Below are 118,806 nucleotides of genomic sequence, written 5' to 3' on the forward strand. Positions count from 1 at the left end.
GCATATGGTTTTGGACAAAGCTTTTATCCTGTGTGATTGTGATCTTTTTCCACTCAAATAGTACTTGGCCTTCAAAGAGGTGGCCCGGGTGTTGTGTTCTTAGATGAGGTTTTTTATTGGAATTTTCAGTTTGGTGTTTTGTGGCTCATACTTTTTGTCAATAACAGTGTGACGCTAATATGCGTGCAAATTTTTTTTGTGTGTATGTGTATTAGATGAATTATTTTTGTATATGTGTTTTAGATGAATATCTCTTTACAAGCAGAGAAGGCAAATAGTATCCTTAAACAAATATGTGTAATTTGACAAAATCAAAAACAAGAAAAGAAAACAAATTTATAAAGCTTTAATCATCAATGATTTGACTCTTGATCATGTAGTAAGGCATGCTTTGTCTCTTGATAATGTATTATACTTTTCCCCATGCACAGCCCTCAAAAAACTAACCCAATTGGCAGTTTTAGATTAGACTCATGAATTTCCGCAGGGTTGACTTCCAATTACAACTTTGACTTGTTGGGTTGTAAATTTAGGAGGAAGGTGAGGAGGGGTGAGAAAAATAGATTTTGATGGGTACTGTACTGAAATTCTCATTGTCCCATATAAGATATGTTGTTGGCTGGACTTGGACATAATTGGTATTTCACTGCCTACCCTAACAACACATTGGGATTTTCCTGTGTGGTCCTGTTAGCAAAAGACATGAAAAAATATGTCACCGTTTGCATAAATTTCATGTCTTATAGGCTTTGTATGGAGACATGCATCCCTCTGATAGAGATGGCATTTGGTGCTCTCAAAACCCAACCTATGTATATCAAAAGAAACCACTCAAAATATATAATAAGTTGGTTGAATTGGCAACGCATTCACAATCTATGATGAGGAGGCTAAGTACAGAGAATATAGTGTGCCCCACTTCTGTAATCCCTAATCTGATTTCAATGTATCTCAATCCATATATGGATAAAAAAGAAGGGAAGATTACTTTTTTGACAGAAAAAAGAAAAAGAAGGGAAGGTTACTTGTTCGAAAAGTATACTTAATATGGAAGAATTTTAATTAATCGTGCCACGTGGTGCTTCGGGTACCATTGATCTGTTGGATGTGTACGTATGTGATGATTATGCTATGTATATATGATACAAGTGCACAATGACAGCTGAAGGGAAGTACGTTCACAATGATAACGATATGGACCATATGAAACACATTAACAAAATTATGGACCAGAATAAATATGGCCTACCAATTGAACTGTCAGAAGTTAGGCAAATATCAAGTGCTCCTGTTTAATTTCATATTAGTCTTCAATTTATATGGTAGTCGCCTACGCACATGCATGAGTGATGATCATATCTTAATGTATATGATTTATGCTATGTATGATAGGTCATAGTTACTCACGCACGCACTCACACACGCACGTGGGCAAGCTTTAGCGCATATTTTTCTGTCCTCATACGGATTAGATTGTGAAATATGTTGTGATGAGTATGATGCGTCATGAGCATGAGCAAAACAAGAGTCCAAGAGCAATGGATATGAAGGTTTTAACATTTAGAATCTGATTCAATGGAGGTAGCCTTCAAACCAAAAGAAAATATACCATGGAAAGAAACATGTATGGTCCATCTTCTTCTCGTTGCCGCATCCAACTCGATATATCATTGGCTACAAAATTGACATTCTCCATTTGTTTCCCCAACATTATTTTTCCACACCCTCCTCCAAGAAATTTCCCATCTTTGATAAAGTTTGCTCTCTCTCTCTCTCTCTCTCTCTCTCTCTCTCTCTCTCTCTCTCTCTCTCTCTCATGCAAATCTTTTCAATATCGTCTCTAGTACAACTACTGTTGCTAGTACTGATACTGGTACCATTATCAGCTGTAAATAAGCATAATGAATTTCATTTTGAAAAAGATAGATCATGGGTTATAATTGCAAATGATATTCGATATCCCTTACAAGAGATAGAAATATAGCCAAAAATGTGGATCTTATGGAGACACATGGTCTTGGGTATATTTAGAGGGTACACTAGTTAAGTCTCATGCATGTACCCATTGAACCGTGCATGCGCATATGTTAATTTGTGTCCTGGCTCGTGACTTTTCCCCACTCCATTTTTTTTTTTTTTTTATTTTACAAAAACAATATTTTAAATTATTCTAATTTGTTGAAGTTGACTCACCATAAATGCGGAAGGAAGAAGGAACCAATGGGCTGCAAGAAAGAAGCAGCAAGAGAGGAATCGTGTGGAATGCAGGCCAGTGTTTTGGCTCTAGCTTGGTTTTGACACGATTTCTTATTTTTTGGGGGTTTGTTTAGGGTTATAAATAGAATTTTGGGAAATAGCTCTAAATACCACCTTTTTTATAATTTTTTCTGAAAATACCACTGTTCTCTAATTTTTTTACAACTATCACTTATAAATATATATTTGTTGTCAACTTATTGCATATATATCACTTTTTTCTGAAATTTAGTTCTCTCTCTCTCTCTCTCTCTCTCTCTTAGCTAACTACGCATCTTCTCACGAAAAAGAAGATTAAGAACAACCTACAGAACCCACAACTTTGCCCTCAAAACCCAGTTCTTCCTCTTCCTCTCTGTTTTCTTCTCTACCCAAATCCAAACCCCAATTGCGTCTCTCTTTGAATCCCTTCTGTAACCTAAACAAACCCAAACAAAACCATCTTTTCTGAATATGACAGCATGTGTTGGCATTAGGTGGCCATTGTTTGAGCATTTTGGTCCAATTTTAGGGGGTTTTGAAGTCTGGGTTTACATGCCCTCTTCAAGAACAGCTTCTCCAGAAAATGAATTGTTGGGAATATGTAAGTTTTGATGTTAAATTGAACTAACTACGCATCTTCTCAAGAAGAAGAAGATCAAGAACAACCTACAAAACCCACAGCTTTGCCCTCAAAACCCAGTTCTTCCTCTTCCTCTTTGTTTTCTTTTCTACCCAAATCCAAACCCCAATTTCGTCTCTCTTCGAATCCCTTTTGCAACCTAAACAAACCCAAACAAAACCATCTTTTCTGAATATGACAGCATGTGTTGGCATTAGGTGGCCATTGTTTGAGCATTTTGGTCCAATTTTGGGGGGTTTTGAAGTCTGGGTTTACATGCCCTCTTCAAGAACAGCTTCTTCAGAAAATGAATTGTTGGGAATATGTAAGTTTTGATGTTAAATTGAATTTGATTACATAAATTGGAATTCTGATTGATTTCGTATGTATTTCGTGTAGAAAGTGAAGTATTGGGATTGATTTTGTTTGTCTGAAACAACAAATGTGTTTGTTCTTTGTCGATTGATTCTTGCATTTGGTATTGGGAACTTATAATTATATCATAGTGAGGGAGCATCGTTGATTTGCTATTGCAATCGTGTTGTGATTTTATTGCGGTTATATTGTAGTCGTATTGCTTTTGTATTGCTATGGTATTGCTGTTATATTGTTTTTTTTTGGTGTGTTATTGATATGTTACTGTAATTTAATAGGAATATATGTTGATATCATTTTTCTTTATCTGCTTGTGATTTGAGTAGGAGTTGAGATTATTCTTGGCTGAAGTATTATTTACGATCTCTCTCTCTCTCTCTCTCTCTCTGCTCTTCGTATTTTTCTCAACATTTATGTGTTAATTTAATCCTTGGTATTGTTTTGGAACCATAATCATTGTCAATCTCATTGTTTCTTTAAAAGATTGCTGTGAAATTGTTACTTCATTTTCTTCTTTCCTTTGTTTTAAGATATTTTTGTTTGGAGAAAAAGAACTCTGTTTTTGTAATCTAAAAGACTAGGTACTCATGGTGAGTGTTTTCTGATCAACAAGATCCAGACTTTATGTATGTCAGTTTACTACTTTTGCACTTAAACTTTGGCTGTCTAAAATTTGAAAAGTCTTGTATGCCAGCAGTGTATCTATGTCACACATCTTGGGTAAAAGGTATTCTTCAATTGTGATAGTTTGCTCTGTTGTACGTATTCAAACTGCCTCAAAATGTTTTCATTGGTGTCTTGAGTTCAATACCAACAAAAGTTTTTAAATGACAAGAAATTATGAAAAGCTTATACATAACAGACATATAGTTGAACATAGCTAGAGTGTATATTTAGAAGATGTCATTGTGCTTCAAATTAGCAAATTTGTGGGGTGAAAACACAATGGTTGACATGTCATTCTGCATTTGATGAAAATAATTGATGACTTTGTATGGAAGTATACTCATTAAATATCTTAGATTCTATCAATGAATGAAATATTTGCCTTCGAGAGCTTCATGTTTTTCGGTTTGTTTATCTTATATTCTATAAATGAATGAAATATTTTGGTAGATTGGAGAGACTAGTCAGCTAGTGAATTTTGGATCATGACTTTTGAAGGGGGACTAGGCTTGAGCAGCTGCAAGAGTAAAAGGGATGATGCTTCATGTAAATTCAACAATTAAATAGGAGATTTTTGTTTTCAATTTGTTAATTCTTGAGATACTTGGTCATTTTTTAAGATTATGTGAAATAAAAAACTTGTATTGAATATTATTGTATAGGAGACCATGTAATTATTTTGATACCATTAAATGAAATTTTAATTCAATTTACTTGAAAACTTTGGGATCTTGAGCAAGATACGGCAGTCACGTATACGACAGTTTTGAAACATAAAAGACGATAATGTAAGAATGGTTAATTTTGACGATATCCATAGTTGCTTCCACTCCATTATAATGTCATGTAGATTATAAAGTGGCAATAGACATGCAATACAAAACAATATGAAAGCAATAAACAAGCAATAAAGCGGCAATAGACAACCAATGCAAAAGCAATAAAATGGCAATAAACAAGTACCGTATGGATGTCTTTGTACTCTCTTTCCCATATTATATATTGTTCTAATTGTTGAACTATTACAATATTCAGTTGCTACATATAATAAATAGTACATAAAAAATAATGACCATGTATGAAAATTTCATATCATTATAATAATGACCTCAAAAATAATATCAAGTACATTACACAAATATTAGAAACATACGGCTCCACAAGAAGAATACATGATATCTTATGTCCTTACTAATTCTTGGGGCCTAATAACAAGTATAATCAATGATGTGTACAGTTTGCTGCAAGTTTGCTTAGCATTTTCATAATAGAAGCTTTGCTTTTCTCTTCAGAAGGCATCTCAAAGAACTCCTTGTCTACACATTACATTATGCACAAAATGGTCTCCAATGCCAGTGTATGACTTGCACATCAGTGTCTGCACAAACCAGCTAAAACACATTGTGTAATTGTTAACCTCAAATTTGTTCTTCACAGGGAAACGAGTTGGGTGTGGCTTTTTCCTTGTGCAATTTGAAAAGAAAAAGAGAGAGAAACATAAATTGTCAAGACAAAACTGCAGCAAATTATAATTTGGTCAAGTACTCACCATCGGGAAACAATATGCTTTCAATGAATAAATAACATATTAATTTTCAACCAACACTACTGCACAACTCATCTTAGAAACATGATTGAGATTTGACAAACATACAGGTAGAAGATCCAATCCATTACAACACTCACATGCAAAAAACGAACCTAAATTATAAGCCAACTCAAGCTACAAAAACCCAACTTGTTGAGCACCAGTCAACAAGTTTTATAGGCAAATTGAAATCAAGTAGAAATTACTTCAGCAGTAACACCTTCATTTTTTCAACCAAAGATGCCAGCTTCCTTTCAATATCAACAAGAACATTCAATTAGTCCCAAGATGTGGGACATAGATACCTAGTCTTTTAGATTACAAAAACATAGTTCTTTTTCTCCAAACAAAAATATCTTAAAACAAAGGAAAGAAGAAAATGAAGTGACAATTTCACAGCAATCTTTTAAAGAAACAATGAGATTGACACTGATTATGGTTCCAAAACAATGCCAGACATTAAATTAGCACATAAATGTTGAGAAAAATACAAAGAGCACATAGAGAGAGAGAGAGAGAGAGAGAGAGAGAGAGAGAGAGAGAGAGAGATCGTAAATAATACTTCAGCCAAGAATAATCTCAACTCCTACTCAAATCACAAGCAGATAAAGAAAAATGATATCAACATATATTCCTATTAAATTATAGTAACATATCAATAAAACACCAAAAAATATTAATATAACAACAATACCATAGCAATACAAACGCAATACGACTACAATACAACTGCAATAAAATCACAATACGATTGTTGTTCTTGAAGAGGGCATGTAAACCTAGCCTTCAAAACCCCCCAAAATTGGACCAAAATGCTCAAACAATGGCCACCTAATGCCAACACATGCTGTCATATTCAAAAAAGATGGTTTTGTTTGGGTTTGTTTAGGTTGCAAAAGGGATTCGAAGAGAGACAAAATTGGGGTTTGGATTTGTGTAGAAAAGAAAACAAAGAGGAAGAGGAAGAACTGGGTTTTGAGGGCAAAGCTGTGGGTTTTGTAGGTTGTTCTTGATCTTCTTCTTCGTGAGAAGATGCGTAGTTAGTTCAATTTAACATCAAAACTTACATATTCCCAACAATTCATTTTCTGGAGAAGCTGTTCTTGAAGAGGGCATGTAAACCCAGACTTCAAAACCCCCCAAAATTGGACCAAAATGCTCAAACAATGGCCACCTAATGCCAACACATGCTGTCATATTCAGAAAAGATGGTTTTGTTTGGGTTTGTTTAGGTTGCAGAAGGGATTCAAAGAGAGACGAAATTGGGGTTTGGATTTGGGTAGAGAAGAAAACAGAGAGGAAGAGGAAGAACTGGGTTTTAGGGCAAAGTTGTGGGTTTTGTAAGTTGTTCTTGATCTTCTTCTTCGTAAGAAGATGCGTAGTTAGCTAGATGGGGGGAGAGAGAGAGAGAACTAAATTTCAGAGAAACGTGATATGTGTGCAATAAGTGGACAATAAATATATATTTATAGGTGATAGTTGCAAAAAAATTGGGGAGAGGTGGTATTTTCAGAAAAAATTATAAAAAGGGTGGCATTTAGAGCTATTTCCCTATAATTTTTGGGGCTATGTTAAACTTGCCGAGCCAAAGAGAGGTCGGGGAGTTTAGAAGATAGAGTCACACGAGAATTCAAGAGAGAATTATTGGGAAGTTTATAAGAGCACCAAAGGGTTTGAGCGAGGGTTAAGACTTAGAGTTTGAGAGAATAGTGCGCTAAGGGGTTTTGAGTTGTAAACCAAACAACCACTGACGGACTCATAATTTTTTAGCAGAGGTGCAATATTGACCGCCAGTGCAAACAACTATTTGTTTTTACTTTTTTAGTTAAATTTTTTAAGGGAATCACCAAACAGGATGTAGGCACGTTGTCGAACTTCTATAAATATTTGTGTGTTGTCGAACTTCTATAAATATTTGTGTTATTGTGTGTTTGTTTACTTTCTTCATAGTGTGTGTGATTCTTTCTCTGAGAGGTTTATATTTGTGCCCTCGTATAGTCCATCAACAATAAATTCTTGAACCATCATCTCTGGCATTGGGCAAAGCTAATGAATTAGCTAGCTAGCCATATATAGCCTAAGAAAGTAGGCTTCCATTCCATCAATTGGACATAAAGGCGTGTGAGCTACAAAGTCGGGTCCCCTGGCCATTTCATACTTGACAAGGACGTTGTTAAATGTTAGATAAAGAGAACAGAAGACAAAAAGGGTGTGTGGTTTCTAGAATTGCATAGAGGTGGTTCGTGTGCACCCAAAGTTTCATGGCTTAAATTTGGTTGGATGACTCATATAAGGCTTATCGTCTTATCTACTTTACTTTTGGGGGTCTTTCTTTCTTTTCTCTTACTTTGTTGTCTAGCATCTTCCTCGTATTCTATGTAATTATATAATCCATATATTATAGGCTATGTTAGAATGGGATACCTATGGCTATGGCCTCGGCGTTCTTATGTTATTAGAAGGATTAATTACAGTTTAGTATTATGCGGTATATAATAATTTTTATTTTTTTATTTTTTATAATTAGATATTTTGGTCTATTAAATTTATTACAATGTGATTTTGTTATTAGGATTTTCATTAGATTTCTCTGTTAGTTGTCTATGTGGTACTGTAAGTCCCATATTTTTTATTTTTTAAAATTTTAAATTGATTAAAATATTAAAAATAAAATTCTCTCTCTCTCTCTCTCTCTCTCTCTCTCTCTCTCTCTCTCTCTCTCTCTCTCTCTCTCTCTCTCTCTCTCTCTCTCTCTCTCTCTCTCTCTCTCTCTCTCCCAAAACCCATACCACAGCCACCCTCCATAGGTCATCAAACCTCGACCAAATAATAAAAGTGGACCATTTTGAGTTTGTGATGGTTAATTTGTGTTTTGACCAAAATTTCAGAATTCATTGGTGTAATTAAGTCTTGAAATATATAGTCCACTAGAAATGATCCGAGAAACATATCACACATGGGAAGAATCCACCAGCCTTGAGTCTTGTGCGTACACATCCCGTCTACATTCACACGACACTCGTACAAAAGGGTCCCATATTTAAGTCATTTGACTATGTGCAAGTATTTGTTGCATTGGCTATGATATCATTCTATGAAGAAGACTTTCTCAAGAACATCATGAAATAATTCTGAAACAAAGCCACTCATATGATTCCTAGATCGATATAATATATGTGAATTGAATTGAATAATGTTGCAGTTGAAATAGTTTTCCTTTCCTTTCCTTTCCTTTCCTTTCCTTTCCCCACTATCTCCTAATCAAATGGCTAGCCAATACCCACGTTCCCCGTAATATTGCCATCATGCACAAATCTCTCATAAAGGGAAAAATAGTGTGCTTAATTATTCTTGAACAGAAATAATTGAAGAAAAGGGTTATTTAAAGTAAATGAACCCTAGGTTTCTATTGATGCCATGTCGCCTAAAAAGGGCAGGTTTGGATAATCCATGTATCATTAGCTAGAAGAATATTTACTCGAACCGATTTTGGACATAATCATGTATCATAAATAAATCCAGTAACTTTTTTAGCTTTCGTCCATGTTCATGGACCAAAGCTTTCCACTTTTCAATCCCAACCCAACATTTGTTTTTAGGATAAACAAGTCTCACTCAGATTTCCTTTTCTCAAGCACGCGTGCGTGTACATGACTCTGCCTCCCACTCCAATGGTTTCCCATGCTATGCTATGAGGTGACTTTGTGTTTTGCATCTTCGATTCTCATCATCAATTATTTAGATTTGATGTACTTGGATAAGGTGGAAGCAACAACGTAAGATCAACCAATTTTCCTCCTATTATAATTTAGATTACATATTAATTAAAAATATATATCTAAGTAATCCTTTCATGGATATGAATATTTCACTTCTCATTTATATACTGGCTATTCTGATAAATCTAGCTTTATGCAATCGTCTCAACTTTTCTTTAACTTTTAATTACGTTTCAATGGATATACGTAACGGAGTTTGTTGGTGTGTTAAGTAGCCTTCTTTAATCGGCAACCGATGCTTAATGAGTTTTCTGTCAAGACCTGACATTTCATGATAATACCAAGCAAAACAATCTTTAAACTCATGAAAGACTGCAATCATTTCTGATTATATATTGAACTTTTCGCTTCTTGTTTCTATTGTTCTTATGTGGCGATTTCTTTGTCCATAAAGGACAAGATATGTTTAACGGCGCGTTATTATGGATGGTTACAAAGATATGATAGTACATTTTTGACTTGATTTGTACGGTGATATTAAGTTATACAAAAATGGTAAATCAAATAAAATAAATAAAACAAGTGGAAACATAATGAAAATGATTTGTTTTTGGACCTTTTGTTAAAGTCTTCATGGATGTCTAATGGTAGTTGTGGGGTATCCATTGCTAATGTGAAAGATAAGAGTGATTAAGAATTCTATGTTTTATTGGCAGGAAAAAGAGTGTAACGTTATATGCACTTTTCCATATTGTTGTTGAGGGTAGCTTCTATATTAATAAAGCGAAGCCTTTTAATATAGAATACAACTAATGCCATTCATTCATTTATCAAACTAGTTCTTTGGGTTAGTTTGGATGTTTAATTGTATCACATATAATACTCTTTTTTATTATTATTATATATAAATACAAGCGATAATTTAAACTGTAAGAGGATTGAAGTTTCTCACACACATGCACACATTACCAACCGATAATTTATCATATATCACGTTTATCCTTTGAAATAAGGGAACAACTATTTTGTGAGACAACCCTCGGTTGAACTTGTAGGTAAGTTTTTAGGACCATGCACGTCTACTACTCACTCTTGTTACTCGTGATTTCACTTTTGTTATCCTATCTCACCTTTGCAGTTGCATGATCGAATGAGGATCTTTCACTTCATAGTTCTACTATGGATGGATCATGGATGACGCATGTGACCTATTGAGCAAGACATTATGTGTGTGAGTCTGACGTCGGCATCTCCTAACCCTAAGCACATAAAATCTCCTGACTCATGTAGGTTGTAATTAGATTAGATTAAAGAGACAAAGAATCTTAACTTATCAAACGCTATAATTTAGAAATGTGATAGATTATGGCCTACACTGCACGCGTGCATTGGTAAACATATGTACGTCCACACATTCTTGGATATCTTAATTCTAAGATTGTGGGGTTTCCATTTTGTTGTCTGCTTAGTTTCACCTACTGTTCTATCTATTATGTGACCATTAAACATTTGACTTTTGTAATACCAATCCAACACATTAGGGCTGCAAGTTGGTTCGAGAAAAAGTTCGAATTTGTACAGACTTGCATTAGATTCAACTCGTTTACACTCGATTAACAAACAAGCCAAGTTGGACTTGGTTTGCTCGACTCTTATCTTATAAATAATTATTTTCAAAGTGATTCTATCCAACAACAAATGAGAGAGCATTGTGCTTTTTTTCCTCTTTTCCTTTTTAAAGGATATCTTAACTATTATTATTCACTATTTATCATTAAAGCTTTGTTGAGGTTGAAGATTCTCCAACAGCCTATTCAACAGCTTTGGAATGCAAAAATCTGTGAGTCATAACATCAAAATCCTCTCCAACAACCTTGTCAAACTTAGTCATCAAACATGCCTCTCTCTTTAAGGTTGGTAAGTTGATCTTAGCTCTTCAAAACATTTAATTTTACTTTGAAAAAATAAAACCTACCTTGAAAATGTTAAAAACATGCATTTTTTTTTTCCTTTTCAAACAATAAATACATAAGACATTTTCATATTTTCATATTTTTTATTCTTTTTCATAACATTACATTAATTAATTGAATTGAAGAGTCTGCTGGGGCACAATATATTAAAGTAGCAAACAACGCTTTTCAAATTGCCACGTAAGTCAACAAACTTCAACTTAAAATTTTAATTTGCTATTACTGTTGGAGATGTTCTTACATAAACGAGACAACTCATTACTATAAATTGGCTCGTGAAAAAACCGAATCAAGCCAAAAATTGATCAATTTTTAAATCACTCAAACTTGAGGACTGTAATATTTGGCTTGACTCAGCTAGTTTACATACACACATAGGTGTCTATAATATTTAATACCTCATTTTTTTGAATTAAGGAGGCGGGCCAGTAGATTCAAAATTTTGAAACCAGGGCTCTAGGCCTCGACTGAAAAGAGCAATTTGAGGCCCCTCTGCAACTTGGGCCTGGGTGGGGTCTTATTTTTTCTTCTAAATGATAAAAGTCACCGTCCAATCCAAGTCAAGAAATGGGTTTGGTTTTGCGAATCAATACAAACGAAGGTTGTTCGGCGCATGGGCTTTTAGTCCCCTTTTGAGAAATGCGGCTTATCCTGAAATTAATCGCGAAATTGCAAGGAAACATCACGGGAATGCCTGCACGAGCACGACAATTGAAAAAGGCATTGGGGACCCACTCAGTCGCTCACACGACGCAACAGTCTTCTATATAAGCGTTTTCTCCGCCAATTTGGTTGCTGCTATTTTATTCTTATTGCCGGCTTTAGATAGTCTTCTTTGGTATATTTTTGAATAAATTACATGTGTACAAGGTGAAAAATGTTTATAACACTTCAATCGATGGACCCTACATCTTAATGTATGTTAATTTCAGCACAACAGGTTTGATTTTAAACAAGTAGTTTGATTTTAATATGAAAATGATGTTTAACTGCTATTCTACTAGTCTTGCTCTTGGTTAGAAAAATTATGATGAGTAAATATAAGTGGCTGAACTTGAGAGCAGCTTTCCTATACCTGAGTTATTGTGATCGACCTCCTCTCATTCAATATTGTATTTTGTCAGAAAAAATGTCAAAAAGAAAAATCCTTTGATTTTTAATTGTTCCTGTAAGATGCTTCCGACTTTCGGGAAAGTGTGTGTGATTATTTGTCCCATCCTCGCCCACGTGATCCTCCATTATGGCCTGTACAGACAGATCTCACTTAGGCTGCCTACTCATTTTAAAATGGGAGGATCACACCATAAAATAACAAATAAATAAAAATGTAATGGGCCCTATCCGCCGTTTACACTTGTCAATACCTTATTGGCCTTCCAATTCTAATAAAACCAAGCCCACATGCCGAAAACGCGCTTCAAGTCCATCACCAACCAATCAACAGCATTTAAAAATTCAAACCAATCACCCCTCTTCGACGCGGTACAGTCTCACGCGGCAAACGATATTTTTGTTTTTTTACTCCCTTTCTCTCTCTCTCAACCACTCCCAACTGAAAAACAATCGTTCTTGAAACGTTTTTTCTTTGGCAAAATCTCATTTTTGATTCCTGTGTTTTATCATTTTTATTATTAAAGTTCATGTGATTTTATTACTTTTATTCTAAAATTTCGTTTATTTTGCCTTTGTAGTTTTAATTTGAAGCAATTCAAGGAGAATACTTAATTTTTATCAAATTTTCTGAACTTATGTTATCTGTGGAGGGGCAATTCAGTCCATAAATTAAAAAAAAAAATTCATTCCTTTTAAAATTAAACAACACAAATTTAAATTTATATAAAATAATTTTAAAATAAATATAAAAACTCTCCATCCCTACCCTTCTCCTCTCAACCCTACACCTACCAACAGTCACCGCCCAACCTCAGCCAGCCAACACCTCCCTGTAACCCAACCACCACCCGAGCCACCCAAGCCCACCCCATCCCCAAAAAGCCAAATCGCTTAAGAACCAAACCATACTTAACAACTTGACTTCACACCATACCATCGCCGTCGGCAACAAAACGAAGAGAAAACAAACCCAGACTTCAAAGCAAACCAAATTAACCGCTCCCCCAACTTGGATCCAGCCACTTATCAACAAACCAGATTAACCCCTCCCCCACCGCCCACCTGACCTCTCCCCATGACGAAACCACCTGACATGTAACCCAATTTCCAAAGATCTGTTTTGTTTAATTATATATATTTTATTTTGTTTGTAAGCTACTGAAACACCCAAGCAAGATCTCACCCTAGCATATGATTTTGATGAAAGGGATGTCATAAGACCCAAGAACCTTTGGCTCTTCCAACTTCAGTAGCCTATGCTTTTGGTTAGAGAAATATGACTGGGCCCAAATATTCATTAAACTTTGTTTGAGCTTTGACTAATTAGAGAAGGGGAGAGAGAGAAGAATGATTGACAAAAAATTTGGTTGTTCGGGCGATTTGGTTCGTTTGGGATGGGGCAGGCTTGGGTGGCTGGGGTGGTGGTTGGGTTACATGGAGGCAGTGGGTGGGTGGGGACTGTTGGTTTGTGTAGGTTTGAGAGGAGAAGGGAAGGGAGAGGTTTCATTTTTATTTTAAAACTATTTTTATATAAATATAAATTTTATATTGTTTAGTTTTAAAAGGAATGAATTTTGTAATAATTTGTGGCCTGAATTGCCCCTACTAAGTAACAGAAGTTAAGAAAATTGGTCAAAATTTGAGTATTGTCCTTGAATTGATTCCAATTCAAACCAGAAGGACAAAATTGACGTTTTGCCTTTTTCTTTTGCTTGAAACGTTTTGCAAAGAATCTGGTCCGAGAGATGATAAAGGCGAGGGTTACACGTTGAAAAACAGAGTCAACAGTCACTCTCTCTGTGTCCTTTAGCTTTAGCCATAACCAAAAAAAAAAACCAAAAGCAAGAAGAGTAAGAAGACAGGGCCAGAGAAAGATTTGGAGGGGAAGACCAAGTCTGATTTTCAAGGGTCAATTCTGGTCTTATATTTCATTTGAATTTGAAAAAGAAAAAAATCAAATCAAATCAGAGACTGAAGACTAAAAAATACGATTCGAGGTACTGTTGGTACAAATTTTTGTTCCTCTGGTTCGGCCTGCCTTTTGATTCTTTGGTGGTGTGCTTGAGTAAAGGCTAGGGTTTCTGTGTATAAAATTGTGTATAGAAGAATAGCCGGATAGGTCGCGTTTGGTGAAGCTGCGAAGCTGAGATGGAGAGCTATTTGAATGAGAACTTTGATTTGAAGGCGAAGAACTCGTCGGAGGAGGCCCTCCAGAGATGGAGAAAGCTCTGTTGGATTGTGAAGAATAAGAAACGGAGGTTCCGCTTCACTGCTAATCTCCCCAAGCGTTTCGAGGCTGAAGCTATTCGACGCACCAATCAGGTTTAAATCGCTTTCTATTTTGTTTTTTCCTTCCTTCTTTTTCTTTTTTCCAGCTAATTAGTGCTTATGATTGATTGGTTGTCCTTGATCCAAAAGGTACTTACCATACTTGTAAACGACTGCCAGAAGTCTAGAATAGATCAAATCATTAATCTGAATTTGAAATTGATTAAGTTCCATTCATGCGTATTTGTAGATTTACATTTGAGTTATTTGCATGCTGAACAAAATCAAATCCACACATATATGGAAAGTTGAGGCTCATCTTGAGCAACATATTTTAGATGTAAGGAAGAGCATCTCTGCTTATTTGAAAAGATTTCGTTATGGGGGTGATATGTTATTCGAAATTTGAGATCATGTATTCCAGGTGGACGGTGAATAATCCTTGCTGTTAACAGATCCAGTTGTCCTGCAAATGTTATTATTTTCAATGACAGCTTGAACAAATAGCCATTTGGTGTTGTCAGATTTCACTGAATGTTGAACCATGTGGAAATGGAAAATCCTGAGAAAGTAACTTGCCACTGAATTTGGTATAGTGATATGGAGTGTGCTACGATGAGGTTCCATAAGAGGACTCAAACGTTTATTGCTTTCATGACATGAGAATTTGTTTTGGCTGGATGTCTGGGAACGTACTATAGTCTTGAACAATATCATTTCCAGAACCATGCATGGTGAAAATTTTCAGTAATTCAGCTGCTTTAAATGATCTTATGCTGCATGTAAATGAATATAAGTTCAATTCCTCGGTGAACAGTAGTTACTGTATCATGAACTATGAAATTAAGGTCTACTATAAAACAAGGGAAATTAAGGTCTGCCATACTTTCTGTAGAAGTATATATCTTACTGTCTTATAAAGGAAAATTATGTTTCTTACTGTGGACTTGGTTTTCTTTTTTTCTTTTTTGTTTTTTGCATCCGTTCTTCTTCGGTTGAATTAATAGGAAAAGTTTAGAGTTGCAGTTTTGGTTTCACAAGCTGCACTTCAGTTTATCCAAGGCAAGAATCTTAACCTGCTCAGTTCAAAAGTTGGCTATACGATGGTTATGTTTTTTCAAACAAGAGTTCTCTTTATGTTATCCATTTATTTAGTTTTCAACCCTCAAATGTATGCAGGCTTAAGTTTTCTCAGTGACTATACTGTGCCTGAGGAAGTCAAAGCTGCAGGGTTTCAAATTTGTGCTGATGAGTTGGGCTCGATTGTTGAAGGCCGTGATGTGAAGAAGCTGAGAATTCATGGTGGTGTTGAGACTATTACAGGCAAGCTTGGAACATCAAGTGTCAATGGAATTTCCACTTCTGAGCAATTGTTGAGTCAAAGAAAAGAAATTTATGGAATTAATAAATTCACTGAAAGACCATCACGCGGATTTTTTGTTTATGTGTGGGAAGCCCTTCAAGACACTACCCTCATGATACTTGCATTTTGTGCCTTTGTCTCTCTGCTTGTTGGGATAATGACAGAAGGATGGCCAAAGGGTGCCCATGATGGACTCGGAATTGTTGCGAGCATTTTGCTTGTTGTATTTGTCACTGCAACTAGCGATTATAAACAGTCCCTGCAGTTCAAGGACTTGGAAAAGGAGAAGAAAAAAATTACTGTTCAGGTTACTAGAGACGGATTCAGACAGAAGTTGTCAATATATGATCTACTTCCTGGTGACATTGTTCATCTCTCTATTGGGGATCTGGTCCCAGCTGATGGACTCTTTGTTTCTGGGTTTTCTGTGCTGATAAATGAATCTAGTTTAACTGGAGAGAGTGAACCGGTCAATGTCAATGCTGTGAATCCTTTTCTCCTATCAGGAACTAAAGTTCAAGATGGATCATGCAAGATGCTTGTGACTACTGTTGGAATGAGAACCCAGTGGGGTAAACTGATGGCTACCCTCAGTGAAGGAGGAGATGATGAAACTCCCTTGCAGGTCAAACTAAATGGTGTGGCAACCATCATTGGGAAAATAGGCCTGTTTTTTGCTGTTGTGACATTTGCTGTATTGGTTCAAGGATTGTTCAGCCGCAAGCTTCAAGAAGGATCTCACTTGATATGGTCTGGAGATGAAGCATTGGAAATCTTGGAATTTTTTGCTATAGCTGTTACAATTGTTGTTGTTGCTGTTCCTGAAGGCTTGCCTTTGGCTGTGACATTGAGTCTTGCTTTTGCCATGAAGAAGATGATGAACGATAGGGCACTTGTCCGGCATTTGGCTGCTTGTGAGACAATGGGATCAGCCACAACCATCTGCAGTGACAAGACTGGGACACTAACTACTAACCACATGACTGTTGTGAAAGCTTGCATTTGTGGAAAAATCAAAGATGTGGGAACCTCTAAAGGAGCTTCTAACTTGTCCTCTGAAATTCCTGGTTCATCTTTGAGAGTTCTGCTCCAATCTATTTTTAACAACACAGGAGGAGAAGTTGTTAAAAACAAAGATGGAAAGATTGAGTTATTGGGAACACCCACTGAAACTGCTATTTTGGAATTTGGGATGTTGCTCGGAGGCGATTTCGAGGCAGAACGACAAGCATCGAAGGTTGTGAAAGTTGAGCCCTTCAATTCTCTGAAGAAGCGAATGGGTGTTGTTCTAGAGCTTCCTGAAGGTGGCTTCCGTGTGCACTGTAAAGGTGCATCTGAGATAGTTTTAGCTGCATGTGACAAATTCTTGAGTCCAGATGGCGAGGTTGTTCCCCTTGACAGAGCATCCATCGATCTTTTGAATGGCATCATTGAACGATTTGCTAGTGAAGCCCTTAGAACTCTCTGCCTCGCGTACATGGAGATTGGAAACGAGTTCTCTGCTGAAAGTCCTATTCCTAGCTCTGGGTATACATGTATAGGCATTGTGGGTATCAAAGATCCAGTTCGTCCTGGTGTCAAGGAGTCTGTTGAGATTTGTAGGTCTGCTGGCATTACTGTCAGGATGGTAACTGGAGACAACATAAACACTGCAAAAGCAATTGCAAGAGAATGTGGAATTTTGACTGATGGGGGTTTGGCAATTGAAGGCCCTGAATTCCGTGAGAAGAGCGAGGAGGAATTACAAAAAATTATTCCAAAACTTCAGGTGCATTTTCTTAGCTTTTTAAAAGACACTTACGTAGAAACATGTATACCACATTTTCAAAAAATCCCGCTAGATGTGTCTCACAAACATTTAATTAATTAATTAATTATACTATTTTATTTAACAAGATCCCTAAGGTGTTAATTCTATTCAAATTCCCGATTCCTACTTTACTATTCTTGCACAGCTAATTAGGGTGAATAATAAGATGTTACAAATCCATGTCTTTAGCAGGAAGTAGAGTAATAATGATGACAATAACTATATCAATATGAAAGAAAATACATTACTTCTTAACTTATGGGTGAAAGCACGCCTTTAGAAAGTCATATGACAATAATTGAAGTAGAAATTTGCTTTACTATTCTAGTTTTGTAATTCCCTTTGACGAGAAGTGACTTTTCTGTTGACCACAATTTGATATTATCATGTGTTCAGGTAATGGCTCGATCTTCACCAATGGATAAGCATACCCTTGTAAAACAATTGCGAACCACTTTTGAAGAAGTTGTTGCTGTGACTGGTGATGGTACAAATGATGCTCCAGCGCTTCATGAAGCTGATATAGGACTTGCAATGGGCATTGCTGGAACTGAGGTATTTACCAAGATGCTGCCCCTTTTTCTGTCTAGTAAAAGACTCTCTCTCATATCATTAAGTCACCCATTTTTAAGGACCACTTTCCTTTTTCTACATGTAATATGCTGAAAGACAGCCAAATTGTTTAATTGGTACTTTTGTTTATAGGAAGGTTCAATCCGTATAGTTTTCTTGTGCCAGTAAGCCTATTTTGTTATGTTACGAACATTCAATTCAGGTAGAATTTGATTTGAAATTGTAGTTGTACAAATCAGAGCTCCATAATCTTATTACTGACTTTGGATATCAGAAGAATGCACTAGGGTTGCAAAATGGTTGTCCTAAGGTTAAATAATATTGGATTAGATATGGATAATGCAAGAAAGAAGCGAATCCTTTGCCGAAGGAAGTCTCTGTTTCTTTCTTTCTTTTGGGGTAGAGCCCCATATCCTTTAGTTTTTATGTCAACTTGAACCTTTTTGACATTAAGGTAATTAACCATTTGCATTATCTCAGGTGGCAAAAGAAAGTGCTGATGTGATAATTTTGGATGATAACTTCTCTACAATTGTGACTGTGGCCAAATGGGGGCGTTCAGTTTACTTAAACATACAGAAGTTTGTTCAGTTCCAGTTAACTGTCAATGTTGTCGCCCTTGTTGTCAACTTTTCTTCAGCCTGTTTAACCGGTAAGCAGACTGCGATATGTTTTCTTTCTTATTTATGTTTCTTTTTCTTTTTCATGACAATCCTTTAATGTTTAACTTTTGTCTTGGGTGTTGATAATGCTCCTAGGAAATACTCCCCTTACTGCTGTTCAGCTTCTCTGGGTCAACATGATCATGGACACTCTAGGAGCCCTTGCATTAGCCACAGAGCCTCCTAATGATGATTTAATGAAGAGAACACCGGTTGGTAGGAAAGGGAACTTCATCACTAATGTGATGTGGAGGAATATCCTAGGGCAGTCTCTGTATCAGTTTGTGATAATATGGTTTCTACAGACTAGAGGAAAAGAAGCCTTTCAGCTGGTTGGCCCAGATTCTGATTTGATTTTAAACACCCTTATTTTCAACTCATTTGTGTTTTGCCAGGTAATCATGAATCATCAGGCGTTTGACTTAATCATTTGTGTTTATTAATGAATCGGAGTATTGGAAATGCTAGGATTCAAATTCTGAAAATGATACTCATAAAATTCGGAGTATTGGCATGCATGCAGTACTTTATTATCACTGCTGTCATTAGGAGAGTAATTTCCATATACAATGTTGACTAATTAGCTCTGTTACTGTAATATCAAGTAATAATTGCAGCATGCCGGTGGATATGATGGCGAATATCTTGCAAATTTGGAGAGGGAATAAATGCAGCCCCCTTCTTATGCTGATAAGGATTTGCTTAGAGTATTTACTTCCTACTCTCTGTCTTCTTTCAGGTTTTCAATGAGATCAGCTCTAGGGAAATGGAGAAGATAAACGTCTTCAAAGGGATATTGCAGAACTATGTGTTTGTGACTGTGCTCTCATGCACTGTTATCTTTCAAATCATAATCATTGAGTTCCTGGGCACATTTGCAAGCACATCTCCTCTAAGTTTGCAGCAATGGTTCGTGAGCGTTTTACTTGGGTTCCTTGGCATGCCGATTTCAGCAGCTCTGAAATTCATCCCTGTGTAATGAAACAGATCAATCAAAACTTGAAAAGGTACTTGTCGACAGCTGGAGGTTTTGTTTGGGGGATCATTTCAAAGATCATTATCATTCTTTTGATACTGTAAAGTCGGAAAGTCTAGCAAATTTGAAGGCTAAAAAGATGTAATATCCTCAACTTCCGGAAAGATGTCGGTTTTTGTAAACATGATGTGTGATAGCTGTTCTAACTTCTAACTGGTGAAACGTTTAAGGGATTTAGTTTGCGCTGACAGAAGTTTGATCCTGCAGTTCATTCTTGGCATTGCTCCTGTTATTGCCTAATACCGCCTTGCCTTGTAGTGCTATATTATAGTATATAGACACCACTGTTTTCTTAGTAGGCCATCGTGATTATATATTATGGGCAGGTGCTATTTTCTCTGCCTCGAGGCCTCTTCAAACTAGGGCACACGTGGTACCAAAGGATTGGAGTCGATATGAGCGATTGTAAAAATTTTCTCAAGTTCTAATTAGCACGATATCAGAACCACCAAGTGGGAAAAGTAAAATCTCAAATAAAATGTGAGTCTAAATTATTTTTACGTGTAAATTGAGATTATATAGACCCTTGGTAATTCAGCTACGGTCAAAGATCAAAGATGCTATTTTTCTAGTTGACCAAGTTTTGACAGCACGACTATCAACTCTTTTGGCCACTCAAAAAATAAAAAAGCATTAACGACTATGATATGCCATGCAACCTGTTTATTTTTTATTTTTCCGTTGTACGTGAAAGGGTAAAAGAAAAGTGTAAAACTGTAAAATTTATGAACAGCAGCCCATAACCTAAAACAGGTAAATTTTGTTTTTGTTTTTGTTTTCTCCGAGGTTAAGACTGGTAACTTTAGCTTCTAATATGATCCACATAAAAAAACCATTTGATCCCACAATGTCTTGGGTTTCCATGGGAAGAAATTCTCATGCAAGGGAATAACACTTTTTACTATTTCGGTCAATAACACAATGACACATAGAAAAAATATCTCATATATTATTATATTATTAGCCGAAATTTTCCATTACAAAAAAAAAAAAATTTCGTTTCGATGACACCTCTGCAATGCATAGCTAAGCCAACCCCAATGTTTCAAAGAAGAAAAAGAGCAGGGCCCGCCTCAAAAGGCAATCCCCAAATATTCAAACAAATCTATTCACTTTCACCTTTACAAAACTGTTTTGATGGCCAACATGCAACATAGAAGCATCAAATCACACAAACTAAAAAGCATTCCAAACATCCAATCAGAAACCCAAATCAACCCCCTCCTCTGATAACCAAAACAGATATCTGAACCCGAGAATTATAAGTACCAAAAAAAAAAGAAAAAAAAAGAAAAGGAAAACCTCAGGAGGTAACAGCAACCAGCTCTGATATGAGTCCAAAAGCTTTGCCTTTATGGCCCCTTTTCTTTTTTATTTTCTGTAAATTTTCTTAAGGAAGCTTTTTCTGATCATCTCCAAATCATGACTAAGAACTATACACACTCTTTAAACCAATATGAAAACTACTAATTGTCGTATATGGTATTTACCAAAGTAGCAGAATCACTTCCCTGATGTAACTCAAGAATTTCCTACAACATCTACTGGCCTCCAAATTCTTTAGGTTAATTCGTCTATGGCACCTGCATTATCGTGTAATATGAATACACAGCTTCCTGTAAATAAGACAAACAGGTCCAAGACGACCAAGAACATCGATCAGAATCCAATCTTCGATTTATTTGTTGCAACAAACAACTAATGAGGAAATGACTTGTATAGTTTTATTTATTAGATTATTAATCGATTCTGGAAGGATTTTTACATTCAGTTAGGTGAATTAGTCAAAAGTGAACATAGGGAGAGTGATACTAATGTTGAGATGTATCATAATGCTGTTATTGAAAGGAAAAAAAGACTCACAATTTCCAGGAAGTACAATTCAGGAATGGATGTTATCTTGGCTTCCAATGCTTCTTGTGCTAAGTTCTGATCCACTGCCATCAAGGTGGCGGCAGCTGCTATGGCAGATGGTCGATGATGCATTAAATGAATCTCTACATTAATTAACAAACGTAATAATTAATACATAATCACCATCTAAATCAACCCAAAAACAAAAAATTAATCGCATGCGTGATCAGACATAAATGTTCATGGAAATAGTAACAGAAATACCTGTCATTATGGAAAGGAGCCGTTGTTCAATCCCGGATTTTAGACCTGGTGGAGATTCTTGGCACAACTTTGAGATGAAGTTATCAAGAAACGCAAAGGGTGTGATTAAATTCATCTCCCATTTCAAGACTACCAATACCAGAAGCTCCATTTTCTTAATACTTCCGCCTTGGAATTGGATTGTGTATTGTGAAAGTGGTGGGCGGTTCATCTCCTCCATCTTTGCAGCCAATAATAGACATGCCACTGAAATCACTCTAACGAAAGCAGCCCTTTTTTTTTCCTGCAAACCATAAATAAAATCATTATCAACAACAACCCATTTGAATGGCATTGTCAATTAAACTTGCATTGGTTGTTCATATCCCAAAAAAAAAAAAAAAAATGAAATTCTTACTGGGATGGCTTGCAGGGAAATGAACCGATCAAAGTATGTGATGGCCAAATATGCTGTTCTGGGATGAAACCCAAGAGCTCTTGTTCTCTGAAATTCAAGAAACACCATTAACATAAATATATTTCAATTCAATTCCAATTTCCAATTTGAAGCTTCATACATGCAGTTCAATCAAATACAAGAAATGGGTTTGTTTGAGACTAACTGTTTGAACCCATGTGATAGCTTGCAAGCGAGCTTCTTGAACCCAGTCGTCAATGACCAAATCTTCAGCCCTCCTGAACCCAAATGCGATCTCATTGTCAATTAAGCTATGCAAGTGGGCTTCTTCCAACTCAATTTCGTTTTGATTAACTACTACGTTTACTTCTGCCATCTCTTCATCATCTTCATTCAAAAAGTTCGGATCTTCGTGGCAATAAAGGTCTGGTGATGAAGGATCTCCGTTCATTTTTGTTTTCTCTGTTATTACATCCACACAGAAAATCTAGTAGGTAGGAACAGAGTAAACAGAGCCAGAAAATATTAAACCACTGAACCCAAAGAATTGGAGAGAGAAAACGGTTGACCACCAAGACTGAATAACACTCTCAATATATTTATACAGTGAAGTGAAAACAGAGAGGGAGAGAGGTTGAAATGGAGACGAAATGGGGCTCATTGTTTAGCAAAAATGCGACACCGTTTTAACGGTTACAGGCTCAACAGAATTGGGTAGTTGGGTATTTTTATCAATCAATTTGCATTTTCTATGCAAGTTCTGTTTTCGGTTGTGGAAAGAGGAAGACTAAAAAGCTTGAATCAGAAGTAGGAAATCTGCAGACCCAAAATAAAAAAGGGAGTTTCAGTGCACGTGTGACGGGTTTGGGCCAATAGCAAGACTTCACGATAATCATAAAATTGGTTGTTATTTGATGAGAGCAGTTCACAGTGACGGAGCTGATTAGACTGACTGACTTAAGCCATAAAATTATGGTTAATGAACACTCATCATGTGCCAAAAAAACCTCTAAACCTCACCAACTTTTTTTTTTGTTCTTTGAGGAAGACTTGTTGTTAAACTTAAACACAGATGTTTTTGAAGCTTTAAAGCCGTTCAAAATGCTTTGATTATCTACTTGACCTCCAAGTTAACCTAGCTGATTATTACTGTTAATTATTATTTTTATGTGGGTCTCCTCCGGGCAACTGGGTTTGATTAATGAAGTTAGATCCAAGTTTTAGGCTGACCCTGCTTGAATTCCAGCTAGCGTTCCCACATTTTTGAAGTTATATGTATATGGACCTTTCTAAGTTATATATATATATATGGAAGTATAAGATTTTTACGAGTTGTTCGTTCAGACATCATGTACGGTTCAGTCTCAGCGGCTAACTCCCAAGTCTCTGCCCATTGTGATGCGATATATTTCATTGCATTGCATTTATACAATGTACCAAAAAAGGGTACATACATGCTCTGATGCTCTGAAGCTTCATCACTCACTGATATGGCTTGGACTCAAATATGTGGGCCGAATCACTTCCCTTGTTGAGGCCAGATTCAAAATTCAGCATCCGGCACATATCTATGTCCAATTCAGTTAATTGTAAGAAAGAATTTTGCTAACGTCAATTGTTGTCATCTTTGATGAGACACGAATTTTACATGGAGTTACGGTTGGAATGGGAGACTAATTGTGTGTAGCAGCTCAAGGATCAACGGTCGTGATTATTCAAAGGTAGTGTGTTGTGTTGTAGGAAGCAAGTCCTAGCATTTAAGTTACAACCACAACCTTTAACCAAATGACTGGAACGCTGCGTTTCAATCACGCCTAAAACTAACACAAGGAAAATTTGATTCGAATTCAATCACGCCTACAATAAATCTAAAGCCCCGGACGCAGGAACTTTCTTTGAAACCCCGCGTGGCGCAAATGCTACACTTGTCTACGCGCCTCCTGGCGCCCTCCCACTCTCCCAACTCGCTCGTCCTACCGACACCGCCAACTCCAAACCCTGACATCTTATCACAAAGTGGATCAAATAAACGGCTCAGAACTAGCCACGTATTGACCCACACGATTGGTTGGAGCAGCGGTCCACATGTTGCCCGAATATTCGATGCCATATGAATTGAATAATTCCCTATTTGTTACCCCATTTAAGCAGAGAGAAGAGACAATAAACAAACTGCGGTTCGAGTTTTCGACCATTTAAGCTCCTCCTCGTCCCAGGTCCTCCTAACCCAATTTGTCTTCCCCAGAAAGAGAAATACCTCTCGCTCTATTTTTACCCTAAAATCAGATTCAAAATAAATATTACAAAACAACCCTAATCTTTTAATGGCTAAATTGTCCTCGGGATTTTCTGAATATCTGTTTTTTCTCGTCTCCAACCGATTCGATTTCACCCATCTTTTTATATTTTCTTTTTGGCAACGCTCTCCTTCTCAGATTCTCAGTCAGCCCTGTCATTTTTTCTGACGAAGAAACCATAGTCAGGAGGAGCCCTCGTACAACTCGCAGATGGGGAAGCGTAAGCCTTTCTAATTTCACCTTCTGGATTGTGTTGTGGTTGGATGTTAATTAGGGTTCCAATTCAATTTCAGGTTTTGCTTACATCAATTTGATTGTTTGAGATCTCAAATTTGCGTTCTATTCTTTCCTTTTTGTTTTTGTTGATTCTAATGGTTTTTGGAGCTCATGATACATGGACGTTGCCAAAAAATTTAAAATTGTTGAATTTCTGGTGCTGAGGTATGTATGGATTGGCATTGGCAGGTAATTCTCAGCGTAAGAATGCGGCGATGTTAGACAGCGATGATGATAATAGCAGTGAGAGTTCAACGTCGACCGTTCGCTCTGATCGTATGTCAGTGGCCGGGAATGAAGAAATGCAAGTGGATAAGGATAGTTTACTGGACCAAGCTGTAGATGCTTTGTTTGAGAAGAGGTACTCTCTTTACAATTTTGTTGCTTTTAATCATCATGTTCTGTAATGATAATAATAAGAGAGAAGGGTGAAGAAGCTGGTTTGATTGTTGCCCATTTTGCTCATATATTTACTTTGTGTGAAGAAGCTGATTTGATTGTTGCCCGTTTTGCTTATATGTTTACTTTGTGTATGTGAAGGGGTTCCACAAGAGAAAAAGCTCTGTCATCAATTATTGAAGCGTTTAATAGCAACTTACAGCATCAGTTTGTGGAAAAGAAGTAAGCACGTGTATTCAATTAGTCTCTTAAGGCCCAGGGATGCCTAGTTCTTAACTTATTGTGTTTCTCTGACTCAATGTTGAGTTTTTTTTTTTTTAATACTATGATTCTTATACACTTATTTGGTGTTCCTCAGATTTGCAACTTTATTGCATCAGTGTCTGAATTGCATAAAAAAGGGTTCGTCCAAAGAGATATGTTTGGCGTCTCATGTGATTGGTTAGTCCAATACCCCTTTTTTTGGCTCATTCACGTACTTTTCCCCCCAGCATCAAAATCAGTTTTTAATCTTTTCATTTATGTTTGCAGGACTATTGGCTTTGACTGTTGGATGTGGGGACAATGCTAATGAATTACTGGAGGATTCATTACCTGTGATTTCGCAGGCTTTCAAATCAGGATCTGAAGCAACAAAGACATCCGCGGTATCTAAGATATTATGCTTTTTTAGTATTTAACTTCAATGGCTTTCTGGTAGTTGGACTTATCCTGATGCTGGACCTGCGTTCCTTGTTCTGAACAAACAATTTGGATTATGTTTGCAGTTACTGGAGTGTTTAGCTATTATCACTTTTGTTGGTGGTAGTGACCCAGAACAAACAGAAAAATCAATGCAAGTTATGTGGCAAGTGGTTCATCCGAAACTGAGTTCCAATGTAAGTATTCATGTTCCAGCTACTTTTCCAGAAAGTGTGTGAGCATGCTGTTGTTTGGGCTTACTTATCTCTTTTTCAGGTAGTTGCAGTCAAACCCTCCGCCCCTGTAATAACCACCATGGTGTCTGCATGGTCCTTTCTTCTTACGACTATGGATGGGTGGAATCTTAATCCCAAAGATTGGCAAGAGTGAGTAAAACCTTAATTGGTGTCGCATTTATTTACCCTCTTTCAGCTTGGAAACTCATAATGGTTCGTAGATTGAATCATCCAAATAATTTTGCCCTTTATTTTCTGGCCAATAATGTAGGTCCATATCATACTTATCTAGTCTGCTAGACAAGGATGACCGGTCTATACGGATAGCTTCTGGTGAAGCTTTGGCTTTAATTTTTGAGCTAGGAATTTTAGAGAAGTTCTCTGCGGGAGCTAAAATTTCAACTGATAGCTCAACTGAAGAAGGAAATAAACCTCGGGAATATGTACATATACAAGGACTAAAGGCAAAAATTATTAATCAAGCCAGAAACCTTTCAGCTGAGGCAGGTGGTAAAAGTTCTGCTAAAAAAGATCTTAGCAACCAGCGGAATACGTTTCGGGATATCTTGGAATATTTTGAGGTATATCTAGATTCTTTGTATTAAAATAAATACTAATTGCATTGATCCTGTATAGTGATCGCATTCTTCAATTTTAGGATGGTTATTCTCCTGAAATTTCAATAAAGATTGGTAGTGAATCGCTACAGACATCTACATGGGCACAGATGATACAGGTCCTTCTCATCCTCCGCTTCTCCTCCCGATTTTTGTATTCACATTTTTATTTTGTGGATTGTTCAACTCATCAATTTTTTCCATTTTGAAAATATTACAGTTGAACTTTTTGAAGCACTTTCTTGGAGGAGGTTTTATCAAGCACATGCAGGTTGCTTTTCTCGACCTTCAATAATTTCCTTGTCATTTTCTGTGCAGCATTCATATCTATTTTTTATCGTTGCATTATGTAATTCCTCTTTAGGTAAGCAAAGGCTAATTGATTCATAAATTTTCTGAAACAGGAAAACGAACTCCTTCAGGATGTTTTTGGATTCACTCCAAAGAAAAAGTATCTTTTAGATTCTGAACATCGTCTATCCAGTAGTGAAAAGGTTTGGTTCTGACTACTACACCAAATGTAGTCTCCTATTCATTCGATATTCTTGAGCTTTGCCGAGTTAGTAATTTATCAGTTGTTTTGTTTAATTCTATCCGTTTGTTTGTTTTTACTATAATAAATCATATTCTTTGTTACAGAGGCTGTTTAGATCACCAAACTCAGTTGTCAACAAAGCAAGGACCCAGCAACTTAACAAACAGCGAATGTTATCAGAGGTATATATGCTTGTGAACAGTCTTCTTCTTCAGTCACTGCAAGAACTCCAACATGCTTGCTGTTCATTGATCTTCATCTTCATTCTACTTTCCTGCTCACTTTTTCTTTCTCGTCGTGTGTTTTCAGGGTAAAAATATTGGCCGCTTTGCAGCTAATATGGGGGATGATGCGTAGAAATGGACGTGGTTATATTGTTTTGCACCGATTTTTCGTCTCCATGCTGGTTTTTTGTCATCAGATTCCAAACAATTATGTCTCGTAGTCATTTAGTTGTTGGCGGTGGCTCCAAATACACATCGAATGGGTTACACTATAGTTTGTAACATTAAATTTTTTATGCGACAATGGCATTAATGAAGAAAATTAATTTATACATTGTATTTTTATGCTCTGATTTCTTGTTTTTAGAATTTGCGTGATTATTTCTGAAGTTTACCTAAGGTAGTTTCAATTATGTATGGAAAGCGGAAATAGAGAAAAGTATCTTATCAAATTACGAAAGCAGTCTCACAAATTAGTTTGTTCTGTTTTTGGCCTTGCAAGATTGATATTCTATTCTATATGTAGCCTCGTGATCTAATGTCATTGGGTGGAGAATTCTGATATCGGTTTTTGTCTTTCTCGTTACATCGCTAAGCACTCTTCCTTTGATTAGATTAACACGTGGATGTATACGACCGGGAACCATCGAAATATACCATGGTTTTTCAGTTGTAAGCAGTGACGAACCTATTAAGGCTTAATGTGGTGCAGATGTATTTTTTTCGTCGAAAAAGTCATTTTAGGTGTTATATATTGCATTTCTACTCCATCTGGGAGGTGCCATTTAGGTGTTCGACGAAAAACCTAAAATAAGTTAGTTTGCTACTGCACTATATTGTGATGCGCAGCACGCTTGGTTTTTTTAATGTTTAAATCTTGACAAAATTTGCACTTCTGTTAAAAAATACTTTAAGTCCGCCGGTGGTTGTAAGCTAGTGTCATTGATTGAACCACTTGGCAGAGTTACTTGAATAGAAAGAGTGGAAGGTATCACTGTGCAGCTGAGTAGGAGAATTATCGAGATTTAAAGCATTGGCTGCACAGCCCTGATAAGTTTTGTGATTGGAATGCTTTGTGAATCTGAAATGTTCTGATTCATTCCCGAGTCGTCATCCAGAAACGGAAAAATAATCTACCGTCAGCAAGAAAAAGTTGTGGTTCAAAGAAATATACCACGCACTTCTTGTCGTGGCGTGCTGGAGTAGCTCAGTTGGTTAGAGCGTGTGGCTGTTAACCACAAGGTCGAAGGTTCGAACCCTTCTTCTAGCGCAGTGTTTACCTTTTCTGTTCTTTTCTATTTCATATTTTCATTTCCAATTTTCCGCCATCCAAAATTCGTGGTACGCAGTGTTTACCTTTTCTTTTCTTTTTTATTTTCATATTTTCATTTCCAATTTTCCGCCATCCTAAATTCGTGGAACTAATTTTCTGATGCCCGAATTCATTTACTTTGGTTTGTCCAAAAAAATTCATTTGCTTTGGCCTGATTATTTTAATCTTGGGCCACTTTCCCTCCGTAATAGTTACTTTTTACCCGCCCAAAATATTTTTGTTGGGACTCTTCCAGTTGAGCAGGAATTGGGAGCTATGCTTACAACTTGTTCAACATAAGAATGAAAGAAAGAAAGGGAATATTGCTTCATTACCAGGATGTATAAAAATAGACTGCCTTTGCACCATTAATGGTTTTGATACAAGAGAAGGCACAGGTTATTTCAAAACCACCGATAATCCTTCATTTTGATGCATATAACTCATTAATTAATCGATGTAACCAAAATTTACAGTAATTTGAAACTCTCGAAAGATCTCATGCTTAAAACCATTCCCAAAACTACAAGTAGGGCAGATAATCACTGTAATCCTGTATACCTAAGAGCCACCTAAACCAGAAAAGTGCTTATTCATGGCCCTGTCCTTTCTGAAATTTCTTCCCCCTCCGCCTCCTCTCCGTCCCCTTCCCCTTCCTCCCCTTTGATTCTCGGTATTCTCTTGGCCTTCAACTTCAGAAGCATCATTTTGCTTATTATCTTGCTCCTCACTGGAATCCCTTTGTCTTCCTCCTTTCCTTCCTCTGCCCCTGGCATTCCCAATAAACCCTCTCCCTCTCCCTTCCATCTGAGGAATATCAAACTGCTTGTTTTGCTCCTCAGAGTACTCCGTCAGCTTCTTGACCGCACCAAGAGGAAGATTGCCGCCGCGACCAAGGCCATGAATCATGTCCTGCTGTGCTTCTGTAATTAATGATGCTTCACCAGCATTTGCAACTGCAATTGAACCTGCAACTTTGTAACTGTAATTCTTACCATCCTTGACATAATACTGGGGCTTCTGCCTGGAGCCCCATTTTGAACTAGGAGCACTTTGAGATGAACTTTCATTTTGCTTTTCAAAAGGCCTACCCATATTTGAGCTACTTTTTTCACTAAATATCTCACTTTCCCCGACTCCTGAATCTGCAACACTCAGACCTAGATCATCAAAAGAGTCATCATATTCATCTTCATACTCATCTTCATACTTCGAAATAAGAGCAGCAGTTTTTGCTGTGTACTCTGCATTTCTGTTATCAAGGATATCAGAATCAGGCAAGTCCTCTTTAGACTTCCTAACAAACCTTCCCTGTGTAGAGGAAGATGAAACTGAAGAGCTGCTGTTTGGTTTATCCCTAGCAACGGCCACTGTATTAGTGGCGGGTGGTGCTGCAAATTCAACTAGCTTTCCTTTCCCTTTATCATTCCTACTAACAGTGGCATTCTTGGATACTGGCATTGTTTCTAGTGAAGTGTCCAAGGACTGCAGATCTTTATGAAGTGTTCCTTCAAGAATCCTCTGAATCACCTCCTCAGGATTCTGGTTGTAGGCTTCTAGACAGGCAGCTAAAAACCCTTTGCCATAATCAGGAAAGAGGTCCTTTATTTGACTGATTCTGGACTCTACAATTGCAACATCTTCATCTATTTGCACCTTGTTGTTTGTTAAAGGGACAGTCGTACTGGGGTGCTCCTTAACAATGACTTTGTGAGAACTCATCAGTATCCCGGATACATACCCTAGCTGTTCATCATCCATGACTATCCATCCTGCATGAACGAAGTTGACTTCATATAACTTACTTCTTCAAGATCAAGCTAATTATACTTAACTGTCCAATAAAAAACAATCACGCATAGTAAATATTTTCCGATTGATAACCGAATATAAAAATTTTATAAGACACCAATTATTGTGAAATTTCATTTTACCTCCTTTCTTCCCCAACACCCTAATGTCCTAATTGAGAAAATGACCGTCTCAAAATCTAGAAATCAACTCCCATATCGATATAATAGTGGAGAGAGATTAAGAAAACAATTTATTCAGCATACTTTGCTAGTTTATAACTTCTCTTACTACGTAAGAATTCTATGACAAATCATGCAAGGATTATTGTATTTATCAATAACATTGATCAATTATTTGCTACTTCCAAAACAAATGCATCTCATGACATATATACAATGTCTATCTTGATACATATAAGACCTAGTAACTGGAAAATTGTAATCAACAAGAACAAGTAAAACAAACAGTAATAGCATGTAATCCCTTACTGTTATTTTGTAAGTTCTCCATTTTGCTCAAAATGTTGAAGTTCTTCTCAACATTTTGAAGAAAGGTTTGCCTATTCTGGTTTTCCTGAGCACATACTGAAATTCCGTTAATCTCTCTTAAAGTTTGAACCAATATATCTGCCCTAATGAAAGGATCCTCTATTTTGGCTGGGAACATCTCTGCAGCAGATGGAATGGGAAGGTTATCTTTGAAGACCTCCTCACTTAGATAGCATAAGTCCAAGAGTTTCCAACCAAACTTGACGATTCTCATTGACAACATTTTCAAACTTATAGCAATATTAGACACCATTTTATCTTCTGAAGCTGTTGAACTTGAAATTATTCGAAACCCACGCTGCAAAGATGGAAGTAATGAATCATGCAACCTTGCTAGAGTGCTTAGTAATGCGTCGTTCCCGTAACTGCATAGACAGAGAGATATACTATTTCCTTATTATTGAAACTTTTGACAGCATTCATGCTAAAACACACGATTTACCAACCTATCAGGTTCCACTATAAAAATCCTAGACAAAGAACCAAAACAGGCTGGTAAAAACTGAAATGGTAAAAACTGAAAACCCTTATGCACTCACATGTTCTTACTGTGGAATACAGCTACTACCATTCATGCTTAGACCACAAATTTAGAAAAACCCAATGCTAAACAAGGTACCTCGTTTCAACAGGGCACAAAAAGAACACAGCTGATGGTTCGTAGGCAGTTAGTAAAGCGTCCATGGATACAATTGCGTCGTTTATGAAGTCCATAACCTACCAAAGAAGGAGAATTTTTTTAACACAAGTACCATAAGCATGTAAACATCCTTATCTCTTGAAAAAGCTGAAACCGAAATGGCAAGGATCCACTGAAAGTATCATAGATCCAACCCAAAAAAGGAAAAGTAATGATTTCCTTGAATTCCTTATTAAATGAGTTCCTTTGCTGTACTTGTAGCTAAAACTCGTTCAACAGAACTTCCAGGTACAATACCACGTGTTACTGTAAAAAATTAATTGATATATTGACAAAAGAAACTTTTCTACAGCATGCAGCAGAACATATCCAAATTAATACCCACTATTTAATATTTGAAAGAAATTAATTTAAATTTAAAGTAAGTACTGGATGGGAGAAGGTGTAGGAAGGAGTTGGTTGTCCCAATATGTTCAATAAAAAAAGTAATAGAAAGAAACTCACCTCCAATAGATCAGTAAGAAGGCTGGGTCCCTGGTCTCCAGGGTTTCCAGAGGAAAAAAGGGCCTGTACATGATATTGGAAAAACCTCCGTCATGTATCAGAAATGCACACAAGCTACTTAATTGAAAAAGTACATGTAAATACTACCAGTAAAAACTAGACTAAATAAGGAATAAAGAAATACAAACATGTTTAGAGTTAATGGTTATTTGTTAGGCTGGAAATTTTGATCAACATTATACAACAGCTGAGTTCTCTTCATTATAAGTTTCCTCAAGTCTAAAAAGTAGAGGTCATGAAAACCTATGACTATAGCCATTAGGCTGCAAATGTTTGTTTCTCATTATTCAGAACAGAGCTTCAATCAAGAGGTCCGCGCCCCGCGGTTCCCCCCCCCCGCGCGGCGGCGGAAGTAATTGACATCTTGGAACTTTAACTAAAAACAGATGATTTGGCGGTGTAAGATACTATGTTGTTATTGAATTAATTGATTAGTGGGCACTGGGCATACCTCCAAAGCTGTACTGCTACGTTGATACATTGTTTGAACAATGCTAAGGAAATGTGAAGCCACTGCAGTCAAATTTTCATGTATTCTAGTATGTGCTTTCACTGCATTTCCAACCTGAAAGACATAATATTAAAAAATGAGAGAGAGAGAGAGAGAGAGAGAGAGAGAGAGAGGGCGCTATTCATAAAAAATGCCTACCAACACACTGGTCAAATCTTCATTTTCATGACCATATATAGCACAGATGTCTAGCAACTTAGGCAGGTCAAGCAACTTCTTCTCCTGCAAAAGAACTACATGTGGAATTAGTGAAAAACTGTCATTAGGATATGATACAAATGAAGAAAGAAAAAAAAGCAATAAAAAAACCCCATCCTAATCATATTTTCTCCAATAAGATATGTTCAACTTCAATGCAAATATAGGACATAGATGCAGACTTCTATGATACACCTAAAAGCACCCACAAGCTCTAATTTGGACACAAAAGTTATCCCATACATTGGGTACTGCACAAAGGAAGCTGACCCAAAGTAATACATAATAATATTCACATTATTTTAACGGCTACAGCAATCCTATTCCAAAAAGTGGGTTTTTTTGCCCACCAGACTGTATGAACACAAATTTACAGAGAAGAGAGAACACACCTTCATGGTCTTTTGGACTGAGACTATCAGCAGCACGTGCACCGGGATCCCTATTAGAGGATCTGTAATATAATGACAGAGGTAGTGAATATAAAAAAACGATAACGAACTAACAAAGTATGAAGCTACAGCTGCAAGCTCAAACTTACATGCGATACAATGCCATAAAAACACGCCGGCTTAATTCGAACTCCCCAACAATGACCCCTGCCACCATTTCTTTGGCTCCACGATGAGGGAAGTCATACCATCTGCTCCTGAACTGTAGGAAGCTATCCAGAAATTCATGCAAGGAAGTATCACTAGCCACTGAGAAAAATGGGTATCAGGAACAACAACAGTGAAATATTAATGGTACTATCACAAGAACAAGCATAATTATAACAACAAAAAACTGGAAAACTAGATGGGATGATAACAGAAATGGTAACAAATTTTCTATTAAATTGACAATTTTGTGTGACAAACAAGCTTATCAATGTTAAAAAGGTTGCAGCTTAACTAAGTTGTACGCACCTTGTCTCCAGAACTCCTTCGGGTTCAACTTGAGCAAGCGAGAGAGCTCTCTGTTAAGAAGATCCACAACTCTCTGAGACTGCAGGGCATCCAATCCACCTTCGTCGGCGCCGAGCCCAGCCGCCACCGCCTCATCCTGGGGCAAGTAATTTACGAAATTACCACCGTGAGCTCTGCTGGACACCCACTCTCCTTTCTCTCCCATCCGAACCCTACTTGCCGACGGCGCCGCAGCAGCAACGGTGGCAGTTTCGGCATTGGATTGAGTGGCAAGCGATTGCCTGAGAGAGCTGGAGAGCGTGGGCTCTTTAGGGCCTGGATTTTGGTCTTGATTCTTGGGGACGAAGACCCTTTGGGTTTTGGCGAAACCCTTGTTCCCGGGTTGCCTTGTCTGAGCGTGCCGGTTCGACATGTCTTTGTAGAAGAAGCCGATCGAATTCTCGAATAAAGATAGGTGAGAGTAAATGTGCGGGTCAATCGGAAATCAAAATAGTTAGGAGAGGTTGGCGCTTAGTTGCGCCCAGCCTGAATTACTTGAGGAACACTCACATCCGTACTATTTTATAATTTCTCCAGGCGGAGCAGCAAAGTCTACCCTTGCCAAATTCATTTTTTCTTCCCCTTTTTCTAACCATTTATTTTTTCTATGTTTCTTTGGGCTATGAAAGAAAATTAAGCATTTTTGCATCAGGTTCAGGCTTATGTGTTGTGTTACTTGTGGGCTCATTGAGCCACAATATTCCATCTTGGCCCTATTCATGTTGCCTTGGTCACTTCTTCGTATCTCTCTCCTCCTTTGCTACTTGACATGTAGAGAGAGGAAAAAAATGAGAATGCAATGGGATAGGAAATTGTTATCCTTCAAGAGAGAGAGAGCTACAAAGGAGGGGAAGGTAGGGGGAAAGAGGTTGGGGTCTAAAAGTGAGAAAATGCTTTCGATCTACATGCTAAGCTAAGCTGAAACAAAGATTGATCCCTATAAAGTATGCTGGATTCTGTACCGTGTATGAAAATATTGAAAAACAATACATCACCAACTAGTATAATAAGCATAACAAATAAGTGTTGTGTTCTGAAAATAATACTCCATAGGCCACGGCAAGCACATGTATGGCCAGACTTCCAGCCATACAATAAACTAAGATCATATCAAACCCACTCAAAGTTGGTTTCTTTAGGTAATATTAAAGCAATGAGGGAATCCGGTGGAGTGGGTGCAATAGAGAGCATGGAGCAAGTGTCATTCGAATGTGGAAGTATGAAGAGAAGCCTCGCCCATAAGGATTTCACGGCAGGGATCTTTATCACGCCCGAGCACTCCCTCTGCTTCAGGTACGAAATGAAATCCTGAAACTGGACAACAGTAATGCAAGACTTAATACGTGTGGTAAAGTCCATGTCCAAATATTTGAACTACACTTTTTGTTGATAAAGTCTATGTACAAATATGAAGATCAATGACCTTTATGAATTGAAACATGATTTGTCTAAAGAGTACAATCACATTATCAAAGGGACAAAATCTTAATAGACAGAGGAGGCTACATAACTACAGGACCAAAATAACAAGGAGTAACTTACGCCTTTATGGTCGCCTGCAGAAGCTGGGATTAATCGACATACCTCCCTCTGCATCAGATGCAAAAGAAGGACAATGAAATTAAATAAGGTTTGGAAAGGAAAAGGAGAAAAATAAGTTTATATTAATATGTAGAAATTCGGCCCTCCCGTCAATTAAGTCAGTACTCGGTAAGGTAGACCGGGGATCAATTTTTCTCAGTTTGTAACACAAATTTTTTCAGTAAATTACTGAATGAGTAGTAGGCCATATAAGTCAAATAAATATCATATTGACCAATCATTTACATCTTATCAGCATCCTTGGCATTATATGTAGCTATGATGACAACCAGTTTACCAGGGATTCACCATATGCCAATTTATGATCCATTGAGGTTAACCAGTGAACACTGTATAATTCTCACATTCTTTGTGTGATGGAAAAACTATTCTGTAGCTCATCTTATAAAAGGCAAAGCTGTTCAATATGATATTTATTTGATTCTGAAGGCCTTATAAACCAGAAATTAGAAAAATATAGGTACCCAAAGACACAGGCATTAAATACATTCCTCGACATGAGAGAGAGAGAGAGAGAGAGAGAGAGAGAGAGAGAGAGATATATTCACTGACTTACTTTATGTGGTGGGGTGCTAGTAAATGTTGATTTCACATGCCGAAAATCTGTACGCTTGGTCATGTCTAATTTAGCAGGCCATCTGAACAAATTAGTCATAAATTGTTAATAGATATTTATCTGATATATGCAAACCCTAATGAGATTCCAGAAAGGGAACTAAAGAAAAGATAAGTCCTTACTCTACAGGTTCTGAAATGGCATTGGAATATTTGCAAATATCAGAATCCACCCTAGATGCATAAACCGTACAGTACTGAACACCACTTTTACACAACACTCCTTGCCACCGATATTGCAAGCATCGTCCAGGAATTTCTACTCCAGATGATTCTGGAACAGGCAGAGGTGGAGGAGGTGAATGTGGAGGAGGAGGAACGAAAGGTGGCTGCGATTGAGGCAAAGGTGGTGGAGATGGGGGCAATGGAGGTGGCATTTCAGGCAGAGGAGGTGGTAGAGATGATAATGGTGGTGGCACTGTCGGAACTGAAAACATTTGGTCAAATTGCTGTGCTGGAGTTCCTTGTACTTGTGCAAGTGGAGTCACTGAAGCAGGAATGAAGGGAGATACAATAGCATTACCATGAAAACTGTTGGGCATTACACCTGGTGAGATTGGGTTCAAAGGAGGATTATGATTTACACCCCGTGGATCCCAGGAACTATTTGGAGGGAGGTAAATAGGTCGTATAAATGGAGATGATTGGATTTGGGGTGGAGGTGGGACAGAGGGTCCCTGTGTTGGCACAGGAATGCATGGAATGCTCCCTGGTGCAGAATGCAGCTCCGTTCCAGGTTTGGCATACATCCAGTTTTGTTCAGTGGCATGAGAAGCAACATGACTACCTAGAGTAAAATCATCCAATATACAGTTCCCTTAGTATCAAAAGGAAAGAAAAGGAGAGGGGATGGGGGGAAGTTTAAAAAAAAAATTTATATATAAGTTCATCACCTCCTTGTGAAGGATCCACCACAGCTATGTTATTGTCATAACCATCAACCTTTTGGGTGCCAGCTTCAAGCATCTCTGTACTGCCAGTAACAGCTCGGTTTGACTGAAACGTATACCCACTCTGTACTGAATTCCCCTGATTCTCAGACTTTACTCTAGGGGATACAAGCTCCATGGGATGGCTGTCATGATTTACTGAGAATGGTGCAGCAACATGACCACTAGACATGTTTCCAGGGTTGTTGCTTCTGTGGGTAGGGGTAGGCACAGATCTTGCACCATCAATTTGAGATATTACGACATTAGTTGGCCCTGCACTATATGGTGGCCTGTAATTACTCCTTTCCTTGCGATGTTGTCTGAGATGTGCCATTACAGCAGCAGCTTCTTCAGGGGTATCAAATTCCATCAGTAATGCACCTTCATTGCTAAGATCAGTGATCATGTAAGGACCCTTGTAAAGCACTTTCCTTGATTCATGCAGAATCTCATCCTTGGCCCATTGGCTTAAAACATTTCCAACATAAACATGACAACTAGAACCAACTGCAACACCATTCATTGCACCTCTAGTTCCCAGTCCTATATCCATAAACTTTATGTGCCAAGGAAAGTGTCCGCGCATATATTCCCGAGCCTTTACAGCATCCAGAATGTTTCTGTACTCAACCAAGGCAAATCCTTTGATTGGGAAGAAAATAAATTGTTCTATCACACCAAACCTCTCTAACTGAAACCTTACATGAGCTTCAGATGCATCAGATCCTGAGAAACCCAGCCAGAGCTGTTTAGAAGCAGAGAAAATATCCATGGCTCCAGTATCCCCATCAGAGCACCAAACAATTTGTGTTGTTGTGGAAGTATATGGTGACACCAAATGAGGTTGAGTTGGTGTGGAAGTATATGGTGACACCAGATGAGGTTTAGGAGATTCAAAAGAACTATTTACGCCTCCACTTGAAGATCTCTGGAGAGGTGATCCAAAATCCATTGCATCTTGATTCTTCTCAAGATGAACATGTTTTCTCCCATCAAATGAATTACTCCTGAAGTCTAATGGAGATCTTGTGACAGGTGAAAGCACCTGGTGGTTCATTAGGTCCCTGGGCACGGAAGACCTGCCGTGTGACATATCTCCATGCTCCCTCATCTCACAGTTTGTGGACCTTGTCCCCCCACTGTCTTGATTGGAACCCACAATATTAGTTTCAAGAGGGATTATAGAGCTGCGAGGTTTCAGATGTTGGCCTGAAACTCTGTCAGAATAAACATCATCATACGATCCACCATTAGGCCTTAAATTACTATCTTTTCCAAATATTTCACTACAGGTTTCATGTTGGTTAGAGAACCTAGGCACCAGATATGCTCGTTCAATAAATCTGGATGGATCAGAATCATCATCATCACTATCCACCTGATTGTCTTCTACATCCATTTGTTCTACAAATGATTTAAAGACATCCTCCAAAGAAGATTTAATATCAGATAACGCCTTGAAAGACTGCAACTTGCACAACTTCTTATACTTTGAGAATATCCAACTTCGCAATGACGGATCTTTGCTAAGAACCTGCATTTTAAAGAAAAAAGGAAAACAATAACAAAAACGACCCAGTGCAAGAGATTATCAGCAAAACCAGAAAAGGAATAACAATAATCAAACCACTAATCAAAAGGGGAAAAAAATAATTTGGATACCTTATCTTCAAACCAAATACCTAAGCACATCTTATTTCTAAAAACCAGTCAGATGTACGAGAATAACCTTTATACGAATGTGAAAAATCCCCATTTAGTGGTGTCTACCCAAATTACCACATCCCCTCTACATATGTCTTGGTTTAGAACTTTATTGCAATAAAGTACCTAATGTTCTAAAACTCAGTCAACTCAACAACCCCTTTCCTAACGAAATTTGTTGCATTGAACTTGAGCTGAGTTGCAATTCCAGGACACATGGAAAGAAGGATGCATTTGATCCGTCATGCATATCCATACACTAATTACCATACCCTAAAATTACATATTATGTGTTTTTGTTATACAAACAATGCTAGATAAAAAGATTTCCCCAATTCTGTTAAAAATAAACAAGAGTCAGTGCCCAGTATTTTCTTCAATCTCTTGAAAATACTAATATACAATCTCCCAAATTAATAGCTTATATGGCAGACTATCAAATTATATCAGTACTAAAACTCAGAATCTAATAGCATGACATCCATTCAATACGCAGGGCAGCTCTGAAAAATTACCAGTCCTAACAAGCAGCTGTTTTTAACTGTAGATGCAACTCCACAGACTTGGGCACCAAATGATGCTAGCTGCTCAGAGCTAACCTCATCCCTTCTGGTGCTAGATTCACTATAACCTGTACTTGATTTTGGTTCATCACCAGTTTTATCAGAAGGATAGCCACCATCATTATCAAGCCTGCTTGTCATTTGACTTAGGAAATACTGCCCTTTCTGAACTCCGTCTGATGCACTGGATTTGAAGAGTTCGAACCAGGCTGAAAGTAATTCTTTAGGATAACAAAAGAAAATCCAGAGTAAACTGAGAGCGCATAACTTGGATAATTTAATCGGTGAAGATTCATTTTCATCTGATATCTTATGCTTTAGCTCAGAAAAAATCTCAGAAGAATCTTGTATTCTCACAGTTTCTTTCCCAACAATCATAAAGACATCCTTTCCCTCAAAGGTGGATATGAAAAAGGTGAGCACATTCTGGAAAACTGTAGAGCAAATACCCCGAATGACAGATGATGTTGGTGCCACTGAAGAAGCAGTGCAACAAATATCAGATAGACCAAGAATACAGGATTTAGCTGTCTGAAATGCAACACTCTCAGCATCCTCTCCTCTATTTATTACCGCCATGCTCCAGTTATACATATTGATAACAACTTTTGCTGCGGCTTCAAGAGCAGTTGGGCATTTTGAAGCATATCGAGGAATGAGATCAGCCACAATACGTTGTACACTCGTACAACCTGTGAAGTTAGCCTGAGGATTACCACATTGGAGAGAAAAATTTATAATCTACAGTATGAAGGCTGCTTATTCTCTCTTTCATTCATTAAAGCACTTGTGCAGGGCCCAACGCATCTAACTAGCAGCTTTTTTTGGTCTGAAAATCTAACTAGCAGCTTGAAGCAAAGTAGTTGAACATAGGCAAATTAATGATGAAAGATAAGACTAATGGGCTAAACAGCACCTACTTTGTTCGCAGAACATTCCCATGCTACCTATTTGATCTCATGCAATGCAAATTTATGTAGAACCCACAAGAAACACCCTAATTATGTAAGTTCCTTTGATGCTTCACTAAGATTTATATAACGCTAACAATCATCATCTACTACTGGTTCTTTAAAGTTTCAGTAATTGAAGAAACCAAAGGCACAACATGAAATAAAACAGCATTATAACCTCTTTCTTTTCTTCAGGCTTATCAGCAACCAAAAATTAACTCAGCTAACCCCGCCGTAAGCACTACAGTTCAACATTTGCACGAAAATAAACAAATAAATCTGAACAAAGAGGAGCAAAAGAGTAAAAGTCACACTGACCTCTGGAAGCAGTGATGAGAGAGAGATAAGCTTGCTCAAGCTCAGGCGTGAGAGCAGAGTCATTCTTGGAAAGGCAAAACTTAATCCGCTTATAGCACTCGTAAACGCTTCGAATCTCGTCTCTGTGTCTACGTTTATTAAGAATTTCTTCATTAGATTGTGGAGCTCCGACGCTCGGGGCAGGGGCTAGGGTTTGCGGTGGCGGTGGCGGTGGCTGAGATAACGGCGGTGATGACGGTGGCTCTGGTTGAGCTTCGTACAGCTTTCGCTTCTTCGGAGGTTGCTCTCCGGAGGCCATGGCGAGAGAGAGAGGACGGTGGCTCACTGAGATTTTGGTGAATAGTGAGCGTGGCCGGCGGTGTGCGAACTTCGAGTCTTCGACTCGATTTGGTCGCTAGACTCCCAACTAGTCCGTTCTATTGACAAGAAGGGTCCCACCATCAGTGAAACTGTACCTACGTGGCTCTGTAGATTTATTTTAGCCGTCGGATATACGCAAGGATGGGTGGGTCAACGTTTCAACGGTTTTATTTCCGTGAAGAAGAAAAAGAAAGGGTAAATTACTCAAATGGTCCTCTAACTTGTATGAGATTTACATTTTGGTCCCTAAATTAAATTATTAGTTCAAATGGTACATAAACTCTATGTTAATCGCTCATTTGATCCAACCGTTAGGTTCTGTCAATGTTGTTGTGAAATTTAAGGGTAAAACTGTCCAAACTATGTAGAATAGCCAATTCTTGAAGCGACAAAGGCGTCATTCGAGGAATCCACCTTCTTCTTCAATGAAGGCTGCGATGTCTGAAAGCTCAACAAATTCAACTCAATCCAATCGATATTGCTTTTGTGGGATGAAGATTAAACGGCCCACTTCATGGACAGATCTGAACCCGGGAAGAAGGTTTGAGGCATGCGACCAAAATCGGGTAAGATAGAGTAAGGGTTTTGTTTTGTTTAAGTGAAGAATTGAATGGTGTGCTGGGCTCTGATTGATTGTACAATTGAAATTGGGGTTTGCTTTGATCCTTTCATGGGGTTTGTTTGTAATTTTTGTGATGAGTAGAAAGATTTAGCTATGAATGTTAGGTCTGTAATGGCCTTTTAGGTTTGTAATGGGATTATAGGTATGAATGTAATGTGGTGTTTGTTAGCTATGAATGTAATGTGGTGTTTGTTAGCTATGAAATAGTTTGTGGAGTATTTTAGGTAAAACAATTCCATAACCAAAACCACACCAATTCTAGAAATGAATACCAATTCCATAACAAAAACCACATCAATTCTAGAAATGAATACCAATTCCATAACCAAAAACCAATCCCATAGCGAAAAACCAATTTCATAACCAAATTGCACAGCATAAACCAATTCCATTACCAATATGTAGAGTTAATTCTAATCCACAAGCTGTGATTCCATAAAATTACATCTCAAATTACAGAACCTAAACCAAAAGGCAGAGTGTAAATCCACAAAATAACATCCCAAAAGCTGTGATCCTATTGTTTGTACTGTAAGCCAAAATGCAGGGCCTTTACATAACCACAATGCATATCCTGAACAAAATCCATATCCCAAATTACACAAAATATATATGATTCCCCCTGCCTTGTGAATGATTATGGTTGTGATAGAACTTCTGTAGGCCTTTTGAATGTTCCTCTTCTAATAGCAGCCCTTTTGAATGTTCCTCCTCTAATAGCAGTCGTTTTGAATGTGCCCCCTCTTGCCAAACCTCTTGCCAAACCTCTGACCATAGTTCTTGGCAAACCTCTTCCCACACCTCTTGCCAACTAAAGAAAGAGGACCAATATAAGTTCTGAACTATATTGCAAAAAAATAAGTGAGCATATTTGAAAAATAAACCTCAAACAACATACACTTTGTTGTGAAGAAGTAGCAACTTCAGTTGCAACAGCTGGAGCCTCGTTAGATCTTCCTGTTCCTCTATCTAACCTTTTTCCCATATCTCTTAGCATATTTCTTGGCCAACCTCTTATACCTCTTGCCACCTAAACAAAGAGGACCAATATAAGTTCGCAACTAAATTGCAGATTTGTGAGACAACATATTTGAAGAAAAATACCCCAAAAAACGTACACTTTGTTGTGAAGAAGTAGCAACTTCTTTTGCAACAGCTGGAGCCTTATTGGCTATTCCTCTTCCTCGGCCTCTGCCCCTCACTCTAACTGCCCCTCCCTCAGTGTGGACCTCTTTTTGGGCAAAAGATGCATTTGCCTGCAAGAGCACAAATAATTATTACTTCCAAAACATGTAACAACTCAAAATTTGCATAATAAATAATTACCTGTTGCTTTTCTGAGCTATGTCTGTCACAAGTTGCCCTATTATGGCCACTTTGACCACATCTCCTACATGTGATCTTAATAAAAAGTCTTCTAAGCTTGTCTCTTGGTTGAACATAATTTGGAGGCATTGGATGTGGTGGGGGGGGTGGTGGTACCACAATTTCAGCAGGTTCTTTGGACCTAGTTTTTTTGGGCCTTCCTGGCTGTACCCTAACAGTTGGGGGATGTATTGGAGGATGCCCAGATTTAGCCCATTGATCCATTGAAGGGATGGGATAAATCATTGGTCCATATGACTTCATATAAGTTGCAGGCTTGTAACATTCATCCACATAATCAATGGGGCTTTCATCCCTTTGAAAAATTGCAGAAATTGCATGGCCACATGGTATCCCACATAAATCCCACCTCCGACAAGAACATGTCCTTGCCCTAAGATCCACAACAAATTCTCCACCATACATGTGGGTCACTTGATATGTTTGCAAGCCAGCCAGTCGAGGAATGCATGTGGAGGCATCTAACTTGTTTTTCTCAATTATCTTGAAGATTCTTGGCCCAACTGGATGTTTCCATTTCGGACATGCAGCCCTTCTATTTGCCATCCTAAGCATCACAAGAACTTTTATCCTCTCAAAGCAAGTCAAAATGGACTGATCTCTTGCATCTACTATTGCTGAATTGAAACTTTCACAAAGATTGTTCAACAACCTCTCTCCTGTACTCCTTCAACTTTGGCAATTTCTTTTTCTTTCTTATGCCTTTTTCCTCACCATTACCCTGATCCTGATCCTCTTCATCACTTCCTGTGTCTAAATCCGATGTGTTAGCACCATCTGATGAAACCTCTCCTGGAGCATCATAAGTAAGCCCCACTGTCTCATGTCCATGGGGCGGAATAGTAGGCTCAACATTCTCACCTGCATTGGCCTGAACAGTAGGCCTAATGTTCTCACCTGCATTGGGCTCACCACTTAGGCCCCCAACTACCACATTCTCAGCTACAAGCACCTCATCTTCTTGTTCACTGAATTCATAATCACTATCCACAAATTGTGCATCATTTTCCTCATTTTCCCCTTCATTTCCAACCTCTCTATTCTCAGTTGCTGCAGCCTTATTTTCCTCTCCATTCTTAGTTGCTGCAACCTCATTTTCCTCTTCATTTCCAACTTCTACATATGCATCTGCATCCCCTGGTTCATTGAATGCGTGCAATGTGACACCCTTCCCATGATTTTCTACATCTGCATCATAGTTATATTCTGCACTATCCAAACTAGGCCATGCAGCAGATGCTTGAGTCCCAAGCCCATTACCATTTGAATTTTCCAAATCTGTATAGTACAACACAAGAACCCTATTACATGGCATGCATCCAACCATTTCAACTACTTTACTATCAGAGGTAATAAGCTCCAATATGTTACCATCCTTTTCTCCAGCCTTTCTATACCTAATCTCCATAGTTTGCTCAATTTTCGAAACATCTATTGTATACCCCAACTCTTTCCCTATCTTCCTTAAATCCAGCAATGATAGAAAGTCATCAACAACATTATCTAAATAACAGACCTTACCACCTTTATAAACCCCATTTTCAAACATACCCCCATGGTGTAGTTCAAGAGTGACTCTGTCATAGATATCTGCAAACAGTACATATCAAATTTCAGAGTTAGCTGCACACACATCTCCTTTATCTAATGCTACAGGTTTAGGGTTTTAATTTTTTTTAACCGTTTCAGTCAATGCTAATAGTGAATTAAGTGTGAAGTAGACAACAAAGGGACCACACCAAACATAAAAACCTATACTTTGTAGTCAATCCCAGCATAAAGAAAATAAAATGCCACAGTATCTTTTCAACATAAAGAAACTGACCTTGGACCACACACTTGCAAACACAAAACATCGATTTGCAAAACAAGATGAATATAAAATACAGACAGATATTCCCTTACCGTATTTGGGATTCTCTCCACCCCAACGGAACTCAAACTCCATCAGTGATGAGCATCCACAATGATCGAAATCCAGAAATTCCCGCAAAACCCCCAAATAGGAACCCTAACAACTCCAAAATCTCTGTTGTTGCCTTCGCACCTCGTTTTTGGATGCTCACGAACTGAATACGACGTTTTGGCTAATCGGAGAAGACATTGAGGTTGAAAAAGACGCATATACCCTTTCAGATTTAAAAAGACGCATATACCCATCCTAGACCCCATCACTGGCGTTGACTTGTTAAAAACTCACAGAAAATGTAACGGTTGGATCAAATGGGCGATTAACATAGAGTTTATGTACCATTTGGACTAATAATTTAATTTATGGATCAAAATGTAAATCTCATACAAGTTAGAGGACCATTTGAGTAATTTACCCAAAAAGAAAAAAGAGGTGGGAAGAAATTTATTCCTGCTCAAATATTCAGGGCCGTTTGGTAACGTTTTTTGAGAAGGTTTTTAAAAATATTTTCAGAGAATAATAACAAAAAAATGAATTTACATTTTCAGGAATTGAAAATGCGTAAGGTAGATTAATTAGAAAATATTTTTAGAAAATAAAAATAATGAAAACGTGTTTGGTAGTACAATTTGAAAATAATAATATGTGAGTTATTTTTCAAGTGTATTTTTGCTAATTTACATTCTAAAAATATATTTTTTAAAATGTATAATTTAAAAAATTAAAAATTATATTATTTTTAAAAAATTAAAAATGTATTAATTTCTTTTTATATATTTTTTCCATTTCTTTTTCTTTTATCTCCTCCTTTTTTCTTTCTTCCTATTCTCTTTCTCATCTCTCTCTACCCTGCGCTGTCTCACTTTCAAACCCGCGATTCGTCGTCGTCCAGTCATGGCGACTGGCACCATCAACCCCAAACTCCTCCTCTCTTCCTCCTTTACCTAACCCACCCATTAATCAAGACTCGAGATAGTGCCAGATTTTGACTCGAAAATTGCCCAACCGCTGTCACCATCATCGGTGCCAATTCCGGTCACCTCATGCCGTGCCACCACTTGGAAAAGGTAGCCCTCTCCTCCCTCTATCTTCCCATATCTTAATCGACGTAGTTGACGGCCATAGCCGTCGGCCTAAGCTCAGGAAGCTCCAGCCAAAACCTTCTCTCTCTCTCTCTCTCTCTCTCTCTCTCTCTCTCCTGTTTTGAGCGTTTCCCGTGAGAATGAAAACATCTTTTTTATGTTTTTTAGAAGTACACGTGGACTTGTTTTCATTTTATGAAAACATTCTATGTTTTCTGTTTTTGGGCCACCGAATGTGTTCTTGCCTCATTTTTGTTCTCTGAAAATGAAAATAGCCTTAAACTTAACCGAACAGGGCCTTATATTTGGAAAATACTTTGTGTCCTCCCTTAAAAGTATGAATTCCGACTTCTTGCTAATCATAATTTGACATATGTGCATAAATCTTTCTTTTTTGTATTTTGATGAATTTATGTATTATGTGTGAACACAGCTATAGCTCTTGTTGTTAGATTGATGAGATCAATGGGCATGTTTACTTATCATGAATGGGGGGAAGCCATGAATCGAGGCAATTAGATAGGGGAATCAATGTATTATAATCAGATCAACTACTCGCCCTAGTTGATTTCATTTTCAATTTTGAGGGTATTCGATTACGGATTTTAAGGTGGAACCCACATAATTTATTTTTTTTCCTTTTTTGAGTACATATGTGGTGAACTCGTTGGTTAGAAATTGGAATAATTCTGATACTCATGTGTTACACATGAGAAGCAGGAATTGGAATCATTTCAATATATTAAGGGCTCGTTTGGGGATTGATTCTGAAGATGCCAATAATCACGTATCCAAATAATCACTTTAAGTGATTTTCTAGAGAAGCACGTGGAAGGTGCTTCACTCCAAACGAGCCCTTAGTCATTAGATTGCATTTAATGGTAAATCGTAATATCAACGAATCCCTTTTCTTTTCTTTTCTTTTCTTTTTTTCTTTTTTTTTACGAATATCAGTATGGACAAATCCTGGTATTTATCCTTTAACAATTTTTTTCCCTACACTTAACAACCTTTTTTTTTTTTTTTTTTTCATTAAAAACATAGAATTTTATTGGATCAATAAAAATAATTACAACAAAGTCATGTCTGGCATTGTTTTACTTTTATATATGTATTAGATAATGCGAGGAAGACCCTTTTTTGTACCACATTTTACAGAACAGATGATGTAGGTATGAGATTAGTCTTAATGTTATCAAACATGGAACCGCATGAATTCAGTTCAAACCTGTTTAATAAAATATGAATATGTTCTGCCACATATGAGAGCAGACAAGTTTTTCATTGGCATTTTTCACGGTACGCATATACGTACAAGTTACAATGACAAAACAATTGCCTCTCTTCATCATGTTCTTGCAAATCCATCAGACATATAGGTTCACTATTTCTACTTAGAGGAATTAATTTTAAGCACAGTGTAATGACTGTAATTTTTCTGCTAAAGCACAGTGAAATTGCCCCCAACAGTTTGTTGTTTTGCTTTGGAGAAGCTTTGTGTTCGTTGCTGGGCATGCGTTGGAGGCCGTCGATTTTTGGTTGGGAGGTGAGCTGCAAATCCAGCCGCAGCTTTGGCATCGGGAGATTTCCTTTTTTCCAAAGGCTTTCCAGAAGAGAAGGCCTCTTCCTTCTGTTCAAAGGCTTCCCATTTCGAATATATCAATGGCAGAAGCAACAAAGAGGTAGCACTTTAGAGTCCTTTCACATCTCCATTCGCTCTAATTGTTTCTGCTTACCATTTTTGTGTTATGAATTTGGTGTTTTTGTTTTTCAAGGTATGCGGTTGTTACTGGGGCAAACAAAGGCATAGGATTGGAAACTGTGAGGCAATTGGCCTCAAATGGATTCACTGTAGTTTTAACTGCCAGAGATGAGAAAAGGGGTCTTGAAGCTGCTGAGAAACTCAAAGAGTCTGGCCTCTCAGGTCAAGTGGTTTTTCATCAACTTGATGTGGCTAACCCTGCTACTGTTGCTTCTTTGGCAGACTTCATCAAAACCCAGTTTGGGAAACTCGATATCTTGGTATGTATATGATCATAGCTGCAGGTTTCTTGAAAAAGTTTATGTCTCTTGAATTGAACTCTTAATCCGAACGCGATTTAATTGAAGGAGATGAAATATGGAATCATATAGCAAATGAAATTGGAGAATAAAAATAGCAAACCAAGTGATAACTAGCTTAATAAATGTCATCAAGAAGTTAATCTTTGAAATAATTAGAAGTCTTAGGGTTTTTGAAGAACAAAATAAGTTTCACATAAACTACCAGTTGTGGAAGATTTTACTTTCAAATCTAACTCTATGTCTGCCACTCTGTTTTTATTTCTTGGAATCCTTTCATATATGATATGATCCCTTTCTGTACAATTTACAAGTACCCTAGAAAGATCCGTGGCTGGAATTAAGGGGTTTGGCAAAGTAGCATAATTATTGTGCTTTTTTAAAGGCATTGGTCTTTATGGTTGGTATGGTTGTAAAAACAAAGAGATTGTCAGAGTAGCAAATTGGCAACTCCTATGTTGTTATGTTTGAGCGGTGCTTTTTTCTTTTTGAGTTTCAAATTGGCAACTGTTAGTCATGAACAAGTCAAGTCAAATGTCAGTAACAGAAAACTTGAATCTGTTTAAGCCAATCATTTCTTGCATCTATACGTTCTGTGATCTTATCTTACCAAAGTGCATTCAATTTGTGTAAAGGAAAAATGCTGCGAGAAGTGGAGCCAGATTTGATGGATGCTTTAATTCAGGCTACAAAAGACAGTGACGAAAGTAAGCTGCAAGCTTTATCTGGTCCAGAGACATTGAGCATTGATGATAATGAGGAGCAAGAAGAAGCGGAAGAAACTGATTATGAGGAGGAAGAAGAGGTATGATACTGATATTAAGTTTGAAACTGTGCAACAAAGTTTGCTGAAGCTTCCTGAGTAGTTTACAGACATATTTAATCTTATTATTTGAGCATCGATTGCAGGGTTCTCATATTGATGTAGCTACCAGATGGTTTGACAGTCTGATCAATAAGGACGTTCAAGGTGAAACTGAAGTGAAATTTTGCACCGATGAGATTACGGTGGTTTGGAAGTTAAATAAAGAAATTTGGTGATCTGGATTTATTTTATTGCAGTTCTGTTAAGTTTTTCAAGGTTTTTTTGAAAATAATAATAATAAGTTCTTCACAATATATGGTCTTTTTCTTGGGTGTTTTGGGTGTTAATTAACCATGCAATGCCCTGTTATGTAGGTTTCTGTCAGTCAATACAAGTAGGGAGATGGATCACCATGAGGAGGAATCCCGTGCTGGGGGTGAACCTCATGGGAAGCAAGATGATGAGGTATGTGACTGCATCGGTCACTTTTAGAAATCCTTAGTTATTTGTTCATTGTTCTTTTTGTTGCCGAATCTTGGAGCATGTATGAGATGGAACTTTGTGAGCAACTAATAAGTCACAAACTTAATTTGAAATAAGAGGAGTTTCTTAGACTTGGCCTATAAGTGGTGGTTTGAGATCCTATTGTACGTGATAAGTATATTATATTGTTTCTCAGTTGAGATCCTAATTGAACCCACTCCAAGGACCTCCTCTCCTTTGAGTTGTAGTTTCATTTAAGTTGCCAAAAATTCCTGCAGTAACTTTGATACCTCGCCAGCTACATGTTCCAATGGATCTTTTTTTTGCTTCACAGTTTCTTAGGTTCCATTTAATTTGACCGCCAGGTAAGTTTAATGCCATGCTTGCTATTTTTAAGTTTGGTTAAGTGACTTTCCACTAAAAACCCCTTCGTGAGGGCACTAGCATGCGCTTGAACCACCAGCTTATATTCTTTGAAGCCCAGCCAGTTCATATTCACTTAAGTCAGTCGTTTAAGTCTCATACCGGTTGTTCGAGCGTCCTAAGGGATCATTGTTTCTGTTTCTTGCTCTTTATTTGACTTTTTTTTCCTTTTGTGTTGCCTCAAAATTCCTTCACAAAATTCGACTTGGCTATACTACTACGTGTTTTCTGCTCTCTTTCCTTCTGTTTTTTTACCCCTCAGGCTTCCATGAAATTTTGATTGTTTCAGGAGATCTTGGGTACGAAATCCAAATATGAGAAGCGGTCATTTGGCCAAATTGTTTAACGATTCTTCGCTTTAAAGGTATAATTCATGATTGCCTCTCTATTCCTTATATTCTCACTATTTTTTTGGTACTGATTTCTTTATTTTTGTAAACAGCTTCTTTTGTTTCTGTTTTTGTCCCTCCTCCTTCGTTGAGAGGGTTTGGTTCGCAGAGACAAAGCCCTGGCTTCAGTTTGTTTCCAACCAGCTGGTTGGGGGGCAGCCATGGGAGAACAGTGTTCGTTGCTGGAGATGTGTTGGAGGCCGTCGATTTTTGTTTGGGAGGTGAGCTGCAAATCTAGCCGCAGCTGTGGGATCGGGAGATTTCATTTTTTCTGCATCCTTTGACTCAGGCTTCTATCTTTCATGCTTACGAATATTTGCATCGTTGCTCTTCAGGTATGCATCTCATGAACTTTTTGACAGATCTTTTGATCTTTTGGTCTTTATTGCATCGTTCCTCTCTGTTTCAATCTCTTTCTCTTACTGATCTGTAAGTAAAATTTGCTTCATCTTTCCTTTCGATTTTTGTTGCTCTTCTTTTTCATTTTTGTTGTTACTAATATCTTGGATCTTATTTCATTAAACTATAAGACCTGTTTTAATTTGCTGCCCTAAAAGTCCAAATCTCTAATAGATATTATAGATTTTCTGTTTGCATGTGGTTATAAATTTTCTGTCTGGCCGATTTTTTTTCTTCTTCTGTTTGTACTTATCTTGCGTTCCCTTTTTGGAGTCTCTCTTTGACCTTGAAAATACATAAGGTTCTTGATTACTGTCAATTACTGAGAATCCTGTTATGTTATTTTCACATACAGCTAAGACATACTAGCTTCCTATAGCAATAACAGCCCTTGATTATAAAAGGGTGGAACCACATTCTCTTGATATAGTATTGTGATTGTATAGCAAGCTGTAAAATTTGTTGTATTACCTGCATTGTCCTGCTGTTCATAGGTAAATGCATAGCTTTAATTACCTCCTCTGTTTTTTTTTTTCTCTGTTTTCTTCTGTTTCTCAGCCTTTTCTAGATCTGAGTGTTATCAATCTTTACTTCTTTTTTCCCTTTATTTTTCAGGAAGGTTTATGCTTCTTTGGCAAGAAGAGAAATGCTGCAAGGAACCCAAAAATACCAGGACTCTTCATGCCTAATAGGAAACCCAATAGATGACTGTTAGGAATGTAACCCAAATTGGCCAAACAACAGGCAGAGCTTAGCAGATTGTGCAATTGGGTTTGGCCAATATGCTCTTGGAGGCAAAGGTGGTGAGTATTATATTGTCAGAGACTCTTCTAATGATGATGCTGTGAATCCAAGGCCAGGCACTCTGAGTTATGCTGTGATACAGACTGAGCCTCTCTGGATTGTGTTCCCTGGCAACATGCTCATCAAGCTCTCCCAAGAGCTCATCTTCAACAGCTACAAGACCCTTGATGGCCGTGGAGCCAATGTCCACATTGTGGGTGGTGGCTGCATCACATTGCAGTTCATAAGCAATGTCATCATCCACAATGTGCATATCCACAACTGTTATCCGTCAGGTACATGAGTTTTCCACTTCATTTCATGAATTTTTATTTACCATATACGCATGGTTTGCTCATAGTTAAGTTTATTCAAATTTACTCGATACATATGATTTACGAGTGATTGCAAATATTTAGTTTTATCTAATACATGTGACTTATGAATAAGAGACTGTGTGTATCTAGATTTACTTTAGATTTACCTTAAAACCCTTTGCCAGGTTGTTTTTGCTTTTACTCAAAAATAATTTCGGTGTATGCTCTTGGAATTAGCTCAAGTAAAGGAGAAGGTGTTTGATAAAAATTGGTTAGGATTAGAATAAGTTAAGATTTCGATCCATTCCATGCAGGTGGCACTAATATGCGTTGAAGCCCAACCCACTACGGCTACCGCACAAAATCAGACGGATTTTGACTGGTAAAGATATTCTCAAGGAAACTGACTTTTTGGACTTTATTTACTCTGTTTAAAATTGGCTTTCTGAAAGGGAAGATTTGAATGACTGATGAAACAGAGAATATGATTATATGTCAAATATTATATTGTTGTTTTTCAAGTAGCATTCGTCTTCTGGCTGCTCCTATCCATATATATAATGACAAATAGCATATTTGGATAATCAAATTTGTTCTTTTTCTTTCTTTTCAAAGTTACTAGGTTTAATTGTAACCGAAAAAAAAGTTACTAGGTTTAATTTGTGCTTGCACACAATGTATAATTTATTCTCCATTTAGCTTAACAAACTTATTAATGGCACTCTCTGCATATTTTCAGGATTGATACTCAATCAAATACAGGGAAATTTCAATCCCTCTTTCGTGTATGAGCCCTCATAAAGATGACATTTATATGCTTTTGTTGAAGAACTTTACGAAATATTCATTACATTTTTGTGTTGTTTTACCGCACATTGTATTTTAGTATCTTCTTGAGGATGTTGCTTTGGAGCCCAAATGGTTGAATAAAATCCCTGTAGGTCAGGAGTTCATGCTTTTTTTTAACTTTTACGGGGAACTTTTGACTTGATGTGGATAAATATCATTCTAGCCATGACATTGATTGAGGAGCCAATATATTTAGCATTGGAGTTTAAAATTAACTTTAGAATTCGTCATTAATTCTCAGGTCCAGTGAGATCTATTTCTTTTTCTTTCGAGGTTTTATTTTATTTTTTTAATAACTCAGGTGGGTTTTTCTGGTAATGCATCTTCAGCCCCTGAATCAAGAAATTGTAAATTCTCCAGTAATGTGATGATTCATGCAGTTGACAAATTCGGGAGCTTCTTAAGGCAATTTCCTCTTTTTCCAAATGCTTTTCTCGTTGGTGGTTGGTGCAGAAGACTTCTTTATTATTCAACTTGCAGATCAGGTAAATTTTGAAGCACTCTGTGCTGCAAGTACTTTTGTGAAGTATTTGTTCTCACATTGCATTGAATGAGGTCGATATTTCCTTTACCGGTCAGCTTCAAAAACTGAAGGTGGAACCAGCACATAAAACTTCTCCAGGGTAATATTCTAACCAATTTTTAGGTTTAAGATTTAAGGCATCATGTGAACCGGGTATTTTGGTGGCTTCAGATTATCAACTTATTTATTGTGGTGCTAATTATTTAAACTCAAGTTATTTGTGCCTAATGAACCACAACTGCAATAATTTTAGTTGTAATATATATATATATATATATATATGTTTGTGTGTCTATTTATTTTTTGGTATATAAGCAGACCGCTGTCTCGCGTCATGCTGAGGCTGATAGATAATTTTGATGAATTAGAACTTTATGATACACAAGGACAGAGTTGTAGGAACTGTCTTCGCTCACAATTAAGATGTCATTGTCCTCTGAATGAATTTGAAAACAAACCAGTCTTCGCTTCATATCCTCATATTTTCATGTTTCCATTTGTTGGTATGAGAAAAGGAAATGTAAAAGAGGTTGTGATTTCTGTTGGGGTCCATTCCAAAATTATATAGGTTCTGCTGCATGCTAAATTTGCAGCTCAACTCTTTCATCCATGTTACTGAGTCTTTGGAGCTCATTGTTTAGACTCTTGTTTATGGATAGTTTGATGATTTGCAGCATCAATGTTTTAGACAATTAAGGCACAGTGATTATCATCCATAGTTTTGACTTTGGTTTTTTCTTTTTATTCCCTAGAAATTAATTTTACTGAGAAATTTGGATTTCTATTTCAGAAGGTTTGTTCTGGAAAATACAAAATCCAAATATTATGAAGTGTGCACCGGAGAAGATCCTCTTTTTTACTTTTCCAAAATATAAATAGTCTATTATATTAGTCTGATGTTTCATACCCCCAACTTATCTTTTATAGTTAATGTTCCATTTGTGTTTGCAGGCTTGAGTCATTGGGTATTATTGTTGGAATTATTTTCTTGGTCTTGGGAATCTTATTCCAGTTTTTCAACTTCACTGCAAATTCAAATGTAAGTTTGCTCTCTTTCATTGAATACAGGAACATAACTTTATTTCAATTTACAATTTCTGCAATTTATTGGTTCTCAGAGGTGAAACATGAGAATTCCTGTTTGTTTATTATCTGTTTGCCTACTTTTTAAATGTAGTTATTTACATAGTTAAGGGCGTTAGTGAAAAAACTGTTCCCACCAATTAAGGGGTAGGTTATGAGTACATTTTGTTCAAACCCGATAGAGTTTACAAATGAAAGAGATGGAAAAAATTTGATGGCCTAATACTAATGTGGTGGCCTAATACTAATTTGATGGCCTTATCAGATTGTTTAGATGTAATGAACAAAACTATAACCTATAGCCTGTTATTTCTGCCTTTATTCTGTTTTGGTATTTATGCATCTCTTGGATCTGTTGAATCTGGTGTGGCATCTGTAGAACTGTTTTCGTATTTTTGGCATCTCTTGAATCTGTTTTTGATGTTAGAGGTTTCATTTATTGTCTGAGTGGCAGATTCTTGCTTTATGCCCCATCCATTGCTTCAGGCTCATATTAGAGGTTTCATTTCTTCTGTTGGCCTAATTTGGTACTTACTTATAGTGCTTCTGTATTCAGAAATATTTACCGTATTCTATGTAGTTTTAGAGTATTTTAGTTCCATGGTCAATAATTTTCTACAATAAGTTCTGAAATATATTAGCTGTAATGATTGTGCAGACACTCAAATAAACAAGAATTGAACATTCTGTTTTACATTGGATCATGGCCCATTGCTGTTTTTCATTGTGAAACAAGCATATTCATATCATAATTATATCCTTTAAATCTGTTTTTTAGTTTAGAGTAATACATAGATACGTATTCATTTATAATCTGTTTTTTTATGTTAGTCACACGTAGGATTGAATTTCAATTATATTGCTCCAATTATATCCATTGAATCTGTTCCTGAATTCCAGTGAACACATAGGCTTCACATTGGTGATTATAGAAGTTCGTTCACAAAGTCATACTATTAACACACCTCTCTCACCACTCCAAGTCCGAGTCCACACCCATGTCTACTAATGCACCACCAATGATTAGAATTACAATGAAAATTTCCTTTCATTCTTTTTTCAGCTGTTGAAAGGTTTGCTCATGAGGACAAGGGTGATTTTGCAACTTCACTAAAGCATTTTAGGTAAGAACCATATCCTCGAATTGCTCTTTTGGACCGAAATTAAACCTTTTGTGTGATGGTTTATCATATGATTGAGTTCTATGTTTGAACTTATAAATTGGTTCATGGTGGATTTGAATTGCCACTCAGTGTTGCTTGAGTGAAGTTGATAATTGTGTGCATTGTAAGATTCACAATTCTTATTAGATGTTTTAAATGTAATGAACAAAAACTATAACATGTAGCCTGTTATTTCTGTCTTTATTATACTTCTATGACCTATAGCTGTTTATAGATTATTACTGCTTTTATAGCTTCTCCATTAGATTATCTTGATTCTATAACAAACTTGCTCATTAGGTCGTTAGGTTATCTTATTCTATTTATAGGTCATTAGGTGTTCATAGGTTATTTAAATTTGGTTTGTGCAGTTTATTTGGCCTTAATTCTATAACAATAGCCATTGTCTTCGCCAAAATTTTCTCATTTGTCTCCATTACCGCATACCATTTACCATATTTATGGCTACAAAATCAACACCCCTTGATTTGATTCTGTTCAAGCTCAAGTGTTTTGGCTTAATTCTCTTATAACTATTTAATAATTGTCACAATTGTTCTGAATTTATTCAATAGATTGAGTTTATACTTTTGTCCATCAGATTAATACAATGCTTGATGTATCTAGACTGTTGTTTGTCATATTGTATTTTTTAACTTAATTATGTCATAATAGTTATTGCTCCCACCCAAAATTTTCCATTTATATACACTTATATACACTAACACCTGCCATTTTCCAAATTTATGCCAACAGAGTCAAAACCTCTACAGAGGAGTAGAAAGAATGTAAGCCACCTGTACAGCAGAGCTAGCAAGACCTAGATCCCCTTCCACCACCCAGTACCATATATATAAACACCTGCCCAAACTCTTTTGAACAATGAGCAACTAAAGGTTGCCCATATTTTGATGTTTTTATAACTGCTTGATCTATTAAAATATGCCCAATATTTTCACATAACAAGTAGCACATAAAACATGTTATTAGTTTATTTTTTGTAACTTAACCTTGCTAAACTAAGCATGATACCACTATTTACATCACCATGTTTATATAAATATTACCATTTTCCCTGCATATTTTTACTACTTTATACGTATTTCACACGATTTCAAAACCCGCAGCATCGCGCGGGCACCATTGCTCGTACTAAACTAAACAATGCTGCACGAGGGCTACAAAACCTGGCAGCTGCTAGCATCCAAGGAACTTGTTCAAAACATGTTTTTAGATCTTCTTCATCGGAATCTCAGAGAGTCGGATCAAAGATTTTATGCTGTATATATCGGATGCTCAATATAGTATAAATCATAATATAAATGCACAAGGGGGTCGTATTTAAGCACAAGAATCAGAGACGAGAAGTATTTATATAAAATAAAAACGGAGGATTCTCTTTGTGATTAAAAATGGAATTTATCTAAGAACCCATTACAAGTTGCTATTAAAAACGAAAACCCATTACAAGTTAAAAAAATTAATGAGTAATGTATACTTCCTTCTTTTTTTGGCTCTGAAGTATACATTTCTCTTGATCTGTTATATATTAATAACTAAGAATTAGAAAAGAGAAATTAGAAAATGCAACAGCTTGCTGCTCTGTTATAGAAGTGGAGATATCTTCTGCAGGTTGAGACCAATATCCATTCCGATATAAGCGATAGGAGCGTACATCCACGTATCATCAGAGCTTAAAAGCTGTGATATACAAGATAATTCATAATCAGCAATTATATAATATAAATGCCTTGTGACCATTTAAATTTTGAGCTGAAATTTGACAATTTTGTTACTCAAAAAGAAGGGAAGCGAACAATGGTTTCACTCACCTTGATTTGGAGCTGCAAAAACTTCACATAATCAACTGCCTCTTCCAGCATTGTGCTGAGGTCAACCTTGGTTCCATTAGGGACAAGATTCTGTAAGATTCTCAATCGCTAGTTTATTTTCTCCCTTCTTTTCTGTAAGATTTAATCGAGGCATGAATCGAAAGAATCTTACCATACATATACATGTGTGTGTGTGTGTGTGTATGCTTGTGTTTGTTTTTGCAAGACTTTGAGAAGTATTGTTGTCACTTACCCTTGCATAGAGGCTTTCGGGATCAGTTGCTGCCGCTCTACTGGTTCTTGCCTTGCCATGAAAGTTAAGGGCTGATGATGATGTTTTGTGGTCTGAAGTTTCCCCTCCATTGCTCTTCTGAAACGCATTGTCAACCTGATAACCGTAAGAACTAGAGCTATGTCTATCTAGTCCTGTGGTGCTCTCTTCATCTTTGACATTTGAGTTAAGCTTCTGTCCCTTGTTTGACCTCACATTTTTCTTACTTTTCTGTACCTGTAGGGTGTGAAGTTGACAATTAGATCAAAAACTGCTTCAGAAATATTAAAATCAACAACCAAGTCATCAATTTAAAACTTCAAATGGTTCTTACATCTTTCGAAATACATGTCCTTTCCTGGAAAGCAACAGCTGCTGGCTGGCTGGCATCTGAAAATCCCAATATTCTGTCACTGCCAGAATCTTGTTTGCCACAGACACTTCCTTCCATCAGAGACTCAGATAATGCTGGGATGAAAAATGAACCAAAAGGACCAAAACCCTTTTGATCATGAGTTGTAGAGATATCATTGGTTAATGGGATATGGCAAGAAAGATATTGGAAATGAGAGTTGAGGCTATCTAAAGGATGAAACAAATTGACCCTGTCCAATCCCATTTCAGCTTCTTCAGGGTTATTAGTGCAAAAGGTGGCTGGAGTTTCAAAGTTCATCCCCACAACATTGTGTTGGAAATTAGGAAATGAAGAACCCTGACCAAGAAAATGTGGTGGTGTGAACTCAAGCTCTTCTTCAGCAGAGAACAATCTGCTCAAAGAGTCCCATTCTCCATCAGAAAAACACCAACACACTCCATCTTTCCCTATATGTCTAAGTGTAGTGTGCTACAGCTATTAGGAGCTCAGTTGCAAGTTGGGGCAAGCAAGGAATATAGACACTTGTATATATACCATTACAAAGCATTCCAAATTTTGCCGAATGAAACATGTATGTATTTTATTCGTATAGTCAGGCGGCTATACCAAATTAATATCTATAAAGTATAAACTAATGCAACTAGGAGTAGGAGGGTCCTTTTTTCATAATTTTTTTAAAAAAGAAATAGTATGGCCGCACGCTCATACTCTGTTTTTATAATTTTTTTTCCAAAAGAAATAGTATAGCCGGGAGGCTATATCCGGTTTTTTCCCATTTTTTTAAAAAAGAAATAGTATGGCCGTGCGGCTATACTCGGTTGTTCCCTTTTTAAAAAAAAAGAAATAGTATCGCCAGGCGGCCATACTCGGTTTTTCCTAATTTTTCAAAAAGAAATAGTATAGCCGGGTGGGTATACTCTGTTTCTAGAATTCTTTTGAAAATAAATAGTATAGCCGCCCGGCTATACGAGGTTTTCTTATTTTTTAAAAGAAATAGTATAGCCAGCGGCTAGACTGAGTTTTTCCCAATTTTATTTAAAAAAGCAATAGTATAGCTGATCGGCTATACTGGGTTTTTTTATTTTTTTTTAAAAAGCAATAGTATAGCCGAGCGGCTACACTCTTTTCAATATTGGAAAAAAAAGTGTAGCCGCTCATTTTCTTTCTGTTTTTTTTAATAAATAGTACAGACGACTAGCTATACTCTTTACACACACACACACAAACACACACACACACACACACACACACATATATATATATATATATATATACTAGGATCCTCTTTTTCTTCTATAACTTTTCTCAGATTTTCGTTTATCAATAAGAGTAGTTTAGAGCATTATCTATTACTATTAGGCCATTACCCGAGTCTCTATTGTCCCTTTTTGATTTTTTTACTTTTTCAGAGTTATTACCCATATAAAGAATTTAGCAATTTCACTTTTAATACTATATTATGCATGTATGTACCTATATTTCAATAAGACATCCGTATTTTGTACACGTCTTAATGACTTGGTAAAATTGACGTTTTTAAAAAAGCAAACATACAATACTCGTATTAAACCTGTTTGTATGTATTTTTCATGTGTAATACACATATTTTTTTACAAAATTTTCAATAATACACACAAAATTCATGTATTATACACATAATTATCACATATTATTGAATATAAATAATATATATTAAAAATAAAATAAAATAGATTAAAATATTATAAAATGGCCAAATTTTGAAGTTGTAATTTGTCAAAATTTTGCCGAATGAAACATGTACGTATTTTATTCGTATAGCCAGGCGGCTATACCAAATTAATATATATAAAGTGTAAACTAATGCAACTAGGAGTAGGAGGGTCCTTTTTTCATAATTTTTAAAATGAAATAGTACGGCCGCATGCCTATACTCTATTTTTATAATTTTTTTTAAAAAAGAAATAGTATAGCCGAGCGGCTATACCGCATTTTTAGATTTTTTTGGAAAATCAATAGTATAGCCGCCGGCTATACTCTGTTTTTAGAATTTTGTTTAGAAGAAAAAGTATGACATCCATTCAATACGCAGAATGTTTCTGTACTCAACCAAGGCAATTCCTTTGATTGGGAAGAAAATAAATTGTTCTATCACACCAAACCTCTCTAAATGAAACCTTACATGAGCTTCAGATGCATCAGATCCTGAGAAACCCAGCCAGAGCTGTTTAGAAGTAGAGAAAATATCAATGGCTCCAGTATCCCCATCAAGAGCGCCAAACGATTTGCGTTGTTGTGGAAGTATATGGTGAGACCAAATGAGGTTGAGTTGGTGTGGAAGTATATGGTGACACCAGATGAGGTTTAGGAGATTCAAAAGAACTATTTACACCTCCACTTGAAGATCTTAGGAGAGGTGATCCAAAATCCATTGCATCTTGATTCTTCTCAAGATGAACATGTTTTCTCCCACCAAATGAATTACTCCTGAATTCTAATGGAGATCTTGTGACAGGTAAAAGCACCTGGTGGTTCATTAGGTCCCGGGGCACGGAAGACCTGCCGTGTGACATATCTCCATGCTCCCTAATCTCACAGTTTGTGGACCTTGTCCCCCCACTGTCTTGATTGGAACCCACAATATTAGTTTCAAGAGGGATTATAGAGCTGCGAGATTTCAGGTGTTGGCCTCAAATAGTATAGCCGCGCGGCTATACTCCTTATTTTATACCTTTAAATTTTATGAAACGAAATAGTATAGCCGCGCGGCTATATGCGGTCTAGCCCCGCGGCGTTACGCGGTTTTTTAAATTTTAAAAAAAGAAATAGTATAGCCGCTCGGCTATACCCGGTTTTTTCCAAATTTTTTTAAAAAAGAAATAGTATAGCCTGCCGGCTATACTCGGGTTTCCCCTTTTTTTTATAAATGAAATAGTATAGCCGCAGGGCGATACCGAGATTTATTTCGAGCTCATAAACACAAATTATGACTCGCTCTCTTCATCATGCTTTTATACGTATTTAACATAAATTCATCCTTTTTCTGTATAAATTATTATTATCATTGACTGATCATACTAAACAATGCCGCACGAAGCTTAGAAAGCCATCTGGCAGCTGATAACATCCAATGAACTGTTTCTCATATGTTTTGGATCTTTCCCTCTATCAGAATCTCAGATAAAATATTGTAAGCGCATCATAACACTACTATGGTTACTAATTTATTCCCTTTCTGTGCCCAAGGGGGTCGCATTTAAGTTGGTCATGGTAGTTCCGTGCTCTTGCAGGGTTACATATGAGTTTGAATCTCTCTCCTCCTACATTCGAGAAAGTACATATGCTGAGGATTGAGGAAGGTTTTATATATTTGGTGTTTTCAAAAGCACAAGAATCAGAAACCAGACGTGTTCATAAGAAACTGAGGATTCTCCTCGTGATTGAAAATGGAATTTATTGAACTTAATAAACCCATTACAAGTTAGGGAATTAAATTAGTATACATTCATTCTGTTCATATGTTATAGCTTAAATATATTTTGATAACAATTAACAATTAGAAAAGGGAAGGGGAAAAAAAAACAACAGCAGCTTCCTGCTGTGTCATAGAACTGGAGACATCTTCTGCAGGCTGAGACCAATATCCATTCCGTTATAGGCAATAGGTGCGTACATCCACATATCATCAGAGCTTAAAAGCTGCAATTTAAATAAAAGAAAATTAATTGATAATCAGAGATTATATATATTTGTCACCACTTAATTTTAAACAAGAAATTTGAAATTTTTGTTAAAAGTGTAACAAATTTTCTCACCTTGATTTGGAGCTGCAAAAACTTCACATAATGAACTGCCTCTTCCAGCATTGTGCTGATGTCAACCTTGGTTCCATTAGGGACAAGGTTCTGTAAGATTCTCAATCTCTCATTAATTCTCTCTCTTCTTTTCTGCAAGATCCAATCAAAGCAAGAACTGTAAGAAACCATTTATGCATATGTTTGAATTAAAGGTCTAAATTGATTGAAGCATAAAAATAATGAAACCTAGTGTGAAAACAGAGATGTTATTGCATACCCTTGCATAGAGGCTTTGTGGATCAGTTGCTGAGCCTCTGTTGGCTCTTGTCTTGCCATTCAAGTTAAGGGCTGATGATGTTTTGGGGTCTGAAGTTTCTCCTCCATTGGTCTCCTGAGAACCATTGTCATCCTCAGAGCTGCAAGAACTAGTGCTCTGCCTATCAGCCCTTGTGTTACTCTCTTCTTCATCTTTGACTTTCACATCTGAGTTAGCCTTTTCGCCCTTCTTTGACCTTGCATTATTTTTCTTAGTTTTCTCTACCTGCATTATTATGTGGAGCTGATAATTAGAAAACTGATTCAGAAATATAAGAACCAAACCGACAACCAGGCCATTAAATTAGAAGTCTAAAACTTTAAATGATGCTTACATCTTTCGAAAGACGTGGTTTCTTCTTTGGATTACTGTCAGATTTGTCATTGTTAGACTTGTCTTCTGCCACATCATGCACCCTTTTCAGATGCAATTCCTCTCCTGGAATTGCAATTGCAGCTGGCTGGCTGTCATCTGAAAATCCCAATCTGTCACTGCCAGAATCTTCTTTGTTAGAGACACTTCCTTCCATCACAATGTCAGAAAATGTTGGGATGAATGAACCAAAGCTCTTTCCATCATGATCATGATGATTCATATAAACATCCATAGATGCAGAGATATCATTAGCCACAGGGACATGGCAAGAATTACCAAAGTAGTAATTTTCCTGGTTCAGAATGGCAGTAAAAATTCCAGCACTACCATGATTGTTATTACCATAACAACTCTCCTGAGAAAGATAATGCACATTAGAGTTGAGAGCATCTGAAGGATGTTGAAAGAAGCTCTCATTGACCCTGCTCAATCCCATTTCAGCTTCAGGAATATTGGGGCAAAAGGAGGCTGGGATTTCAAAGTTCATTCCCTCATTGTGCTGGAAAGGGAATGAACCCTGAGAAAGAAAATGTGGAGTGAACTCAATCTCCTCAGTGGAAAACAATCTGCTCAAGGATTCCCATTCCCCATCAGCAAAAACACCAACAGACTCCATTTTTTTTCTTCTAAGTGTTTGGAGAAAAAGAAAAGGTACAAGCCTTGTATCTTTTTTAGTGCTGTAGCTATCAGAAGCTCAATTGCACTCAGGACAAGCAAGCACTAGAAACACTTATATACTCAACCCCCGAAGCCCTCCTACAAAGAATGTAAGTAAGGATTGACTTGAATTGTAAATGCAATTCTTAATTCCAAATGATTGTTGATGGGGGTAGGTCCCAATCCTCTGTAACTGATATCAGAGAGTCCACTGTGGGGCCTAAAACCAGGCAAAGGACAACTCAGAGGAGGGCCAAGTTCATGCAATGATGGGATTAAAATAAGAAAATGGTTCAATGGGATTAAACCACCTAAGACCTTCGGAAACCGGCATGATTAGGAACAAAAAAGGGTCCAATGCAATCATTGAGAGGTCAGTTAAGAGTGATTAATTAGTGTCTCTTAAACTAATTAGTGATAATGTTGAGAGACATAATTAAAAGTGATTAAGAAGAGCATGCGCGAGGAGGAAAAACTTAAAACTATATAAGATAAAGCAGAGTTTCGAAATTGTCAGAACGTGGATGGTGTCTGTCTTGTTGAATATTATATCAAAATAAACCATCAGAATTCTTTTGGCGGAATTTTAAAAAATTATTAAGCAATGGACGGCCAATTGGGCTAATTATATACATCGTGCGGGGGGCTGAGTCTTACATTCTCTAAAGCACTCAAAACTCCGACAAGGGAACCGCAGAATTCGCAATTTGTCCTCACCTTGCAAAGCTTAAACTCACACAGTATATATCTACCGTCATCAACCCCATTAATATAACAATCTGTAAAGTTAATATCTGTTTACAACTCATCATCAATCTCTCCCATATCCTATGCACTTCAAAAAGTCAAGCATCATATGTTTTTGCCACTCTGCTCTATTTACAGCTATGGACATTCGTCACAGCCGTCGAAGTTTCGAAGTTGGTAGGCTGTTTCAAGAGCTTAGTTTAATCCTAATAAAACTCATGTAGTGGCGGATACATGAATTTTTTCTTATGGGGTAAAGCGAAGCAAACATCCCACATGGTTTAGTTGCCCTTTGCTCTTAAGCTTAACCCTGCTCAGTCATACTCAAGGAGAACCTAATGGAATATTTGACAATTTCATGTATAGCAATAATGGGAGTGAAGGCTATTTCATACACGAATGGTGATCATATTATAACCTCGTCTTATCTAAATGCATGGTTTAAGCTTTAGTCTAACAAAGGAAAAATGTATCTCAGAAAATAAGTCCGGTAAGAAAACGTGACCCGATTATCATACTAAGTCCAAATTTTTGTATTCATAAAGATAAGACTTATGAAAACAAATGAGTAGAGAATTAGTCAACACATGACAAATATGATATAAAAATATAGTACAGAACAGATGGTTGTTCCTGTTTTGTTATGTCGACATAAAGTTTTACTTTCATAAACCGATAAGATTCGAATAAGCAGCCAAATGCGAGCCCTCAAAAATCAAAAAGGGTTTTGAGGGTATGAACAGTGAGCACGTACCCAACTGTCTCTCACTAGGCTTTGAAGCCGAGTCTTGCGCTTGAGTTCCAAAGTCCCACGCGTCAGAAAGAGACCATTTTTGCAATATTCTAATGAACACATCTGTTGGGACGAAAGTTCGATAAGGTCTTCGTTGTTGTTTGGAAAATTGCACCGGCCATTGCACGACCTTGGAAGAAACAAATAAAACCCTAAAAATTGTTTGGCGGGGAATAAAATCTATACAGACAAAATGGAACTCCCTAAACATCTGATTTTATTCCTTAATCACAGAAAAATAAAACTCTGTCTTCTCTCTCAATGCATTCATTCATTCGTCTCCTCGCACGATTTGAAGGGTTAAGTTAAGGGTTTGCCATTTGTTTCTGGTACCCTTTCCTCCCACATTAACAAATGCATAGAATGACAACTATATCCTTCTCTTTTCTGTGTATACATATATAAACCAACCAACCACCAAATTAAACTAATTAAATACGGGAAAGGCCAATTCATTCTTTTTCCAGTTTCGATGGTTTTGTGTTAAGCTCGGGCCACGTGACTCTTCAACACCAATATTTTTTTATTTTTTTATTTTTTTTGTTGCGAAGGAATAATAACATTGAAAACATGCATAGGGGATTAAAAGATTTTTGCTTGGTCGTACTGTTACGGACATATGCTTTTGGAGAAATTATTTTCCCTCTGTTTGGTTAAATTGAGGAAAAGAAATACAGCTGTAAACCAGTCGAGTCAAGCCGAATATCACCATATAAACTTGAAGAAGAATAAAATAAACGCATTACTTTGAATTTTTGGTTTAAGATAGAATTAATTTAAATTTATTTTTCAAAAGATGGGTCACTTCAAGCAAATTTCTTACAAACGAGCTACTCACGAACTTTAGGAGCTAAACATAGCTAAGTTCAAGCTTAGCTTAACTTAACTTGTTTCTATTACGAGCTTAAACAAGTCAAATCAAATACGAACTCAAACTGCATCATGTTATAAAGTAAGAAGTGAAGTCCATATGAATAAAATAAGGGAGTATTAGTCAAAAGATGAAATTATGATGTTGGGAGAAAATGTTGAAGATGCATCCACGGGAGGCCATTCTAATTGCCTATAAATAGGTTTCCTCTTAAGTTGTAAAATACACAACCAATTAGAAGAGAAAAGAGTGAGAGTCAAAGAAGAAAAGAGAGAGTGAGTTCTATATGAGAAGAAATTCTGTCAGTGTAAACACCACAAAAGCAAATATAATTCCACTCCTAATATACTCTCAATATTTAGTGATACTTCTCATACTCTCTGATTATTCAAGTTCTATAACACGTTATCAGCACGATAGTCTCTCCTTTTTATTTCTGAATTTTTCCCAGCTCAACACTATGTGATTATTTCTCTGTCTCTTCTCTGTCATATATCCACTCTCACTTTACTACTACGACGACATGCAAACTTTCTTTTTTGTGTTCTCACAATTTTTATGTTGTTTCATCCATACTTGTTTAATTTACTTCTTTGTAACGTAATTTGGAATGGTGTGGTTTTATACCATATCCTGTTATTTTATAGTGGAGTAATTCTTATTACCCATTGCGTTGGAACACTAATTATCATAATAAAATGATTGTGTGATCTTAAAACTCATCTATTATATCTTGAATAATGACGCAGTTATATTGCCCACAATATATAATATATTATATACTTTATAATATGTCAAATCAAGATTGGGAGACCTTCAAATTTCAATCGTTTACCCGACGCATATCGTTTGGTCGAGTCAGTGCCTAACTCAACGGGACGAGTCACAGCCACGTGCTTGTGATAGGCTCGTCTCACTACGATAGTTTGAGGAGTTAACAGCCTTAAATACCATTATGTTGCCCAAGAACCACCGATATAATAGATCCATTTATTCCTTCTTATTTAATTCTTATCACAAAAGAAATTTTATATATATATATATATATTGGCATGCATTGTAATCGATAAATACTAGTATATATTTTTCATACGTAGCCTATATATATCCACATAATTTTTATATAAGATCAATCAAAGCTGGATACTGTCTATATATCGGATCCTGCGACGTGTATAATCATAGGGTTTGAAAGACAAAAAAAATGCCCTAAACCAATATTGAACACCACATTGCAGAGCAGCATAGATGTAATAACCAAATTAACTAAGAAGTGCAACTCAGCAAATAACCCATCATTTTTTTATGCGATCCCAATTTTGCCAGAAGTATGGGATTTTTAGTGTCCTATTATCAATTGTTTATAAACATCATATCATATGCCAATTTTTTTTTATAAAGAAAATCTAAACGGTATAAGGAAAAACTGTATTTAACTAAGCAAACTAATACAAAAGGGTACGTAAAATCTGACCCCGATCGAATAAATGTTCGAAAAGGGTGTCCTACACCAACGTACGCAAGGGCAACTCTGACCAAGACAAAGTATATCATCTATATGCAAAGCAAGCATATGGTGCTACCCTATATGAGCAGCTTAATTCGCTTCTCGAAAAGTATGTATGAACTTGTTTACTGGAAATCTTTTTAGCAAAGCTTTAACATCCTGCACAGTGCAGCCAATAAGACAGTAATCATATGCCAAATTTCAGATCGATCATGTCAGTCCAAAACAAAAATACTCGGATATATACACAAGTACTTCACTTATGTCGTTTTGTCTTTGTCTCTCCAACTCCTTTTTTACTGAAAGAAACAAAAATAATTTATTCAAACTACGTCTTATTCACATATGAAAAGTAAGCGTTTACTGTTGGGTTGACAAAATTGAAACTCATAACAGATGTTCTTGAGATCGTAATGTCAAACTAGCTTTAGCTTTTATATTTTGATTATCACTTCGCCAATCAGATAATTAGCATTAGACCCCCTTTGCATAATAGAGAGTTAAGAGACCTGAGACTTTAACAAAAATTAATGTAGACACAAACCCAACACCTAACTTAATACAATTTAGATGAAATAATTATTCTAAATTAAAAGATTCTTATGTTTGTAATAACTTTTCCCATATTATATAACACTTCGAAGTCAAAGACTTTATTGACTTTCTCTGTTTTTTGCCAAGGACTTGCTCATATTTTAAAATTTATTTGTAGAATTATGGATGATATATTTATGAAAAATATTGAACTCTTTAGAGCATCTCTAACAGCTTAATCATACCGTAATCGATCCTTAAAGTATCTCCAATCCATATTTCAAAGCTTTCCATAACTTTTTTTTATTTTAAAAAAGTACTTTTGCCATACATAATGGTACTTTGGTGTTAGTAGCCTGCTCCGGTTCCTTACGAAACTTAAGTTTGCAACAGCTACAAACTTTGCCACTTCAATTGTATATGCATGCTTTCATTTTAACCTAAAAACCCAACACAAATGAAAGGACTAAAATGAAAACAGAATGCTTAATTATGAAGGCAGTGGTTACTCGGCAATTATATAAAAAAAACATTTGGTTGGTTGCAGTGCTAAAAATTTCATTCACGCCACTTATATAAAAATTGCCGTTGGAGATGCTTTTCCACATTTTGGCTCAAAAATACCTTCTATCTACCATCCAATTAGCCATTTTGGACATCACTTTTGGTTTTGAGTTGACAAATCTAACTGGGAGTACTATTTTCTCTCCTGAATTTGTTTTGGTTTTTAGTTTATTTTTGTTTGAAATATTGTTTATGCTTTTTGTTACAGAAAAACTGAAATATTTTTCGATAATTGAAAGAGAAAATACTCATGCTCGGTTTTAAGGAGTCAAACTTTTTCCTTATAAAAGTATTAAATTTTTGCCAACCATACTCTCAAAATTTTATTTTTTATTTCTTATCAGTACCAAACATTAAAAATATTGTTTCATGGAAAGGAAGAAATATTTTCATTGGTTTGTATAATTAAATTTTAAAATTTAAAAGGGAACAAAGGGACCAGCACCAGTTCCAATTTCTTGGTCAGATAGAATGTAGGAAAAACAATATTCTAACGTGGGGCTGGTTGACTATTATAAATCATACAAATTATATACCTAAATTAAACACATGAGGTGTTCAGTCAGACCAAAAACGAAGAGACGTGAGGAGGCTTCAGTTTTTACAAACATCAAACATCAAACTGCAAAGTGTTGTGCATCATTAAATTATGATAGAAATGCAGCAAAAGAGTGCCCTAATCTGTGTTTTTTTTGGGTCGAACGCCTTAATCTTTGTTTCATCTATGAAGTTTCTTGGTCTTTATATCCCCTATTTTATGATTTGCCCAATTTAATTTGCATTGCTAATGTACATTAAGAACATGAAAACTCAGGCCAAAAGAATAAATAAATAAAATGAAAAAACAAAGAGCATTTGGGAAGAGTGGAGGGGGTGAGATAAGAGATAATTGAGATCATTTTACTTTGGTGACTTGATGTTCAAATCACAAGGGAAAATAGAAAAGCAACAAATTATTTATTCTTAGTACATATAACATACATCTACCAAGTTTCTTTTCCTCTCTTCAATCATCGAATGTAAACAAACACTTCATAATCAACAACCATAAGCCCCTGCTAACAACAAAGTTGTTGTTTTTGAAATCTGCAGCTCCAAAAACCAGGAACTCAAACGACAAAGAAATTTACGTCCAACAACAGAACCATGCTCATGCGTCTCCATTAACTAGAACAAATAATGGTTTGTCCCCCAATCGCTCCCGTCCCTGTAAAAGTACATCAAAAATGCTTTAATGAAAAAACTAAACATAATGAGAAAAATATATATCCATCCAGGTTAAGATTTCTAGACTCTACATTGTGCAAGACAATAGCCAGAAGAACGTGATGTTTCAATAACTATACAAGCGAAAAATATTTTATCTTTAAAATCTTCTGCTTCATATATAATTATTAATTCGCCTGCAACTAAATGCTCGATAGTAGGGAAGCATCAAATTAGCCTATAACTAATCAAAGGGTGTTTCTGACACCATATTTGCAATGTCATACCTTTAGCCCTGGCAATTCAATCACACAGGCACACTCAACCACATGCACTCCAACACGCTCTGCAACAACAAACCAAAAATGTGAGTCTTGCAAGCAGAAGGGTCATCTGGATTCCCGGCCAAAATGGGAACAAATATGGAAAAAAAAAAAAAAAAAAAAAAAAAAAAACATTATTCTGTCCAGAAACACTTAAACATATATTTATGTTTTGATATACTACCAAGAAGCCTGAGTGCAGCACCCAAAGTTCCCCCTGTTGCAATGAGGTCATCTATGATCAAGGCACGCTCTCCCGCTTCTACAGCTCCCACGTGCATCTCCATTATATCTGTTCCATACTCCAAAGAGTACTCTTCAGAAATAACCTTCCCTGCAGAACCATCAAAACATGAGAATTTTATGCCATCTTGGGAACTACATTTATTTAAAGCACCAGACATTTGCTGTGTAAATAAAATGTAAAATTCTATTAAAATAAAATAAAATGTAAAATAAACTTAGCACATTAAGAATCACACTTTTTATGCTTTCTTTCACAAATGGCGGTTGAGAAAAGCCACAAGCTACAAAATCAATACTTACGCATGCAAAGAAGCAAACTTTCTGATGGAATAAAGATATCTAACCCAGCTTTTGAGATTTATTTGTTGCGTTATTTTCAGACCAAGAATAACCTAGTTTTGGCGTCTATGTATTTGTTATCAGGTGAACTTTCACTCCTTTCTACAATTTCCTACTGAGAAGATTACTTCAAGAGTGATGCAGAATTACTATAACCACTCATTTCCTGTTACTCATTTCTCAACAGAACTGGCAATAGCACTATCTCCAACATATGGCTTTAAACATTTTAAAAAAATAAATAATTCTTTTATAAAAAAATACTGTAACTGGATCAATTCAACATATTGCATTATAATGTAAGATTGATAGATGATTAAGCCAGCCTGTGAGTTAAATAACATTTATATTGTAAAATACATTGACAGAGATGATTTAATGAGCTAGAGTGAAAATTAAATTATCCTGTTGTCCCGATAACTAATCAAGGATTCCTCCTATGGAGAAACTTCTAAAAGCTCAGAAATTTATGCAGTTTAAGTGGAGAAAGAAAAAGGAAAAGGTGTCAACTGTTACCGGGCAACTTATTTGGTTTTCTCATAGGCACAAATTTTGCCCCAATGGCCAATGCAATAGGAGGGCCAAATATAAAGCCTCTAGCTTCAATACCTGCATTATGTCATCAACAGAACTTCAGATCATAAATATCAACCAGCATTAGGTATATACATAAAATAAACAGCCACTGAAAGAGAAAGACCCGCCTAAACTATGATTTTGGGACCCATGCCAGAATGCTAAAGACTTGGGCTTTGGATATGGTTTCATTTCAAACCCAACTAAATTTTCTAAAAATAAAATAAAAATTCATATAAACTAGCCATAGTGAAAGAGTACGTTTTGAATTACCTGCAACAACAGAGATTTCTTTGTCTTTGTACCTCTCAACAAACAAATCAATGGTATCCTTGAAAGCCTTGGTATCGAGAAGCAACGTGGTTATATCTTGGAACAAAATCCCTGCCATGAAAAAGCTCAGTTAAGCATAACTCACCCGTGTTCTTAAACTCAAAGAAGCCTCCATTCAAGAACAGAGATCAAGTAAAAGCCAAAATCTCCCAGTACCCAGATGAAAAATTGGACCAATAGCAAGTACAAATCCCATAAAAGATCAAACCCACTAAAGGAGAGACAGGTGTACATACTTATCAGAAAACAAAAACTAAGATGTTTGAAAATCAATGCAAAAATTGAACAATAAGCAGCATGTACCTGGCTTGGGGAAGTCCGGTATGACTCTGATAGCAGATGAAATTCTAGCAAGACGAGGGTCCTTACCATCTTCCGCAGCCATTGCTCGAACTTGCACTGATTTACTCTTACTCACTAGCCACACAAACGGAAAGGGTGCGGCTCAGAAGTTAGAGTCACTACTGCACTGTTATTTTTTGTTTTATATGAGAAGAATAAAAATACCCTCCCACCAACCGCGTAAAATCATTATTGACCAAATTGCCCACTGCTTACAACTTTTCGAGGATTTTATTTCACAAAAGGAAAAAAAAGATATTTGTATTTCTTCATTGCCAATTACGACGTTTTAAATGTTAGAGATCTACATCACAAAAGGAATAAGATCAATTATTAATGAACAGAATCAAGGGTGAGGATTTCACAGGGTTTAGAGCTTTACCGGAGGAGCGCGGGGGAGGGAGGGCAGATCGGTAATTTGGGAAGCGAATGAAGGACAGCGCGGCAGAGGAAGGGGACCTGTTAAACGGAGCTGCGAGACTGCGAGAGCTGACGGCAGGTGAGAAAGCGAAGGAATTTGAGGAGAAAAGGAAAGAGGTGCTTTGTGGGATCATAATAACATAACATGGGCCACTCCTCCACTTTACAAAGCCGCCCACTGAGAGTCACACTGAGACTCTCTCTCTCTCTCTCTCTCTCCCCTTTCTCAGCCAAACCAAAATTGTGGAAACTGAAAATCGCAAAATTGACGTAAATGGTCAGTCATATCAGATGGGCATTTTGGTCCTACTAGTTCAACTTGGCCATCCACCAACCCAACCATGTATAATTGGAATTATAAATTAGATAATAAAAATAAAAATGGTGCTGTGTTTTCTTCATTTTCCTTTTTCTTGTGAATTTAATTTTGAAGGGGTAAAAAAGAATCGAAGTCTAACGGAGGCTAGCTAATAAGAGGTGGGCGGTGGGAAAGGCATACTACCACTACCATGTTTTGCTTCGAATCTGTGAGCTGGAAAAGAGGAGCAAAACTGGATCACATTTACACCACTTTTCTTAACCTTTTTATATAATATATTACTTCTTTTTATTTTTTTTGGTAAACCTCATGAGTCATGCTGCTGGATAACGTTTTTATTTTTATTTATTTTTTATTTAGGATGGAGTGTGTGTGCATTGGCTGTGATGGATAAAGTTAAGGTGTCACAATAAGAAGATATTCTAACGTTATGTTAATGTTGATGTGGGAGTGCATATTTCATTTTGTGTTCAAGTTGGATTTTTGAGTTTGTTGCATGTTTCACACGTTACTAAAATTATCCTACTTCACGCATAATGTGTGACGTGAAGTGTTAGTGTTGTAGATTTAAAAAAACAATGGGTAATCATACATTATGCTCAAACTTGACGTAAATTGAATGGAACTCGAAAAACTTGACGGTACCAATGTTTAGATTCAGTCATTCTTTTGACCCACTGTACTAATGTTTCTGTTATAGGAGCTGGAAATTTCAATTACATGGGCCTGGGTTGGTCTTATGACAACTGGGTTTCTTTCAACCCAATAGGTGAGTTTACTATTCAGGACCAACATGAGCAAAGTTTGCAACTTTGGGTGAGGTGAGGTCACCCACCAGGTAACTACCCACTTGGCCCCCACTGACGTAAAGCAAGTATTGTCCAATGTATGCCGCCTTTGCAACAATACAATTAACCAACATCGCCTGTCACAATCTAAACACAGTCAACATATCCAAAACGGACCCCCTTTCCTATCTTCTTCCAAATGTCACAAACTTCCAATCCAAGTCCAACCACACCAAGACTTTTCTCATCCTATTATTTTCACTTATTTATTTATCCATTTGCTTCTTTAAATAATTGCAAACAGAGACGTAGCTAAAAAATAAAAAAAATAAAGTCACATGTTTTTCATTTTCATTTAGCTTCCTTATTATTAGGCGTAAGTATCTTTGGGGCTGCTTCAAAATCACTTGTTTTTTCTCATTTGAACAATTAAAAGTCGTGTGTGTGTCTATACGGATGGCTGATTAATTAGAGAATTAGCACCCGCTTTCGGATGCGTGATCAACTAACCGACATGTACATGTAGGTAAGCAATGACTTCACCACGCGCCTACCCTTTTTACCTTGCGAGTTCCACCCATTCACTCTCTACACTTCCCTTGCATTTCATCATGCCCAGCTCAGTCTACCACTTGTTCATCTTCTTATCTGGCTTAGAAAATTAAAAAAAGGTTAATACTATTCTTAAGTAGTTGCTAAATGCAAATGGCATCTACTTTTTTGGGCGTCACTGTACGCATGGTAGTAGCGTACCAACATTCGAATTCAATGCCATATGTCGTCGCTGCCTTCGTTGCTTTCCCATGTCCCTTTCTTCTTCTTAGCCAAAAAGCAAATTATTCATCAAAATTTTCTAAATTTATTTTGTTTGAGGACAAGCAATATAAGATTTTTCACACACACACAATTATGATATTTTAGATATTCAAATATGAAATCTCTAGTTTATAACTCAATACTCTATTTTATTGAGCTAGACCCGTAGATATTTTGAAATTAAATACAGCAAAATGTAGATAAACTCAAAAGGGTAGGGCTCAATACAGTGGAGTGTGGTTTCTTAATGTCACTGGGGAAAAGCCAAAAGGCAGCAATGGGGCTTTTGGCTTTAGGCCATACGGCAGCTCCTTGTCCTTTAGAACTGAGGTGGAGTGTGGGCTTTGAATCCTAGACACGTCCACGTAAAATTCTTAGGGGATAAGGCATCCATTTCTTTCAAGGAACAAAAGCCACACTTTTTATGTTTAATTTTTACACTCTCATCTCATTCAAAAATATCTCATTTAATAAGACATTTATCCTTTGATCACTGTTCATGTTTGTTATAATTTAAAAATGATAATGAAATTAACGCACGAGATTAAAAATTTAAACTTGTGTGTTTATGTGGGGTGGCGGTTTAAAATTTGTTTTTGAAAATATCTTATTAGTGAAGATAGAATAGAAGCAGCATGTCAGCATATAAACAATGAGTCGGCGGTGCACGTGTCACTAACCCAGATGCTTCGCATATGTTCGTGTTCCTTTCTAGCAACAAAAGCCATCTTTCTGAGTGGAGGAGCGTCAAACAACAGGTAAGAGCAGAGAAACACAAAACAAATTGAACAACAGTGCTTAATCACACGCTGACGTGGCACTGAACTCCTAATCACTGGGTCTTTCTAGAAGTACAAGCGTGAACATACATCAAAAAGGCTTGTGTGTTGTGCAAACAAAGTTGTTATATTCCGAGTGGTTAAGGATATTATGGCTGCAAAAACGTGTGCACATTTGATAAAACGAGTGGATTTTGTGATGGGAATTGTAATTATCTCCTGTTTGTGTGATAAATAAGGATAACGGTTGGTGTTCAAATTCAGAAGCTAAATTAAGTAGTGTGATTTGGGATATTTTATGGTAATCTGATTGGGGAACCCAATTAAGGGCAAGGATTGTGCAGACACTTGCAAATGGTGTGCCTAAAATTAGGCTGCACAAAAAGACCCCACAAGCCCTGTCCACCACTCGTTAAGCACAGTTAGTCTCCACCACCAACCCATGTGATTAGGCCCTTAATCACTCCAAATTAAGTTGGGACTTGTGACGGTGTGTGTGTGTGTGTGTGTGGTGTGGTGTGGGGGGTTTGATTTGATTGAGTTTTTTTGTTTTAAAGTTTGCCAACCCTAACTGGACAACAAACTCTCCCCAAACTGTACAGCCAGCGTGTGATTAAAGGTCGGTCCAGATCCAAAGCACAAGGAAAAGTCGCAAACACAAGCCGACGCCGTTTGATTAGTAAATTGAGGTGGACCGGACCGCGTATGTGTGGAATTTCAGAAGGGGTGTGTGTATAGCTATTGACTTTGAAACCGTCTTTGGAAGCTCAGTCTTTGTAGTTAAAAAGTTAAAAACGTCCATGCCCATTAGTGGGCCCACATAGAGGCAGCAGTACTTATTCCACTCTTTGACCGACTTCAGTCCTCCTTGGCCACCAAGCAAGAAAACTCCCATCTCTCCTAAGTTAAACAAACGTGGTAATTTCGTATCCCTCAAGTCTCTTTTTCATTTACCAAATAAAATAAATAAGAATTGAATATACGGACACTTGGTCCACACACTACTACTTTCCTACCACTTGTCACGCAACTTCGCTCTCCTCATCGGCCCTTTATAAACCCCTTTCCCTCATTCTCACTCTCACTCAACTCTAAACTTTCAAATCTCATTTCCATTCACACATTCTCACTCTCGTCCCAAACCAAAACAAACTCTTTCAAGTTCCTCAAAATTTTTAAAACCTCCTCCAGTTTGCCAACACCACAAAGCAAACACTCAATTGCTCATCCCATGGCTCTCCAAGCTCTCAACTCTCCAACAACCGCAGGGGCCTCTCCTTTCCGCTTCGAAGAGGCCGCCAGTAAAATCAACTATGTCGAGCCCTGGACGAAACGCAAGCGTTCCAAGCGTCCACGCCTAGACAGCCCTTCCACCGAGGAGGAGTACCTCGCTCTCTGCCTCATCATGCTCGCTCGCGGTGGTTCTGGAAGCACCTCTGCCGCCACTACGGCAACAAACTCCGCCGCCTCACACCACATGATCACCCAATCCCCTTCTAACGCCTCATATCAGGAGCCGTCCACGTCAGCACAACCCCCGAAGCTGAGCTACAAGTGCTCTGTTTGCAACAAGGCCTTCCCTTCTTACCAAGCCCTCGGAGGGCACAAGGCCAGCCACAGAAAAGGCGCCGCTGGATCGGCCGCCGAAGGCCCTTCCACGTCATCAAACACCACCACTTCGGGCACCACCACTGTAACCGCTTCCGGCAGGACCCACGAGTGCTCCATCTGCCACAAGTCCTTTCCCACCGGCCAGGCCTTGGGCGGGCACAAGCGCTGCCACTACGAAGGCGGCGTGGGCGCCTCCACAGCCACAGCGACGGCCACCACAACGAGCGCAGTGACTTCCTCGGAGGGAGTGGGGTCCACTTCCCACCAGGCGGTGAGCCACGGCCACCGCGAGACCTTTGACCTGAACATGCCCGCGCTGCCCGAGTTCTCTCGCGATTTCTTCTTGTGCGGCGAAGACGAGGTGGAGAGCCCTCACCCGGCGAAGAAGCCCAGGATATTGACGATCATGAAGCCCAAACAGGAGATTACCCAAAATTAGAAGAGACTCCGACTCTGATGAGGAGTTTCTCTAGGCATTAATATTGGAATTAATTCTAGCATGTATTTCTTTAATTTTTCTTTCTGGGTTTGAAATATGTTCATTTTTTGATATCCTTGTATAAACAAGCTGTTGAAGTAGTATTCGATATTTGGAAATTCAATTGATTTTTTCTCCCAAAGAGTTTGTCCTCAACATTAATTCAATTCCCATTCATTTATCGCAATATATTTTCCCATATAGCTTCCTTCTTAAATTTCTTTCTTAAGGAATTGGGATCGTCATGATGAGTTGGCACAACCGAGTCCAACCAAGTCGGCGTGAGTTGGGTGGCAGAGGCCACCATTTGCGCATGTTTTGGTAACATTTGAAAAGCAGAGAGAGAGAGAGAGAGAGAGAGAGAGAGCGTGTTTATGTGACGGTTTTTAACTGTAAAAATATTACACACCTACTACACTAGTATAGTGAGCTAAATGATAGTGCTCACTATTCAGCTACCGTCCATGTGATTCACGCGTAAATGCATGTCGGCTAATTTTCCTAATTTCTTTTTTGAATTTATGTAAAATTTGTAATTAATAATAATAATGAAGTGGGAAGGTGGCGAGTGATAAGGATGGATGAGATCAAAGTCGTCAAGGAGAGGGAGAGGGGAATGGGGGCCGATGTTTTTGTTTAGCGAGGAAGGAAGTGTGGTGGATCGGATAAGAAACAAGATAGTTTTGGTGGTGTTCGCGTGTGGAACAGATATGGATGCCACCTGTTATGGTTTAAAAAAAGCCACCTAAACTGCCACGACCACGGCCATAAAATGCAATGGCGTGAAGCGTTTACCCAGACCATGTGTAATATAACATTTGGCATGTGTGTGTTAGGCAGCTGGGCTTGGAATGATTGTTTGTTTCATGTTATAACTGCAAATTGCAAGTGAGCAACTTGGCCACTTTCTTCTAGGGGGCTATAGCCTATATTATATTATTATTCATTTCAGTTCCTCTCCTCTGGGTGTGGCGGGATCTGGCACATTATCATGATTCATGAATGGCGAACGCCTTTTGACTTTTATTTCTAAAACCGAACTAGTCAACAGCTAAAAGAGAAGAATAAGAGCCTTCAATATTCTTCTAGATGAAGCCAAATCCTTGTAAGCTAAGGGAAGGGGAAGCCTCTAGGCAAATCTACTAGTCTGCTTCAAATTTAAACAGGGGAGGGACGAGGGAGGAATCTCCAGAAGAATATCGATACGACAAGTAGCATTTGCGTGTAATTTCAATCTTCATTTTTCAAATATAATAACTAATTAACAAATACTCGGTCAACTATAACTAGACTTGGAAAATAAGTGTAAACCGCGTGGGATTGCAATTTGCAAAGTCTTGTTCACTTGTTTGTTTTCACACTACATATCCCACTTCTTAACATTTGTCACTACAAATTAATAATTAAAACTTTGTTTTGTTTAGGGCAAATGCACCCAATTATAAAAGTTCGTATTGCTTTATCACCAGACCCACTTCTCTTCTAGAACCCCAAAACTCTTGTGGCTCTTATCTTCTTCTTCTTCTTCTTCCCCACAACAACACTGTTTTTGTACTGTACAACCTTCTTTGTTAGGAAGGATTAGACTAGACTAGTAAAGTGTCTATATTTCATATGCAATAAGTCTAGTCTAGTCTAATTTAGTTTTTCCTATTCATACATGTCCACTTCATCACATGAGAAGACTTTTATTTGATTTAATAATTTGGTAGCTAAAGGCTACTAGAGCTATTAGCAGATGATTTATTAGTTGGTCGGCTAACCAACTAGGCTGTTAGAGCCAAGTAAACCCCCTTGTTTGCTCGTAGCAGCCCACATTTGAGTCTATCTTAATATAACAATGAAACGATGCCTACCTAATTAATAATGCGTTTTCTTAACTAAGTATATTTGTATTTTGGCTTAATAACTTTGATTTATCTTTGAATACGTATTTCGTATTCATACATCGGCCCATGACCGACATGTCATGCATGCCTATGGTAATTATTAAACTTGTTGGGTGTATCATATGACAAGATGTGCTGGGTCAAATTTCGGGGAAGAAAATTAGCCCGGTTTGTAACACCTAAACTACATTCCAAACTGCCAAACCATCCATTCTTCCAAGAAGCTTCTTCGGGCAAGTTCTTTGTATTATTTGATGATTGTACAGTACGGGTAGACTTTTTGGACGGCGTTCTTGTTTGGTAGGCAGTGGAGCACACCAAACAAATATCTCAACACCCCCATGACCTGGCTCCGTTTCTTTCGACCGGTGTTACTGTGACACCGAAAAATTACCAAGTTGTGAGAAAACAACTAGCATTGTAACCTTGCACATATTGTTTTTTACTTTGGGGCTGGACCACTGATGTAGTGGGTTGTGACCATTTCAGCATAGCTGAGAATGTCTCTTCTTCTTGTTGCCCAACTCACATTGGCTGCAATTAGATGGATCTTTCATTTTGCAGATGACACATGGCTTCTGTAGCCACCACCAAAAATGCTTCCCCACTTATGAACCTCCTCCAACAATCTAATCTATTTTTATTTAATTCCACATCTCTATCTCTCTCTCTCTCTCTCTCTCTCTCTCTCTCTCTCTCTCTCTCTATATATATATATATATATATGTGGGTGAGGTGTATTTCACCAGGTAATTCTAATTTCTAGCATATAGAGCCAGTGACATCGAAAGCAAAGAAATTCGTTATGGAAAATGACCAAAAGTTAAAATCCTTTTTTTCGTTTTCTTCTTGCTTACATGTAATCACTAACTAAACAAGATAGAATATGTCATTGTGGTAGTCTACTAAGGTAAACTAGGACCGCTACAAGCATTACTGTCTGCCGCAATGCAAACAAAACATAGAATATAAAGGGGGCTTAATCAAACTATTGGCCATGAAGGTATGATCAACTTCCACATTGACTTACTCACCTTGTTCATCAATGTTTTCCGTATCACTTTGCTTTATATAGTCCAATCCGTGGATAAGTAAGTTCAAATTGATGATGTGATTTTTTCATTACTCCCTTTAATTTTCTATAATGTACTAGTGACGTTAACGTTTTTAACAGAGTTTTTAAGTGAATTGTGAATTCAAATAGGGTAATATAAAATTTGACCATACTTCCATGGTAAACAAGAATAATTAAGAATGTAGAGAAAGACATGGTTGAATACGGTTCCATGTAGTGTACAAATTGTATCACGTCCAACCGGAACAACATAGAGATATTAGGACTACGATTGTGTATCCTTCAAAAACAAAAGAAGATTGTCTAGCCCAACCCGACCCAGCAATCTGTTCTTTTGTGGAGGAGAAAACCCAGCAAAATAGAATTAAGAAAACTGAAATTTATGGGCCCGTAAGAAAACTGAAATTTATGGGCCCGTGAGTAAAATTGATCCAACCCTTCTGATTATGTCTGACAGATAACAAGGTTCAAAGCTCAGACCATTAACAAATTTTGGATGGAGCAAGACTCCTCCAACTAAAACTTGCAAACATGGGTAAGCCAGGCCCAATCCTTCACTATTCAGGAGTTGCCTGTGTCTTCACTGACCTAACCTAGCAGCCTCCTTTTTGTTTTGGTTGGCCAAGGAGTTCCTTGTATAAAGTTTCCAATTTTGAATAAACAATTGTTATTTTTGTCACGAGGCTAAAACCTTGGGACTAAAATATAAAAAACGGTGCGATTAGATTAGTCATCATGCAAAGGCAGCCAATTGACAGTCCACTCATTGGAACTCGCATTGTCTCTCAAACTCTACCTTCAAAGCTGCGCTGAGTTCGCAATTTAGCACCCAATCCAATCCAACCCAACCCAACCCAACCCAAACCCAATACATCCAAAAACCCACCAAACCAAGTTAAAAAGGAAAGGCTGATCCAACGGTTGAAATCCGGGAAAAGCCTGCGATCTAACGGTTGGATCGAGGTCCAAACAGCGGAAACACGGAGCCGCTCTGTCTCGCCCAGAGTTTGGAAGATATATATTCCCCTTTCTCCTCGTCGACAAGACAATCCCACCCCTCCGTGGGGTCCCTTCAACTCCAATTGCACCGTCAAGAACCACAAACGCTTAAACTCAACCATAGTTTAGCCTAAAGCCCCTTAACTTAATTAGAACACACTGGTCTATTTACTAGCTAGTGACCCTCTCTCACTCTCACCCTCTCTCTCTAGTTTCTTCTTTTGCTTCCTTCCAGTGAGCAACACCACCTCCCTCAACAAACCAACCCTAAACGAACCAATTTAACATCATAAAATTGTTGCAAGTTTCAAGTGAGAGAGTGACCAATAAGTTAACTGTTAATATTAATTTTTGGGGGGAGATCAAACGGACGGTGGAGATGAGCTGCAACGGATGCCGAGTTCTCCGAAAGGGGTGCAGCGAGACGTGCATACTGAGGTCGTGCCTGCAGGCGATCGACTCCCCCGAAGCCCAAGGCAACGCCACTCTCTTCCTCGCCAAGTTCTTTGGCCGCAGCGACCTCCTTTCCTTCATCTCCGCCGTCCCCGAACCTCAGCGCCCCGGTAATAAGCACAATTCTCACACAATTTATTCCAATAAATAAATAAATAAATATCAAATTTCAACAACTAAATTAACAATCTACCTTTTTTTTCCTTCCTTTTCTCAGCTCTGTTTCAGTCTCTGCTGTTCGAAGCGTGCGGTCGTACGGTCAACCCGGTCAACGGAGCCGTGGGGCTTCTATCGAGCGGGAACTGGCACGTTTGCCAATCCGCGGTCGAGACGGTCTTGTCCGGCGGCGTTTTGAGGCCGTTGACGGCCGTTTTGACGCCGAGCCTCCACAAATCTTCCGAGACGTCCAGTAGAGGCGCATGCACGCTGCAAAACCTCTACTATCCATCCGTACCGTCCGCGTACTACGACGCGGAGCGAGTCCAACCGTTCGATGCGGGGCTCTCTCTGAAGCCGAATCTCGCGGCGGGAGAACGAGGAAGAGGCAGAGGAATGAGAAGCAGCAGCTGTGTGAGTACTGCAGTGGAGAAGCGGCGAAGGGATACGGTGTCGTTTAGTTCGGAAGAGTCGGTGATGACGTCGACGACGAGCTTTGAACGCGGCGGGGGTCTCAAGGATCGCAAGGTTTTGAACCTCTTTGTCTGAGTACGATTAATAAATTAATTAACATATGAGAGAGAGAGATTAGAAGTGATCAGCGAATAATGTATTAAGAGGTAAACTGATAATCGGAGCCGATCAATTTTGTTGAATTTTCCGGCGAAGCATTTGGTTTTTTTTATTTATAAATATTTTATTTTATTTTAGTTTTGGTTGGGAGGAGTTGTTGTTGATAATGATGATGACGACGTGTACAATTGTCGTTTAAGGACGCAGCTTTCAATGGGGTTGCCTGGCCGTACATCTTCTATGTTTAGAGGACATGCTGCTACTAGCAGCATTCGTTATCCGTCTCAAGCTGATGATGAGGACAAGTGGAAACATGTTTGATTTTCATTTCTCATCTCTTTGCTTTGCTGTACATTGTGATATAAATTTACTTTCGCCAAGCAATAGCGGTATTCCAATTAAATGGCACATTATGACGTGTTTTAATTTTATTATATAACAATGCGTAATTGATTTGAGATGTCGTCACAATGATAATTTCATTAACAAAAATTATTATACAATTGTTTTGATTATGGTTTTATATTGGCGAGACATTAACCTTATTTTATTTCCAATGGGTAATGAGTTGGTTGTTGGACATTTATGGACTTGGAAAACATGTGTCTTGAACAAGTATATAAACATCTTGAATTTCCAAAATATATTAGAAAAAATGCTTACGTTGTTGATGACTCATGTAATTTAATTTATTTGTATGCATGTATGATGTATATATAGTTTTAAAAAAAATGCATCTGACTTCTGAGCATGCAGTTGGATATATGTATATAATTAGTGATGAGCTTAATTAGGATGTAAAAATAACACAGCAAAGAGGACAGGCAAATGGCTACATTGCCTTATCCGGTTCAGCTTAATCTTTTAATTAAAGCATGGAAACTGCCCAACTGGCCCCAACAGTGTTAATAAAAAGTCCTGGATCCAACTGATATTGATAATTGATTGAACCCCATTGTGAGTTTCTTTCTTTTTTCTTAGGGTGCACACATAATCTCCCATAGCCAAAAGCCAATGCATATAATTTCGTAATTATAATGATAATGTAAATAAGTGATATCTAAGTCAGGTTTTGTTATAATTTATAAACATAATCATAGACTTTATGCCTTTCTCCGGCTCGAATCCGGAAATTATTAGGGGTAAGACAAAGGCAAATAAAAGGTGAAGGACACATGAAAAATAAAAGGTGAAGGACACATGAAATATAAGGCATATGGAATTAATTGAATTGAAGGCATATGGAGAAGAGAGGAGAGGGTAGGAACCGAAAGGGGGATCGATAGACGGATGGATATCAAGTGGGAAAAAGTGGGTCCCAATTCAAAGGTCTCTCCGTATATTGTAAGATTTGAAAAAAGTTAGAAATGGTGCGGTGCACGTCAGCCCCATCCAAGGACACAGTCCTCCTCCATCGGAAGTGGGTTCCACGGCATCACCACCTATTTTAGTATTATTTTTATAATTTGTTCTGGTGGTTCTTTTTTCACAGAAAAGCTAACACTGGAAAAGGACACACGCATATACAATTCAACCATTGAAGCATAGAAGAAGAAGACTTGTTCTAATCCGTTCGCGTCGCCGCGTCTCTCAAGTCGCAAGATGCTGTGGGTCCTACTCCTACACTTGGACTATTCCTCTCCCATGCTTCCATTGCATTTGCATACCACAGAGACAGAGGCAGACAAACTTGTGTCATCTTAGAACTACAACTTGTTTATCTTTTCTCTTTTCACTTGCTTTTTTCTTTTTTGGTAAAAAGAAAGAAAAGGTAAATGATAAGAGATGAAAAGCGGCAGTGAGGATTATGTATATAATCTGCATTCTTATATAGATATGTTATGTTACAAATGGTTTATAAGGTAAGCTTGTCTCATTTTCCTCTATAACATGCTCCAACTTTGATTAACAATAAGAAATTCGAACTTAAAATCTCTTTTAATGTTGGAAATCTCTCACAACACGTCATCACATCACTTTTAAGTACTGGAATATCATGTCAAGAGTCTCAAAACTCAAATTGTTAGAGAGTGAGGTCTTCAGCTCAAGTGGTATTAGAACGAGGTACACGTAAGATAAAGGGTATTATATCTTTCTTGATCAGATGTTCTATTCAGAGAGCTGAGATTTTTGAAGAAACTAATGAGGTAGAAATAGGTCATGGTTTTATGGACAATAGAAATGGACCATGGAATGGAACCTAAGCCCATGATATTCTAGGAAGGAAAGATGGGGGGTAAGTAAGCAGAAAGCAATTGTAATTTGTATCAACACCACCCACATATAAGCATAACTTGCAAACACTACTAAATTAAGCAAAGAAAAAAGAAATTAGAAGCATCACCTAGACATATTTACACACATATTCCTCTTGACTTATGGATAAAGTAAAAGGTATACAAATTAATTTGATATCGACAACACAATTTCCCGCTATCATCTATTATGCACGTAACACAGGCCCAATTTTAGCACTATGACCCCTCTTTTATAAGCCACCCACGAGTCACAACCAACCATTCCAGTCTGTGTCTTGTTATCACTTCGGCTTCACGGATTCGAAGGTAAAATTGTGCAAAAGGAAAAAAGAATCTGATGTGGTGTTAGCTGTTTAGGCAGTCATACGATAAAGCTTTACACTTCGGCTGTGAGGCTATCAGGTACACGTTTTTCTTGTAAAATATGCGTTCTCAGGCTACATTCCTCCACCTGCTCATTAAATAAATAAATAAATAAAAACTTAAGAAGCATTTTTGCAGATAAGTTAAAACTGAGAGAGAGAGAGAGAGAGAGAGAGAGAGAGAGAGAGAGAGAGAGAGAGAGAGAGGACAAGTTGTACCACTCAAAACCTCCACCCCTCCTTTAATGATAAATTACACTTTCCCCTCCCACAATTGGGCCAAATTTCAGGGTTTTTTAGTATCTTTATACATTAAAATTGAGGTAGGAGTTTCGATTATGAAGCAGGTTTCATCATTGGTTGGGATCGGAAAAGTTTCAAACTCAGTACAAGGAATAATGCTGAAAATCTGGATTATATTCTTCTATCTGATAGTTTTAATAAATCAAGTGGATAGAAATGAGGACAGGAGGAATCTGAAAGATGGCCAATATGCAGTATTATAAACCACACATAACTGTATTAGCACCAATGACGTCTCATTGTATTGTCAAATATATCATTTTGCCTTTTCACAAAATCAACAGTACAGATCACACAGTGCAGAATTTGTTCTGGAGTAACTTGTGTAAGGGTCAGTTTAATCTCATGGTAGAATCGTAGACAAAATTCAAATATGTTAGGTATTGAAACTGAAACCAAATACAACATTAATTTACCTGCATGGCTGCAACTGTTGACAATAGATCTCTGCACTGACCAAGCAAATCATGCTCCTTTGCAGTTACATTTGCAAGTTCAGCCACCAAAGAGTTCACATCCCCAACCTATCAATTACAAATGGTATCAGACCAATGGCAAAACAAAACTTTAAGCAGGAAGTTCAATAGTTGGTCAGCTAGGGGTTAATGCATTGTTACTGCACATAATCATTTGCCGTTCTCACATCCAAACCAGGAGTGAAATAAAACATTTACAAATAAATCACTCCATTGTTATAAATTAAAACCTATGGAATTCCTTTTTGCTCCCAAAGGATTGCTTAATTGTCACTTGTCCTTGATACTACTATGTATTCTACTAAAAAAGGCAGCAGACTGAGGAAATTTTGAAATACTAAACTTGGTCGGTTGTATCTACAGCCACAGTAGGTCAACCATCTCTCTCTGTAACCCACACGTATTATCTATCTACTACCACCACTTACTACAAACATGACCTTTATTTGTAGTTCCCAGAATAACCATGTTTTAAAGGTAGCCTTGTACTCATGGTAACAACCTACCCGCCCTTTATCCAGATCCTCAGACAGGTATAGATATACAACAACGAAAAAACTGGGCAGGGATTCCAATGGAGAACAAATGTCACCTTCGATAACAATAAGCATATTGATGATGCCATTGCTTGCATCACATCAACTGCTGAAGAAATAGCGTCCTTCACATTGTAGACATCAGCCTGTAGCAATGAAGAACCAGACAATGAGCTCTCACTGTATACAAGGAACCAGGTAAACAAAGAGGTATAAGAGAGGCACATACCCTTGCCCCTCCAACAACTGGAAGGCGGAGTGTGCTAGCCTTTAAAGCTTCGGTGGCCCCTGACAAAGAATTAGAGTAATCCCGATCCATAAGTGATAACTCTTCCAGATATATCATCTGCACTCGTCAAGAAATATAGGATTAAACTCAGAAGTTAGTAAAATACATTGCCAAGAAACCTTTTTCTGCAAAAGCAATTCTTGCCTTCTAGCATATAACATAACAATGAGAATATCTCACAACGGAGAATCATAGAATCATTCTTAAGCAGCACAGTAAAGCAATTGCAGATCAACTTGCAATCCAATGACTGATATTGGGTAGTACAAAAAGACTATGAAGACAACTTATTCCTCTAAATAATTTCAGTTGCAAGCTCAGTTGAGAAGAGTAAAATCAGAATTAAATGCATGAAAAATAGCATCAAATTACCTTCAAGGAGCAGGTACAACTTCAATTAGTGAAAATTATAGAACAAAAGATAGAATTTCAATAAATCATTCACATGACAATGAAAATGAAATCCAGGCAAAACCAGGCCAAATATTGACAAGAAATAGAAGCAGAATGTAGTGAGAGGTCTTACTTGCCCCTTGAGGATGGATGTTAGTTTCAAATTTTGCCTCAGCATTTGTAACTCTATCCGTTTTGCTCTAACTGATTCGCGAAGTTTTGAACTTGTTACCCACGCATTATAGAGGCTTCTCTGATGGAAAGCAGGAATTTTAAACAACAAAAATTAGAGTTAAGGACTGATTTATTGGAATGGAAATATTTTAACACAAATAACAAAGTAAAGGGAAGCAGTCAATCCTGAAATCATACATCACTCACTTATTCAATATTTATTTCAAACACGTTTGCAAACAGAAAAGTTTCAGCAATAAAAACTATTTATTATACTTTTGAATCCTTTTTAACCCAAGAATTTTTAATGAGTGGTAACTACCCACAACCACATAAAATGTGCTCTTCATCCCACGTTCTGAAAACCGAATTTATATAATAAAAGTTCCATCTCCAACATCCGTAGAAAATGCAAGTGGCTAGTATAATAACAGAAACATGTAAACGGGAACAAAGTCTACATAACTCCGATAAGTCCACGATAATAAATTATGCAGGTCATCTGAGCATCCATTTCTAAGACTCGTAAAAGGCTGTCTGGAGTGTGCAGAACATCAAGTGCACGCATGAGCACAGTAAGAGATGCTTGAACAACAACGAGTTATATGTTGATAGTCAAAATGGGAAAAAGAATAAAACTAGCATGTATTCGCAAGCATAGTCCTAAATAAAGCCTAATGTTCTCCTATGAACATCCAAATTCAATGCACCATCTCGCCCCCAAGTTGCAATTCAAGATTTTACAAAATACGCAATGCTATCCACATTTTCCTTTTGCACATCAATATCCAAGTTGGAGCATTTGAGGAAAAAAAAAAAAATTTGACACTATTGTAATGAAAAAACTGAAAGGGATGCCATGGCATAATATAAAGTGACCAAAACCTGAATTGAAACTTAAATTTATGATGAATAAACGCTGCAGTCAAGAGAAGTGTAAAGGTGATCAATTAAGAAAAGGGGCAGAAAAGCAGTCGAAGATTCCCATACAAGAACAAAGCTCATAGAGAGAAGAAAATATTTAACAAAACCAAATTTATGCCATGCGTGATAACCAAAATGAATTAGCTGTACATTGAATACAATGAGTGAGGATTAAGTCCAGTAGCCATACCTCTGCATTGGACCTCTGTGCAGCTAGGGAGGCATTAGCTCTAGCATTTACAAAACGCCACTGCAAGAGCCGGTTATGCAAGAGCCTCACCACATGTGCATCAACTATCCGATTCTCTCCAACCTTCCCTCTTCGAACATCAGCAGCAAAACTTAAAATAGAGGGCGTGTTGCTCAAATTACTACTTGGAGTAGCAGCCACTCCATTCCTCACTCGAGAAGGGCTCACTCCCCTCATAGGCGAAGAAGTCATCAATGACCTGCTGAGCTTACTTGGCGATGCAGGCCGAGCTGTCCCACGAATAGGGGATAACTGTGCCCTGCTATTCGCAACACCTCGAGGAGATGACGTGGGACTATCAATAGATAACCTATTTGCCTCAGCAATCTTAGGAGAGCCCATAGTTCTTGCTCCAGCTCCAATAGCCTTAGACTCCGATTGGCGGCGTAATCGATTGTTAGTCTCTTGCCAAAACCTCGCTGGCACCACTATCCCTCTAGGCCGTGGCCCTTGTACAGCACCACCATGGCCATTGCTCTCGTGTGGTCCTGAATTAGTACTACCAGAAGACACACTATCAGTATCGGAACAAGCCACAGGTTCAGACTGTGTAGTGGCTGAAGTGCCATCATCAACAGTCTCAGTAGCTTTCACTGAACCTAAATTGCACGAATTTGACCTCAATCTCCCATCAACATCATCCACCATCGAATTCTGTAACGCCCTAACCACATTGGCGCCAGATCCACTCATCCTCCTCCTCTCATCCGTACAATCCAAGCTCCTAGTCATACAATTCGGTTGTCTTAACCTCGCAGGCCATCGCTGCTGCTCTGTCGGCTTCGAATTCTCACTCTGATCCGCTCGAAACGGCGTCGTCGCCTTCCTCCTCTCCGGCGTGCCTTTCCTTGTACTCGGAGACGGCGTCGGCTTCACTTTACTCACCTGGAGCGAATACGACTCGCCTTGAAATGAAACCGATAAGCTCCTCGTTGAAGTGAACAAGAGCTTCTGAGCCGCAGACATTTCGCCGCCGCCAGAGCCACCATTCCCGATCCTCATATCCAAAGAACTAGGGCGCGGCGTGACCGCTCTCCTCCTCTCAACCGATTGCGAGCGCTTCACGGACTGAGACGATGTCATCGGCGTCGCCGCCGCCGAAGAAACGCCAGTTCTGGAAGGCAACGGCGATGGACATCGTCTTGTATTCGAACAAGTAGAGGCAGAGGAGGAAGAAGAAGACGACATGTACCGAGAAGTGACCTCTCGAGCTTTGAGCCGGCGAGGAACGACGACGCCATTTTCGGGGTCGGAGGGCAGAAGCGGAGGCCTTGTAGCGGTTCGGGGACGACCTCCTTGGGACGAGGCTTTGGGGTTCAATGTCGTAGAAACAGCAGCTACCATCGCAAAAACTCAAAATTCCATTCAAATCTCATCCTCCAAAACCCTAATCGTCCGGCAAAAGTAAAACCTTCAACCGCCCTTGCGAGTTCACCGGCGCTCACTTCTGAGAGGAAACAAGAAATCGTAAAATGAAATAAAATTACAAAAACAGAGAAAGTGAAGTCGCGGAGTGAGTGAGAGAGAGGTTTCTGGGGGAGGCGCTTTTTATGTGTGCTCTTTTAGAGAGTGATCGGATGAATTTGGATTCTGGGGATATATGACCGTTACGACTAAACCGGCGAGAGAAAGAAGTTGTTTAGCCGAGATTTGGGAGCATAACTGTCGTACTAGGCACCCGTGTTTGGGCTTTGCCTCAGACCATATTTAAATAAATATTTCTTTTTCGCTTTTTTTGTTTTTTGTTTTTTTTATATTTATATTTTTAAGGTTAATTTGGTACACGCTGTGGGGTTTGGGGAATGGGGCTCATTTTAAAATTTCTAATTAACTGAAAATACTATAATTAGAAGCGGGGTTAGGACTTGACTTGTAGTACGAGGGTAATAGGGGTATTTTGGTAAATCACATGAGAATGGTGACCAGTGAGTGAATTGCGCAAGTGGGCTTTGTACACGTGGCGGAGAGTTTATGGGCTTAGATTTTGCACGCCACTACGGCTGTGCGTAAAAGAGTAAAAAAGAAAACAAAATTGGAGATACGAATGTAGAGGAATATGAATCTTCAAAGAGACGTTACGCAATTCCTTTCTTCAACATTGGTATTAAAAATTGGGCGTTTTAGTTGACCAAATATAGAAACTGCAGAGTTTCTGGATTCTATAAATAAAATCTTCTTCTCAAATCATAAAAAATAACACACACGCACAATAATGAAGACATAATTAATTATTTTCAAATTTATGAATTTTTGGCCTTTTTTGGCCCAATGAAATAACGAAATTATTATGAGAAAATTTGAATATGTAAACAGTGTTTTTGCTCATCACTTTAACCCAATGTGTATCATCATTATTCTAGTCAACATTTGATACATGTACATGGGCATAACCATGATTCGACAAATACAAAGCAAATAGTTAATTATGATTATACAATACACATGTCAATTATTAAGAAGGGTGACGAAGATACACATTGGGTTAAAATATTTCCTAAAACATATAGCTTTCAACACTTTGCCACTCATTAAAGGTTTTGTTCTACTTTCTATTGGGTTCCAGGTGGGTGTTATCATAAGCTTGCTCCTTTTTTCTTGTCTTTTTTAAACCACATTTTAGCTATTGATAAATTGGGTTTACAATATTTTCCTTAAAATAGAAGGTGAAATTATGAAGGAAAAGTCACCAAACAATGTGCTAATTAGCAAAGTGATTTACAAGGCTAGCTTAGCTAACTTTGAATCTTACAAAAGTGAAAAAGGACAATCAACCTCCTTTATGCTTAGTAACTCCAACTCTCTTTAAGTTAATCTTAAGTCATTCAAAATCTTGCCTTGTTTTATATGCAATGATATGGACCAAACCAACTCCCTCCCACCCTAATCCCTAATTTTTTTAAAAATTAATTTATATACTAATTATGATTACTTATGAGCCCACTGAACAAAACAAACTTTGGTGATGTGATTATCAGTCACCATTCACCAACAACTACATAGTTTTTTTACATGCTAGTCAACATATATGTATTTTTGTGTAGTATTTTGTGCTTTTAAAAAAAAGAGGCTAATGTCAATTATTCAAGGGAGTTAACACAAGATGTGCTTAATTAATTAACATTGTTAATGTTAAAAATGCCTTAAACTACACTACTATAAAAGAGGGAGCTTTCTTACCAGACTTGCCTTGCTTTTCTCTCAGAATTGCATCCTATATAAACTTGGACTTCACTTCCACTCTAGACCCACTATATGGAAGTTTACCGTTTTCACTGCCGTAATTAAAGAAATGTTACTATAACTTCATACTTATCCATATATATGAGGGATTTTAAGACATTTTCTATTGAGAGGGACAATAATATACAAACTCACACACACACTATACATATGCTAGGACTAGAACCCAGAATTTTTCCTGGAGGAGAAATTGTTCCAAACCACTAACATTCCACTTAGAAATATTTCAACCTTGTTCCTTGTCTCTTCAATTTGTGATGGCCCTTTTCTTCAAAGAACTAGCTAGCCCTATCTATCAGTCTTTCTTTTTCTCCTTTTTGTTTTCAATCCCTTCTCCAACACTCTATGTATTTGTGTGTGTTTGGTTGTTTCTAAAAAAGAAAAATTGTTGAGACCACCACAAACTAATATGCATATGAGAAGCATCTTATACTGCGGACAGTGATATAACACACATGCATGCGAAACATGATTAAGATTTAAGGAGTAAACAGGACCACTTCTGAAAGTCCTTAATTCGTTGGCACTCAATTCCATAGAATTTTAACATGACTTCTATTCTATCTATATATATACTTTGCCAGCTCCACGCAGAAAAGTATAACTTGTTAATCTCTTTCGTCGAGATTAATTAACAAAGCAACCACATGTTAACCGAGTTAAAAGAGCTTTGCCAAATAAGGAATTTATGCTTATAATTTGCTAAAATATGGTAACTTGTTATTCGCACTCCAAAAAAAAAAGATACTTTCCCTTGTGAGATATATTGTACGACCATCACACCTGTATTAATATTGGGATCTTCATCGATTATGGAGTTGTAAATTAGTTTGGGCCCGAAAGTATCTATCTTTTTCTTTAATTGTAGAAGAAAATAGGGAGAGAAATAAAGATGGGCAATAGAAGAATAAATGCAGAGGCATAATGATGAACAAGTAGCCATAGAATACTAGTTGTGGCAAGCAAGGATTGCATTAGAAAAGAGAGAAAACAAATACCTGCCTGCCTAAATGGATGAAAGAACAAAAGCTAAATTGGATGCCAGTTCCTCTCCCTGTTGCTTCTCAAGGACCCATGCATGATTACTGTTTTATTGCCTATATATACATATGCAGATCAGAAAAAAAAAAAACCCAGAAGGCCCCCACTTCTCAACATAAAGAGGAGCAACACTACACGGTTTATGGTTATCATCTACAACCTTTGAGAAAGAAAAGCATCTTTCTAGGATGCTCCGTCCCCCACTCTCTCTGCCTATGTCTTCTGTCCCAATTCCTCAATTTTTTCACAACTTTGCTTTCAAGGTCCAACATGTCTTTATCGTTTGAAGTCCGAATACGTGTAATTACTCGCAAACTATTTATATTAAGCACGCACATATTCGTAAAGTTTAGAGACACAGATTTTGTTCACCAGATACAATATGCAAGACAGCTGCAGTATATCCAGACAAAATTTTATTTTTTGGAGTTTTCAGTTGAGCTGGATGCATTTCAATTTTGTGTACTAATGAATTAACTGTTTAATTCTGTCGTTTTGGTTAAAGAAGGAACCAGGTATAATTGTATTACAGCTAACTCCACCCGAGTGTGTTAATTTTGTAAAGAGCATAGTTATATATGAACTGCAATCTGGCATCTCCTATGGCCTCCTCTAACATAACGTAAAAGAGAAATAAAAACAAAAGATGGTGCATTGATATTGCCATATTGCAAGATTTCTATACAAATGCCATCATCATGAATATGGACAATGATTGGATATCCACACTTTTAATAAGATGTTATCAACTCTGGCCTCTGCTTAACAAAAAAAAAAATATATTATATAAAGTTTCTATCACAAGCGTATAAAAAAGGCTATCAATTTACATCAATTTAATAATGATGGTATGATTATTTTTTATTTATTTAATATAAGTGATAATCTAAATTATAAGAAGAGGGAAGTTTCTTACACACACTATTAAGTTGTCATAGGGATTCGAACTTGAGAGTTAAGACCCCCTTTTTCACTAAATTATACATCGTTGAATTTCTTACTTAGTATGAAAAAAAGGGTCTCTTATAGAATCCCAAAATAAGAACGCTCAACTAAGCATACCAACTTTTTTGGACGTACACCCACCACACCAATCCATGAAAATGTAAACGCATAAACATCAAAAACCTAATCATCGTTAATAATTTATATATGGTTAGGAGTTGGGAAACCCTACTTGATTAATCACAACGTACGTGTACTATAATTGATGTTAAAGTTACTAAACCTGATTAGGTTAGGTAATCCCTCCTTCTAAAACTTGAGCATGGTAGCCCACGTTCAAAGTTATGGATACTCAATGCTTGGGGGAAGTGATAATTTGTCATGGTCCCCTAGCTTTAATCACTAAAGGATGCTTCTCTTTCCACTCGCAAAGCCTGGAAAAGAGAACTGTGGCTGTAGGGACAACAACAAAGGCTGAGTTTTCTTTTCAGTTGTAATCAAAAGAGGGATGCACAAGTCATGACAATATAAATGATAAATGATAAATGATAAATGAAAGATAGTTGTTGAATAATTTTTTATTAAAAATGAAGTATTATTACTTAATTAATGACCATATTACGAGAACTAATCACCCCGTGAATAGAGTTAGGGAAAAGTGAAAGTCACGAGGAAGAAAAAATAGCACAAATGGACCCCCAAAAGCTTGAGAGAAAAGGTTTGGGACCTCCATATATATTATATATTCTGTGATGATGATTACTAGTGGCCTAGATTAGGTCATTAAACATCGTCACTAAGCCACCTAACACGTATTTAGTAACCAAAAGCTCTCACTTAACGAAACTAATCGTAAGCTAAAAGGGTATTATCTCAATGTCAACCCTTTTCCAAGACGACCATGATCTTAATTAACTACCAAGAGTATCAAACTTTAAATCACTTTTATATGTATTTGAGTTCAGATATTAGAGATTAAAGAAAGAATCTATCAGAACAGTCAACTTGCATAAGAAGCTGCAAATTATTTTTAGGTTGTTAAAGACACAACACAAGAACTTCATATGATGACAAAACGCAAACAAGTACAGGGCATGCACAGAAGTCTGAATTGGTGCATGAACATTATACACACAACATATATATATATATATATATATATATGCATGGAAGCTCGTTATGATGACAACTACTAAGTTGAAATTAACATAAAGATTCTAGCATGCACAGACACAATAGAGGAACATGACATGAGGTGGCTAAGGAGTGGCACCAGGACTGGGTTGAGCAGGAGGTAAAGGCTTTGGAATGTATGGGATTATAGGCGTGCCGTGCTCAATCGGACCCGGCTTTATGGAAGCTTTTGAACTTGGAGAAGGATCAATGGGGTGATAGTCATCCAGATTCACATTTCTCACATTGCCTTTCTTCTGTGTCCTTGGAGTGTAGCCATTCTCCTGTAGTTTGAGAGCCAGAGACAACAAAACCCAACATCATCAAGAACTTTGATTAAATAGCAATTAATCAAACAGACAACAACTTGCAAATTTGATGTATAGCTTGTGCAGTGCTTGACACAGATTTCTGATTGTGTGATTCAAACTTCTCGTAGACAATCATTTGTAGAGTTCATGTACCTTGAGCTTCCTACTTATAGCTATCCTTTTTGGCCCATCGCCAGTGTGGTTGAAGACAAAATCTGGAAGGAAAAAAAAAAACATTAGGCAGATTGTAGTTTCAGCATGTCACATTGTGTTTCATTCAAGATAATGAAGATTTGAACTTGATTGATCAACTCCAGAAACAGAATTCAAATTAGAACATTCTAGAAATATTTCAATTAATTGAAAGAATTTGGCAATTTAAGCATCAACAACTTACAACCAAATATATTGGCATAATCACCAGATCCACAAGTAGTGAAAATATAAATCAGAAAATAGTAACACTGTTAGCTACAAACTTGAAAGCTATTTTCTTTGCTACTATTAAAAGTGAAACTTCAAATAAATCAAAGAGAAATAATTACCTGGATAAGAGTAGCCATTTCTGCTGCTAGAGACATTAAGGACTAGTACTAGAACTGTTCCAAGCAGCAAAACCAAAACCCAAAACCCAGAAACTTTCATGATGTAGAAATATTTGCAATTACGCCAAATGACAATGTCCCCAAGAAAGAGTGTTTTTTTTTTTTTTGGTTCTCAGACTCTTCAAAAACTTCTCAGGAATCCCCTTTGGGCTTTAAGCAACTCAACCCATAAGAAATTTCACACGAAGGGAGTAGCTGGAAACAGAATCACCGGCCTTTCCGTCACAACAAGATTTAGAGGGCAACAAAGTCCACCAGGAATTCAGGGGAGATGACAAGAGTGGCTAAGAAGAACCCATGTCTTGCATTAGAATATGTAGCAAAAAACTAATTTTTTGGTTTTTTGGTTTTTGTGGTAAGTGAAATCATAAAAGAAAGCATGTGGCTTTCACTGACTCTTCATTTACTGCATGCATCTGTGTTCTGCAGAGTTTTTAGTGCTTCATTTAGTGTTTCAGTGGGGAGGGGGAATGAAAAGACATCAGTGCTCAAGGGTTGCCGTGGAATGTGAGCTTTTGGGCACGTCTGTGGCATTTGGCAGAGCGCCATTTGCATGCCCATACGAAATTGTTGACGTTCTTTAACGATAATATATTTGTTTAACAGCTAGTTAACAGCAACGGGGGTGTAGCTCATATGGTAGAGCGCTCGCTTCGCATGCGAGAGGCACGGGGTTCGATTCCCCGCACCTCCATATTTTTGTTTAAATTCTAGATCTTTTTTTTTTCTTCCCTAATTCTTTCCCAAAATTAAATTAAAATTTTTGGGGTTTTAAGAACAGCCCAACATAGCCTAGTGCCACTCAAAATTGGGTTTTAATCATCTTAAATTACCAAAGCAAAACACGATTAACAAACACACTTTGATCTGTATGGTCTCTCAGAATTTAGATTTACAATACAAACCAATGAACTTGTTTTTTTTACTTCTCTTTTATCGGTTGGCTCGATGACTTCGATTTTTAATATTGGAACTAGGTTTAAAATGAAGATCGCAGGAATCAAAGATGCTGTGCAGAGACACCCACCAAACCATAACCATCATGCATCGATCATCTTTATGGGCAAAGAGTCTAGTCATATCTTTGTTCCAAATTCTTGTTCGCCAACAAAGTATGGGCTCAAATGCGACAACTAACGTTTGTTATTATTCTTCTTGCATCAAACGACAAGTGACAATAATCTAAAATTTGTTATGAACCTAATCAAAACCATTGAAGCATTAACAACCAAAGCGCATATCAACTGGAAATAAAATTTAGACCCAACAAATAGTTTTCAACAACGGCCCAGTCAACAACTAATTGTCAAGCTTAAGATATGCTACATTATCATCTTAAATAAGAAAAGAGGAAAAGTAACAGCAACAAAAGAAAAAGCTCTCCAGCTCCATATTTCTGACATCTTCATGGCCGATGCAAAATCAGATTCTTTCAACTTTCAGCGGTACTGCAATGAAGATACAACCAACACAGAATTAATATCATTTCAAATTCAACACATTGCAAATACATACACAAACTAATAAAAAGCCAAAGAACTGAATGGAATTATAGATGCTAATAACTGATCTGCTACATTTTCTCTGTACATTGAAATTCAAATTCAAGACATTGGCATACATACATGCATACACAAACTAATAACAAGCAAAAAAGCTGTATAGAACTACAGATAATAATGATTGGTCAAAATTAAAGATATGTATCTTCCATCAACAAACCAATCTGCGCACATTTTCTCTGTACATTCAAATTTTTTACTTCAATTTATTTGGAGGAAGGGATATTTATATGAGATACCAAAACCGGATACAGAACAAAAGTGACCAAAACATTCAAGCTGATGCCAAGTGGTTGTAGAATTGGGCAAATCCATCTGAGTTGTAAAATTAACACCAACCCAGAACATTCAAGCTAAATTTATGGTGTATTAAGGGGGCATTTTAAGAAATTGCGACTTGAAATGGGGCAGGGAAATTAGTACAAAAGCTTATATCCTATACAATCCAAAGAGCACCAAAAATAACAAAATAAAGGCCATAAGGATTGGAATTTATACCTTGATGAAGCCGATTTCCTTGGCGTTGCTGCGGAAGCACTGCCTGCAGCACATCAAGGCGTACTTCCGGATCAACCCATGAGGGTTTCCACATACCCGACTGTCCAAAGTAACAAACAAGTTTTCCACATAAGACATGTCCTTCACCAAAAAATCTTCAAAAGCCAAAAAACTAAAATCTGAAATGCTTCGTCATATAGAAGACCGTACTATTTTACCAATAATGTGATAAAGCTAACATTTTACTAATCAAGTGATTATGCTAATATTTTACTAATCAAGCGATTGTGCTAATATTTTACCAATCAAGTGATACACAGTGATATTTTAGCAAAGTAATTTAGCATACATAATCTAAATCTCAAACAGGGAAATGCTGATTAAATGAAAATTTCTACTAAGAGAAACAGGCCTAGATCAAACACTTGCAAAATATAAGAACGATTGAGGCTTAGATATGGGGAAGAAATTCATACCACGTACGGGAACCAGGCCCGTAGTTCTTCGGATGAGAATTCCAAACGTTGGAATGGCCCATTTTGATTCTTGCTCGGTCGTCTTGGAAGGCCGCCTTCAACTCACTGCGTTGCCTCTGCAGCTGCAAGAAAACGATGGAGTTCTAAACCCTAATCCTATGACTGCCATTTTGTAAATTCTAGTTGCTTTTATAGGTCTAGGACTAAAACGCGGCGTTTTAGTCATTCTTGCCGCCTCCATGTAACGAGGCGTTTCATCCTCCAATCGGCACGTGATAGTCCCTTTTTCTTTTCAAAATTACATTCCTTAAAGAGATATTTAGTGATATACCCATTTCTAGCACTAATATTATAAATAAACCCTACACAATTGAATTCCTATAAACAAACCCAAAAAAAACCCAAAAAATGATAGCTAGCCTTATTGAATTTAATATTGATTATTAAATTACTTTGATGTCCTATTGAGTGCTTTGGGTATTTTTATGAGATTTTGGGGTTGGGCTTGTTTTAAGAAATTGATGGCAGTTTTGTAATTTATAAGAAGTTAAAAACTTTTTTGTTATATTGTAAATGGGCTTTGGGTGTGTTTCTAAAGTCCATTTTATATAGGGTATTTTTATAATTTGGGCCCCCATATTGGGTATAATAGTGAATCTCCCTTATTTAAATTGTCAAAATAAAAATGAGATGGAACAAAATGAAAATTGAGTCAAACTACTAGAACAAAAATATATAATATGACTGTTTTTTGCCTCGATGTCCTTTCATCATATACGTAATCTATAAGGCGAAAATTAATAAGGGATCTTCTAATTTTATCCAAATTCATATTAGCCAGCTGAATTTTGCGCAACCAATTTAGCATTTTCAACTCTATGTTGTCAAGCATAACATAAATGTGTAACAACTTCATAGTATGTTGGAAAAAAAAAAGTTGGCAATATTGTTTGTTTTAAACTACTTTAATACACGGGAAGAAATATCAAATTCAAATAAAGAGGACGAGTACACTATTTTAGCCAACTGACTTAACTCATGTAATGTTTTAGAACAATTTCAATCAATGTTTCAAATGTTAATATGGGATGAAAACTAAAGTGTATTTTGTAAGGTAGATTTTTCAAATGGCAAAAAGTTGTAGAAAGAAAACATGCATGCTGCTGCTGGAATATAAAACTCTGAGAGACAAATATTTGCTCACATAAAATAAAATATATTTAATAATAGAAGAAGACATAAACCGTTGATATCTACCGACGGCTGACCGTCGAGACGATTGGAGAACAACAGAGACATCACCTAATACTTGGATCCCGCATTTCTTTTTTTCTTTTTTTTTCTTTAAATAAACCAAATTATATGTTCCACCTTAATTCCTAAACACAAAATTTTGATGGGCATATTGATTTATATTTATATATTTACCGCATGGTGTTCAAAATTCAAAAGGCACGGCAAACAAAAGGCGTTCGTTTAAACCAATTTGATAAATTCGATAAACGTTTTTTCTTGGAGCTTCCTCCCAATTGAATCGTCTCTGTCTTCTCATTTGAGTTGAGCATCCTCCACATCACATGCACGTCATCGTACTCACAACTCCTTATATCATTTTGTAGCTTTGGTAGCCCTGTTCACATTAATCTCAAATCTTCATCAAACATAATCATACTTAAATAATAATCACATGTTAATATATAATTACGAATATTTTTTTATATAAATAAATGCAATAAATTGCATCTAGTTACGTAAAAGTTAATTTAATGAAGCATGCATGTTTTGTGTTCTAATCTCTCATTTCCTAATATCATATATGTCAAAAGAAGAAAAAAAAAACATCAAATGACTTACCTGATTTGCGAATGCCAAGGCGGGTAGTGACCCGGCTACAAAATTTTCGAACCGGATACTTCATCTTTCGCGACCACCACTCCATTGGGATTGAACGAATCCAAATTAGGATCACAATATCTGCTTTAAAGAAATTAAATTTAAATTTGGAACCAAAATAAGATAATTTATAGAAATTAAGATGACGATGATATGATAATTGCAACTAATTAACTCACTCTTTTGTCTTATGTGGACCTCTCTCCTCTCGGAGAGAAGCTTCTTATAATCTTCTATGGATGTCCCCAATCAACGATTTTCTGATTGCCTTCCTCAAACTGAATTAACTTCTTCTTTTTTTGACTTTCGCCTAACTCGAAAAAATTATGATGCGATTATGTATTCTCATATTCTATCATTTGTCAGATGTCAGTTTACAGTTTGGGCTATGTCCGTATTCAACGCCTTCTACTTTGGAGTATATTTCTGCAACTCACTACCTTAACTTAAGGTGTATTGTGCCATCTGTATTATAATAAATTAATTTATTTTTATAAAAAATAACAAATATTTAACATTGGAAAATAAGTTCTGAAGAATATTTATTGTCAGTTTTGATTTTATCGGTTGATGTTGAGTTTTTTCATGTTCAATGATTTCAATCGTCACTCCTATAGTATGCCGCTATCTTAGTCGCACCATTACTCCATGCCCTCCACCATCGTCTCTGTTAACATTAAACCCATTTTCTTATCCAAAAAAAAATAAAAATAAACTCATTTAGCCTCTCTTAATTGTAAGAACATATACAATGGGGGGTGTAAAGCCACATTTACATCTCCTTTATACATTCGGGGGATGTAAATGTGGTTTTTACTAAGGGTGGGTACTCAAACCGGCGAACCGAAAATTTGAGCCGAACCAAATCGGAAAAAATCGAGTTGACCAAAAAGTCAACAACCGGTCAAAAATCGAACTGGACCGGTTTGGACCGGTTTCGGATTCGATTCCATGTCTTCAAAAATTGAACCAGGCCGAACCAAATCGGTCAAATTAAAAAAATATATAATTTCAATATATATTTATATTTAATGCTATATTTTTAATTTCACTAAAAAAAACGTAATATTTATCAAAGTTCAATGTCAAATATCTCTCTTTTCTAACTTTAATATTTATTTTTTATATGAAATTGAATAATTTGTTAATTTCAAGTAAAACAATAATATTTCAGTTGAGAATTGTCTTAAAAAACAATTAAAAAAATTATTTTTATAATCCAGTTCAAAATCAAACCGGAATTGAAACTGGACCGAAATCGGTTCAAACCGAACCGGACAATTTTTGAATTTTTTTTATTAGAATCGAACCAAACCAAACCGGATGAATAGTACATGATCGGTTCTAATTTGAGGCAAAAACCGGTCCAAACCGAATCGTGCCCACCCTTAGTTTTTACTCCAACATGCAAGATGTAAATTTAAAGATGTATAATTGATTTTGCACACTTTTGTTCACATTTTCTCACATTTTCTCATGTAGGTCTCACCTGCAAGGAATGTAAAAAATGATGTATATCTGCATCTAAATTTGCATATCACGGTTGTGATACAAATTTACAATCGTTTACACCTTCCCATTGCAAGTGATTCCGATCACAAATGGTGTATATTTAACATACACCTCATTATACAACCCGCCACTGAAGATGTTCTAACATTAAACCAATTTAGCCTATCTTAACGTTAAACCCAACCACTAATCACCCTCATGAGGTTTTGGTTTTTGTTGGGACTCACATAATTGAGCTCTTGATCATTTTTAAGTCCAATAGGAAAAACTATATTTTTCAGTATCCATGGTGTAAAAATGCTTTAATAATAGTAGTGAGTGAGCATACACATTGGATTATAATCGTTTGTGTCACATTTGTACAACACAATTTCAATATTTTATTTTATTTAATGAGTTACCTGCATAAAACTTCCAAAGTTCAATTTATATTTCAAGTGGGTACTCGATTTTGTAAGACCATAATTGTGCATTAAGTCCACCCCTTTATACTCAAGTTTGAATCTTCGAATTCTCCCATTTAAATTATATAAAGTTTAATAGATTAATCAAATTTATGTACGTTATCTATATTTATAAAGTTCATTGAGTAAATATTAAGCAAAAAAAGAATAAGAAAAAGCATCCGTTGGTTTTGGAAATGTTTTTATTTGTCTGCTGACACATCGTCCGTTAATTTTTCGCGGAATAAATAAAAAGTTACAGGAAACCTCAACATCTTCCGATAGCTTCTTCCGCCTTGATAAACAAAGTCCGTTTGAACATCGAGAAAACAAAATAAGACCAAACAATACAAAATGAAATAATAATAAAAGATATCGCTGGTTGCTCTGCTAGGGCAACCTGGGTGTTGTTGATCGTCGCGCGAATAATAACAGAAAAAAGGAGAGGTCAACCGGGTAGCCATGTCCAGGGCTCGAGTCTACGCAGACATCAACGTCCACCGCCCTAGGGATTACTGGGATTACGAATCTCTCACGCTTCAGTGGGGGTAAAAATAACAATTGAAATCAAAATATTTGATTTATTTGTCTTATTTTATATGAATCGTTAATTGGCAATCTAGGGTAGATTATAGCTTTCTGGTTTGTGTTGTATGCTTTCAAATGCTTCAAATTGGTTGAAGGTGCAGAAAAATCCCAATTTGAAGGGAAAATGATAATGCTGTCTGTTCTATCTTTGCTGCATTGCATTGTTTTGTGTGTGCTGCAATTGAAGGTTCCACGGTCGGGGTACTTGCTGCAGTTTGAATAATTGAATCAGATAAACTTGTTTTTGTGTTCCCTTGGTCTATCAATGTAGCTAGAACCAACAAGTGATAGTTTGATTGTTGAGGCTTACCACTGGTTACTTGTTTGATTATTTGATTTTCTTGGGATTGGACTGCATTTCTTGGAAGGAATCAGTGATTTTAGAGGTTTTTTTAATTTTTGTTGTTGTTTCTTTTGAGGTTTTCACCATGAATTTTTAAGGTGCATTTTCCCAACTATTTTTCTTATTTTTGCTTAATATTTTTTCTTGCTCAGTGATCAAGATGACTACGAGGTTGTTCGGAAGGTTGGCAGAGGAAAATACAGTGAGGTCTTTGAAGGTGTAAATGTCACCAACAATGAAAAATGCGTTATCAAGATCCTTAAACCCGTCAAGAAAAAGAAGGTGTGTGTTTTATTAAAGTTGTTCCTGTACTTTTGGGATATAACTGTCATGCTGAAGAAAACTTCGAGTCTTGGTAAGATACGATGAACAAAAGTGCATGTATGTCAGAAGTTGTTTTATTTACATTTCCTTATATAATTTAACTGAAACATAGTAATGGTATTCATGCAGATAAAGAGGGAAATAAAGATACTACAGAATCTTTGTGGAGGTCCAAATATTGTGAAGCTGCTTGATATTGTCCGGGATGACCACTCAAAAACTCCTAGCTTGATCTTTGAATATGTGAACAGTGCAGATTTCAAAGTGTTGTACCCCACACTGACAGATTACGACATTCGCTACTATATATATGAACTTCTCAAGGTTTTTTATCCTGCTGCTAAACATTGATTTTTCTAACTAATTGTACCCCGGCCCACCCTTTTCTCTTAATACTTGGATAACCCTGATGTAACAGACACAGACACAGAGGTTGAATGCCATGATTCTGACCTGTACTGGTTTAGCTTTTGCATGATTGGCTAATTCAAAACTTATCTCGTGATTGCAGGCATTGGATTACTGCCATTCGCAGGGCATAATACATCGAGATGTCAAACCTCACAATGTTATGATCGATCATGAGCTGCGAAAACTTCGCTTGATTGATTGGGGTCTCGCTGAATTCTACCATCCTGGCAAAGAGTTCAATGTCCGAGTAGCTTCAAGGTAGAACCTCTTTTATCATTTAACTTTTTAACCAATCAATTGAATTGTTAGTTTTCATCTAGATTCTTAAAAGACATAATGACTCATCCTTTTTTCTTTTTTTTTCCTCTACGGGTAGGACTTGGGTTGTATCAACCCAAACTTTGGACAACCCAGGCAATAATCTTTGATGAGTTGAGTAAATATGGACATAATTTCTTAATTTGAATAATAGTTGTAGGGACTCAGATAAACTAAGGATTTGATAGTTGAATAAGTTGTAAGGACTGTTAGCACGGTGCATGTGCAGCTGTTTCTTAACAGTTATCAAATAGCACTTGCAGTGAAATTCAGTTTATGACCAATAGATTCCATGGTGCCTGATGGCGAATAGGTTTATTAGTTACTTCCATGCTGACCTCTTACATTGTTAACATGCAAATCTTTGTTTTCTTAGCAGAAAGTTGATAAATTTAAATGCTGTTTATCAGGCACTATAAGGGGCCTGAACTCCTTGTTGATTTGCAAGACTATGACTATTCTTTAGACTTGTGGAGCCTTGGATGTATGTTTGCAGGAATGGTGAGGGTTATGCTGCCCTGTTATTTCTGTGTATCCAATTATTTTGTAACAGCTACATTTTGTTCACCATGATAGACTTTTCTAAACAAGGTGTTCTTTTTCCTTGCAGATCTTTCGGAAGGAACAATTCTTCTACGGTCATGACAATCATGACCAGCTAGTGAAAATTGCTAAGGTAATTTTGGTTTCATGCTTGCTTGAAGATCTTACAATTATAGGCAATCTTTCACCTATATATCCTAATGTGTTTCAACCACCAAAACTAGTTCTTCATTGCACTGTCTAAAAGTCTTCTTAAGATTGTTTAGTTTTCCCTGTTGTCTGTGAGTTGATCATAAATTTATTGTTATTTAGTTGTGACACTAAGGTTTCATAAACGGCCAAATAGAAATTGAGTACATATTAGCAATACAGTTCATATAATTTGTTATCTTATGTAGATAACTTCTTCTTCAGGTTCTTGGAACGGATGAATTAAATGCATATTTGAATAAATATCACCTTGTCCTTGATCCTCAGCTCGATGCTCTTGTTGGAAGGTATATCTTCTCATCTTTAGCATGGAACCGGAACGTAAACTTAGATGATCTTAGATGCGTGTGAACATTCCACTGCCATAACACAATAAAGTTATAAGGGGCTTGGTAGGGCTTCGGGGTATCAATCATTATGGTTGAAAGAATAAAACAGTGGCTTTAGGCCTCTGGTTCCTATGTAACCAAAAAAATGAAATACATTGCTTTGTCTGTCTTTTCATTAGTTGTTTCTGGCATGATACTCACCTGGCATCCCTCCTGCTTTTGAATTCTGATTCAGGCACAGCAGGAAACCGTGGTCAAGATTTATCAATGTGGATAATCAACATCTGGTTTCTCCAGAGGTAATTTCTTTTTCTTTTTCTTCTTCTTCTTCTTCTTCTTCTTCTTCTTCTCCTCCCCCGGAGACAAACTTTTAGAAGATTTACCTTATATTCAAGTATTTGTCATTCCTTAATAGTGATTCTTTGGTCTTTTTCATGATGTCTAGGCCATTGATTTTCTAGATAAGCTTCTTCGATATGATCACCAGGAAAGGCTTACAGCAGGAGAAGCAATGGTATTATTTAAGATTTAGCAGCTGTTTCTTTTTCCCTCATGTGTGTTTAATATATATGTCAAAATACACAATTGTTTAGATACAAAACCTTAAGTATTGTAATAAGATGCATATTATGTTCGATGGTTAAGCACGAAATAGAATTTTCACTGTTGGGTTCCTATATTCTATGTTTCAGGCACATCCATATTTCTCCCAAGTGAGAAGTGCAGAAAATAGCCGGATGCGGACTCAGTAACACTAGACTCCCACAGAATCTTTTGGTAAACAAGCTTGTATCCCCTTTTTCTTTGGCTGTAGCCTGTGTATGATCACAAACAAAAAAAATATTTACCTAGCTTAGGCTGTTCATTGCATCCAATTTTTCTGATATATATATTTTTTAAATGCTGGTATTCTTTCTTCTCTCCCCCGATTGCGTACTTGTAATTTTTACTAATTTCAATTTAGCAATTAATCAGAATGCAATGCAACAGGATTTCGTTTGTCTCGAATTCTTTTTGCTTTGTTTTGCGTATTTTAGGTTCTGGATTATGCTGATCCGTATTCAAGTTTCAAATACAATCTTCGATTTAACAAAAGTGCACATTTATTACATATTCGAGAAAAGCTTTAGCTAATTAAAATCCAAGAGTCTAGGAAGGACTATGCAGAAGAAGATTCGAGAGATGAAGCTTCAAACAATTTTCTACAGGTCCTTCTCATTTGGGATTGTTTTTCTCATTTCTGAAGGTGAGGAAAACATGTATAAACATCAGATTTGGGATGTTTTGCTTCTGCATGCTCCCTGCACTTCACCTCAGACGTGGTGCAAATAAAAACCTGCATGCACACCTTGCACTGCAACTCAACCACCATCTTGTATCAGAAACAAAGCAAGTGCTCAAAGTACCAGAAATTTGTATACCAAGTAGCTTCATCTACAAGTTCATTCTCTTACGACAATCTCGCAGTCAAAAACAAAAAAGGGAGCTAGAAAGAGGACTACCTGTATTGTCATTGATTTCTTGTTTGAATCAAGCTGGCTTCCTGCTCACCCAAAGATACAGAAATTAATCACCAACTTATAAGTTCCCCTGTTTACAAAAGTCTCTGTTTGGTGGCTTAGAACTTAGAATTTAGAGTACCTTTGGCAGCAGCTTTTTGCTTCTCCATGTTCCTCTGGCGAGCCATCTTGGACTTCTGACCGTTGCCTCCTCCCATTGCTTGTCCTTCTTCTCCGAGTACTTGCAGGACAGGTTTGCTACTAGTGGTAGACAGAAGAAGCACAAGGCTTTAAGAATGGCCAAGAAATAGAGATGATGACGAGGTACATTATATAGATCACTTCTCATCAATTAGGTATTGTTGGATCCAGGAAAGAAACCACACATATCCAAGGGCTACCAAGAAACTTCCCCTTGTTGAGCCTTGAGGCCAATGAGGGCAGCTATAGATTGAGATAAACACACAAACCACAGACCACACCAATGTGAAACCAACTTTATATTTTTAATTTTCCACCAAGGTCTATAAGATGTTTCATTTAGATTGACCCAACCAAACAAATTAATGGATGCCACACATAGTGGTATGCTCAGTAGTGATACTTCAACAGCTGGAGCTCACAACAATTTGTGGTGCCGATATACTTGGTAGTAGATAGTGGTGGACCCATGCTACCCAATACGGTGAAGCATCCATTGGAGCGTGCACAAGGCAATGCACACTACTCTTTTTCTTCAGTCTAAGAGTCATAGTTAGGTGGTAGTTTGGAAGCTACAACAATAAATTCAAGGCCCAATTATGTTTTGGTCCCCTAGTTTTCTTTTGAGTGATAGAAAAACCAGGATTTCAACTCGGAATTTTTAAAAAAATATTTGATTGAGAAATATCAGTAGATCAATAACTACTTGATTTTGGTTATTGTAGTTTTAACAACATTTGACTCCGTAGTTTTAATTTTCACAATTTGTATGTTTTCGATTTTAGAATTCTTCAACTGTAACAACTTTTCATTGTAAGACATTTCTTCACATTTTCACACAAATAAATTAATCCTAAATTGAATAGACAAGAAAAAGGTACCAAAACAAGAGTCATTCTATAATTAGGGCCTTGTATATGGCTCTAGGTGAGGTCCTATCTTTTAACTCTTGGATTAGGCTAACCAATTTGATATAAGGATTAAGAGATAGGGCCTCAACTAAGGGCCATATATAAGGCCCTAACTATAGAATTCTTGACCAAAACAATCAATCACCCATTTGTGGGTTTTTGCACGAAATTATAAACTCCTCATGTGCACTTTCATATTAGTCATATAATCATTTCATTAAACTTAAGTGAAGTTACTATTCAGATGATTCATACGGCTAATATGAAGGTCCACATCAATGGGTATATATTACACCCTCATCATAGAACGACTCGAGTTTTTGCTTACTCGGTCTTATTTGGAGGCCCAAACTAGCTAGGCCCAATTTCGGAAGCCCAATAGAGTGACCTTGACAATATGTCAACTGATTGGCTGATTCCTTGAGTCCCAAAAATAAAAGTTCCAAAAAGTGAAAAGGATCCCAAAAAGGAAACCGGATACGTTGAGTGCGTTCCCTCCAAGTGCAAAGTCCAAAGTCCACGAAGCTGACCAGGACGTCCCAAAATCAAAACCCGCAATGCACATGACTCCATCTACCGTCATTAAAACCTCAAACACCAACCAATCAATCACCGCCGTCACCAAATTGCAAGGGACAGGATAAGAACGAAAAACGCTTCGCTAAAAAGACAAATTTGACCCCAGAAAAGGTCGAGGAGCTTCACAATCACTGTAAAATAATGCATGCACAATTTGACCTTAACCAATACGGTGACGAAACGTGTCCATCGGAAAAAGTGACGCCAGGGCAAAGCAAAAAGAGCATAATTAAAACATCAGAATATGCTTCGCTCTGCTCTGCAAATATCCCTTTCTCTTTGCTCACCTATGATTATTTTAATTTTAATTTATTTATTTACATAATCTCTCTTTTTTCCTCTATAAACTATTCAAACTCATCGCCATCGCTCTTTAATTTTATTTGGCTTTCGTTCTCCAATTCGTTTGTTCGAAGCGTTTTGGAGTTTTAGTCATCAATATGGAGCTAGTACAGGACCTGTTTTTGACGGCGTCTTTCGCGCTGATTCTCTCTTTCCTGGTTGCGAAGCTCGTTGCCATGGCGGTGGCTGGCCGTCAATCGGAAGCGGAGTTCAGAGAGTGTGAGAATGCCGGTGGATGTGTTGTTTTGGAGGAGGTGAGTTTCGAAGAGAGGAGACTGAAAGTGGAAAAGGCTTTTCACGGCCAGAGGAGGGTTGAGTTCGTCGGAGAAGCGAAGGAAGTCGATCAATTTCAATTCGAAGACAAACCGGTTCATCGAGTTGAGGAAATTGAAGAAACACTGCAGCATCATGAAGAAGGTCGTGAATTGACGGAGAAGGTGTTGGAGGAAGAAGGTTTGGGAGGAGAAGAGTCGGTGGCCGTCGGATTGCCGGAGAATCCATCGTACGGCGAGGAGAAGGTGTCGGTTGAGAAAGCGAGAGACTTCGATCATCAAAACTTGGAGAACAGAGAAGTTGAGGAAATTGGGGCCGAATCAGCAACGAACGACGTCGTTACTGCACAATCTGAGGAGCTTAGTGCTGTGGCTTTCGATGAAGCAAAGGGAAAGAGCGAAGCGAATGAGATTAAACTGAAAGCTACCGACTTTGATCGTGAACGTGGCCACGAGGCTCAGCAAAGCTCGGAGAAGAGAGGAGTTGAAGAAATTGGCGCTGAATCAACAAACGATGTCGTTTCTGCACAACCTGAGGAAGTTTGGGCTGAGGCACACGTGGCCAGTGAGGTTAAATTCAACAATTATAGTGATGAGGATGATTGGGAAGGGATTGAGAAGAGTGAGTTGGATGATGATTTTACTGCTGCTGTGAAATTTGAAGGACGATGATCGCTTGGCAAATATTGGCGGTCGCGGTGTGCAGGTGGAGCTATATTGAATTTCGAAGGGGGCATTTGAACCTCAGCCTACGGCTCTCAACTCTTCTTCAGATTTGTGCCAAGTGGTACTAGACTTCCTGTTATTTTTCTCTGTTGATATAATTAGTTTGTGTAGCTATCCATATCTTTATGCTTGCTTTACTGGTGTCTCAATTCTAATATGGTGGAGATACAAAATGGTGAAATCAGAAAATGGTAATTTGAACCTAGATATCTTACACCTTACCATGAAAATATAAATGTAAATTGCCAGATTGGGGATTGAGAAAAACAAGAGTAAAATGTCAGGCATAAATCAATTGCATTATACTTGAACTATGGGAATTATTATTTTGCCCAAAAGGTGTAAATTGAACTATGGGAACAATTGTTGTTAGAGATAAGATATTACAGAGAAATATGAGGTTTCATGTAAAGTTAGATTAGAAACAGAGGGCCTATTCATGTCGTTGTTGCTTCTTCTTGTATACGTCGGCAATGTGCATGACAAAAGCTATAATCACATTAGCAACATACATTTTAATGATCTGCAATGTTTTTCAGAAACTTTGTGTTCTGTTTTACCTTCTTGACAGATAATCAGTTGAACTAGAGTGAGAAAAAGTAACCAAATGCAGCAAATGATATATTCAAATGTTTCATGGGATTGGATTGTTACAATTCCAACTAGTTTACAGTTTGCCATATAATTTAAAATGGTCCTGCTCATTGCTTTTAGTTATCTTTATGACTTATCCCTTGTCTTGCTTTTCTTATCTTGTATTCTCCCTAGTTTTTCATAAATCTTGCCTCTCCACATCAATGTTTTTTTTAGCATATGAAAAATATAGAATGCAACATCTGAGCTTTAGTTACTTAGCATTACATTTAAAGAGTCTTCAGTCTCCACCCTACGTCCACCCTTGACAGATCGCATATAACTTGGTTTAGTGTAAAAATTTCAGGCCACTTGATGACATCGTTGGTCTATATCTTGGCCTTTCTAACCTCAGGTGCTATTATCCTGGGTTTGATTAAATCTTCCAAAAAAGGGGGAAGAAAAAAAAGAGAAGAAGAATAAGTCAATTTTATTCAGAAAAGAAACAAAAAGACAGAACAAAATCAGAGGTTAGGAGATCAGAACAACAGTGTGTCTTATACAACTAAATAGTAATGCTGTTCTGAAATTTGTACATGAATGAAAGAAAAACCTTTTCCTGGGTAAAGGAAAATCAGTTGGCTTCGAAGGATACCCCTCTTCTTCACAAAATCTCTGTTATTTCTTTCCCTGTCTGTTGTGCATGTTAGCGTGCATAGATAGATGTGATTTATCTTTTGTTTCTTGGCCCTGTCATTTGGTTGTTGTTAAAGTTAAATTATTCACATATAGTTTTACAATGTTTTTTGGTTGTATTTTCTCTGCAATTTTTCCTTAATATATTAGGTTTCTAATCGTTGAATTTTCTCATTGACCCTGGCATTACATGAGTTGTCATAGGAGTTGTCGTAGTTATTGTTGGGCACACAATTGGTGGCATGTATAGAATATTTGTCGTTCTGTCCTATCTCTGTGCTTAAGATAAACAGCACACCTGTACCAAGCTAAGTGTATCAGAAGAAGTAACTTCAATACTACCGATGCAAAGGGCAAATACTTTGATTTATTTCATAACAGAGTTACAGCATGGAAAATTAAAGAGCTACAGAACAGAAGTAGAGAGCTTTTATTTATTTTTATTTTTTTCTTTCTTGTCCTCTTAAGGCATTGCTGGAAAAGAGTCATCTGATTTTAGTAAAATCAGTGAAGATTTTCATGGACCTAATTCATCCTCTCATCATGACCATATCCTCCACCACCCCCACCTACCCCACCACCACCATAACCTGGGCCTGTGCCCGAGCCTCCACCAAACCCACCACCTCCTCCAACACCATTACCAAATCCGCCACCATTGCCACCATTACCACCATGCCCAACACCACTTCCAAAGCCACCACTGCCATCACCATAGCCTCCACCTTTACCGCCACCATTGCCTGTACCACTCCCACCACCACCAAAACCATAACCAGGCCCTGCCCCGTAACCATCAGCTGTCAGCCCTTGATAAGTTGCCTCTTCACCGTGCCAATTCTTTAACCCATTGTCCAAATCAAGTCTCTTGTCTCTGAGATTTATCAGAGACCTCCCTTCTCTGGTGGCTTGAACAGATACATAACTGAAAAGCCCCATAGCCAAGAAAATGAGACTCCATGAAACTACATTACTCCTTGCCATGACTTCTCCAGATTGCAACTTTACCTTCAAAAAGATAAGAGATATTAGGTCAGTATTATAACAAAACGAGAGAGAGAGAGAGAGAGAGAGAGAGAGAGAGAGCACTACTCTGTTCTGTGACGTCTTTTAGTTTTCCTCTCAACCAGTTCTGAAGGGACTTTGAAGAGAGAGAGAGCACTATGTTCTGTGACGTCTTTTAGTTTTCCTCTCTACCAGAGAGAGAGGGAGCCTAGCTTAAAATCGTGGCACAAAAATGAGAGGCAGGGGTTCTGTAGCGGGGGTCCTTGGATTTATAAGGTTGTTCTTGTTTCATAGGGTATGGGTTTCTAAGAGGTGCGCAGCAGATTGGCGGGGAAGGTAGCTTGCAAGGTTGGTGTGATTACATGACTTGTGCCAGTGAGTCTGGTGTTGAGGGCGATTTGCATGACCACAAGGGTGCAAAGTTGCTGCATCACCTTCGCTTGCACATTTATTGGGCTTAGTTTGCAATGGGCTCTTAGCCATTCAATTTCTTTCCTAGAGTTCCCAAAACCAACGGAACAAAGGCTTGGGATTTCATGTTCAATAACCAGGAAAGAAGGGGTAGAAGGCTAAGGACAGATAGAGAAAATGGGCCGGAGATTAAGATATGATAAAATTAGATACTGTTGTTAAAATAATAACTTGGCAATAAATAATAAACAATGAGATTCAATTAGTTTCTTTCTAGAAAAAAAAAAGGGAAAAGTTTAGGTATGCTGCTTGAATTTTTGCTCATATTTAACAATGAATTTTTAATATTTTCTATTATTTGGAATTTAGCGGAGTTTGATGGTGTTGAGTGCAGAAATAGACAATAGAGAGAGAAAGAAAGAATAGATTAGCAGAGTAGATTAAAAGGAATCCAATCTGAATAATGTAGAACACCGTGGGAAACATAATTCACGGAGGAGGATTGCTGAATTTTTCTGACAAAAAATAGGATATGAGTGATGGCCGACAGTTCTGACTCTGAGGGTCGTATTGCGTTGAAAGTGAGGTATTAAATTCCTAAACCCCGTTAAAATGCAAACTGACCAACCCTCTATTTCATGGGCCCTACCGGTTGGGAAACTTTAGTTAGATGTCAAATCCAAGTCAGCTTGTAAAAAACTACAAAAACCACCTCAAGCTGACTTGGCCTCCACATTAAATTTGACATCTCCTTAATAGTTTGGGTTTCTAATACGGGCTCGTAAATTATAGGATAGCACTGTATCATCATATCAGTTGATGATATTTTCATTCAAAATACGCTATGTTCAATTTTTTTATAAATAAATTTGATTTTTTTACCAGCTGTATTTAAAATTCATTATTTACATTTAGAATAAATTTTTAGAAAGACAAAAAACCAAAGACGCAATAACCACCTCCCTCCCACTCCAACCCAACCCAACTTCCCCACTTCCACTGCTTGCCGCCCCCTCCCTCTCTCTCACTCTCTCCATAAAAATCTGCAAGATCTCTTAAATCATGGGAGCAGAAAACAAAACCAATATCATATATTCTAAGTATGCCAGGAGTATCCATCACTAAACCTAGTTCGAAAAAAATTCTGAATCTTCAACTTGGGTTTTCATTTTCAAGCATAGCTCAAGAAAAAAAAAAAAAAAAAAAAAACTGTAAACTGGGTTGGTGTTTTTTGTCTTAATATGTATTAGAAAGTGAGCGATGGAGGAGGAGGAGAAGGAGAATCTTAATCCCTTTGGTAATATTGTGGAGAAAAATCAAACCAAAAAAAAAAGGCGTTATGATGCTCTCTACACGTCGGTCCAATGAAATAGAGATATGGTTGTTGTTTATGGAATAGAGAGATGGACGGAGGAAGAAAATGATAGGGAGGGCGGGTCAGTCAAGGGAGCCAGGGTTGGGGTGGGTGGTGGTTCTTCTGTCTTTTGGATATTCTTATTTTCCCAATTTTATTTTAAAGATAAAAACATATTTAACGTCCAGCTGTATAAAAAAGATTTAATTATTTAAAAATAATAGTAATACGTGGCATATTTTGAATGAAAAAATCACCAGCTGACGTGGTGGTACGGTACCATTGTATAATTTCTCGTTGGTGGACATAGTGCCCTAAATTATGACAAACAAAGATGTTAGCTTTTAAAATATTTTTTTTAAAAGCTAAATAGACAAAATCAAATCACGGCCCCTGAATTATGATAATTAGGCCTTTTCTTTTTGTTTTTTTTAGTACAAATAATAGTCTAAACTATAGAGGAAGGAATTTCTCACACACACACAACTGATATTATGAGAGTTCGAATATGAATGCAAAGAAATGGACCCACGATCCTTATTAAAAGGTTTAACTTTATATATATATATATATATAATTTAAATTTTGCCTGGTTGGTTTGAAATCAAGTAAGAATGCCAATAAACGAGGTCATGGTCCCATTATTTTAGATGCCTTATAGCGACAACAAATATAAATGTATATTCTTTTTTACTTTTATATAAATGATAGTTTAATTATTTTAAATTAATTTAATATATGAGAAGGAAAATTCGAATTTGAATACAAGGGAATGGACTCACGGTCCTTACTAAAAGGCTAACCCACATATGCTATAATTGCATATTCTAAAGATTAACACTAATTACATGTTTTATTCACTTGCCTTTCCCTCCCTTTACATCATTCGATGAGGATGGACATGGACACATGGTGTAATTCACCCACTTAGCTTCAACTGAAAAAGCATGTCTCAATTAATATGAAAATCAAATTGAATATCACAAATTTTTCACCACAGCTCAAACCAAAACACGAGCAAATTCACAATCAAAACGAATCTGAAATCAATCCAAATTATAAACAAAAAGAAACGAAAACCTAATCAGCAACTTAATTAATCGAACATGAAATCACCAAAAATCATACTACAATATAATCGAATACCTCAAAAAACAAATATGAATTCACAAGAAAAAATAGAATACCTCAAAATCAAAGATCACATATCTCACCAAGCTCCAATCGAGTCTCATGCAGCACAATATCAATCCAAAAATTACCAAATCAAACAAGAAAAAAAAAATTGAAGCAATAGAACTCCAATCTACACCTTACACCAAACATCAAGCTCAGAAGAATCCAAAAAGGAGATCTGGAACCACATCATACTGCCAAACAGGTTTCGGTTATGAGGTCACCAACTTAAATTTCAAGAAATTCCTATCCTAACTGGCGAGTTTTGGGCCGGTTTCAAAAAATTCAAACCAAAAGGTCAAAATTGTAATCTAACATAGAAAATAAATCCAAAAATCGACAGCTGTCGATTTTTGGGTTTATTTTGGGTGTGTTTCTATACATTAAATAATGTAGGGTATATTTATAGTTTCATGTCTAGGAATGAGTTTTCCACTAATTCTACAGGTTGGGAAACTTTAGTTAGATGTCAAATCCAATGTGCAGGGCAAGTCAGCTTGGAAAAAACTACAAAAACCACCTCAAGCTGACTTGGCCTCCACATTAAATTTGACATCTCCTTTACAGTTTGGGTTTCTGATACGGGCTCGTTGGTGGGCATAGTGCCCTAAATTATGACAAACAAAGATGTTAGCTTTTAAAATATTTTTCAAAAAGCTAAATAGACAAAATAAAATTATGGGGCCTGAATTATGATAATTAGGCCTTTTCTTTTTGCTTTTTCAGTACAAGTAATAGTTTAAATTATAAAGAAAGGGATTTCTCATACACATACACAACTGATATTATGAAAATTCAAATATGAATGCAAAGGAATGAACCCACGATCCTTACTAAGAGGTTTAACTATATATATATATATATATATAATTTAAATTTTGCCTGGTTGGTTTGAAATCAAGTAAGAATGCCAATCAACGAGGTCATGATCCCATCATTTTAGCTGCCTTATAGCGACAACAAATATAAATGTATATTCTTTTTTACTTTTATATAAATGATAGTTTAATTATTCTAAATTAATTTAATATATAAGAAGGAGGAGTCGAACTTGAATGCAAGGGAATGGACTCACGGTCCTTACTAAAAGGCTAACCCACATATACTATAATTGCATATTCTAAAGCTTAACACTAATTACATGTTTTATTCACTTGCCTTTCCCTCCCTTTACATCATTCGTTGAGGATGGACACATAGTGTAATTCACCCTCTCATTATTTGTCACATATGACACTGCACTTTATTATGATTAATTTAATATAGTATGTATAAATTTAACCATAGTATTTTCCTTCTTGATATGAAGGATAATCATAAATAATATGTGTAGCACAGAGGATGTATATTTTGATAAAAATGCAATAAAATTTTATTAGATCAATAAGAATAAAGAGTGTAAAGGGAGCCAAATACAGATTTGAGGAGCTAATTATTGAAAAGAAGTTTAGATATACTGCTATAAATATTGATAGGTGTCCATTCTAATCGGAAAAGACAATTCAACATACATAAGATAAGCAATCAAACGAGAATTGACTTATTAAGACCCGTTTCAAATTATTTTTATCGTCTTTCTTTGGGAGGGAGAAAATGACATTCGAGCGACAAATTTCACAATTGTTTTATGCATGCATGTGGCTGCTGCTTTCGGCCAGTAAGCTTTTTCTATCAGTATATAATTTGAGATTATCATATTATTAACCTTGTAATTTTAGATTAATAGAATGCATGTAGACGGCTTTATTATATTGTTGAAGCCGGCACGGCAAACAATCGAACCGAAAACGAGGGGCCACAAAGTAAGATTCCATAAGCAATTTAGATTGGTGATTCTTCAAGAACTCAAAAACCATTGCTTGCTTGCTTGCATATAGAAATAAATAAATAAAAACATTGTATGATCTCTTTCACACCCACGCACTCTCTGTTGCTTTCCCATCGCCAGTTTGCCAGCTTAAAATCATGATTTTTTAAACTGATAAAACAAAGTTCACATAGCTTTCACATGTTTTCTTCTTTCTTAAATTTTCATATAATGGTAAGTAAACTTTTCTTTTTATAAGCGATAGTCTAAACTGCAAATCAATGTCACTTTTTAATAGGCTAGACCCATTGGCGGTAAGTAAGTAAACTTAAAGATAAATAAACCTAAACAACAAAAAGATGGGAGATTCTAGAAGAAGAAGAAGAAGAAGAAGGCGATTTCAATATTTTATGTGGGTAATCCAACCCTTAATTCATGTTTATCACTAATGAACTAACTACTTTAAAAAATGTGAAATGTTCTAAATGAAAACTCACCCACTGCTAAAAACAAAAGCAATAGAAAGAATCAACCAGACACTCGATCAATTATTAGTGGTAGCTGGTAGGGTCTCTTCCAGCTAATGGACTCGATGAATTTTAGTGCTGGATATGAATACAGAATGTGCCTGTCCTTTTCTTCCACGATTTAATATCACAATAATAGCATTATCTAAAACTGATTCTTATGAATTACTATTAGGGCATAATGATGTTCTCACCTTGAGTTGATTGATATATATATATATATATAGTCCTTTCTATTGAGGACCCTTTAGGTTACCCTATGCATTCTTTTTCCAACTATCCAAACTATTTATTTTTTAAGTATACATTTGTAGATCGTCTTTGCAAAAAATTAGACAAATATGAAACCGTTTTGACATCCAATTGTATCATACAAAATCAATGAACAATGTGCTTCAAGAAAGTACTAAAATTTCAATAACACAATTGAGTGGTCAAACAATATCGAATTCAAATAAATTTTTTTTTTTTGGTAGAGATGATCTTTGAATGATTATCTAAAACATACATAGTTTGAATTAGTGAAATACAATGCAAAGTGGGCTCTACAAGGGTGTCCCTCAAATAAGTTACTTTGAGAGATCCTTCAATGAAAACTCTTTATATAATATATAGGGGCAGATCCGTGACACCATATTTTATACACAAGTTTTGACACAATTTTTAGGCCATTGGATTACTCCACTTTCAATGGATAAGATTAAATCTGACATAATTTTTTAACATAAAAAATAATAAAAATATTTTTTTTTTCTCTCTTCTCCCTATTTTCTCAGAAAGTTAAATTTCTTTCATCAGACCAAAAAAAAAATGTTGATCTTTCCATATAATTCTCTCTCTCTCTCTCTCTCTTTCAAAATGTTGTTCATGTTTTTGAATTTTTGGATTTAGGGATTTTAATTTTCTCTTTCAACCAACATGAGTGAGGACTAGCTGTTGGCAATTTTATATTTGTTTTGTGTACCTTCATTTCTGAAACTCCAAACTTTGAACCAAGCCATTAAAAGCCTTAACACATAAGAATGTATCGCCCCACTATTGTAAATTGGAGTTATGCAAATTAATTTTACCACCATTTCTCAAGTCTTATAGATAATAGCGGTAAGGAAGTTTGTGCGAATTCAAAATATTATTTAGGTATCAATCTTTTTCACCATGATATCCAAGCTTGTTAGAAGGTAACACAAAAAAAAGAACGAAAAACTGGGACTTTTCACCTAATATGTAGGATTTTCTTAGTTTATTTGTTTCTTGGTTGCTGGGCGTGTTTTGCCTTCAGCTTTCTTTGTTTTCAGTCTGGCTGTATTTCCTTTTTGCTCTCCAGTGTTTGGAATGGAATTGTCGTTGACAAAAAAGAAACTAGTACATCAGCAAACAAAAATCTTCACAATTATTGTACAATTCTTCGAGTCTCATTAGAAGATCAAGAGACAAGGCCTCGAGCGGTTAAAGCAAAAAAAAAAAAAAAAAGAGAGATAGAGGGAAAGAAACAGAGGAGCAAGAATGATGAAAGAGAAGATTGCTAGTATAGGCTATCATTTTCTACGGCCAAAGAGAATTGTCCTCTGCCATGCAATATGCATGGTCACATTCTACGGCCAATATCATTTTCATTATCCTATCCTATACTGACTAATTATTGCCACATTTTGGTATTTCTAAGTTGTTTAATTATTGGTTTATGGCATGATCCTCATCCTAAGCAACCCAAAACAAAATAAATGTTGATATAAGTGGAACTTCCACTAAAACCTCCGGATGAGGGTTGTGGAAGTGTAATCAGATCACAACCAAACGATAATGAGTATAAAATTAGGCAACTGATTTTTACACTCATCGTTTAGCCTCCCACACTTCTCTACGAGTGAATAAAGAATTGCAAATGACTCAATTTGCGATGTACACCTCGCTAAAACGTGAGTGCCAAAACTACAACCCTAAAATTAATCACCGAAAATACGCATTATAGACGCGTTGTAGTTCTTTACTCAACTTTTTTTCTTAGGACCTTGTTTGTTTGTTGGTCACGATCA

At 37.0% G+C, this 118,806-nt stretch overlaps 16 protein-coding genes, 1 long non-coding RNA gene, 2 other non-coding genes and 1 pseudogene across 32 annotated transcripts; 9 read left to right on the plus strand and 11 right to left on the minus strand.

The window, feature by feature from the left end:
- The first annotated feature begins 13,924 nt into the window (after window positions 1-13,924).
- Window positions 13,925-20,223, plus strand: LOC117622377 (calcium-transporting ATPase 1-like). Its single transcript, XM_034353033.1, has 7 exons — window positions 13,925-14,613; window positions 15,567-15,621; window positions 15,739-17,690; window positions 18,129-18,287; window positions 18,786-18,957; window positions 19,064-19,362; window positions 19,707-20,223. The coding sequence occupies exons 1-7, from the start codon at window positions 14,440-14,442 to the stop codon at window positions 19,944-19,946; spliced, it is 3,051 nt and encodes a 1,016-aa protein (XP_034208924.1). The 5' UTR covers window positions 13,925-14,439; the 3' UTR covers window positions 19,947-20,223.
- A 1,332-nt stretch (window positions 20,224-21,555) lies between these two features.
- LOC117616112 (cyclin-D5-1-like) lies at window positions 21,556-22,916 on the minus strand. The gene is made up of 5 exons (XM_034345325.1): window positions 22,724-22,916; window positions 22,519-22,605; window positions 22,122-22,404; window positions 21,867-22,000; window positions 21,556-21,619 (listed from the first exon to the last, which is right to left on the minus strand). Exons 1-5 carry the CDS (start codon window positions 22,892-22,894, stop codon window positions 21,578-21,580), a joined length of 717 nt encoding a protein of 238 aa, XP_034201216.1. The 5' UTR covers window positions 22,895-22,916; the 3' UTR covers window positions 21,556-21,577.
- A 1,745-nt stretch (window positions 22,917-24,661) lies between these two features.
- Window positions 24,662-28,134, plus strand: LOC117615939 (interferon-related developmental regulator 1). Of its 2 annotated transcripts, none has more exons than XR_004584082.1 (13): window positions 24,662-25,035; window positions 25,281-25,452; window positions 25,632-25,712; window positions 25,849-25,931; window positions 26,022-26,137; window positions 26,258-26,368; window positions 26,448-26,557; window positions 26,679-26,988; window positions 27,066-27,143; window positions 27,245-27,295; window positions 27,429-27,583; window positions 27,664-27,741; window positions 27,869-27,883. XR_004584082.1 is itself a non-coding variant. In XM_034345121.1 (13 exons), the coding sequence occupies exons 1-13, from the start codon at window positions 25,026-25,028 to the stop codon at window positions 27,914-27,916; spliced, it is 1,338 nt and encodes a 445-aa protein (XP_034201012.1). In that variant the 5' UTR covers window positions 24,719-25,025; the 3' UTR covers window positions 27,917-28,134. The 2 variants fall into 2 exon arrangements, 1 of the variants encoding a protein (XP_034201012.1); XM_034345121.1 differs by having other exon boundaries at window positions 24,719-25,035; window positions 27,429-27,518; window positions 27,869-28,134.
- Window positions 28,135-28,979: 845 nt separating this feature from the next.
- TRNAN-GUU lies at window positions 28,980-29,053 on the plus strand. Its single transcript has one exon. It is a non-coding gene; the product is annotated as a tRNA-Asn (tRNA).
- A 384-nt stretch (window positions 29,054-29,437) lies between these two features.
- Window positions 29,438-41,399, minus strand: LOC117622494. The gene is given in 17 exon segments (XM_034353180.1): window positions 29,438-30,867; window positions 31,378-31,802; window positions 32,057-32,154; window positions 32,582-32,644; window positions 33,093-33,206; window positions 33,291-33,385; window positions 33,743-33,804; window positions 33,892-34,051; window positions 34,259-34,697; window positions 35,283-35,295; window positions 35,418-35,611; window positions 35,840-35,887; window positions 36,456-36,537; window positions 36,638-37,301; window positions 37,408-38,980; window positions 39,666-40,405; window positions 40,985-41,399. Coding segments are annotated over 17 exon segments (6,279 nt in total). The 5' UTR covers window positions 41,283-41,399; the 3' UTR covers window positions 29,438-29,656.
- Window positions 41,400-47,841: 6,442 nt separating this feature from the next.
- On the plus strand, window positions 47,842-56,670 carry LOC117612642. Of its 10 annotated transcripts, XR_004583499.1 has the most exons (13): window positions 47,842-48,028; window positions 48,122-48,368; window positions 49,043-49,212; window positions 49,317-49,377; window positions 49,587-49,677; window positions 50,408-50,482; window positions 50,561-50,842; window positions 51,522-51,985; window positions 53,157-53,340; window positions 53,435-53,478; window positions 54,330-54,417; window positions 55,525-55,585; window positions 56,381-56,670. XR_004583499.1 is itself a non-coding variant. In XM_034341329.1 (6 exons), exons 3-6 carry the CDS (start codon window positions 49,048-49,050, stop codon window positions 50,478-50,480), a joined length of 390 nt encoding a protein of 129 aa, XP_034197220.1. In that variant the 5' UTR covers window positions 47,842-48,028; window positions 48,122-48,368; window positions 49,043-49,047; the 3' UTR covers window positions 50,481-50,507. The 10 variants fall into 10 exon arrangements, 2 of the variants coding, with proteins under 2 accessions (XP_034197220.1, XP_034197208.1); XR_004583498.1 differs by having other exon boundaries at window positions 53,157-53,478; XR_004583501.1 differs by lacking the exon at window positions 53,435-53,478.
- Window positions 56,671-57,229: 559 nt separating this feature from the next.
- On the minus strand, window positions 57,230-58,400 carry LOC117618458 (annotated as a pseudogene).
- A 3,182-nt stretch (window positions 58,401-61,582) lies between these two features.
- LOC117615638 (transcription factor bHLH77-like) lies at window positions 61,583-63,186 on the minus strand. Its single transcript, XM_034344752.1, has 4 exons — window positions 62,530-63,186; window positions 62,157-62,420; window positions 61,898-62,029; window positions 61,583-61,781 (listed from the first exon to the last, which is right to left on the minus strand). The coding sequence occupies exons 1-4, from the start codon at window positions 63,184-63,186 to the stop codon at window positions 61,686-61,688; spliced, it is 1,149 nt and encodes a 382-aa protein (XP_034200643.1). The 3' UTR covers window positions 61,583-61,685.
- A 5,931-nt stretch (window positions 63,187-69,117) lies between these two features.
- LOC117621583 (adenine phosphoribosyltransferase 1, chloroplastic) lies at window positions 69,118-72,309 on the minus strand. 4 transcript variants are annotated; one of them, XM_034352150.1, is made up of 7 exons: window positions 71,991-72,296; window positions 71,570-71,683; window positions 71,207-71,317; window positions 70,874-70,966; window positions 69,957-70,106; window positions 69,737-69,795; window positions 69,118-69,450 (listed from the first exon to the last, which is right to left on the minus strand). In XM_034352150.1, exons 1-7 carry the CDS (start codon window positions 72,160-72,162, stop codon window positions 69,394-69,396), a joined length of 756 nt encoding a protein of 251 aa, XP_034208041.1. In that variant the 5' UTR covers window positions 72,163-72,296; the 3' UTR covers window positions 69,118-69,393. The 4 variants fall into 4 exon arrangements, with proteins under 4 accessions (XP_034208041.1, XP_034208058.1, XP_034208065.1 ...); XM_034352167.1 differs by having other exon boundaries at window positions 71,570-71,735; window positions 71,991-72,107; XM_034352174.1 differs by having other exon boundaries at window positions 71,570-71,912; window positions 71,991-72,106.
- Window positions 72,310-75,799: 3,490 nt separating this feature from the next.
- On the plus strand, window positions 75,800-76,961 carry LOC117614973 (zinc finger protein ZAT10-like). Its single transcript, XM_034343929.1, has one exon. The coding sequence runs from the start codon at window positions 75,962-75,964 to the stop codon at window positions 76,778-76,780; it is 819 nt and encodes a 272-aa protein (XP_034199820.1). The 5' UTR covers window positions 75,800-75,961; the 3' UTR covers window positions 76,781-76,961.
- A 3,885-nt stretch (window positions 76,962-80,846) lies between these two features.
- LOC117614210 (LOB domain-containing protein 39-like) lies at window positions 80,847-82,374 on the plus strand. Its single transcript, XM_034342974.1, has 2 exons — window positions 80,847-81,345; window positions 81,453-82,374. The coding sequence occupies exons 1-2, from the start codon at window positions 81,162-81,164 to the stop codon at window positions 81,938-81,940; spliced, it is 672 nt and encodes a 223-aa protein (XP_034198865.1). The 5' UTR covers window positions 80,847-81,161; the 3' UTR covers window positions 81,941-82,374.
- Window positions 82,375-84,205: 1,831 nt separating this feature from the next.
- Window positions 84,206-89,629, minus strand: LOC117637904 (QWRF motif-containing protein 2-like). The gene is made up of 6 exons (XM_034372958.1): window positions 87,870-89,629; window positions 86,715-86,834; window positions 86,129-86,245; window positions 85,956-86,045; window positions 85,304-85,411; window positions 84,206-84,673 (listed from the first exon to the last, which is right to left on the minus strand). The coding sequence occupies exons 1-6, from the start codon at window positions 89,271-89,273 to the stop codon at window positions 84,599-84,601; spliced, it is 1,914 nt and encodes a 637-aa protein (XP_034228849.1). The 5' UTR covers window positions 89,274-89,629; the 3' UTR covers window positions 84,206-84,598.
- Window positions 89,630-94,160: 4,531 nt separating this feature from the next.
- On the minus strand, window positions 94,161-95,711 carry LOC117614905. The gene is made up of 3 exons (XM_034343834.1): window positions 95,185-95,711; window positions 94,793-94,854; window positions 94,161-94,612 (listed from the first exon to the last, which is right to left on the minus strand). Exons 1-3 carry the CDS (start codon window positions 95,282-95,284, stop codon window positions 94,415-94,417), a joined length of 360 nt encoding a protein of 119 aa, XP_034199725.1. The 5' UTR covers window positions 95,285-95,711; the 3' UTR covers window positions 94,161-94,414.
- A 154-nt stretch (window positions 95,712-95,865) lies between these two features.
- TRNAA-CGC lies at window positions 95,866-95,938 on the plus strand. The gene has a single exon. It is a non-coding gene; the product is annotated as a tRNA-Ala (tRNA).
- A 525-nt stretch (window positions 95,939-96,463) lies between these two features.
- On the minus strand, window positions 96,464-97,945 carry LOC117612335 (40S ribosomal protein S29-like). The gene is made up of 3 exons (XM_034341084.1): window positions 97,781-97,945; window positions 97,305-97,404; window positions 96,464-96,692 (listed from the first exon to the last, which is right to left on the minus strand). The coding sequence occupies exons 1-3, from the start codon at window positions 97,840-97,842 to the stop codon at window positions 96,684-96,686; spliced, it is 171 nt and encodes a 56-aa protein (XP_034196975.1). The 5' UTR covers window positions 97,843-97,945; the 3' UTR covers window positions 96,464-96,683.
- A 1,009-nt stretch (window positions 97,946-98,954) lies between these two features.
- Window positions 98,955-100,003, minus strand: LOC117615439. The gene is made up of 3 exons (XR_004584023.1): window positions 99,853-100,003; window positions 99,635-99,754; window positions 98,955-99,410 (listed from the first exon to the last, which is right to left on the minus strand). It is a non-coding gene; the product is annotated as an uncharacterized LOC117615439 (long non-coding RNA).
- Window positions 100,004-101,886: 1,883 nt separating this feature from the next.
- Window positions 101,887-105,615, plus strand: LOC117620733 (casein kinase II subunit alpha-2-like). The gene is made up of 10 exons (XM_034350913.1): window positions 101,887-102,176; window positions 102,712-102,841; window positions 103,013-103,207; window positions 103,395-103,552; window positions 104,023-104,113; window positions 104,223-104,288; window positions 104,570-104,652; window positions 104,930-104,993; window positions 105,140-105,208; window positions 105,387-105,615. The coding sequence occupies exons 1-10, from the start codon at window positions 102,091-102,093 to the stop codon at window positions 105,444-105,446; spliced, it is 1,002 nt and encodes a 333-aa protein (XP_034206804.1). The 5' UTR covers window positions 101,887-102,090; the 3' UTR covers window positions 105,447-105,615.
- A 139-nt stretch (window positions 105,616-105,754) lies between these two features.
- LOC117620752 (uncharacterized protein At2g23090-like) lies at window positions 105,755-106,690 on the minus strand. Its single transcript, XM_034350948.1, has 3 exons — window positions 106,336-106,690; window positions 106,197-106,237; window positions 105,755-106,048 (listed from the first exon to the last, which is right to left on the minus strand). Exons 1-3 carry the CDS (start codon window positions 106,409-106,411, stop codon window positions 105,929-105,931), a joined length of 237 nt encoding a protein of 78 aa, XP_034206839.1. The 5' UTR covers window positions 106,412-106,690; the 3' UTR covers window positions 105,755-105,928.
- A 1,362-nt stretch (window positions 106,691-108,052) lies between these two features.
- On the plus strand, window positions 108,053-109,789 carry LOC117620739 (acyl-CoA-binding domain-containing protein 3-like). The gene has a single exon (XM_034350926.1). The coding sequence runs from the start codon at window positions 108,325-108,327 to the stop codon at window positions 109,168-109,170; it is 846 nt and encodes a 281-aa protein (XP_034206817.1). The 5' UTR covers window positions 108,053-108,324; the 3' UTR covers window positions 109,171-109,789.
- A 1,049-nt stretch (window positions 109,790-110,838) lies between these two features.
- On the minus strand, window positions 110,839-111,815 carry LOC117620746 (glycine-rich cell wall structural protein 2-like). The gene is made up of 2 exons (XM_034350935.1): window positions 111,586-111,815; window positions 110,839-111,501 (listed from the first exon to the last, which is right to left on the minus strand). The coding sequence occupies exon 2, from the start codon at window positions 111,475-111,477 to the stop codon at window positions 111,019-111,021; it is 459 nt and encodes a 152-aa protein (XP_034206826.1). The 5' UTR covers window positions 111,478-111,501; window positions 111,586-111,815; the 3' UTR covers window positions 110,839-111,018.
- Between the last annotated feature and the right edge of the window lie 6,991 nt (window positions 111,816-118,806).

This window comes from Prunus dulcis, chromosome 1 (assembly GCF_902201215.1).
Source record: "Prunus dulcis chromosome 1, ALMONDv2, whole genome shotgun sequence".
Taxonomy (NCBI): Eukaryota; Viridiplantae; Streptophyta; class Magnoliopsida; order Rosales; family Rosaceae; genus Prunus; species Prunus dulcis.

What these genes read in the sequence shown, in the direction of transcription:
- LOC117614210 (XM_034342974.1), top strand. Translation starts at nt 81,162, where the DNA reads ATGAGCTGCAACGGATGCCGAGTTCTCCGAAAGGGGTGCAGCGAGACG. An exon ending in CCCCGAACCTCAGCGCCCCG is followed by an intron (nt 81,346 to 81,452) that starts GTAATAAGCACA and finishes TCCTTTTCTCAG; the next exon opens with CTCTGTTTCAGTCTCTGCTG.
- LOC117612642 (XM_034341317.1), top strand. Translation starts at nt 49,048, where the DNA reads ATGCTGCGAGAAGTGGAGCCAGATTTGATGGATGCTTTAATTCAGGCT. An exon ending in AAGTTAAATAAAGAAATTTG is followed by an intron (nt 49,445 to 49,586) that starts GTGATCTGGATT and finishes CCTGTTATGTAG; the next exon opens with GTTTCTGTCAGTCAATACAA. An exon ending in ATGGGAAGCAAGATGATGAG is followed by an intron (nt 49,678 to 50,407) that starts GTATGTGACTGC and finishes TGATTGTTTCAG; the next exon opens with GAGATCTTGGGTACGAAATC.
- LOC117620746 (XM_034350935.1), bottom strand. Translation starts at nt 111,477, where the DNA reads ATGGCAAGGAGTAATGTAGTTTCATGGAGTCTCATTTTCTTGGCTATG.
- LOC117621583 (XM_034352150.1), bottom strand. Translation starts at nt 72,162, where the DNA reads ATGATCCCACAAAGCACCTCTTTCCTTTTCTCCTCAAATTCCTTCGCT. An exon ending in AAAACCAAATAAGTTGCCCG is followed by an intron (nt 70,107 to 70,873) that starts GTAACAGTTGAC and finishes ATGGTTCTGCAG; the next exon opens with GGAAGGTTATTTCTGAAGAG. An exon ending in TGCTGCACTCAGGCTTCTTG is followed by an intron (nt 69,796 to 69,956) that starts GTAGTATATCAA and finishes TTGTTGTTGCAG; the next exon opens with AGCGTGTTGGAGTGCATGTG.
- LOC117620733 (XM_034350913.1), top strand. Translation starts at nt 102,091, where the DNA reads ATGTCCAGGGCTCGAGTCTACGCAGACATCAACGTCCACCGCCCTAGG. An exon ending in AACCCGTCAAGAAAAAGAAG is followed by an intron (nt 102,842 to 103,012) that starts GTGTGTGTTTTA and finishes GTATTCATGCAG; the next exon opens with ATAAAGAGGGAAATAAAGAT. An exon ending in TTACAGCAGGAGAAGCAATG is followed by an intron (nt 105,209 to 105,386) that starts GTATTATTTAAG and finishes TCTATGTTTCAG; the next exon opens with GCACATCCATATTTCTCCCA.
- LOC117620739 (XM_034350926.1), top strand. Translation starts at nt 108,325, where the DNA reads ATGGAGCTAGTACAGGACCTGTTTTTGACGGCGTCTTTCGCGCTGATT.
- LOC117615939 (XM_034345121.1), top strand. An exon ending in CATCAGTTTGTGGAAAAGAA is followed by an intron (nt 25,713 to 25,848) that starts GTAAGCACGTGT and finishes GGTGTTCCTCAG; the next exon opens with ATTTGCAACTTTATTGCATC. An exon ending in AACAGCGAATGTTATCAGAG is followed by an intron (nt 27,742 to 27,868) that starts GTATATATGCTT and finishes GTGTGTTTTCAG; the next exon opens with GGTAAAAATATTGGCCGCTT.
- LOC117637904 (XM_034372958.1), bottom strand. Translation starts at nt 89,273, where the DNA reads ATGGTAGCTGCTGTTTCTACGACATTGAACCCCAAAGCCTCGTCCCAA. An exon ending in CATCCATCCTCAAGGGGCAA is followed by an intron (nt 86,246 to 86,714) that starts GTAAGACCTCTC and finishes TGACGAGTGCAG; the next exon opens with ATGATATATCTGGAAGAGTT. An exon ending in CAACAGTTGCAGCCATGCAG is followed by an intron (nt 84,674 to 85,303) that starts GTAAATTAATGT and finishes TTTAATGAGCAG; the next exon opens with GTGGAGGAATGTAGCCTGAG.
- LOC117614973 (XM_034343929.1), top strand. Translation starts at nt 75,962, where the DNA reads ATGGCTCTCCAAGCTCTCAACTCTCCAACAACCGCAGGGGCCTCTCCT.
- LOC117616112 (XM_034345325.1), bottom strand. Translation starts at nt 22,894, where the DNA reads ATGGCAGAAGTAAACGTAGTAGTTAATCAAAACGAAATTGAGTTGGAA. An exon ending in CTATCACATGGGTTCAAACA is followed by an intron (nt 22,606 to 22,723) that starts GTTAGTCTCAAA and finishes CTTGAATTTCAG; the next exon opens with AGAACAAGAGCTCTTGGGTT. An exon ending in GCTCCTTTCCATAATGACAG is followed by an intron (nt 22,001 to 22,121) that starts GTATTTCTGTTA and finishes TAATTAATGTAG; the next exon opens with AGATTCATTTAATGCATCAT.
- LOC117615638 (XM_034344752.1), bottom strand. Translation starts at nt 63,186, where the DNA reads ATGGAGTCTGTTGGTGTTTTTGCTGATGGGGAATGGGAATCCTTGAGC. An exon ending in CACAAAGCCTCTATGCAAGG is followed by an intron (nt 62,030 to 62,156) that starts GTATGCAATAAC and finishes TGGATCTTGCAG; the next exon opens with AAAAGAAGAGAGAGAATTAA. An exon ending in TTTTGCAGCTCCAAATCAAG is followed by an intron (nt 61,782 to 61,897) that starts GTGAGAAAATTT and finishes TTTAAATTGCAG; the next exon opens with CTTTTAAGCTCTGATGATAT.
- LOC117614905 (XM_034343834.1), bottom strand. Translation starts at nt 95,284, where the DNA reads ATGAAAGTTTCTGGGTTTTGGGTTTTGGTTTTGCTGCTTGGAACAGTT. An exon ending in AAATGGCTACTCTTATCCAG is followed by an intron (nt 94,855 to 95,184) that starts GTAATTATTTCT and finishes TTTTCCTTCCAG; the next exon opens with ATTTTGTCTTCAACCACACT. An exon ending in CTATAAGTAGGAAGCTCAAG is followed by an intron (nt 94,613 to 94,792) that starts GTACATGAACTC and finishes CTCAAACTACAG; the next exon opens with GAGAATGGCTACACTCCAAG.
- LOC117620752 (XM_034350948.1), bottom strand. Translation starts at nt 106,411, where the DNA reads ATGGGAGGAGGCAACGGTCAGAAGTCCAAGATGGCTCGCCAGAGGAAC. An exon ending in GCAAAAAGCTGCTGCCAAAG is followed by an intron (nt 106,238 to 106,335) that starts GTACTCTAAATT and finishes TTGGGTGAGCAG; the next exon opens with GAAGCCAGCTTGATTCAAAC. An exon ending in AGAAATCAATGACAATACAG is followed by an intron (nt 106,049 to 106,196) that starts GTAGTCCTCTTT and finishes GTTGAGTTGCAG; the next exon opens with TGCAAGGTGTGCATGCAGGT.
- LOC117622377 (XM_034353033.1), top strand. Translation starts at nt 14,440, where the DNA reads ATGGAGAGCTATTTGAATGAGAACTTTGATTTGAAGGCGAAGAACTCG. An exon ending in TGCACTTCAGTTTATCCAAG is followed by an intron (nt 15,622 to 15,738) that starts GCAAGAATCTTA and finishes AAATGTATGCAG; the next exon opens with GCTTAAGTTTTCTCAGTGAC. An exon ending in ACTCATTTGTGTTTTGCCAG is followed by an intron (nt 19,363 to 19,706) that starts GTAATCATGAAT and finishes GTCTTCTTTCAG; the next exon opens with GTTTTCAATGAGATCAGCTC.
- LOC117612335 (XM_034341084.1), bottom strand. Translation starts at nt 97,842, where the DNA reads ATGGGCCATTCCAACGTTTGGAATTCTCATCCGAAGAACTACGGGCCT. An exon ending in GGGCCTGGTTCCCGTACGTG is followed by an intron (nt 97,405 to 97,780) that starts GTATGAATTTCT and finishes TACTTTGGACAG; the next exon opens with TCGGGTATGTGGAAACCCTC.